Source organism: Paroedura picta, chromosome 6 (genome assembly GCF_049243985.1).
Source record: "Paroedura picta isolate Pp20150507F chromosome 6, Ppicta_v3.0, whole genome shotgun sequence".
Lineage (NCBI taxonomy): Eukaryota > Metazoa > Chordata > Lepidosauria > Squamata > Gekkonidae > Paroedura > Paroedura picta.
In genome coordinates this window covers 103,602,901-103,747,079 of record NC_135374.1, presented here as the reverse complement: position 1 = coordinate 103,747,079, position 144,179 = coordinate 103,602,901, and the positions used below count along the sequence as shown (strand labels likewise).

The window sequence follows — 144,179 nt, the reverse complement described above, 5'->3', positions numbered from 1 at the left end:
CTCACTCTCAGCTTTGGCCTTTCTGATTATTGATCTACAGTACATAGTAACCTGTAGGTACTCTTCTTTAGAGTTCTTTCCTTCCCTCCATTTCCTGACCATTTTCCTTTTCTTAGTTCCTCTGTTCATCCAAATAGGCTTCTTAGAGCTCCTGCAGTATTTTCTTCTATCTGGGATAGTCATTGATTGAGCATGCAATAGCCTTCACATGCTCCCTTTCCTTCCAGCATTTTCATCCATGGTATGACACTCATCATGTCTCTGAGTTTATTAAAATTTGCACTACGAAAATCCAACATCCACGTCTGGCTACAAGCTTCCTTGGCTCCCCATCTCAAAAGGAATTCTATGAGGACATGGTCACTTCCCCTTAGGGTCCCCACTTCCTTCACCTCATCCACCAACTCTTGCCTGTTGGTCAGTATTAAGTCCAGTATGGCTGAACCTCTTGTGGGTTCATCTGATAAATGAAATTGTCAGCCAGGCAGGTCAGAAAGTTGCATGACTGAGGATGCTTTGCAGAGTTTGTTTCCCAGCACACATCTGGGAAATTGAAGTCACCCATGATGACAAGGTCCTGCCGCTTAGATATTTTCTCAAGCTGCTCACAATGTGCAGCATCAACATCCTCTCGTTGGTCAGGCGGTCGGTAGCAGACACCAACCACCACACTGTTTGTTTTCCCCTCGCTTATTTTCACCCAGATGCTTTCCACTGTAGATATGCTCTCCTTCACTAGAATTTCCTGACAGGTAAGCCCTTTCCTCACATACAGTGCCACTCTCCACCTCTTTGATCTATTCTGTTTTTTTCTGAACAGTTCATATCCATCCACCATTACATTCCAGTCATGAGAATCATTCCACCATGTTTCTGTGATGCCTACTGGATCATACCTTTCCATCAGCATGAGAAGTTCCAGCTCTTCCTTCTTATTGCCCATGCTTTGGGCATTAATATAAAGACATCTGAATCCTTTTACTTTTGGTTCCCTATGAGCTGGCCTTGCCGGTTGGGCTGCCCCCGATTGTTCTCCTTCCATACACTCCCTATATTGATCGTCTCCATCCCCTTGTGGCTTTACTTTAAAGCTCTCCTGATGAATCTCCCCAGGTTCCTGCCAAACACATTCTTCCCCAGTTTCGATAATTGCAGTCCACCAGGAGCTAGTAGGCCTTACTCAAGAAAGCGTATCCCATGGTCCCAGAAACCTAATATCTCCTGCTGACACCAACTACGCAGCCAGTGATTCACCTCCATTATTTTCCTCTCCCGACGCATTCCTCTTCCCTTGACAGGCAAGACTGAAGAGAATACCACTTGTGCCCCCATTTGCTTGAGCTTCCTCCCCAGATCTTGATAGTCTTTTTTAATAGGAGCAATGGTATTCAGGGACATGTCATTCGTTCCCACATGGACCATCACAAATGGGTAGTGATCCGTAGATTTGAGGAGTTTGGGCAGGCATTCTGAAACAACTTTAATTTTCGCCCCTGGCAAGCAACACACCTCTAGGGTTAGGGGGTCGGGCACCTATTCTAGGTGTTGTTGTTAGGTGCGAAGTCGTGCATAACCCATCGCGACCCCATGGACAATGATCCTCCAGGACTTCCTGTCCTCTAGCATTCCCCAGAGTCCATTTAAATTTGCACCTACTGATTCAGTGACTCCATCCAGCCACCTCATTCTCTGTAGTCCCCTCCTTCTTTTGCCCTCAATCACTCCCAGCATTAGGCTCTTTTCCAGGGAGTCCTTCCTTCTCATGAGGTGGCCAAAGTATTTGAGTTTCATCTTCAGGATCTGGCCTTCTAAGGAGCAGTCAGGGTTGATCTCCTCTAGGACTGACCTGTTTGTTCGCCTTACCAACATTCGCAGCCATACATTGCAACTGGGAATACCATAGCCTTGACTAAACACACTTTTGTTGGCAGGGTGATGGCTTTCCTCCCCAGGAGCAAGTGTCTTTTTCTTTGCTGCAGTCCCCATTTGCAGTGATCTTAGAGCCCATTTCTTCCCCATCTATTTTGACAGGAATTGAGAGGGCTGGATGCCATGATCCTTGTTTTCTTGACGTTGAGTTTCAAGCCAACTTTTGCACTCTTCTTCACCTGCATCAACAGGTTCTTTAGTTCCTCTTCACGTTCTGCTATTAGAGTGGTGTCATATGCATATCTGAGGTTGTTGATATTTCTCCCTGCAATCTTGATCCCAATTTGTGACTCCTCTAATCCCACCTTTCTAATAATGTGTTCCACATACAAGTTAAATAGGCAAGGCGACAGTATACAGAGTTGCCGAACTCCTTTCTTAATTTTGAACCAAACAGTGATTCCATGTTCAGTTCTCACTGTTGCTTCTTGACCTGCATATAAGTTTCTCAAGAGACAAATAAGATGCTCTGGTATTCCCATCTCTTTAAGAACTTGCCATAATTTGTTGAGCTCCACACAATCAAAGGCTTTAGCATAGTCAATGAAGCAGAACTAGATGTTCTTCTGGAACTCCCTAGCTTTCTCCATGATCCAGCTTATGTTGGCAATTTGGTCTCTAGTTCCTCTGCCTCTTTGAAATCCTGCCTATACTTCTGGAAGTTCTCGGTCCACATATTGCTGGAGCCTAGCTTGTAGGATTTTGAGCATAACTTTGCTAGCATGAGAAATTAGTGCGATGGTGCGGTAGTTTGAACATTCTTTGGCATTGCCCTTCTTTGGGATTGGAATGTAAACTGACCTTTTCCAATCCTGTGGCCATTGTTGAGTTTTCCAAATTTGCTGGCATATTGAGTGTAGCACTTTTACTGCATCGTCCTTTAAGATTTTGAATAGTTCAACTGGAATGCTGTCACTACCACTAGCTTTATTGTTGCTCAGACTTCCTAAGGCCCATTTGACTTCACATTCCAGGATGTCTGGCTCCAGGTCAGTAACTACCCCATTGTGGTCATCAGAGATGTTAAGCTCGCTCTTGTATAGTTCTTCTGTATAATTTTGCCACCTTTGTTTGATCTCTTCTGCTTCTGTGAGGTCCCTACCATTTTGGTCCCTTATCATACCCATCTTTGCATGAAACGTTCTCTTCATATCTCCAATTTTCTTGAAAAGATCTCTGGTCCTCCCCATTCTATTGTTTTCTTCTATTTGTTTGCACTGTTCATTTAAGAAGGCATTCTTATCTCTTCTAGCTTTTTTCTGGAATTCTGCATTCAGTTGGGTGTATCTTGCTTTCTCCCTTGCCTTTCACTTCCCTTCCCTCCTTAGCTATTTGTAAAGCTTCCTCAGATAGCCATTTTGATTTCTTGCATTTCTTTTTCTTTGGGATGGTTTTAGTTGCTACCTCTTGTACAATGTTGCAGACCTCCGTCCATAGTTCTTCAGGCACTCTGTCTATCAGATCTAATTCCTTAAATCTGTCACCTCTACTATATATTCATCAGGGATATGATTTAGTTCATACCTGAGTGACCTAGTGCTTTTCCCTACTTTCTTAAATTCAAGCCTAAATTTTGCAACAAGAAGCTCATGATTTGAACCACAATCAGCTCCTGGTCTTGTTTTTACTGACTGTATCGAACTTCTCCATCTTTGGCTGCAGAGCACATAGTCAATCTGATTTCTGTGTTCACCGTCTGGTGATGTCCATGTGTAGAGTCGTCTCTTGGGCTGTTGAAAAAGAGTGTTTGCTATGACCATTGTATTCTCTTGACAAAATTCTACCAGCCTGTGCCCTGCTTCATTTTGTACTCCAAGGCCAAACTTACCTGTTATCCCGGTTATCTGTTGGCTTCCTACTTCAGCATTCCAATCCCCCATGATGAGAAGCACATCATTTTTGGGTGTTGCTTCTAGGTGTTGTAGAGCTTCATAGAACTGGTCAACTTCATCCTCTTCAACAGCAGTGGTTCGGGCATACACCTGGATCACTGTGATGTTGAATGGTTTGCCTTGGATTCAAACTGAGATCATAATACCTGACAAGATTAGGCTATACCATGCTACCTTTCCTTCCCATTGGGACATGGTGTGACAGGGCAGTGGTCCCCAACTTTCTTATCACCGGAGACAGGTCAACGCTTGAAAATTTTATTGAGGCATGGGGTGGGGGGGTAGTCTTTTGCTAAGGAATGTTGCCACCACCTGAGCCCCTGCTCCACTTGCTTTTCCACTGGTGCCTCTGACTTCCCACCGCCCACAGGGGGCGCTGCTAGTAGCAGCTGTGCAGAACCATGCCGAGGGGGAGCCCCAGCCATCGTGGCTGCTGGAGAGCACCAAAGTTGTGCCGGCAGTAGAGTGGCAAGGCAGCCCGAGGCAGCAGCCAGGAAAGAGGATGAAGAGGAGCCGTGGCCCGGTACCAACTGATCAACAGACCAGTACCGGTTCCTGGACCGGGGTTTGGGGAACACTGTGATAGGGGATTATAAGGGGAAAAAGAAATGCTTTGTGAAGCATTGAAAGTAAAAATGGCCAATATTTCTAAAATGAATGTTGAGCCTAAGTGTAGGGATGTGCCTACTGAACACAGACACACACACAGGTACTCTGGTGTGTGCCTGAAATACCCAGATTAATATCTGGAGGCTGAGGTTTATGCAGTGTATCTCAAAGGATTATAAATGATAAAGAAATCTAGAAGGGACGTTATATTCTAGTCTGGTATGAGTTTCTAGTTCTGGCAGCCAAGGACACTAGCAGCAAGTTTAGAGTCTGCTCTATGTTGTCTTTATCTTTTGCTGATTTTTCTTGCTTGTCCTGCTTATCTCTAAATACTGTCAGTTATAGCCTAAGCTTTTTGGATGTGTGCAGAGTTTGAAGGTTGCCAAGGAACTATAGGGAGATAAAGGAGACAAAGGAACCTTCCTTAATGGAGATGAAGAAATGCCATCACTTCCTCTTAGAGGAATCAGTTAATAAAACCGGGGGGGGGGGGGAGCTAGACTGCTTTTTAGAAGACCCTTATCTAGGGGCTATTTTAAATTCTTTTCCTATTGACAAGGTTTAAGCAGCTAGAGCAAAGCCAAGAACATGTGTCAGGATGACAGATAAATAGAAGGAAGCAGGGAAGAAAGAAGGTCCCCTGTCCTGACAAAGGCATCTACACAGCTAAAGGAATTTTTCCACCCCCAGAGCTCCACAGAAAAGACGAGTGACTGAGAACTCCTTCTTAAAACAATTATCATTGACTACTGAGATGATTGTAAATCTATACATGAAAACTTCAACTAAATATAAAATTGATTCAAGTGTTCTCAGGTGTGAAGGTCCTAGTTGAAGGGCAGTAAATGAATTTATAAGATGGATTAAATAAAGACATCTAAACTAATGTAGAGTTGAGGCTTATGATGAACTATTATCCTGTAGACAAGGGTTCAAGAACTTGGTTACCAAGGCCGACTCAAGAGAATTGATTAGTAGAGTGGCATTTCTGCAAATGAATACACAATTCGTTTTGGCATTAATACGGCTTAAACTCTTTATTATGCCTCCCACAAGAGGGTTGGCCCAGCATGGAAGGGAGCCTGACCCCATCCGGCTTCTTAACCCTAGGGTCCCTGGATGCCCTGGGTCCCATTTCATCCCAGCCAGGATAACTGGCCCTATACATCCGGAATTCCTCACCAGGAAATAACCACAGCAGAGCCCACCTCACTATGGTACCCCTAGGTCGCTTGGCTAGGAGCCCCTGACTTCCCAGGTGGGTAGGCTGTGCATGTGTCTCTGCCAGTCTCATTGAGACCCACAGCCCCCAGGAGTCCAATATACGGACAGGACTCCCTGCCAACAGGCTCCAACTGTGCCTAAACCGCAGCTGTGAAAAATGAAACAAAACTAGAGTCAAATAGCAAGAAAAGAAAACCCAAACTGGGTTGGAGGGAGTGAAGCTGTTCAGTCTGAGGAGGCACAAAGGGAGTGAAAGAAGCATGCAGAGCCTATATAGGCACCCATGCTCCGCTTCCAATGCATACCATGAGCCGCATGTATTCCAGCAGCTCCCGCTCAATGCAATCTTGATTGGCTGCTCCCCGCATCAACAAAGGTGGCCACAGTGAGTTCCAGCTATTGTGAGGAATACTAATTAGGCCACCAATGGAGAAACTCAGCTATGTCCTGGCAGCTGACTTCAAACCAAACCAGGAATGACCCTTCACATTTAGATTCTATCATTCCAGCCAATAAACAGTTCTTTTTAAAAAGCTACATATGAGGATGTGTATTCCCAATTTCCCCCAGACTACAAATGAAACTTAGCCCCAACCTCCCCAAAACAGATTAGCTCCCATATCATCAGTTGGCTATAAAAGGGAAAGGCTCTGGAAATGTATTGAATCACACTTAAGTTTCTCGAAAGTGTGAAAATTAGTGGTCCCTTTTCCTGGCTTCACTATCTACATATATCAATTCCTCTGGCCATATTCCTAAATACTGGGACTTGGAATTGTCAAGAAAGGGAGAAGAGATAACCCTGAAAATTGCAGGATAATAAACATTTTATGTATAGTCAGCAAATTATATGCTAGACACCTTAATAAATAAATAAGTTTATCTCCTGGCTGACTAAGAAAATATGTTTCTGGTAGGCTTCAGGGTGGGCAAAAGTATGCTTCACCATTGTTTAGTTCTTCAACACCTAATAGACGCAGATAAGCAAACAACTCTCTGCACAGCTAAATTTTGCACCGCCGCCATGAAATTGCGTACTTGGTATATGGATCAAAAAATTATTTATGATCCAACCCTATAAGTACAAAGCCATTTTTTTTTAACTGGTAACTTAAAGTATGTTTTAAATACTGACTATGATGTCAGACTTTTAACATTTTTATAGTATTGGCAGTTTTCCTGCTTTTTGGATTGTCTTGGTTTTAACTGCATGTATTTGGGTTTTGGTCTGAATGACCGTGAATATTGATTGAACACCTAATAGAAAAATACAGCTCAAAGAAATTGCCTCAATACTGTTGTCATTCTCCCAAACTAAAATTCCGAAATAATTTTATGTAGAATCATAGAATTGGAAGGGACCCATGGGTCATCTAGTCCAACCCCCTGCACTATGCAAGACACTCACATCCCAATCGCTCATCTACTATAACCTGTCACCCCTTTGCCTTCACAGAATCAGCTTCGCCTTCAGATGGCTATCTAGCCTCTGTTTAATAATTTCCAAAGATGGAGAACCCACAACCTCCTGAGCAAGCCTGTTCCATTGAGAAACCGCTGTCAGGAACTTCTTCTGGAAGTTTAGATGGAATTTCTTTTGAATTAATTTCATCCCATTTGTTCTGGTCTGTCCCGCTGAGGCGAGAACAATTCTGCTCCATCCTCCATATGGCACCATTTTAAATACTTGAAGATGGTTATCAGATACCCTCAGTCGTCTCTTCTCTAGGCTAAACAGACCAAGCTCCCCAAACCTTTCTTCATATGTCTATGTCTCCACACCCTTCATCATCTTTGTTGCCCTCCTCTGGACACGTTCCAGTTTGTCAACATCCCACTTCAATTGGGGTGAACAAAACCACCATTACTAGGACATTCCTGCAAAACAGATGTTGTCTTTCATTTGTCTTCCTTGTATGAATCCAGTTTGGTCCTCATGAATGACATTGATTGCACCATGAGTCGTTTAGCTAATATTTTTGTAAATATTTTATAATTTACATACAGTAAGGAGATTGGCCTATAAGATTGTGGCTATTTTATGTCCGCTTCTTCTTTGGGAATTAATGAAATATATGTTTGTCGCCAAGATTCTGGATACATTCCAGCTTCCCCTTCAATGATTTCATTCATTGTACATTGTAAAGGGAAGATCACATCATAGCATCATAGAATTGGAAGGGGCCATACAGGCCACCTAGTCCAACCCCCTGCTCAACGCAGGAAAAGCCCAAAGCATCCTAAAGCATCCAAACATCCAAGAAACTTCATGTTTCAGTTGCTTGTAGAATTCTGCTGTTAATCCATCTGGTCCTGGTGCTTTTCCTGATTTCAAAAATGATATGTCTTCTTCTATTTCTTGAATTGTGATTCTCTGATTTAACAGTTCCTGATGCTCTTGTGTGAATTTTTCTATTGAGGCTTCCTGAAGATACTCTTTTATTCCTACATCTGTAGCTTTGGGGGGTCTTTTATAATCCTTTAAATTAGTTTAGAAAAGATTGCTGTATTTTTTCCTCTGTGTGATACTCTTGGTTCTCAATTCGCAGCGATGCAATGTGTTTTTAGCTGATTCCTTCCTCAGTCTGTATGCCAAAAGTCTTCCTGGCTTATCTGCATATTTGATTTTTTTCTGTCTCAGAAATTTAAGTTTTTTCCTTATTTCTTCTGTTTCTAGAAGATCTCTTTGCGTTCGGAGCTTTCTAATTGATTTCATGAGATTTTAGCTGGGTTCCTCTGATGTTTGTTTTCCAATATCAGCAAGGCTTTACTTGCTTTCCAAATGATGCCATATTTCATTCCTTCTGTTTTATTAAGCTGGAAAAAGTCTTTTAGTTCAGCTTGACATTTTTCTAATCTTATATGATCTTCTAGAATGTATTCCCTAAAGCGCTCTCTGGGCCTTCCCTTCCTTCCCATATACATGGTTACTCGCAGGGGTGCATGATCAGCATATGTGTTTGGCAGGATTTCTATATCAGTTATTTGAGTTGCCAAATTCTGAGAAATCCAGCATTGGTCAATCCTTGAATAAGTTTTGTACATATTTGAGTAGAATGTATAGCTTTTTCCTTTTGGGTTTCTTTTCCTCCACAGGTCAACTAAATTATTCTGACTTGATAGGTGTATGGTTTTCTTTGTCATTTGCATGCCCTTTGTATTTCTTGACTTGTCTTGCTGTGCATATGGTACTGCATTGATGTTCCCGATAACCAGGGTGTCATTGTCTGCCAGATTATCAAACTTGAAAAAAGGTTATGAAAAATTTCTCCTTCCCATTATTGGGTGCATACAGGTTTATCAAATTCCAGCTTTGTCCATCCGGGAGAGTCAAGTTCAAAATGGAATATCGTCCTTCTGGATCGTGCAATATTGGGATTGCTGATATATTTGGGTTTTTCCTTGACTTTTGTTGAGGCTACAAAAGTTTGTCCAAGTTGCTTTGTTTCAAGTATGCGGTCATGGTCTTTTTTCAAGTGAGTTTCTTGAATGCATGTAATATCTGCTTCCTCTTTTTTAAGTTGGCTAAATAACTTGGCACACTTTCCAGGAGCATTGAGGCCATTTGCATTCAAATATACATTTAATCTATTCATTTTAAAAAGGTTTGTTTGTTTGTTTGTTTTAAGGGGGAGTCAGTTACTTCTTTCAGGTGCTTGGATATTCTGCCAATAACTTGTCATATAATTATTGTGCTCTTGAGGTTGACTTTATAACATTCCTGCCTTCTGGCAAGAGTACTTCCAGAGCAAATGGGATTTTCCAGAAATATTTTATTTCCTTCTGGATTAGATTGTCTACGGAAGTGGAATTTCGCTCTTATTTGTAAGGTGTCTGTTGGCAAATTTTGGAAGATCTTGGTTTCTTCCCCTTCTATCAAAAGTGGTTTGTTTCTGTTTGTCTCCAGTGCAGCGTCTCTAAACAGTTTGTTGTCAAATGTTACCAGTATTTCTCTTGGGAGATCTTTCTACTTTGCGACTCTGTAATTAAGCTAGTACATCTTCTCAATTCTTACCTTGTCCTGTCCTGTATAATCGCTAAACACTTTCACCAGTTCCCTTCTCAAATCTTCTTTTCCAAACGACTCAGGAACCACTGTGATACGAAGTTTCCTTTCCCTTCTCTGGACTTCTAGTACCTCCAAGATTACCTTCTGCTACTTTCCACCACCTTTTCAATTCATCCACTTACTTTTCTGTGTTGGTAACCTTGGTTTTCACACTGTATATCTGTTTGGTTTGTATCTACATTTCTCTAAAGCTTTTCTATCTGAAAGCTTTGTTGAATTCCACTTCTTTTTTTACCTTTGCAATAACTTCAGCCACTTCTTTCTTGATTTCTGTAGAGTCTCTCTGTAGTTCTTTTTTTGTTTGTTGAGATTCCACTGTCAGAGTGGCCAGAACTTCTAACACTTTTTTGATTTGGGCTTGTAATGGATCTTCAGTATCTTCATCACTGTCTTGTTTTGCTAGCTTTTTTGCTTTTGCCTTCCCAGTAGCCATCTCTCTTTTTTTCTTAGAGCTATAAATTCTGCCACTGATCTTCTTCCTTTAGGGGATTGACATATGAATAGCAGTTATAATGCCCCAATGCTCTAAAGATCATATATTTAACTCTGAACTTTTATGTATGTATGTATGAATGTGTGTGTGTGTGTGTGTGTGTGTGTGTCTGTATGCTCTCCCCTTGCAAGTATTGCAGTAATTAATTTATAACCACTAAAAAATATCAGTCAAATATCATCTCAATTAATTTGCACAATCTTACACAATTCAACTATCATATCAACTCTATTATAATTTCATTAACCAAAAGGAAAATCTATTGCATATCACGTACAACAGTTGATGCACAATTGTTATTTGTTGGAGCTGGTGAGTAGTGCCACCACAAGAAACCCCTGAAAACACAAATATCAGTCAAATATCACCTTGATTAAATTCCACAACCTTGCACAATTCAACTATCTTATCGGTTCTATTATAATTTCATTAACCAAAAGGAAAATCTATTGCATATCACGTACAACAGTTGATGCACAATTGTTATTTGTTGGAAATAAGGGGAAGCAGAAACAGTAACAGGGTAAAGGAAGATCTAAGCAAAGCAGTTTTACCACCAAGCCTGCTTATTTTTCAGTCAACCCAATTAAGTTCTGTTACTTTAAGGAGTTATATTTAAGTTGTAATTATACTTTATAAAGACCTGCTAGTTTTGTGGATCGATGCTGTCAAGCAGTCAATTATAATCCACTCCAAATCGGCTAAGTTCCTAATTGGCACTGTCTCTCTCTCCCTGATTGGCACTGTCTCTCTCTTACTTGCTTGCTTTCTTCATTTCTTCTGGCCTTGGTTGCCGACATAAAACACAAAATTGTATCCTGAGTGAATTCCTGGTGCCTGCGATTGCTTAGAAACACGATCTTCAAATTTACTTCAAACTCCCTACTAGGGTTATGAGATTCGGCCGCTTTGGCGGCCGTTCCCTCCGGTCGCAGCCAGCACTGGGGGGAGGGCGGTGCCGGCAGGGGCCGCAATCATGCAGGCAATGAATTCCACGCCTGCATGGTTACGCCCTGTCATGCTGCTCCTGGCACTGCCCTCGCCCCCCCCGTGGCGGGGCGCTGTCTGTGCCCAGAGGGAATGGCCGCCAAAGTGGCCGAATCGTACAACCCTACTTCCTACCTCTCCAGGCTGCCAGGGGTGAGCTCTATGGTAAAGTTGTAGACATCAGCAGCTGGTAACTGCTTCCTGTCTTTGTTGTCGGCAAGAGAAGTCTTGCAATCCTCCATTATCAGGTCCCGAATCTCCATGAATGTAAACAGCACTGATTTCCCTGATTTCAGTCTGCTTACATGGATATCAGTTCCCAACCCTCCCGGCAGTTCAGCCAGTTGCGTCGACTCACAATTCTTTGCTGCGAGAACACAGCATTTAATTGAGAATCATGCAGTTCTTTTGTGAGGTTCAAGTCTTACCGGCTTCTCTATGCTTTCTATTGCAGAGTCTCTTCAAACGGCATGTTTCAGCAAGTTGAGAGGATGGACTGTAGCTTTTTCTGTAGCTCCAAAGGGAAAAGTGGGAGAGGAGTGAAGGAAAAAGTGAGTCAGGGAGGCGAAGTCTTGGCCCTTCAATCAGGTAGTCGTTTCCCTTGGGGTCTCATCATAAAACCCCGCTGATTTGATGATGGCCCCAATGCCAGCGGCTGTTGGGGGAAGATCTTTGGGGGGGGACGTTTGCGCGCTTCCCTCCTTTCATCCATGTCCAGAAGGCTGGACTCTTTGTCTGATAAGGAGAATCATATGCCGGTTCTGTCACTCCACCATATTCACCTGAAGTTTATGTATTATTTTTATTTCATTACATTTTTATGCCACCACCTCTCGAAAGACTTTTGTTGGTGTGCAAAAAAACCCCATAAAACCTTGGGGTGTCTTGCTGCAGACTTTCAATCTTCCGGCTGTAGTCACAAAAAATTGTAGGAATGTATTACATCTAGGTGAAAGATCTGCCCAGAGTATAATGAAGATCTACTGTCCTCGGGGAGCCTTTTTCATTCCAGTTACACTTAAGCTCTTTTGTACCAAGACAATCTCACAAATGCTGTATGATACTTTGTTAGGGCCTCCTTATTCATGTTTCCTGCCACTAGAACATATCCAATCAAGCTTCTTTAAATCTGCCTTTCAGATATTTAAAATTTATCTCAAATTCATGGGTCAGGTTCAAAACAGGCTCAACGAAGATTGTCCTAGCTTCTATTTTTGGTTGAATGCCCTTTGAGCTCCATTTCAGCATAGGTCAAGTGAGACTTGTGATTAAACAAAGGCTGAAGTACATAGAAAACCATTTAGACAATATGAGCTTCCCAAATTTCCTTGCTCCTTCCAGCTTGAGACATTTTTAGGTTGCATTAGGTTAGGAATCAAAAGCCAAAGAAGGGCCTATACATGAGAATATGATGTATTCCCAGCTGTGGTAGAGGAGAAATTTAAGAATATCTCAAGAGCTGAGAGGTTCTGCTCACATAGGCAGGGGAAATTAATTGCAATTGGGAAAACCAGTCTATATCTTTGCCATCCTATGTTAACTCTTTCCAGTCTTTTATCAAACCAGTAGAGTCCACCAAATCTTGGTATAGAGTCAATTCTTTGTAAAGCCTTTTCAGGATGAGCTTCTACTGACAATTTTAAAGGCAAAACATCAGGACTGATCTTGGCCTTATATTTAACCCAAATCTTTAAAAGACTGATGTTTTATCTGTTAGTACAATGTGGAGGCAAGTAACATTGATGGTGTTTGCAGGCAAGCTGTTCCTTAAAGTGAGGAGATCTGACCACTGACATTGGTACTTGGAAGGGAGGCTGTCAAGTAAGACACTAAAGAAGAAAACTGCGCCAAACCACCTTTGCACCTCCATTGCTTTTAAAGTCAATTACTGGTGTCACCATAAGTTTAGCTTTGACAACAAACATTATTACTAATCAATGTGAAGAGCAAATGCATCTTGTGTTGCATATGATTACTCCATGCCTTAAACAGAATCATGAAAAGAGCTTTGAATCTGAAAGCCAAGATAATGCCATTTTGTACTGTAGTTAATTTAGACAACATGTTCACTCAGCACTTTCCCAAATTCCTGAGAAAAAAAAATGGAGTTTGCATTTAAGCTTTTACTTAGTTCATAAATATACACTCCCATGAAGAGAAAGAAATGATAATGAGAGCACATTACTGAAAGAAAACAAAACCAGCTTATGCAATGTGAACCCGCCTTTAAAGTCATGAGACTGGAAATAGAAGAGGGAATTTTTAGTTACATATCTTTTTGTTATATCCTCAAATGTAAATTAAAGCTATTTAATTGAGGTTGTAAAGAGTGCAATTCAATTTCCATCTGCATACTTTCTGTTGAAAACTGAATGTCTTTACCTCTTGGCATTCAAATCAGCTCTGGCAGAATTCCAAAACCTCAACAGAACATGATGTTTCAATACAACTGGATTTCAAAGTTTCACTTGGAATTTAAAAAAAAACACTATTGCATTAAATATACATTGAACAGTTTTAAAATACAGAGGAATGTTTGTTTTCAGAACTTTTTCGCAAGTTATTTTAAAACAATGGGATGATTTCAGATACATTCCCAGTGTATAAAGATGAAAGTAACTTACTTGAAAACAAATCAGCCTGCCTTTCCTAAAAGCTCAAGAGATACAGCAATAAAATAATCACAATCAAACACATTACACTACTGTAATTTATTATTATTTTTTAAGGTGCTGGTAAATCCAGCTTTTATTTAAGTTTGCATAGGACAGAGAGAAAATAAGAAAAAAATACATAAAACATAGAGTAAATCCATTATGCCTTGCTATCTTCTAAAACAGAGCCTCTTGTGGTGCAGAGTGGTAAGCGGCAGAAATGCTGTCTGAAGCTGTCTGTCCATGAGGTTGGGAATTCGATCATAGCAGTCGGCTTGAGGTTGACTCAGCCTTCCATCCTTCCGAGGTCGGTAAAATGAGTACCCAGCTTGCTGGGGGATAAATAGTAATGACTGGGGAAGGGCATGGCAAACCACTCTGTATTGAGTCTGCCAAGAAAATGATAGAGGGTGTCACCTCCAAGGGTCAGACATGACTCAGTGCTTGCACAGGAGATTCCTTTTCCTTTATCTTCTAAAACATCCCTCAACTATAATAGCTCTAGAGTTCCTGGAATTCATCTGCAGAGCTATCGTTCATTAGACTTGTAAGCTTCGCCATTCTGGCCAACTCTCTCAATTTCTAAAGCCAATCAGCAACTTTGGGTGTGTTCTATTGTTTCCACTTACTAGCCCCCACCACTCATGCTGTCGTAGTTGCATTAAATAAAAAATCATCTTTTTGAAGAACACTAAACGGTAACACACTCAGTAACATAAATTCAGAACAAAATGGAAATCAAACTTTCAACATTTCTTCTAAAATATCATGCATTTTTTTTCAAACCAAACTTTTCTCTACATATCCAGCATTTTAAATCAACATTTCCAGAAATTTTACCTAATAGCTTTGGAGTCACATATCTATAAAACATCTTATACCAATTTTCTCTTAATAACTGACATTTTGACCATTTCAGTATGATTCAAATTCATCATCCACTACACAGTAGAATATTTAACTTGGTTAGACTCAATGTCATAGTTTACTAAGTTTGTACAATTGACCCTCTAAATGCGGTTTCATCTGAAATAAGATATTTTCAAAATCAGTCAGATTGTGATTGGAACTCAGACTTAAATGTGGACATAATGTGATGATATTCCAACCAAGTGATATAAATAACTACTTTAATGAGTATATGGGTTTTTATTTTCCCAGGAGCTGTCAGGATCTCCTTATACCTAGAGCAGCTCAGCCTGTTTTTTTTTGTCCTTAAGTATGCCTCAATTGGTGATTTCAGCAATGATGTACTCAATGTAAGTCTCTGTTTGTATTTTTCTCAAATGAAAAATAAGTTCTTGTCCCAAAAATTCAGAGCAGTCCATTAAATTTTTTTTTGTCAATAGGCCATAGAAGATCATATAATCTATTACCTAGACCTGTTTTTTAAAATTCATATCCCTCGACTGAGGGAACATAACCTAATCTGCAATCTAAGAGAGTGCTGCAGCATGTAAATACAGTTTTAGGCTTGGGACATTCTGTCCATCTTTTGTTTTATCATCTTGTAGAGTTTTGAAAGCCACTCTAGCTTTTTTATTATTCCAGATAAATATATTCAAGGTACTTTGCTATTTAGCAATAATCTTGTCACTTATTAAAATTGGAATCACCTAAAAAAATTCAATTTAGTAAATTAACACATTTTAATAATTGCCATTTGGGCTGACCATGAAAGATTTAATTTAGACCACCTCAACAAGTCTACTTGAATCTTCTTCCACAATGAAACAATTATTTTCATATACTTTTCCCAATTATTTTATTTTTTCAGGATTCACTTCACATCGTTATTTGTTTTATGCAGTTGTTTGTTCAGAAACCCCATACAACAATATTTTAGTCTTGGAACAAGTAACTTTATAACCTGCATAATGACCAAACTCTCTCAATATATCAAATAAACAAAGCAAAGAACTTTCAGGATTGGCTAACATCAGAACATCATTTGCAAAACTTAACTTAAATTGATTTCCATCAATTTGTAATACAGGGAGATCCATCATAGCCCACAGTTTAACTATCAGAGTCTCTAAAACCAAATTCAACAATAAAGGTGAAAGAGGACATCCTTTATTATCCAAATTTTGTGTTGTAAGCATTCCATTTACTAAAATTTATTTGCCGGATCATTTTCAGAAAACTTTCTCCACAGTCCATGGTATGCAAAGTCACAAATGGATAGTTCCATTGGACATTGTCAAAAACTTTCTCTGCATCTAGAAAAACAAAAGCGGAGCACTGTTGTTTCTTCTGAACATAGTCCATCACATTAAGCACCAAAAATATTATTATTCATTAGTCTCTTGGACATAAAACCTGTTTGGAATTCTTCAATACATTTTTTTCAATCACTTTACCAAGATTTTGACAAACATTTTATAATCCACATTCAACAAGGAGATGGGTCTGTATGATTGTAAAAGGACTGGATCTGTTCCTTCTTATTGTAAAAGAGTTATAGATGCTTGCTCCAAAGACTCTGGAATCCCCATATCAGAATTATTTATTTTATCAATAAGTTGGAGAAACAGGGGTGTTATTACATGACTTATTGCCTTATAATATTCAGCTGGGAGTCCATCTGGCCCTGGTGCTTTGCCAAATTTAATCATTCTTGTTGCATCAGTTATTTCTTGTGTAGTTATTTTCTGATTCAGAATTTTGTAGTGTTGTTCTGTGAACCTTGTTATAGGGATATTCTGCAAGTACCCCAATTGTTTTTCAAGGTTAGTACCAGTCCTTTCAGAATTATAAAGGTTTTAGAAGAAGAAAAATTCCAATTTATCTTGAATGTCCTTTTCAAAAAAGTAGTCTTTTCCACTATAATTTGTTCTGGAAATTGAATTCTCCTGGGATTGTTTTTGCAGTCTGTATGGCAACCACCTAACGGGTTCATCTGCTTGCTCAAAAATCTTTTGTTTAAAAAAATCCAACCTTTTCCTCATCAGCTTCAATACAGTCTTTCATCTAAGAGCCAATATTTGCTCCCATTATTATCTAGATTATTTCTTCTGATGTGATTCCTTCATTGAAGTTGTTCATGAATAAGTTCCAAATCTTGAAATTTTCTTTTAAATCTTATTTTTTCTGGATCAGGACCCCCCCCCCATACAGGCCGTACTGGCATCCCAAACTGTTTGGTGATCAGAAAAAAAATCATGTATCTCTGTCTCACATTCCTGTACTGTATGTTTATCTTCAAACAGACTGGAATCCATTTTCCAGCACCTGAGCCCATGCCTATGATAATTACGTTTTAATTCCAATAGGCTATGATCTGCAAAATTATTAGGTAAAATCTGAATGTACCAGGCTGATGGAAAGAGATTTAGATAGCCAACACTAATCAATCCTCAAATAGGATTGATGTCTAGCTAAGTAAAATGTAAATTTAAGTTTTCATGGGTACTTAAATCTCCATACATCAGTTTAAGAAAATTTATCAAAAAAAGATAAAACCATCTTCAGGAACGTAGGGCTTGCTTTTTGGCAGACTTATCCAGCTTTGGATCTGGAATTGCACTGAAATCTCCTACCAAAAGAAATTCTGTATCTAAAATTTCCAAATGCTTTTGAAAAAACTCCTCAAAAATTCATCTAGGTGGATAAATATTGGTCAAAATCACCTTTTTGCCATCTGGTAATTGAAAACTGAGCATTATATAATGCCCTCTGAATCCTGGAACAGAATCACAACATTAATATTTGGATTCACAATATAAATAGCGACAACTCCTTTTTTATATTTTGGCAGAAACACTAAAGACATTACCAAGTTTCCCATATTTATGAATATTAGAATGAGACCTCTTAATGAGCTTCTTGTAAACAAATTATATCAGGCCGAACACTTTAAAATTAGGCAAAAAGTCTTTTCATAGGGGCATTTAAACTGTTCGTATTAACTGAAAATAATTTGAACGTCTTCATGTTTACCCCAATGTTGATGGGCCAAGTTGTTGAAAAGACAGTATATTCAGCACGTGAGTTGAGGCTCCCTGATTTAATTGATCTGCCAACTCCTGCGCTTACTGAAGTGATCTGATTATCCATTTTCCAGTGGGTAAAACAACTTTCAAGGCAAAAGGAATCTTCCAAAACTATTCAATTTCCTTCTGAATAAGAATTTGTCACAAAAAGTGAAACTGCACTCCTTTACGAAGAGTTTCTGCCGGTAGATCTTGGAATATCCTAACTTCCTATCCATAAATATTCAAAGGGACAGAACAACTCTTGTCCAATACTGAATCTCTCACCAGCCTGCAGATCCCTTGGCTCGTTGTTGTGAATTTACAGCTTTAGAAAAATACTCTGTATGCCTTGTTAATTTGGATCTCTTCATTTGGGAGGTATTTTCCCAGTGTAATAGTTATCTCCTTGCAGAGATCTTGTTTACCAAACAAGATCTACAACACCTTCTACAACACCTTTAATCCTCGTGTTTCTGGACCTAGTTTGGGTTTCCAAAATCTCAAACCTCTCCAGCTTTCGATTTCCAGTCCTTCAGTTCAGTCACATCTGTTTCCAACCTTTAACACTTCGGTTTGTTCCTCATCAATCTGCTTGGTATTAGACTCAACAGCATTCTTGAGATCATCAATTCAATCAGAAAATTTCTTTTTAGAATCAATTACCTCTTTTCGGACTGACAGAATTTCCTTGTGTAGCCCCCTCAATCAGAAATCTCATTTCTTTACTGTGTTTGTCTAGACTAAGCAAAACTTGCACTGTGTTTGGAATATCCTCCTTTCTTTTTTGGTTTTCACTTGGCATAAACCATTTCCTTATTTTCCTCAGATGAGAAATAATTTGAGATAGGCTTTTAGATTTTGGTGACCTCAAAGAGTGTTTCAACTTAGCAGGCATATATCAAAATATTGGCAATCAGATTTAGTACTCACAGTCACAATACCTAAACACAAGAACAGTGCATGAACACAAGAGCTGTATCCATATCCATCTCTCTCTCTCTCTCTCTCTCTCTCTACCATATACATACAGTATATAGTATATAGTATAGTATATATATAGTATAATAGTATAATATAACAGACTATACAAATAGCAAATGAAAAAGAGAGAAGGAAAGGAGAAACCAATTCTATCAGTCAATTACTAAGCAGAGCTAAATGCCAAGCACTCTTACAATGTTAACCTTAAAGCTTCCAATATCAATCAGACCCTTGAATTTAAAAAATAGGTAGATCTCTTCAACCCTTGCACTTGAAGCTTTTCCATGACATATTCCAAGATGCGTAGGCTGGGCAATCATGAAGGGATCCTGACACCCATCTCCTGACTTAAAAGTGCCTGATTGCCCAGCTTTTGTAATCCACAAAGCATAAATTCCCAAGGCAATACAGCCAAAAGTTAAAAAGAAACAGGAAAAAAGAAAGGAAAAGAAATAGAGACTTCCCTGATCAGGGCATTCAAGGCACCTGAGAAAATAATCAGACATAAGGCAGCTCACTGGTACATCCGGGTCTTCTTAAATGCTTCTGCATTAAAGCCAAGCACTTCCTGACTCTCTAGATTCAGATGTGTCTTCCGAGAGTTGGAGAGAATGAAGACACCACCTTTTCTTGAGATTTTTATTTCTCAAGCCAGCAATCTCCGGAAACCAGCGAAGAAGAGATTCAGGGAAGTTATAGTGCTAAGCTGTTAAAAGTTATTTACATCCACTTAATTAAAGAGATTGATGAATTCCAGCCACTTGGAGCATCAGAAAAAGGGAGGGGGGAGTGTGTCCGAATAAGAAAGAAAAAAAGAAACTCCAAACTAGGAGACTGCACAGTCACTTACACCTTCCCCCCAAAAAATCCACAGACAAGTTCTGAGAGACGGCAGGGCAGAAGAAACTTAGAAGAGATAAACAAAGAAAATTCTGGAGAATGGTGGGTTGGCATCACCTTGTCCCTGCCGCCGTGAGATTGACAGATCCAGAGCTGTCAGTCTTGCGGATTGGTATTTTCGGATCCAAAGCACCTCCTGGAGCTTTTGGAATAGGTGTGGGGGATTTAAAGGTCAACCCCCCTTCCCTGCCACTCAAATTCTTCAAGCAGTCCCTATACGGCAATGGAGATCCTAGAAGGGGTCCTAACGTTCAGCCATGTTGTCCCGCTTCCTGTAAATTGAGACTAAAAAAATAACAGCAAAACATAGAGCCCTATTTGTCAATCAATATTTTATTCATGATCATGTACCAATAAGACGCAAGTATATATAAAAGTAATTCATATAATCAAAATATATCGTAAATCATCATCAAAATAGAATATAAAACTGACACATTAATATAAATAAATTTAAAAGATTAACATTTTATGTACAGATAACATTAATCTTGCTCATAAATGCCGCTTATTAAGTTGACTGACCACAACGTTCAAGCCACAGATGTGCAAAATATAGCTTTATAAGTTTTCCAAACAAGTAATGAAAGAGCTCTCCACTTTGGATCTGGGACTCCATTCCATTAGAGCAGGTTTTCTCAACCAGGACTTCATGAAACCCTTAGATTTCTTTACAGCCATGGATGGGTTTCCTGAATGGGTGAGAGTTAATTCATTTTTATGTATTTTTAAAATTTGTTACATTTTTGGGTGATATGACCACATATAGTCATGTTGACCCAATCCCCTCTCGCAAAATGGCTGACAAGCCTGGAGAGGGTGGGAAGTATAGGAGCCTCAGATGAGTGTGTACACAGCCATGCTACCCAATCATATTCTGCAGACACACAACTTATGAAGTTTCTTGAAGCCTGAAGAATGCTTCAAGGGTTTAACATTAAAAAAATTGAGAAAGGCTGCACTAGGGGGATGTGAGTCCAGCTCATGTTCTTGTACAAATAATTTTCATGCAAAAAGTCTAGTACATAAGAGGAAAATGAGGAAACATGTTTATCACTTCATAGGGACAAAAGATACATGAAAAGCAGCACAAAGAAATCAGAAATTTAAAGGTTTGCTTTTTCTATTTCCTTTGAAGCATTACATTTGCTGAAAAAATGGCAGCATCCCAAAAGATATGAGCTTGATCAATGCAGAATCAATAGACCATTCAAGGTCATTCATTCCACAGAGGCATTTTATTTCTCCCCCCCCCCGACCATATACATGCCCAACTCTGTCCTCTTGACAGTTAGTCACACAACAACATACTGCTTATATAAGCCACATTGGACAACTTATATACCTCAATTCTGAATTATTTCTAAGTGCAACTACAGATCATTCAGTTGTCCTATTGTTGTTGTTGTTGTTTGTTTTCCTCTGCTGCTGGAATTAAGGTTTTATTTGAGGGACAGAGGAGAAAGAGGAGGAAGTACTTACTTCAGATCAGCTAGTTTGTAATTAGCTAGTCTTCTCCACACCTCCAATGCACAGGATATTTCAGTTTTCTATACTCAAAATTATTTAGAACACACATGAGCATGCAGAAATTGGTCTTATTCTGAATACGACCATCAGGGTAAGTCTGGTCGGTTCAGATTGGTGGCTGCTCTCCAGGGTCACAGACAGCTGTCTTTCACATTACCTGGTACTTTTAACTGGAGATGCTGAGAATTGAACCAGGGATCTTCTGCAAGCAAAGCAGATACTTAAACACTGAATCATGGTCTCTCCAAACAATATTTGTCAGTTATGGTGTTCCTGATAATCCCTCAAGTTTTATTGGCTGCTCTTTCTCTAATACCAAAAGCTTTGTGATTTGTGGATGTGGTACTCACTTGCAAAATTCTAAAGAACACTGTGTCTGTAGCTGCTAGCACTTTCTGGTAATGAAAAGGGTTTTTTTGTTGTTGTTGAAACCAGTTTAAGTGGACCCTCAATATAAATTAGAAGGCTAAACTAGTCCAATCCTTATAGTTAAGTCGCATCAACGTTTTCAACTCCAGAATGAACAAGATCTTAAAGGTAATTATTGCTTGCTAAATAATAAAATTTAGTTTGTTGCACAATAGCTAACGAAAAAGAGGGAAAAAAAACATAAGTCTAAAAACCTCCCATTTCCGATGCATAATGAATTGTGTTTTAGCTGAATATATTACATGACAGAATCCAAGCTTCTTGCCATGCATTTTCTCCACTGACTTGACCTGAGAGCTCCAGTTCTTTTATTTAAAATTAGGAACTGCCTTTGCAAATATTTTAATGTGTTTGACTCGAACATTATTTCTCAAAAGTGTGCTTAAAAGAAGTTATTCTAAAAATGCGACCAATGGAACCCTATTTTATGTGATACAACTGATATCTGCTCAGGAAAAAAAAAGTATTTTAGTATTAAACTATAGAAGGAGGTTGAAGTGCATTATGTACCAGGAGTTCTAAATAAAATCTAAATACAGGCTGACCTGCCACAACCTAAGGAAAAGCAGTTACACAGAAATTGACCTAAATAAAGATGGCGAAAATGAGAGATGGTAAATTAGTGATTCTTAGATCCCGTAAGAGATGATATAGAAATCTTAGAGGAGGTACTCACATCAAGGGAGCAATCAGGATTTTAGGCATCTCTCTCTCTCTCTTTCTCTGTCTCTATGCCATAAATCATGAAACTTCAACCAAGAAGTTATAATATACTATTCACCCTGTTCTCATATAAGGTAATGTTACCTTATATCTATATATTAATGTGTGGATACCTAAATACACAAATCAGGCTACACCAGCACTAAATATGTTTTTTTTCCTAAACTTGGGGGAATCAAGATGCTTACATTAAAAACCAAAGTCAAATTAAATTATATTTGAAGACAAGATTAAAATATACAGCGGGGCTGAATATTCCCCAAATACATTTGCGTTGTTGGTGAACACAGAAAACATTCTTACCAGAACAGAATGGAACTACTAAAGTCCAGCAGCAAATTCTGTTAACTGCTCTGAGTTCAGTCTCAGTGTCAAAGGATGCTGGAAGAAGCTTTGGAATGGCAGCAATGGTAGACGGCGCTGTCCCAAATACCAGGCTCTTGACAGTCAGGTGACAGGTTGCAGTAGGAGCCAGCTGGTATTTTTGTAGTAGTGCTGGTTCAGCTACAGGTGTGGTCAGACAGGAGGTCAGACAAAAAGTCCATAGCAGGCAGGCAGATGAAATGCAGTTACAGGGTCATAGATCCAGATCAGGGTCAGAGATTTGCAAGCTGGAAACCAAGCAAGAGTCAGGCTAGGTGGGTGTCGGCTTTTGTACCTAAATGCACCAGTTGCTTCCATGCTGCTTGTTTGTTCCACTGCTCTTGAATAGTAATCTAAGCTGGCTTCAATCTTCACCCTGCAAAGACTCATTCCCTTGCAACAGTTTGGATCAGGCTAAGAACCGTCATTGCATCTTTTATTTACTGATGACCGATTTGAAGGGATTTATGCACCACCCTTTCTAGCATAGCCAGCTCAGGGTAGTTACAGTACATAAACAGAAATTAATACATATATTTCATATTAATATAACATTAAAATCCACAAAAATTTTAGCCCTGTCAAATATATCTCAAAGAGGTCTTCTGTGATGACCCACAGCTGTCCCAGAGGAGCTGTTAGTCTGCTGAGTTGTAGTTGGTTTTGGGCCAGCTTAGTACTCGGCCTTGGCAGCTTCTGCTGGCATACCCTGAGCAGTCTGCTCTGCAACTGGGCTTGGACAGGACGTCAGGCTGTGGTGCTTCTCCCTGAGCAACCTGTTCATCCAATTTCTCCTGTTAAGGACCTGCCTATCACCTCCCCACAACTCAGTTTCCCCCTCTGAGGAGTCCCCATTGGTATGAGGCAGAGTGATGACAGGCACATGCAGCTGCTCCAGCCTGGCAATTGCAAAGGCATATGATTGCAGCTGTGCCATGCACAACAATAGCAAAGGAGGAAGCTGAACTCAATAGTAGATGGTGAGACCAAGAGCCAAGCCTGGCTTGATGTTGGAAGGGGATAAAGAGTCCCCTGTCATGAGTCTTCTGCCTTGTGGATTGAAACTGAGGTACCAGGGGCTAGAATCAGAGGGCAGTTATACCCTGAGAGGTTGTTTCACCAATCATATGCTTATTAATGTGTCTGAGAGGACAATTAAGATGATCATTTGATAATATTGGTGTCAACTAGAATGGCTAACCCCATGTGAGAGGTTTTATAGCTTTCTTCCTTAAAGATGCAGAAAGATACTGAAGTTTTTCTCCATAGCGCGGCAAAAATGTTATATAGTTGCTTCCTGTCCACACACCACCTGAACTTTAAGGACATCAGCTGTGGGGAATTGGCAGTGATGAGGGAAGGATTCCCACCCTACAGCAGGTATCACTAGCTCACATTTATATATTTATAAATGCAGCATGAACACAAGAAAACAGATTTTATTTCAGATGAGGATGATACTCAAGAGATTAAGCCAAATCCTTTATGGAAGAGGTGGCTTTTGTCATGCAGTTTGAATAAGATGACCAGATATTAACATTGGTAAAGCGGGACACCATTGACCGGGGGGGGGGGGTTCTTGATTAAAAATTTGATCTATATGGAGCAACAAAAAGTTTCATAGAACGTACAGAACACAAAAATAGTATTGTAATATATATATATTTAATTTCAACATAAGTACAATTTGTCAGGTGCCCCCAGTTGTCCCTCCAAAAGTGGGACAATCTGGTCACATTAAATTTGAAAGAGACACGGTACCACTTTAAGTTTATATTAATAGAAAGAGCCCACTGTAGCTAAAAGAGCAGGCGCTAGTGGAGTGCATCAGTGTCGCAGCGCAGTGGGGATGGCTCAAGGGCGGGCGGGGAGTGGGCGCTGAAGTGGCGGCAAGTGGGCGCCAGTGGGTCACGGCCTACCTGAAGTGGAAACATCCGGGACGAAGACGGCATGGGCTGTATGGAGCTTTCATCGCTGGAGGGCAGAAGGCAGGCAGCAGGGTCAGCGCAGGTCCTCCGGGGCGGTCGGGCAAGTTTCGGGCGGCGTGTGGGCGGGTCGGGCCTCGTAGGCACTGGAGGATGGGTCAGCAGCAGCAATCTTATCGTGGTGCAGCGGGAGTGCGGAGGCAGGCGTGTGCAGCTGTGGTGGGTGGAAGCAGCGGGCACTCCCGGGCGTGTCCATCCTCTTAGAGGCGTCGGCAAGTGCAGGGCGGCAGCAGGCAGCTGCAGGCGCTGGGTCGGCTGCATGCGGAGGACGGCGGGGATCTGGCTGTTGGGTGAAGGAATGGCGCGAGCTCAGTCAAGGGAGGCGGATCGGGAGGCGCCAAGGGGCCAATCGCGAGCCGCACGCGATTGTCAGTCATGAGGAAGGGGCCTATTGGCACCCTTCCTCATGACGGACAGGGCCCTCCTTAGGTGCCCTTAACCGATTATTTAATCCGCTCCGCAGGATTAAATTGCATATCTGAACAATTGCATATCAGAACAACATAAAGTAAAAAAAAACTTGAAAATGTTTGTGTCCAGTGCAATATGCCTGGAAATGCTTACAGCATATTCTACAATGTATATACATGAAAACATAGTTGGCGGCAATTCAGAGTGCAAAACAAACCGTAAACGTTTTTACATCCCTTAATACTTCCTCTGAACAACAGTCTCCAAATGTATCTCAAAATTGTGTTCTAGAATAAATTTGAATTCAACTGGTTTTGAAACTGATTAACTTCCCTGTGATGGTTATGAAAACATTTTTTGGAGCTTGGAGAAAGCCTAAAGTTTTACAACAAACTGGCTCTCCCTCACTGTATGTAAAGACTCTTCTCCCAAGAAAGATGACTGTGACAACAGCTGTTTCCCTTCTCTGCCCTTTCAACTGTAATGAAGATACTGCCACTGTCTATCATTCTGACTTTGTTGCTTGATGTCTTTGGCTTTACCTGTCAAGCTAAATCAGCCTTAGGTAATACTCAAGTCAATGCTTTTGGACAGAAGTGTGTAGTGCCTTCCTGGCCATCACAACCCAGTGGTAACTAGGAAAAGAGATGCTGACAATTCTGAGTCTGTGGCATCAAGCAGCAATTATTTTGGTATTTGTTTAGGGTCAGTAACAAATTAGGAAAGGCTGAGATAATGTAAATGCTACCCTATGAGAACAAGCAGACAAGTTTGAAGGTCATGATCATAAAATCTATTAGCTCCAGAAGAATATGATTCCCTTTCCTTTTTTACTAAGGTTATGTTTGAAAATCATACCAGTGGTGTACCTAAAGGAAAAGTGGGGGTGCGGTGTGCCCTGGGCACAAGTCATAAAGGGATGCAATCCACCTCTACATAGGATTCATTATGAATATTGAGTTTAGTTTGCAAACATTTTAAATAGTGTCTCATAAAGAGCCATGAGCTGAAATAAACAGGAAGCCATGATGCCAACTGCAAATTTCTCTTCTGTCAGCTGCCTGTGGGTGTCAGACCTCAAACTAGTAATTTCCCTGGCTCCCACCAAGTTTTTCTTTTAATTAGGTGGAGCCAGGGGGAGCTTTTGCCAACCAAGACTTCTGATTTGTCACTGGAAGTTTGACTGCCTATGCAGATTATTAAAAAATAAGCCTGTTGCACCCAGGAATATGATGGGTGCTAGAATGTATTCTTGCACTGTGTCCTCCCTAGGTGCTGGTCCTCCTCCCCCTGCACCCTGTTGGAACTTAAGATCCATCATAGTGAAGTGCAGCAGACTCTAATTGCAAAAGCCAGGTCTGATGTCCCGCTCCTCTAACATGAGCAGGAAGCTTGGTTGCCAAACTCCAGGTGGGGATAATAACAGAAGAACCTATCCTAGGGTATAATAAACATTTAAACAATTTAACAATAAATGTAAATAGAAATGTCTTATCTCTTCTTTTAATAGAACCAAAACGGCCTCCAGATTTAAACCGTTTTCAACGGTATTTTCATCAGTGGTTGTTATCAGTGGTTATTTTTCCTAAATTATAAGCATACAATTAGTACATGTTTGCCAACCATTTTTTCAGAACAGAACATATTTATCTTAACACAGTCATTATTCCAGTCTCAAACAATACAGATCTCCTGTACTTGTTATAAACATACAGTCAACAAATGGTATTGTTTCTTTAAGTATCCTCCATCTTCTATCTATATAAATATAAATCAAAAGCAAGCTTTTGAGCTACTATTATAAAAATTATACTAACGGGCCAAGTCTTACCAACTTAGTGTTTGCTGGTGAAGTCCTTCACTAGGATCTACTATAAAATAACACCATTTTAAAACTTATAAATCTATTGCCATTTGAAAATATTAATCCTTAGTAATAACTTCTTACCTATTCTTGACAGAATTTAAACTATATATTGGCATTTGGCTCACAGGTATGGGAAAGTTTTAGTCGAAAGACTGTTCCCACTGGGTTGTGAACTGCCTATGGTAATTATACTCTAGTCGAGAAACTTACTCCATGCCACACCTATATCAATTAAAGCTGCAGTCTCACCCAAAAGAGAGGAGTTCCACATATATGTAAAAAACCTCAAGGCCTCTAAATTATCACAATTGGCCATGAAGCCTCATCTATCAGTTAGGATTTAAACTTTAATAAAACTTAGTCAAAAAGTACCCCAACAGGGCTATTGATAGATTCAAATGAGTAGGTGTGTTGGTCTGAAGTAGCACAATAAAATCAGAGTCCAGTAGCACCTTTAAGACAAACGAAGATTTAATCAAGGCATTAACTTTCGAGTGCAAACACCCTTCGTCAGACTATGATCTTCTTGCATGCCAGGGAATATATAGCAAAAATCAGTTCTGTTACATCTGTGTCACAACCAGATTGATATTCTACATAACTTAAACTCAAGAAATCATAGCATCACTTTGCAACACCTGTGTTTGAAGCTGCTGCCTTACAGGAAGCAAGAAAGTGCTAAGTTTGTGTTTAAACATTTAGGGCTCAAAGTTTCCAGTTAATAAATGTTAAAACTTTCACATTGTCTCAAGATCTTAGTAATGTCCATCTTGTGGTGTCCAACATTTGAGATTTGTTCATGTCCAAAGAATTGCAAATCTTCTGGCTTGTGTCCTTTTTCAATGAAGTGAATCACCATTGGAGCATCCATTACCCGGTGTCTGAGTCTGGACTGGTGTTCCTGGATCAAGACCCTAATTGGACAGCTACTGATACCAATGTACAGTTGTGCACATGGACATTTGATGCAGTATATTAAGTTTTTACTTGAACAGTTAATAAATTGATTAATCCTGACACAAAACCCTTACTTGTTTCTCTGTATTCCTTAATGGTTAACAAATCCTTACAAACCCCACATGTACCACATTTGTAATTGCATTTATTGTTTTTTATTTATTAATTCACCTTTTATTTATTAATTACTATGTTGTGGTTGCGTCTCCATGCTAATCTTAAAACCATTTTCACATCCAGGTAAGTCACTGATCAGATGCCAATGTTTAAATATTTTTCTAATGTTCATAGCAAAAATATGAATAATCAAAGGCACAGGTCAATTTGTGATCTCTTACTCTCTTATTGTACTGCAATAAACCACCTCTCTCCTTAGCATCTACCCTAATTTTTGCCTGCCTGATGATGGATGATGCGTAGTCCCGATGTGCCAGAGCTTTACCTAATTCATTATTGGCATTCTCATAGGAAGAGGAGTGATAGTTAATACGTTTATGTCTCAAAAATTGCCCATAGGGTAAATTCCTTATGAGGTGGGGAGGATGAAAACTGTTGAAATGAAGAAGTGTATTGCGATCTGCTGTTTTTTTGTATGATGTAGTGGACAATTTACCATCTGGGTTTAAAGTGACCAACGTGTCTAAAAATGATACATCTACCATATCATGATGATCTATGAATTTAATTGTAGAGTGCTGGCTATTAGCCCATTGTATGAATTGTTCTATGGAGTCTGAATTCAAATAAACAAGAAGAATATCATCTAGGAATCTGGTGTAGAAAATAGTATCAGACTTATATCATTATATAACCACTGGTTTTCAAGGTGGATCATAAAGAGGTTCACAATGATAGGGGTAGCCCATGGAAACTCTGCGAGTTTGTAAATATAAATTGTCTTCAAATTCAAAGTAATTATTTTTAAAAATCAAATCCAGTAAATCTAGCAAAAAGTGTGTAGGTGGCATACATGAATGTCCATTGTCTAATACATTTTGTATTCCTAATCTTGCTTCTTGTATTGGAATGTTGGTATATAAGGATGTGACATCCATAGTCAGTAATAGTGCTCCCTTTGGTACCCTTAATTTTTCTATAAGGTTGATGAAGTAAGTAGTGTCTTTTAACAATATTTCTTGAGTTGGAAGCAACTTCTGAAAATGAAAATCTATAAACTTGGCTAAAGCTTCCAAGAAGGATCCACATTATTAGGTCTGCCTATGGGTGGATGGTCAGGTTTCTGTATCTTTGGAAAAATATATGTGAGGGAATCTTGGGTAATTGTTTTCAAGAAAAGCAGCTTCATTGTTATTAATATAGCCAAGTCCCTCATGTATTACAATTCTGATCACTCTTAAATCATTAATGCAACTATAATTAACAGGTTTATAATATTTTCTATCATTTAGTTACCTAAAAACCTCATTTCTATAATCCTCTGGGTTCATTACTACTGTACCACCACCTTTATCAGCTGGTTTTATAGTAATATCTGGATCAGATTGTAACTGTTGCAAAGTATTAAATTCCTCTTGAATAAGATTGAAAGGGACACTTCTTCTCTTGTATTTAAGTTTCTCAAAATCCCTGAGTACAATTTTTTTCAAAAGAACTTATTTCAGGTACCTCTTAGCAGTATAAATGTTGATTTTGCTCTAAATTTAACTGGCTGTGCTAACTCAGTAGACTGAAAAATAATATTTCAATTTGAGTAGATGGGTAAGTTTACAAAGGTCTACTCTAGTACAAAAGGCATTGTATTTAGGTACAGGAACAAAGGAGAGACCTTTGTTTAAAACACTGGTTTGTGTTTCAGTGTCTTATTGGATAAATTAAAGCCTATTTCTTACGGGATCCTCTCCTGTTCCCTTGAAAATCTGATTGATATATATTAGGTTGACGCGAGTGTCTTTGGGGTGTTAAAGCACTCCTTGGAGGCAATGGTTCATCACTAGAGAAGCTTGAGGTGTCTATCTCCAATCCAGAAAAGTTAAAAAGGTAAAGGTATCCCCTGTGCAAGCACTGAGTCATGTCTGACCCTTGGGGTGACGCCCTCTAGCATTTTCATGGCAGACTCAATACGGGGTGGTTTGCCAGTGCCTTCCCCAGTCATGACCGTTTACCCCCCAGCAAGCTGGGTACTCATTTTACCGACCTCGGAAGGATGGAAGGCTGAGTCAACCTTGAGCCGGCTGCTGGGATTGAACTCCCAACCTCATGGGCAAAGCTTTCAGACAGCTGCCTTAACACTCTGCGCCACAAGAGGCTCCAGAAAAGTTATCTGAGTCCAAAGTAACATTTTTTGTTTTAAATAGAGAATGTTTATATGTTAGACATGGGTAAACATTATCTGATGCAGTCTCTCTGATCACGATTGAACTTACAATTCTTTAATTCTTTAATGCTTTCTGTGAGTTTCTTAAAGTTAGAATCCAATTCCTCTAATTTCTTATCAGAGATATCCTGAGTCATTTTGGATTTAAGATTATTTTTGAGCTGAGAAATCTAAGTGTCCATGGTTTCCAATTGTTCGGAACTTTGCTCTATAATTAACAAAGTAAGATCAAATGAACATTTGGTAAGAATAGCAGCCCATTTTGTTTAAAATCATCATCATCTGTGAATAATGTGGGGTATTTTTGTATTCTAAGACCCCTGGGAATTCTATCATTGTTTAAATATTCATTTAAATAGCATGTAAATGGGTTTTCAATTTGTGTTGGGACAAATATGTTAACTGTTCCCAATCACCAGGTGGGACACCATTATTCACATTCAGAGGAGGTAAGTTTTGAGTAATTCTATTTCTATCCTCACTATTAAAGGCAAAGCCTTGTTTCCAAGTAGCCATAATAAGATTAAGAGTACACCACGAAAAGAGGACGGTTTGAAATGAGTATAATAACAGAAGAAAGAACATATCCTAGGCTATAATAAATATTTAAACAATTTTCATAATAAACTCCAGGTGGGGGATAAAAACTCATCTCCAGGCATTTATTTATTTACTTATTTTATTTCTATACCACCCTTCCCTAAGGCTCAGGGTGGTTTACATACAACATGGGGGACACATGGGAACAATTAGTACATAACATAAACAAATACAACAATAATCCAATAACACAATTTCAGTGATCATAAACAATACAACAGGAACGGAACCCAGCAAAGGCCCCCCAAGAGGACAGACTGGTTCAGGCTATGGAGGGATGTCTGAGGAGGGGACCTGTTGACGGTCTCAGGCAAATGCCTCGTGGAGGAGCTCCCTTTTACAGGCCCTGCGGAATTTTGGGAGTTCGGACAGGGCCCTGATCTGTTCAGGGACTTCGTTCCACCAGGTGGGGGCCAGGACAGAAAAGGTTCTGGCCCTTGTTGAACACCAACATACTTCTTCGGGGCCAGGGATCACTAGCCAGTTGGCATTGGCAGAGCGTAATTTTGGGGGGTATAGGCGGAGAGACGGTCTCTTAGGTACACTAGGCCCAGATCGCGTACGACCTTGAAAGTATGAACCAAAACCTTAAGCCTGATCCGGAATTCAATTTGAAGCCAGTTGAGTTGTTGAAGTACAGGCATGAGTTCCTCTGGAGAAAACAGCTGGAAAGAAGGAAAGAAACAAGGAAGAAAGGAGGAAGGAAAGGAAGTGGGAGGAAAGTGAAGTAATGACAGTCACGAAGCTTGCTTCTCTCTGCTTGCCTGTTCCAGTCCTTATTTCTCGGAGCTTGTTGCTTGCTCCTTGAGCAGGCTAAGCTTTATTTATTCAGTTTTAAAGCTCAGGAAAAACTTTACAATATACATCCACGAACACAGTGGTTTGTAGAAGCTTAGTTATCTATAAATTCCATTGTTATCAAGTTTCAAGATGCTGTATAGCTTGTCTTCACACAGCAAGGTTTCCTGCCAGGCAGATCTCTACAGGAAAGCAGCAAGAGGGTAAGAGAGGAGGGAGAAAAAAAGGAACGAAAAAGGGAAGGAGGAAAGGAAAGAAAAAGACAAAGGAAGATGGAAGACACAAAAAAGGAAGGTAGAGGGAGGAATATGAAACAATGAAAAAAAGGAAGGAAATCAAAGAGCAACAGGGATGAAGGAAGAAAAGGGGATGAAGGATAGAAGGAAGAAATGAAAAGGGACTCAGGGGACAACAAATTTAATTTATGTAAATATTTATACATATGGCCTACATTTTGTAGTTTATTTTGCATAATTAGTTTTTCAGACTGTTCTCTCAAGCTTCCTTGAAATTCTTTTAATTCTACTATTAGTCTTGAGAACAGTTATCTATGAATAAACCAATAAATATATTTACCTTCTTGTGTCAATTGATTTGCAGGAGGACATTTGGGGCTCAAGGAAGACATGCACACATTTCCATTGGCTTAAACAAGGCCACAGCTTTATTAATACTCCACATGAGTGTTGGCACAGCATGGGAGAGGAAGCCTGAATCCACACCTCAGTAGCGCCCTGGAGTTGACATCAATGGAACAAGCAAGATACTCTTGTGCAGCACCTACCCTTCCTGCCACCACAGAATTCCCCTCCAGGCCCAGTCTTTTTATAGTGAGGCCATAATTGTTTGTAAACCACAAATTAGTCCATTTCTCATAAATAAAAACTCCCTTTTTTGGATTTTTAATCCAATTTTCTAATCATGTCATTCCTACTGTATAGTAGTATAATTTTAAATTATCCCTTTTTCCATCTTGTAGAATTTTGAATGGTAATCTGTATATACACACATATAAACCACCATATTCATACTGATTTATCAATTCATCAGTTCAACTGTCCACCAATTTACTCTCTTATCAACTCACTATCTATGAACAATACAACCATGTAACAGTTGATACTTGACCTGTGACTATATAGCATCTATTATAATTCCTTACCCTAATATAATACTATATATAAAGGATTACAAATAATACAGAAACCTAATATCCAAAGCAATACATTCATAAAATTCATTTCATTATATCTGATACTCTTCAGAAGAGTAAGAATACTCATACCAAAGAAGTTTTCTCTTCAACTTGTTCTTGGAGTGGTAAAGACAAGGGTGGCGGCAGTGGCAAAGGGGTCGCCCGGGATGATTCCTATCCGGAAAGCATTTCCAGCAGCAGCAACGGCAAAGCAGCCTGCTTGGGCACCACACATTCTTCCAGGGGCAGGTGGGCCAGGAGGTGGAAGGTAAGGCTCAACACAGCTAGGCTGCAAGCTTGACTTCATCGCACACATCAGCAGATGGAGAAAGCTGGGAGCCTAGATGACTGCTCCTGCTTCAGTACACAGAGCTTTTCTATTTCTTCCTGAAGAAAGAGGAAGTTAATGGGAGCAAAACTTAAATAGGACTCCTCAGAGCTTGTGCTCAGGGTTTTTCCAATGCAACATAACCAGAGACAACTTGATGCCATTAGTGGGCACACAGGCACAACTTAACACAAGCTTAACATCAGTTCTTCAGGAATGACTTCTCTTAATTATTTGTTGATTGCAGTTTCAACAGGAGTTGAAATTGGCTTGTATCTAGGGAAGCCAGTTTCTTGGTCATCCTAGATGGGAAAAAGTCTGATGAACCTTGAAAAGGCAAGTCTTTTTTTATTATTATTATTTTTCTGGCTCAATATTATTTCTTCCTGTACAGTAAAACATGCAAAAACAGTCTGCCAGAGAAGAAAGGAAAAGAGTTGTCTCTGCCGAAGGATGGATTGTGCACACATCATTCTGGTGTGCATAAGTCCAGGGTTGGCAGCTTCAGTGCCATACCCACCTATGCCATAGGAGATGCTAGTGGGTGATGGCATTGCTCAGATACTGCTGAGGTAAGCAGATCAACTAGCGGCTGGGGAGGGGAAGTAATAGGCTGGAGAATGGGGCTGACAGCAGCTGGGGCCTCCTGGGGCCTTTGTGGGAAGGCAGAACAGTAGATTAAAACCTAAAGACAGGAGAAGGGAGGGTCCAGTTAGGGAGGCCATTGGCAGAGGCTTCCTTGTTTCACCAAAGCCCTGCCCCTAGAGAGAACACATTTGGAAGTCCAGGGCCAACCTATCTCAAAGACAACCTTGATTAGGCCAGCTGTGCTGGCCTACCAGGCTGCACCCCCTGAGTCAAAATACCTACACCCTCAGCTGTGAAGTCAAGACCCAATTTGCTTAGTACAGTACAGTCTGTGTACAGTACAGTACAGACCCAATTTGCTTAGTACAGTGCAGCCAGTTAAACATTTTGCAGACCGAAGAATGGGAAAAGGAATAATCAAAGTCAGGGTCTAAGGTCAAGCCATGAAATACAGGAATACGGCAGAGTCCAGAGACTGAAGCTGGGGTCATAACCATGTCAAAAACCAGGCTGGACATCTGGTAGCTGAGCATCAATGGTTGATTTGAGACGGTTCTACATGATTTTCAAGAAGATTTTACTTGTGTGGGAGATTAGGGCTATAGTTTGATAGTTTGAGCAGATATGAGCATCAGTTTTCTGTAACAATGGGATAAAAACGGACCTTTCCAGTCTATGTCAGTTTCCCAGACTTTTTGGCATAATGCTGTGATTGCCACTAGTGGAACAGATCTGAGAAGTTCCAATGGAATGTTATCTATGCCAGGAGCCTTATTATTTGGGAGCTGTTTCATAGCCCAGATCACCTCTTCTTCCAGTATAGGCGGTTCCAATTCATGTTGGGTGTTTTTGGCTGGTGACTGGGGCACCCTGGCGTTTGCATATTGTCTGCATATTATTGCCATGGATCCTTGATGTTGGTTCGGTCAGTCAAGTCTTTTCCATTCTTGTCTCTGATGGTCACTTTACAAGCATGAAGATGCTCCAAACTTGTTTCACCTGAGTAGAGGCTTCAGGTGTGGCCTCTAGTACACTCCTCTTCCAGTTGCTTGAATTGTTCCCAATACACTTCCTTATCTTACCTAGCAGCAGGTTTGATTTCCAATTCAGTTACTTGGGGCCAAGCTGGTAAAATGTGGAGGATTTGTTCTTGAGGGCCATCATTCAAGGAATTGGAATGAGAACTACTAAAGATGTTTCTAAAATATACATACCAATCCTTACCAGAAATTTGGGCATCTGATTGCAAATGAGGCCTACCAAAACCAGAAGAAATGAGTTGCCAAAAGCGTGTCTCATTCTTCTCTGTAACAGTCTTATTTAATTCTTACCATAATTGTTTTGAATGATCCAGTTTCTTTTGCTTAAGAAGATTTTTGTATTTACATCTGAGTGAATTAAGAGCAGAAACTGAGATATTGGTATTTGAGTGGCGAAAGTTTCTGGTGTAGGATACAAGTTCCTTCCTAGCCATCTTACATTCAGCATCAAACCAACCTTTATTAAGATATGATGTTATTTAAAGGTTTGTCATTGGAAAAAAAGGCTTAAGAAAATAAACTATAAGATTTGCTATCCGATTGAATTAAAGAACAACGCCTCACCCATATATGCCCCTCTATTAGAGCATGAGATAATGTTGCATGAAGCTGTTCTGACCACTTGATTCTTCTAGATCTAGGGAAACAGCCTTCTGCTATATTAGAGGTAGAATTCAAATAAATGCCGGGCTGGAAATTTAAAAGTCTCAACGGGCAGTGGTCCCTTTCAACTCTATTGATAATATCAAATAACCCAACATGACTCAAGAGTGAGGGGGGGACAGCTATATAGTCTATAGTACTAGTGCCACAAGAAGATAAAAACGTAAAAGAACCACCTGATACATCATATTTTGTTCCATGTAGAATACATAAGTTAAAATCAGAAGTCTATTCAAGCAGTTTTAACCCTGGTCTATTAATAACTAAGTCCTTTGAAACTCGGTCTAAGATATAAGCAGCAGTTGCAATCTGGTTTTTATGCCTTAACAAGGAGTTAGAAAGGCCAGGGCCAATTCTGGCATTAAAATCTCCACAAAGTACTAAATTGGCATTGGGAAACTGAGAAGTTAAAAGTTCCAAGGTGTCTATTAATAGATTCCAACCATTTTCACCATTTAGGGAAGCCGGTAATTTAGGTGGAATATAGATGTTAAAAAGTAGGATGGGTCTTATTTTCCTCCCCTGCAAAAGTAAGGCCTGAAAATAATGAGAAGATTTAGTGTCCAAAACTTGGATATTGATTTGCAAGTCAACATTAATACAAATGACCAAGCCACCACGACCACGACCTTTGGAATTTACTTTGATAGCTGGGACTGTGTATAATCGAAAACCTTGAAGGTTACTGAGACCAGACTCTTGCACCCAAGTCTCCTGCAAACATAGAATCTCAAATTTACCCAAAAATAATAGAAATTCTGAGTCATGAAGTTTGTTATACCACCCACCTAAATTCCAAGATAAGACAATTAATTGTCAATCTGTTTTTTCAATCTTTTCCAAGGAGTCCTGATAGTCTATATAAATACAGCCATTTTTAGTAGAATTTGAGGATTCATGATTTTGTACTTTTACTATAAGGCTTTTTTCCTATTGAACTGTCCTTTGTTGCTGTTGTCATACTGTCTACCTGTTTGTCAGACTCTTGCCGATCAGTTGTTCTTCCTAACTCTTGAGTTTTGATGCTGCCTGAAGAAGAGAAATTGGAGGGCTCAAGGTCTTGGATAGAAATAAACGTGGAATTGTCAAATAGGGATAGAGTTTGAATATTATTCTGTGTTGCTGATGCTTTTGTGGATCCCAATAGTCTGCATCTTAACAGACCCAGCCTGTCCGTAATGTTCTTTTGATCCTGTAGTGGTAAAGCTGGGAAAGAGGTTAACAAGTCTTTTTCAACTGAGTTTGCAAGAGAAGGACACTTGGAAATGTGAGTGTTTACTGGGGATTCACACAGCTCTATCAAATAAGGATGAGAGGCATTAACAAAAGTATTCTTGTCTGTGGAGTTATCATCTGGCAGAGCTTTTGATTGTTGGAATTTTGAGACCAAAGAAGTTTGTATCATATGTGTAAAGGCACGTACTGGAAAAATTCCTCTAGAATTAAGGAAGGGCTTCTGCCTTAGGAGTATGGATGGAATTTTAGAACTAGCAAACGAGAGTAGAACTCTGTGTGTTTGATTGGGCTGATTGAGTAGTTCTATAGAATTCAGATCGATAAATCCAATTTGGTTTCCAAAGAGGGCTTTATGATGCCTTTTAGCCAAGTTTTTAGTTCCCCAGAAAGGTAGATGTCTATTATACCAACCTATAGTCAGGCCAACTGTATGAGGCTGGAGTACTAAACGATAGAATTGTCCTGATTCTTGGTTTGATGTAAAGATTTGTTTATGTCCATATAGCTCCTCCTTGTCCTTTTTGGGTACATTTCTAGTTAAAGGTATAGTTCCTGTATGAGATGATTGAGCTTATCCATTATTAACTTCAAGCTGTTGTAAATAGACTGTACAGTTCTGGCTGTCAGCTGACATAACTCTTTGATATCACTATTGGTCTCTTCAGGTCCCTCGATGCCTCTAATCTTCTCCATTTCTTTCTCCTCAATGCTAGAGATACTGGTTCCTCACAGAAGTTCTTTAAAACATCTTCCTCTAGAGGAGTGCAGTCCAATGAAGCCAGGGGGGTAAACTGATTAGAGGGGGGAATGTTGTATTTTAATACATTATACAAAGCATGTACCTTTGCCCAGAATATATACATTTTACCACATTGCCACCACATCTGAAAAAGGAGACCACATTTTCATGACATTTCCAGCACATATTATTATACCCTTTAGTCATTTTTTCAATTACTTTAGGTGTTACTTACCATCTATAAAACATCTCATACTAATTTTCTCTTAATATCTGTATATAAGTTTAGGCACATTTGCCCATATGCGTTCCCACGTTTCTAAAGTAACATTAGTTCCAATATTCTGCATCCACTTAATCATACAAATCTTAACCTGTCTTGATTCAGTTTCATACCTTAATAGCAGTTTGCATATCTGACCTTGCAAGTGTCATTTAGCTTGAACAAGGATATTCTCAAATTCCTGAAGCTGGTTCCTCATCTCCGGTTGCCTTTTAAACTCTGAGGTGTATCTGGAAAGCAATTGATTATACTCTAACCACTGAATTTGGGCACCTTCTTTCTTTAAAGTTTGAATGTCTTTATGATCACCCAATTTAGAACACATATTCTTATATTTTAAGGTTATCCTCTTCTGTTGAGATCTTGTAAAGTAAGCTTCAACAGGGGATTTCAGCAATGAAGGTGAGGGAGAGAGCCTGTCATTATATCTACACCAAAAGTTCATCAAACTGGATAACCAAAGATTAAGATTTATTGTTTTCTCCCCCTTCTGCTTCTGCGAAGGCCATAAGATGTTATGTAGCCCATCTCCCAGGCAAGCTTTTTCCAAGATTCTCTATTCATTGGTTTCATTACCCAATCTACCAATACAGCAAGTGTAGCGGCATGTAAATAAAACTTTAAATTAGGAATGGCTTGACCACCTCTTTTCCTTTCATACTGTAGGACTTTAAAAGCAATCCAGGGTCTCTTGTAGCTCCAGATTAATTTGCTTAATTCCAGTTGCCATTTAGATAGAGTCTCGTGTTTAACTGGCAATGGTAATACTTAAAATAGAAAATTAATCTTGGGTAGAATGTTCATTTTGATTACACGCTGACCAAGAAAGTTTCACCCTATCCCACCTTACCATATCTTGTTAAATCATGTTCCACAACTTTCCATAATTGCTTGCCACCAGAGCAGAAGGGTCATCAACTATATGTATTCCAAGGTATTTTTCCATCTTTGGGTTAACTTCACAGCTAGTATTGTCTCTAATAAATTGTGCATTTAACTACGATGTCCCAATCAAAACGATTTTAGTCTTAGCTCTATTGACCAAATATAGGGCAAAATCTTTCAGTACATCAAACAGTATTTGTCCAGTTGTCAGAGGGTTAGTTAAAATGCAAACAACATAATCAGCATAGCTTTTCAATGTAAATTCTTCTCCTTCAACCTTTAAACCAGAAAGTTTATCTTCAGCTTGTATCTTGGCTGCTAGAATTTATAATACCAAATTGAACAACAATGGTGACAAGGGAAAATCTTGTCTAGTACCATTCTTAATAATTAGAATATCTTTAGTCAGCAGCATGCTTATCAAAATTCTAGCATTTGGGCTGAGTATATATGCTTAATTACATTAAAAAAAACTCTTCACAGCCCAAAATTCTGGCTTCCATTAAAGTTGCATTGAATTTTATCGAACACATTCTCTGCATCTAAAAAAAGGAATGTTGTCTGCAATCACCAGTTTTGAGCAGTCTATAGCATTCATAACAAAGTGTATGTTGTTTCTCGTGTATCTCTTTGGCATAAAACCAGTCTGGTCCGGGTGTACCACATCACCAATATATCTTTTCAAAATTTCAGCTAAGATCTTAGCAAAGATTTCATAATCCACATTTGGTAATGAGATGGGTCTTTAGGAGTGTGGTAAGGATAGTTCATAGCCTTCCTTGGGAATAAGGGTTATTTATGCCTGTTACCAAGAGTCCGGGAGTTTCTTTTCCGGGTGGTCAATCACGTCATTTATAATCTGGAGAAAAATAGGTATAATCACATGTACTAGCTTCTTATAATATTATGTTGCAAGTCCATCAGGTCCAGGCGCCTTTTGCAATTTCATAGCTGCTATGGAATCATTTATCTCATTTGTGGTCACCCTTTGATGCAAAATTTTGCTATGTTGTTCAGAAAATTTATTTGTGGAAATATTTTTGCAGAATGAGGAACAGTCGAAACTGCTCTTCACCAGCCTGATAGATATTTTGAAATAATTTAATGAAACAGCTCTGAAAATTGGATTCTGTAACATAGTCCTTACTATCATGTTTCAATTTGCTGACGGTTTGCTTTTGAGAGCTTTTCTGTAACTTAGCAGCCAGCCATCTTCCCGGCTTATCTGCCCATTCAAAATTTTTCTGTTTTAGATAGTCGATTTTTCCCTCATCTCTTCTATTTCAATGCTACCTAGTTCAATCCTAAATAGCTTAATTTGTTTGGCCAGCTTCTTGATCTGATGACATTGATGTTGTAGTTCTAGTTGGGCGAGTAAATTTCAGATCTGAGATAGCTCTTTGTCTCTTTTCTTCCTGGCCACAGTATTCATGCATAAAATGATGCTTCTCGTATATGCCTTACTTGCGTCCCAGACTGTGGATGACAGCACATTGGTTGTGTGTTAATTTGCAAGAATTCTCGAAGGCCAGGATCACAGTTTCCGAGCTTTTCTGGATATACAATAATATAGTCAATCATTCTCCATCTTCTCATACCCGCCCAACAGTAGGACATTTCCGTCAATAAAGGATTGTGAACGGCAAAGGTATTAGGTAGAATTTCTATGTTCACGACCTTCGGGACTATGTTCCTGGAGTACCAGCACTGGTCAATCCATGAGTAGGAGCCAGAGTGGTGTGAAAAAATGTATATGAATGGGTCTTTGGGTGTTGTTCTCTCCACAGGTCTACTAAAGAGAGGTGTTGGAAATTCATTAGTGCCCATTTAGGAAAGTATGATCAAGCCTTTTTACAAGATTTGTCCAAGGATGAATTTGAGATCACATTAAAGTGTTCCAAAATGACCAATCCCTTATCGGCTACCTCCAAAAGCTGAAGAAAAAAATTATCCATAAAATTTTTCTTTTGCATTATTTGGCACGTAAATATTCACAAGCACATACTTCTGCCTATTGGGAAGATGAAATGTTAGAGAAAGAAAATGACCCTAAAGGTCATGTATTAAAATGTCTGCTTTTATACTTGATTTCACCACATAAGCCACAATTCTTTTTTTCACCAATGCTGAAGGCACAAATTCTTGTTCTAGTTTTTTAAACTAGTTGTTTTCTCTTAACATGAATTTCTTGGGGGCAAATTATATCTGCTCTAAACATTCTGAGATGTTTGCAGATTTTAAAGAATTTGCCAGCCGCATTCAGTATATTAATGTTTACGTAGAGAATCTTTAACGTCTCTATGACACTGAGTAGTTCCTGTTGCCCCTTCCTGGCAAGAATTCATGTCTTAACCTGCTGCTCCTTGCTGATCACATTGTGGTCTTGGTGGAACTGCTTGCTGGAATTGGGCAAAAGCCAATCCTTGAGACAGGGAATCTGTGAATTCTCAAGCTTTTGGTAGAGTTTTGATAATCTTCCTTCCTGTCTGCAGAATAAGTTTGAGGACAAACGGGATCCTCCAAAAATATAAAAATTAATGGAGAAAAAAGTAAAATATTATAAGGGAGAAAGGAAATGAAACATAGTCCAAGTTCACTAAGGAAAATAGGGGGAAAGACACAGTAGAAAAAAACCAAAAAGTGAATATATATATATATATATATATATATATATATATATATGTATGTATGTATGTATGTATGTATGTATGTATGTATGTATGAAACATAGTCCAAGTTCACTAAGGAAAATAGGGGGAAAGACACAGTAGAAAAAAACCAAAAAGTGAATATATATATATATATATATATATGTATGTATGTATGTATGTATGTATGTATGTATGTGTGTGTGTGTGTGTATGTATGTATGTATGTATGTATGTATGTATGTATGTATGTATGTATATGTGTGTATATGTGTGTGTGTGTATATATATATATATATATATACATATATATATATACATATATATATATATATATATATATACATATATATATATATATATATATATATATATATATATATATATATATATATATATATATATATATATATATATATATATATATATATATATATATATATATATATAATCCAATTAGACACACCAAGGAAGAGCTGATAATTCCATAAAACTTATTTGTTGCTGATCCTACAGGAGATGAAGAAGTGCTGGTTCTTAAATGCTGCTTTTGTCCATCAGGAGTCCCTAAATCTGCTTAATTATAATCCATAGAATTACCAGGAGTTAAAAAAAATAACTAATAAAATAAAACAGAAGAGAAAGGTCTTATACCAATTGAGTTCAGGTGGAAGAAAAATCAGAATAAATACAGGGGGGAAACAGGAAGAGAAAGAAATATAATCCACTCAGGTACAAAAATAGACAGCTAACAAGGAACCCTGTGGCAGCTCCATAGAACCCTATTCAGGCAAGAAAAAAAAATAATGAAGGAAGATCAAGAGGAGGTAAAAGAGAGTCATTCCTATAATCTGAGCTCTTCAAAGTAGGCAGGTAATAGCAGGTATGATAAAAACAGAAAAAGGGAAAAAATAAAAATACAAGTCAGTGAGGTAGAATCTGCCCCTGAGAGATCAGGTGAAATTGTAGGCAAGCAAGAGGGGACCTCCCATCAGCCTACCAATTCGTTGCCTGAAGTAGAAAAAAAAGTAGAGAGCCACCACAGAATGACAACACCAGGAAAGTTTTGCGATGGAACAATCAATCTAAGGTTGAAGATCTCCGAGGAAACGACGCGTAAGATCTACTTTTAAGATATTGTTGTTTTGGGTCTTCTTCATCCCCTTAGATGGCCAAAAGCAAAGGTGGGAAAGCCCCTCAGTAACTCAGTGGCTTCTCCACTATTGAAGAAGTCAGAGAGAACGGAGGGGGCGATCAAAGCTCCAGAATGCTTTACACACACACCTTGCAGTCCAGAGCGGGAGTGGGAATCAGAGGCTAATAATAACGTTTGGAAAGCCTGCTCGAACAGAGAAAGAAAATGTTTAATTCCCTTTGTCTAACACTCTTATAGTGCTAATCCAGAAATCCTTCCACAATTTAATTGATAACTATTAGCTGGGTCATTTTTTCTCCAAACTTTTTTTTCATTCAAAAACTTACCTGTTAAGAGCTCTATTTTTTTTTCATCGATATAATGGACTTCATATAGGGAGCCCCTAGAATTAGACCCACTGGTCCAATCTTCTTGAAACTTGTGGGGGAGTCAGATAAGAGGCTCCTGAAGCTACCCTGAAAGTCTGGAACCTCTAACTCAAACCACCCACCCCACCCCAGGCTACAGAGACAGCAAAAGCCTGAAAATTACCAAACACAGGGAGGGTTCTCTCCCTCGCTCTCAGGTCTAGCATGCATATGCCACTCTCCAAGCATTCCTATCACCTCCCCTGGGGAAAATGGACACTGCATGCCAGAGCTGCATGGGACTGATGTGGCTGGCTGCCCAAGCAATGCTTGAATGTCAGCCTACAGGTGAGAACTGGAGACCAATTGAAGTCCACTTAGAGATGACCTGGGTTCCCCTGGAGAGGAGGGGGTGTTACACACTGCAAGGTGTGTAAGAGGGAATTTTGCAGCACCCTTAGCACCACTAGTCAGCGTCCAGGGGGGACATAGAGGCCCACCAACCAACAGGGGAGAATATCTGGGTATTTGGCAAGCAGAAAAAATCAACACCAACAGACAATCCATTAATCCCAGGGAAGCCTCAGATAGCAAGTGGGGATTGTCACATGGACACCTTCCTCCTCCTCAGCAGGATTAGTGCATGCACCAACTCGACTTTCCTCCAGTGGTAGAGCTCAGGGTAGCCTAGTGCTGAATCCATCCTTCAATCATCACAGGTTCTCCCTTCCAGCCTCCCCCCCCCCAACAAAAATAAGCAGTCAAGAGGAAGACTAGCTGCTGGTTTTTATACCCCAAAGGAGTCTCAGAATAGATTAGAAGAGGCTTTTCCTTCCTTTCCTCATGCCAGGCACTGAGAGAGCTATGATAGAATTGCTCTGTGAGAACAGCTGTGCTTGTCCACATATTGAATACTGGGGTGGGAATCAGACTTGACTGTAAAATCACAGGCCGCCATTTAGCCACTACACCAAGTGTTCCTCATTCAACCACTGTCTTCACCCCTGGCTTCTATAACATATGTATGAACTCCTGGGCACCCCTCAAGAACTCTTTTTGCATTTTAAATGAGCCCTAAGGCTTGCCAGTTTGGGAGGGTTTTTCCCATTTGAGGGTGGCTTTTGGTAACTAAGGGACCTAGATTTAATCACTATGGCCCCCTGGTACTTGTTCTTTAGAGGGAAAAGGCTAATTGGGTACCCCAAGAAAAACCAAGCAGTGCCGCCCCCCCCCCCCCCCGAGGCCACAACAGCAGCAAGCAACAGCAGCAACAAACCAGAACAGCAGACCTCCCACTCAGGGAAAACAGCCTCCAAAGTGTGTAACTTCCCCCCCCAACAACACTGAGAAGAATGGGTTAAAACTTTAAACTGTAATAACAGCACTCCAATAAGAACCAAGGACAAGAAGCAGTGTCCTCCAGGCCACAACAGCACTAAATCAACAGCAAACAAAAAAAGAATAAATACCAGGAGAAAAAAAACTGAATCACAAGCATACCAAAGCACCCCCAGACCAGACCCCACACACAGAAAACCAAATAATAGTTTGGTTTAAAAATAAGTGAAATTAAATAAAGTCTGATTGAAAGTGAGAAAGCAAGAGAAGAAAAAATCCTTCAGGCAAACCATTTGATGTCTTTTACAGCAATGAAGATCCTCCAAGATTCATCACATCAGCTAGCCAAGCCCAGCACACTCTCTGGGAGTCAGACTCAGTGAATCAACTCTACCAGAGCAGCATGTCAGCAAGGCAGCCCCTTCGCCATGCACAGCTATTTTCAAAAAAGGAAAAATCTTCCGTGATGGCCCAAGAAACGTTCCCCCCTAAACCTAACTTACTACAAGCTTCCCCCTCAGCCTCCTCCCCTCTCACTTACATTGCCTTATTTTGCAGCGAACAAGCTGCAAAACCTCATCATTGCAATACATTTAAAATGGAAAATGCATTGCAATAACGGAGCCTAAACAGAGCCTAGCCATTGATCTAACCGCCTCCCCTCTTCCCTGAAACCTGTGCAAAGGCGGGAACCTAGAACAGCCTGTCTGTTTGCCTTTAAAATTTAGAAAGCTGAAAGACCTTGTCATTAAAAATGCATTGCAGTGATTGCAATTAAAAATGCATTGATCTGGCTCCCTCATTAACCCCCCCTTTTCCCTGGAGAAGCTTGGGGAAAAGCAAGAACTTAGAGCAGGAAATGTTTTGTAGTTCCCGCCTGTATGTTTTCTTTTAAACTTTAAATGGTCATCCAAAGACTGGAGAGTGTCAGTGTGGCCAGAGCACACTTTGGACAGCTGCACTTCAGCATTTTTAATGGGGATTTTTGCTTTGGACCGTATTTGGTCAGTCTATCTCTGAAGCAACAGTGCTTCAGAGATCTTTAAAGCTGAAGCAGTCTAATGTGCACATGCCTAAGACATGCACCAAGGAGAATCACTGCCAAAGCCTTTAATAAAGGGGGGTGGGTTGACACTGAAAATCTGAGAATGTTTTTAAGTACATGTTTCTAAATACTCAGGACATTTCTAAACATTGAAAAAATTAGTGTTACGCCAGTGCACTGGTATAAAGCTAAAAAATAATGCACCTCCAGCCATTCCTCACCTCCTGGTTTGCTCATTTCCCTAAGCACTCTGCGTTCCTGCCTGTAATGGGAGGTGGGGCACGCACTGGAGGCGGAGATAGCACTAAGTTGGCTACGCAAAGTGCATCGGTGGTTACTTGCGGGGTGCTCTTCTACTCACGTTACATGGCTTTAAAATGGAAGATGTAGCAACATTGTGCAAACATCTAAAATATGGGGCCATTCCGCACAAGTTTAATGTAACAGAAGGCTTTCATATTGTAAACACTACCAATTTGCAGTTCCCCAAGATGTCGCACACAATCTGCAACACTCCTGCAACAGTTCCGTGAAAAGCAATTAATTGTAGCGCTTCTAGTGAAATCAGGAAAAGTGGATTCACCCTTTGAAAAGCGCTACACTCTTGCAAACAATCACTATCAAAAAAGACCTGTATGTTCTCATTGTTGCAGTTCCAACAAAGTCCCTATACCTGGCTCTCTCCTCCGAATTTCCGGCGAATCGATCGCCTTTTTTTCCCTCAGAGCGAGCGGGGAAAGCAACGAACCAGCGAGGCTTCATTCACCCAGCAAGGCTTCTCCAGCTACAGTCCCTCCACAGCAGTGCTTTAAAGCTCCCCTAAATCTGCAAGCACAACACAGCCCTGTTTGCAAGTTCTTTTTATTTTCAGCAAAAATCGCGCCCATGCGGGGGGGGGGATTTTTTTTCACTTGGGGGAGTGTGGTAATGATGAATCGCCAGCTCACACACCAGATAGATGGGTCTCTCCATTGCAACGAATCAACACATATTCGTGTGTGTTTTTTTAAAACCTGTGATTAAAGGGAAAGGGGATTTTCAGGAGCATGATAATAACCGCCCGTTGGCTGTTCGTTTGATTGACAGAAAGGGGCGGAACCAAGCACAGAAAAAATCGCTTCCTTTCTAGCGATTCCTTCAAACCTGGAAACCTGTGGGAAACAAATGAAACACTACTGGATTCCACTACAAATGCAGGTATGCGTAATGCCTAGATTCCACTATTTAAAATAGTGTTTCTGCTTTGTGGAACCAATTGGCAACATTGGTCCTTGTGTGGAAACACCCATGGTGTCTGCAAATGGTGTTTCACTATACATTGGGTGTAGAATTGACCTCAAAGATTTCAATAAATACCTTTACCAAATATCCATACATTGTATTTATACCTTATATTTTAAGAAACATATTTTGGGTCTACTAATATCAATGGTCCACCAAGGCAACCATCCTCTAGGGAGTTTTATAAGTGACCGAAAAACCTCTAGACATCCACTATATTTATACAAGAACAAGTCAACTCATTGCAGAATAAACTCATTAGGAACATTGTTTAATTAGGTACACTGGGAACACTTACCATTTCACTATGACTCACAAGTACATTATTTAATGAACTGCACCTGTTTAGATATAGATCCCTCTCCAAGTCTTTCAAAGGAGTATACTCCAGTTAACACTAATTATAAACATAGGTCAATTATAAAAAAGTTAAATCCAACAAATAATTTAGTCCCTCAGGTTGTAACATTTTTAATTTAAGGATCCATTCAACTTCCTTCTGCAAAAGACGTCTAGCAATATTGGAACATCCTAAACCCTGAGCCTGTATGTGTTCAATTGCTATGCATTCCAAATCATCCAATGAATGGCTCATTTCCTCATAAATTTGTGTGAGGGGAGTTGTTATGACACTATGTTTTAATCTTGACATGTATTCAAGGATACTTGTCTTAAAAGGACGTGAAGACACTGAAATAAATTTAATACATGGGAAAATCTTAATTCATTAATGTTCCTTTCCCTATCTTCTCTATGTCTCTATCCAAATCTGATAGAATTGGGAACCAAACTCTAGTACATCTTCTCTGGAGTGGGCTAGTCTAGCTTTCACTCTACCAGTTTTATTTAACTCCTTACCACTTTTGTGATGGAAGAAAAAAACAAAATAATTTCACCTTTAGCCCAGGATGAGAGAGTTCAGTACAAAGTTTTACCTTAAAGCCAGAAAGAAAACTTTAAGATACAGGAACACGCTGGTAGGTGCTCATGGGAATTACAGTCCATGGACATCTGGAGGGCCGCAGTTTGACTACCCCTGTTCCAGGCCTTCCTGTCCTCTCCCTTCCCCCGGAGTCCATTTAAGCTTGCAGTGACTGCTTCAGTGACTCCATCCAGCCACCTCATTCTCTGTCGTCCCCTTCTTCTTTTACCCTCAATCACTCCCAGCATTAGGCTCTTCTCCAGGGAGTCCTTCCTTCTCATGAGGTGGCCAAAGTATTTGAGTTTTATCTTCAGGATCTGGCCTTCTAAGGAGCAGTCAAGGCAGATCTCCTCCAGGACTGACCGGTTTGTTCGCCTTGCAGTCCAAGGGACTCGCAAGTCTTCTCTAACACCAGAATTCAAAAGCCTCAGTTCTTTGATGCTCAGCCTTCCTTATGGTCCAACTTTCACAGCCATGCATTGCAACTGGGAATACCATAGCCTTGACTAGATGCACTTTTGTTGGCAGGGTGATGTCTTTGCTTTTTAGGATGCTGTCCAGATTTGCCATAGCTTTCCTCTCCAGGAGCAAGCATCTTTTCATTTCTTTGCTATAGTCCCTATCTGCAGTGATCTTGGAGCCCAGGTAAATAAAATCTGTCACTACCTCCATTTCTTCCCCAACTATTTGCCAGGAATTGAGAAGGCCAGATGCCTTGAAATAACATATTGCTCGATTTATGCCACTGTTTTGTAATATCTGCCGGTCTTCTGGATTATATATTGTTTCACTCAAATGCCACAATCTTCATTGTTCTTGATTAATCAAATAATCTCTTTACTTTTATATACAGAATACTATGGCAGAAAAAATAACATTTAACTGAATTTTAAATTAAATGGAAAAGTTGCATTGTTTGCTGTTTGTCAAAAGTTTTGTCTCTTTCATAAAAGAAACAACAACATGTATTCAATCACCCAAGGAAGTCAGCATGGATTTGTCTCCAACAGGTCCTGTCAGACCAACCTGGTTTCCTTTTTTGACCAAGTAACAGGTTTGCTGGATCATGGAAATTCAGTTGATGTTTTTCTCGATGTTGAGATTCAAGCCGACCTTTTCACTCTACTCCTTCACTCGCATCAAGAGGCTCTTTAGTTCCTCTTCGGATTCAGCCATTAGAGTGGTATCATCTGCATATCTGAGGTTGTTGATATTTATCCCTGATACGTTAATCCCAATTTGTGACTCATCTAACCCCACCATTTTCACGATGTGCTCCGGATACAAGTTACATAGGTAAGGCAACAGTATACAGCCTTGTCGAACTCCTATCTCAATTTTGAACCTATCAGTGATTCCATGCCCAGTTCTCACTGTTGCTTCTTGACCTGCATATAGGTTTATTAAGAGACAGATAAGAAGCTCTGGTATTCCCACCTCTTTAAGAACTTGCCACAATTTGTTCTGCTCCACACAATCAAAGGCTTTAGCATAGTCAATGAAGCAGAAGTAGATGTTCTTCTGGAACTCCCTAGCTTTCTCCACGATCCAGCGTATGTTGGCAATTTGGTCTCTAGTTCCACTGCCTCTTTGAAATCCTGCCTATACTTCTGGAAGTTCTCGGTCCGCATATTGCTGGAGCCTAGCTTGTAGGATATTGAGCATAACTTTGCCAGCATGAGAAATTAGTGCAATAGTGCGGTAGTTTGAACATTCTTTGACATTGCCCTTCTTTGGGATTGGAATGTAAACTGAACTTTTCCAATCCTGTGGCCAGCTCTGGTTAGTAACTACCCCATCGTGGTTATCTGAGATGTTAAGATCCCTCTTTTATAGTTCTGTATAACTTTGCCACCTTTTAAAAATCTCTTCTGCTTCTGTGAGGTCCCCACCATTCTGGTACTTTATCATACCCATCTTTGCTTGAAATGTTCTCTTCATATCTCCAATTTGTTTAAAGAGATCTCTGGTCCTCCTTATTCTATTGTTTTCTTCTATTTGTGTGCACTGTTCATTTAAGAAGGCAGTCTTATCTCTTCTAACCATTCTCTGGAAATCTATATTCAATTCATTGTTTCTTTCTCTTTCTCCCTTGCCTTTCACTTCCCTTTTCTCTTCAGCTAATTGTAAAGCCTCCTCAGACAGCCATTTTGCTTTCTTGCATTTGTTTTTCTTTGGGATGGTTTTAGTTGCTACCTATTGTACAAAGTTGTGAATCTCCGGCCATAGTTCTTCATAGTTATGGAAATTCTTTGGATTCCAGGTAGGGCCTGCAATTCCTGAGCTGCAGCCTGGCAGCTCTCCAGAACATGTGACCAGGAATTTGCAGTGTAGAAAGGCCAGCCCTTCAGAGTAGGCCTTGCACCAAGTAACTCACTGATTGCATTTCAACAAAATCTAATCCAGCTTTCCTTATAATAAATTCTGCATAATATGTTGCCTTTGCCAACTATAAACTGTGCACTAATGCTACTAAATTATCTGGCAAGAGCTAATTTTAGACATGCTGGTATAGGAATCAATTAGATGATCTACAAAGAACCAATGGCCTGACTCCTAGCACCCACACACTCTGCCTTCTCTAATAGAATTTTTTCCAAATCATGTAAGCCAAAGCATCACATAGGAAAGAAACAATTTTACAAAATGTTGCCCTTTAATTCCATCTATTGTTAAATACCTCAAAACAAACTAAGCAAATTCTCCGCTTTTCTGCTTATTGAACACTGTTATTACCTCTATCATTTCCGTGGGGAAATTAAGTCTCTTGGAGTACATGATGGCCATGTATACACAGAACTCAGATGGAGATTAATAGTTGGAAACAGAAAGAAATCTGTTCATATGGTGAATGTCAAAAGCACATTCTGAATTTATATAACATTTATATTTATATCTAAATTTATATAACGTTTATATCTGTAAGAAAAGTTTTTAAAATTCTTTGGCTGGATTTCAAGTGCTCACAAAAACTTATTTATGAAAATTATTTAACTATTCCCTTCCAAGTTGGGAAATGCTGCTTCAAAACTGAACTCTGTATGACTGAGAAATGCTGCAGTTTTGAAAGATTGTTCCAAATCATGAAAGAGGTATGGGAGGAAAGGGTATTCTCTCATACCTAGACCCTCTCCAGTCCCCAGTACAGATACCTGGCCTGTTAAGTAGTTTCCCCCCTCAATATCCTATTGTCTATTTTGGTCCAAAGTATCAATAAACTCTAAGTGGGGATTTCCATTCCCTCAGGTATGAGAGCAGAATAACAACTTAAAAAAAAAGAAAAAGAAATTGCATTGCTTTAATGGGGCAGAGTATCCTAATACACACAATATGTCTGAATGATTTGGATTTCGACAGGTCCAATCCATCATCATCTTGCCTTCATGTCTAGTAGGCTGATCCTAATTCTCCATCATTGGCATACTCAGAAACTGGAGACAATTCAAGCTAGAAAGAGGAACAAACAGAGCAAGGTCTCAAAGGCTATGTCTGACAAATCCAAAATGGCTGCTGAAACTGACTGAAACAAAGAGGCAGAAACCAACCAGGTAAAAGGGGAACCTTGATACAAATTGTACCCTTATAATGTATAAAAAGGAACAAAAAAATTATCATACAATAATGAGGTGGAAACCGAACTGTGAAAACAATAAATAAAAATTAAACTAAGTAAAGCAGAGGCCACATTTTATTCTACCCCTGTTACCAATCCACATAGTGAGGTTGCTTTATCTAATGCTACCAATCCTTGGTTTTAACCGTTTTAAAAGAGGTCCTTCAGGATACCAATTGCATTAGAGTTTGCCAACCTCCAGATAGGCCCAAAGAATCTCCCGGAATTCCAACAGAATACCACATGACAGTGATCAGCTTCCTTGGAGAAAAAGACTGCTTTGGAAGATAGATTCTATGGCAGTATATTCCGCTGAGCTCCCTCCTTTCCCCATGTTCCACTCCCAAATATCAAGGAATTTTTCAAGAGTTGGGAATCCTAAATTTTAGGAAGGCCTCATCATAGTAAGATCTGAAATTAGTGAATTGAAATCTCTTCAGAAGCAGACAACTGAACAAATTACAAATACAGAAAACCATCTCCAGCCTAGATTATGACTTTTACCTCCATGGCAGTCTCTGTTCAGCAGTTCCAAATTGAGTTAAAAATCTAAGATTCTAGATATGGAATGCTGGCAGGGGCTCATGAGAATTGAATTCTATGGACATCTAGAGGGCCACAGTTTGACTACCCCAGCTCCAGGCCTTCCTCCAGGCCTTCCTGTCCTCTACCATTCAAGAGGCATTTAGCTGCATTGGATGAGTTCAAATCCCCTGGGCCGGAAGAAATGCACCCGAAAGTGCTAAAAGAACTTTCCGGAGAATTTGCAGAACCCTTGTCCATCATATTCGGGACCTGTTTAAGGACTGGAGATGTCCTGGAGGACTGGAAGAGAGCAAATGTTATTCTGATTTTCAAAAAACGGAGGAAGGATGATCCGGGAAACTACAGACAAGTGAGTCTGACCTCTGTTGTGGGGAAGATAATGGAGCAGATATTAAAGGGAGCAATCTGCAAACATCTGGAGGACAATTTGGTGATCCAAGGAAGTCAGCATGGATTTGTATCCAACAGATCCTGTCAGACCAACCTGGTTTCCTTTTTTGGCCAAGTGACAGGTTTGCTTGATCGTGGAAATTCGGTTGATGGCGTTTACTTGGATTTTAGTAAAGCTTTCATAAGGTTCCCAATGACGTTCTGATGGATAAATTGAAGGACTGCAATCTGGATTTTAGGTGGATACGGAATTGGTTAGAGAACCGCACTCAAAGAGTTGTTGACAATGGTATTTCATCAGACTGTAGGGAGGTTAGTAGAGGGGTACCTCAGGGCTTGGTCCAGTACATTTTAACATGATGATCTAGATGAGGTGGAGGGACTACTCATCAAGTTTGCAGGTGACACCAAATTGGGAGGACTGGCAAATACTCCGGAAGGTAGAGACAGAGTTCAACGAGATCTGAACACAATGGAAAAATGGGCAAATGAGAACAAGATGCAATTTAATAAAGATAAGTGTAAAGTTCTGCATCTGGGTCAGAAAAATTTAAAGCATGCCTACTGGATGGGGGATACGCTTCTAGGTAACACTGTGTGTGAACGAGACCTTGGGGTACTTGTGGATTGTAAACTAAACGTGAGCAGGCAGTGTAATGCAGCGGTAAAAAAGGCAAATGCCATTTTGGGCTGTATCAACAGGGGCATCACTTCAAAATCACAAGATGTCATAGTCCCATTGTATACGGCACTGGTCAGACCACAACTGGAGTACTGTGTGCAGTTCTGGAGGCCTCACTTCAAGAAGGACGTAGATAAAATTGAAAGGGTACAGAGCGACGAAAATGCTTTGTAAAGAGCCGAAAGGGTGACGGATATGATCTGGGGCCAAGGGACCAAGCCCTATGAAGATAGGTTGAGGGACTTGGGAATGTTCAGCCTGGAGAAAAGGAGGTTGAGAGGGGACATGATAGCCCTCTTTAAGTATTTGAAAGGTTGCCACTTGGAGGAGGGCAGGATGCTGTTTCCGTTGGCTGCAGAGGAGAGGACACGCAGTAATGGGTTTAAACTACAAGTACAACGATATAGGCTAGATATCAGGGAAAAAACTTTCAGAGTAGTTCAGCAGTGGAATAGGCTGCCTAAGGAGGTAGTGAGCTCCCTGTCACTGGCAGTCTTCAAGCAAAAGTTGGATACACACTGTCCAAATGCTTTTAAATTATGTCGACAGCTTTAAATAACATTTTAAATATATATATAATAATACACAAAAAGAAATTGATATATATTGTATACAATATATCCCCATCTCAAAATCTCCTATAATCCCCTTTTCTTGTTCAAGCTTCCTTTGAGAAGGTAGACCAAATAGAAACTCCACTGCTTCTGCAAGTCTTCCATTGGTTTTTCATTGACTTTAGAAAAGAGTTCTGGCACTCTATTTTGATGGAAGCCTGGCATTAAAATGTTTTAGATAAATCAACTAGATCAAATTGCTGAATGTCCAAGCCCAAGGAGACCAATCAAGAGAACCTTTCAACACATGGCCCCCTGTCCATATAACAGAGACTAAAAATACAAATATACATCAACCATCCCCTGGACTTTTGTTAACAGCTGTTCTTTTAAAACCTTTTGCTTTTAAAAGCAAAAAAAAAAAAAAACCTGACACTGTAGCAAAATTAATAATAATACAGGGATAGAACTTTGGGGGGAAATATATAGGTTAGAGATATTCTGCACTCATTGAAAGGACACGTTTTTTAATGTAATTTAATTTCTCATGCACAAAAAAAACAAAACACAACTGATACTTACATGCTTTTCCTGTGAACAGTAAATTGCACACTAATGGAGCATTAAAGTGCTATGATTATAGAGCAGGGCAAATGCATTCTGATGAAAAAGACTCTATTTCCAAACTTATCTATGAAGCAAAAGTTCTACTTTGATTACTCCTTGTGGGAGTGCTCATTTTCTGGGGCTGGGAAAGAAAGCAGGATATGATCACATAGGAAATAACCAGGGACATCTTATTTGCTGAGTACTTCTCTATGAGAGTAAGAGACAAATAAGTAGGCTATAGGGATGTCTCTCGAAGAAGCAGTCAGATCCTGCTGACACAAATGCTACACTTAGCAATTGCACATGTACACTCAAGCATATTAAAAAATAAAGCAGAATATTCTCTCAGGACAAGCTAACATACCTATTCATAAGTTGGGAAACAGGTTTTCCAAACAGGAACAAATGGTTGGCTGAGGAAACACTCCTACTTCCTGGTCACTACTGCTTTTGTTCACTTTGGCTTGGATTCAAACAAAAAGTTCTGAAGATGGATAGGGCAACTCTTTTCCCTTATTTTATTCTTCCATGACAGACCTCTGCCTCCCCCGTCTATTCTTATTGGTACCCCTTCTCCCAGCATGAGTATTTCATCAGAAAGTTTGGACTGTAGGAGATAGAGAAAAAGGAAAGGAATTTGAGGTAAATGGATGAAAATCCCTTGGTCCATGGAAATGTTAGGTGGAATTCAAATTCCCAACTTTAATCTGTAAATTTAACCAAATCCTATTTTTTCAAGGTACCTTCATTTTAAGAGATCTAAGACTGAAGATGTTCCTCATTAAAATTTTGTCTCTGCCATGTTTTTATTCAGACCCCCCCCCCCAACAAACCAATCTCTGTCACAATGCCCCTCTCAAATAGACAATGTAGAAAGAGTAATACTGATGTACCATACTGAACTGGAATGTGAAATTATTTGAACTTTGTAGTATTGTATAAATGCTGTTATTTCCTCTCATGGCTGGGCGTTAAACAGAGAATTCATCACAATATCCAGTCAAAAGTATTTCCTTTTCACAAGACAGGGGCCATACCAAGTGGATTCCCATGAAGAGAACACATGTCTCAATGCATAACAGCCAACACTTATAAAACAATAACATATCTAAGGACATTTTCAGGGAAGTAGATGGCAGGAGAAATGTACTAATTAACTAATAGGGATGATTGAAAACAGGAGAGGGAATGTGTACAGCTCTGCCGGGCTGCAAACTAGTTAACAGTAAATTACACCTTCGGCCAGAAAGCCAAGATCAAATCACAAAGCAAGCTCAGACTCCAACCAATAAGGTCTAAAACCAAGAAAGTAAGTTAATCAAGAAGGGCAGGATGGGGTGCGGTGTCAGAGTCAGAGTGCGGTCACATGCCAGAGAGTGAGTCCTAAAGCTGCACTGCTGTTGAGAAGCCAGAGACCAGAGTCAAGTCAAAGACAAGCTGAAGTTAGGAACCAGGAACGAAGACAACAGCCAAAATCAGGAACCAAGAGTCAACTGAGCAGAGCCTTGCCGCAGCAACCCAGACCACTAGACATGTAGGTAAACGGGCAGGGAACACATGCATTGCACCAACAGAGTGGCTTGCCTCTCTTTAAGAACACCTTAGCTGGGTGGAGTGGTCTTCATTCAGAAGGCTTGCAGCTGGGCCTAGTCTTCATCTGAGGAAGCCGCATCAGCTGGACCCCATTGGGCCTGACAAGCGTGCAGACAGCAGAGCTGGGCCTATTCTGCATCTCTAGATTTTCCCGCTTTTATTCTTGCCGATCTCTGCCTGATTCGGGCTCGGGCATGATGATCTGCAACAAACATTATTTCCGAAACGAAACAGCTTTAACATACTTGCGCCATCTGCATCACGTTAGTTTAAATCGATTCCTGACGTTCTGACGTACTTCCCACCAGAGTGCGCCTGGATATGTTTTTTTTTTTAATTGCCGTATTTGTACACTTTTCCATTTCTGTGCTGTCTCAAACAATCTAAGCTCTCAAACAGAGCTGAACAGCTTATTTATCCGTGAAACAAGTATCCCCCCTTTCTTTCGACTCCGCGAATCGACCAATCAGCAGGAGATAAACACGTTCAGTCAGCATTGGAAAGGGGGGGTTGTCGACCAATCAGCAAGAGAGAACCACGCAGTGTCAGCATTGGAAACGCGGGGGTTGGTTGACCAATCAGCAAAAGACAGTTCCGTAACGTCACCATTGGGGAGGAGCGGGGGGAGGAATGCCAGTTAATCCGAGTGCCGAGGACATCTACATGTGGATCCTTTGGTGCATCCGGCACAGATTGGTGGATATTCCGGAAAATAAGCGCTCCCTGATATTCCGAGGCAAAGGTACGGTGAATGCGGGTCGAGGCATGACCGTCGCAGATGGAAAATTTCCATCGATGGAAATCAAACTGGAAATCAATTTCAGTGCAGACAGGAGGGACTGTATCGACCTGGGAGTGGAATAAGAGCTCCGTGCAGTTTACACCCTGGTCTTCTGACAACTATCAGATTTCCATGCTGTTAACATTGTTACAGTGAGTGTACTGGGCTAACTGGGGCCTTCCCTCTGCGTTTCAAGAATGCTGGGAGGTATAGCTGGATAAAGCCCATCTGGGACCATGCTGCTCATCAGGACTGGCCTGACCCTGATCCTTGATGGCCAGGTCTACAGTCAACACAGAAGATGTGCTTTGCTCAGCAAGTGTACCTCAGTCGGCTACAATCTCTGAAGGGCCCTCTGGCTGCTCAACAGGAGGTGCAGCAGTTAGACATAACACCAAGGAAGTCCATGGTTGTCTCTGTTCATCTATTGCCTTTTATTATGATGATGATGATTATTATTATATTTATTCCTGCCACTCCCTTGCGGCTCGTGGCGGGTTACAACATCCTAAAATCCCCGTTAAAACCCCATGAAAACAATAATGAAAAACTTTGCAGATGCCATAAAGTGAGCTGTGACAGCAATTTCTACCATCAACTAAAATATGTAAATAACTGACATTAGACAGTGATAATAGTGAACATACAAGTCACTAAGGAAGGAGCAGTCAATAGACTGCATTTTTTATGTCTTATTTGTGTTGTTCTCTGTCATATTTAAGTATTTATATGCAAATGTTTAGTTTAATGAGAGCCACATCACGACTTTCACATATTCCACATATCTTCCACATATCTACCACTACTTCAATCATCAGAAAGGCCAAAGCTGAGATTGAGCTAAGATTGGCCAGGGAAGCCCATTGTAACAAGAAAAGATTTTTCAGTTATGTGAGGAGCAAACGTAAAGTAAAGGAGGCAATAGGCCCACTGTTGGGTGCGGAGGGACAAACTCTAATGAAAGATGCAGAGAAAGCAGAAAGGCTTAGTGCCTATTTTACATCTGTTTTTTCCCACAGATCAAAGTGTTTAGGCACATCTAGAGATGGCCGTAGCCAAAGGATAGTGTCTGGGTGGCAGGTTAGCATGGATTGAGAGGTTGTCAAGAGGCATTTAGCTGCACTGGATGAGTTCAAATCCCCTGGTCCGGATGAAATGCACCCGAGAGTACTCAAAGAACTTTCCAGAGAACTTGCACAACCCTTGTCCATCATCTTCGGAACCTCTTTAAGAACTGGAGATGTCCCGGAGGACTGGAAAAGAGCAAACGTTATTCCGATCTTCAAAAAAGGGAGGAAGGATGACCCAGGAAAGTACAGACCAGTGAGTCTGACCTCTGTTGTGGAGAAGATATTAAAGGGAGCGATCTGCAAACATCTGGAGGACAATTTGGTGATCCAAGGAAGTCAGCATGGATTTGTCTCCAACAGGTCCTGCCAGACCAACCTAGTTTCCTTTTTTGACCAAGTAACAGGTTTGCTGGATCGGGGAAATTCGGTTGATGTCATTTACTTGGATTTTAGTAAAGCTTTTGACAAGGTTCCCTATGATGTTCTGATGGGTAAGTTGAAGGACCGCAATCTGGATTTTCAGGTAGTTAGGTGGATAGGGAATTGGTTAGAGAACCGCACTCAAAGAGTTGTTGTCAATGGTGTTTCATCAGACTGGAGAGGTGAGTAGCGGGGTACCTCAGGGCTCGGTGCTCGGCCCGGTACTTTTTAACATATTTATTAATGATCTAGATGAGGGGGTGGAGGGACTACTCATCAAGTTTGCAGATGACACCAAATTGGGAGGACTGGCAAATACTCCGGAAGATAGAGACAGAGTTTAACGAGATCTGAACACAATGGAAAAATTGGCAAATGAGAACAAGATGCAATTTAATAAAGATAAGTGTAAAGTTCTGCATCTGGGTCAGAAAAATGAAAAGCATGCCTACTGGATGGGGGATACAATTCTAGGTAGCACTGTGTGTGAACGAGACCTTGGGGTACTTGTGGATTGTAAACTAAACATGAGCAGGCAGTGTGATGCAGCGGTAAAAAAGGCAAATGTCATTTTGGGCTGTATCAACAGGGGCATCACATCAAAATCACAAGATGTCATAGTCCCATTGTATACGGCACTGGTCAGACCACACCTGGAGTACTGTGTGCAGTTCTGGAGGCCTCACTTCAAGAAGGACGTCAATAAAATTGAAAGGGTACAGAGGAGAGCGACGAAGATGATCTGGGGCCAAGGGACCAATCCCTATGAAGATAGGTTGAGGGACTTGGGAATGTTCAGCCTGGAGAAAAGGAGGTTGAGAGGGGACATGATAGCCCTCTTTAAGTATTTGAAAGGTTGTCACTTGGAGGAGGGCAGGATGCTGTTTCTGCTGGCTGCAGAGGAGAGGACACGCAGTAATGGGTTTAAACTTCAAGTACAACGATATAGGCTAGATATCAGGAAAAAGTTTTTCACAGTCAGAGTAGTTCAGCAGTGGAATAGGCTGCCAAAGGAGGTGGTGAGCTCCCCCTCACTGGAAGTCTTCAAGCAAAGGTTGGATACACACTTTTCTTGGATGTTTTAGGATGCTTAGGGCTAATCCTGCTTTGAGCAGGGGGTTGGACTAGATGGCCTGTATGGCCCCTTCCAACTCTATGATTCTATGATTCTATGATTCTATCTCTGACCATCAAGGACCTTGGAGGAGAATAAAATTATCTACTGTGTAGATGCAAAATTAGCTTGCAAGGAAGCAGTTGGTACACAACTGGAAAACTATTCTGCTGCTATTGCAATAGATGAAAGTAAAACTCACAAAGGAGGACAGCTGTAGCTACAGTCTTTACATGATGAACCTGTTCTCTGAAAAATTTGCAGCACCCTATACATTATATATTTTTACTTTTGAGTTAAAGTTGAACCCACTGAACAGTTCAATCCATTTTAATTTAATACACTTAACACAGAATATTCTGATGCCAATTACTAAAAAGAATTAAATGCTAACATTCTAGAAATATTATTTTACCAGTTATGCCTAACCTTTTTCTCTAACAGAGACCCAAAGCAGCTTACATTGTTCCCTCTTGTTTTCTTTACAATAAGCTTCTGAGGTACATTAGGTTGAGCGACTATGTGACTGGCTAAAGGTCACCCAGTAAGCTTCCATTACAAATGGGTTTCAAACTAGTAGCTCCCAGATCTGTTTAGCTATCTACCACTACAACAGCTATCTCTTACTGAAATTATTTAATTAGTAGCATTGTGCTTTAGTCTTAAAACTTAAAGTGTTGCTAAAAGTCAATTTTAGGGTGGGGGGATTGTGAAATTTGTACAGATTTTAGGTTTGACATCAATTAAGGTGTAGTCCAGTTCACGTGTCATTCTCAGGTAGCTGAAAAGTTGTGCTGCCCTGCCAGGCATACACCGGATACCAATTAATTACAGACTTCGCAGGGAAGCTAAGAACTAATCATGAGGCAAGCTCAGACTTCAGTCCATGAGAACCCTTCTATACATCATTCTACTCCCTAGTGTGATCGTATCATCATTTTGTACCAGGTCTTGGAGATCTAAGGCTGAGCTATGAGCTAGGAGAATGTGAGCTGCAAGGGTTGAAGGGATCCATTTAGGGCTTGACAGCCACATTATCTTCTTAGGGACAGCCATATTAATATCTCTACTATACCTATGTGGTGCATTCTCAAAATTTGGGAACCATAAGAAATGGGCTTAGTCACAGTATAACCTAACTTACCTAACTTAAATGTACCATTGGCACATTTAATAAAATATTCTAACCTTCATATACAAGGTCAGTAACAAGAAGCTTAGGACTGGTATTTGGGGAACCACAATGGTTACTGCCCACCAATCTGGAATATAATGAACTTTCTTCTAATTTAAATAGCAATTTCCTGCAGAGTACTCTATCACAATTAGTCTTTGCACAGTAACTCCTTTCCACCATTCCCTTTAGCCACCCACAGCCCTATGAATATTTTCTGTTCAGAAGATAGAGTTTTATGCACATGATATATTTGCCATCTCTCTTTCCAGAAAGGCAAACTTCATACATTACCATAATTATGACTGATAAGGGTTTCCTATATTTAAAATATTTGAGTTTCGTATTTCATAGCAGTACCTTAAGCAGTATTACAAGAATTTTCTTTTTGATAAAATATTCTCTTGGCACAATTTATGCACCAACTTGAGAGAGCTTATTATATCGGACTTTAAAGTGCTATTAAAAAGTAATGGATAGAAACTGTGTGGAATTTTAATCAGTGACAGGTCATGCAGAGGAGGAAAGAAGAAATTCATATGAGATGAAATGGGGGCCTTCATTATGAACCCCAAGGATTGGTGTTCCCATAACCCATTTTATAGATTTCCCACAAAAAAGAATGAGTATATAACCCTTTTGAAAACTGCTCGAAATGTGTACCAGCTAATTCATTTTCAACCAAATGAACTCACTGTATAATCTACTTTTTAACCTAAGATGTTGTTGTTGTTAGGTGCGAAGTCTTGTCCGACCCATCATAACCCCATGGACAATGATCCTCCAGGCCTTCCTGACTCCAAACCTTCCTGTCTTGTCCTCCAGGCCTTCCTGTCTTGTCCTCCGTTCTCTGGAGTCCATTTAAATTTGCACCTACTGCTTCAGTGACTCCATCCAGCCACCTCATTCTCTGTCGTCCCCTTCTTCTTTTGCCATCAATCGTTCCCAGCATTAGGCTCTTCTCCAGGGAGTCCTTCCTTCTCATGAGGTGGCCAAAATATCTGAGTTTCATCTTCAGGATCTGGCCTTCTAAGGAGCAGTCAGGGCTGATCTCCTCTAGAACTGACCGGTTTGTTCGCCTTGCAGTCCGGGACTCGCAAGAGTCTTCTCCAGCACCACAGTTCAAAAGCCTCAATTCTTGATGGTGTACCTTTGGCTAATTCAAAGTACTATTTCAGTGACACTTTTATAAGTTGCAGTCTAACTCACTGAATAGTTACTCAGAATGGAAACAGAACTAAATCATACGTGAGTTTTGCAACATGCTCACTTCCTAAGCTAGACCAGGCAACATCTGTATGGATAAGCATGTGGATAGACCAACATTTTTATTTAATTATTTATATTTATATACCGCCCTTCCCAGAGGCTCAGGGCGGTTTACAGGAAACAGGAAAAAGATACAGATAACATATGGTAACAACATGGGTTAACAGCAATAACATTATAACAATAACCTTAACATGATAACTAGAGAATGATGGAACTGTAAAAGAGCCTCAGCTCAACTCCTACTGGGACCCAGTGGGTTAGGTAGATTGGTAGCAGTCATAGTAGTAGGAGGGGTTTGGGGGCCACTTGGAAGCGATGGTTTGGGTCAACCTCAACCAAATGCCTGATAGAGGAGCTCCCCTTTGCAGGCCCTGCAGAACCGTTTAGGTTCTGTCATATCATCATATCTGAGGCTGGATGAAAAGTTAACATGCAATTCCACTGCATAGCACTGTGTAATGGGTAATTTGTACAATTGACCACTTAAAGATCATTTAGCCAAAACGCATATGGTCACATATGCTCTTTATCTGAAGAGCTGCTTTTTACGACCTGAAGGAGTCTTAAAGAGACTTACAATTGACTACCCTTTCTTTCCCCACAATAGACATCCTGTGAAGTAGTCAAGGCAGAGGGAACTCTGAAATAATTGTGACCGGCCCAAAGTCACCCAAGCTGACTTTATGTAGGCGAGTGGGGAATCAAACCCAATTTTCCAGATTAGAGACCGCTGCTCTTAACAACTAAGCCAATCATTGAGAATACTGAATAATTTTATTTGAGAATACTGAATTTTATTCTTTTTTGAGGAACTCATTTAGGCCTAAATATATTTTTAATAAATTTGTAATAAAGAGATTTTTTCATATAATTTCTGATTTTAATTTTGTATGCAGAGAATTTGAATAATTAGGTCCTTACATTTTTGATTTCTTTAATCTGATTTCTTAATTTAGATTAATTAACATTACTTTTTCTCATCCATGCCTTTCCTTCTCTTTAACCCCTTCATGTCTGCCCCATTCCTGTGGTCAACCACATTTCCAGAGGACCAAACTTTATTTCCTACTCACCTTTAAGGTAGAGATTATAAAAGCAAAAACAAGTGTGCGATGCAATGGATGAGAAAACGCTGAAGGGCAGGGTTACCTAGTTCCCCCTGATCATCAGCTGGGGATAGGGGGAAGGTTGCCAGCTCTAGATTGGGACATTCCCGTGGATTTGAGGATGGGATAGGGACCTCAGTATTTACAATGCCATAGAGGCATCCATTTGCTCCAGAGGGGCTGATCTATATTGTCTGAAAACAAGATAGAATTCCAGTGGATCCCAGGTCCCCCCTGGAGGCTAGCATCCCTCCTGAAGTGGCATTTTATTTTTTCCTAGTATATCAGCAAAACAATGTTTGTAATCAGCTTATTTAAAATAAATGTTATAAATCTACTGGATATGGCCCTGCTGCTTCTCTGCATAGTGCATTCCTGTTCATTTTGAGATATTTATTTCCTTTTTTGTTATTGTTTAAACCCATTTGCATTGTTTCCTGTTAATTTACATTTGCAACATTTTAACTCGTTGTGTCCCAATTTTATTAACTATTCTGTTAAATGTGTTGAAGTCAGCATTTGTGAAAGTAAACTCAATTTGAATGAGCATTTATCAGCCAAAGTTACGTTCTACAAATTAATAATACTTCAAATGAACCATTATTTTGTTTTGAGCCAAAGTACTATGATTAGTTAAGATATAGCTAGAATATAAAACTGTTGTACTAAAGTTGATTTATTATTCATTGATGATAATCTCAACTATGGTTTCATGACCTACAGATGTAGACACTCTGGCTTAATCCTGGCTCATTCCCTTATGGCTGCCCTTGCTCTAACTGAACCTGCTAGAAAGGACAAAAGAGAGATGAACAAATTAAGTCTATATTTATCAAGACAAACCAGGATTTTTATAAGCATTTCTAAAACAAAGCAAGTTTTCACAGATTAACTATAGTTAAAATAAACAATGTTTGGCATTATGTATTATTACTGGATTTGCTGCCCCCTATCGGCGAACCGTCTTGCAGCGGGTTACAGAATAAAACCCCACATAAAACAATCATTAAAATATTACACAAATCCTGGCAGCAAAACTTCCCACCCCACAACAACTAATCCCCTCAAGGTGTGCCATAGGGACATCAATGGATGGTAACGGTTCAATCCGGCAATTATCTGGCCTAATGTAGACTTTTCTGGATCTCTCCTGGAAAAGGGGACACTGACACAAAATGGAAAACATAAATTTATTTCACAGATAGGAGTTAACACAGAAACAGCTCTGGGAGCACCACATAAAAGAGTCAAAACTCAGCCGTGATGTTTTCAGTTACAAGAGTTGTACAGTATGAAGCTGTTGATGCCACTGCCCTTACATTTTCTATACATTGTGCAACTAATGGTAGAAAAACATAAGAAATTGTCTTGCTGGACCAATGCAAGAGCCCATCTAGTCCAATTCTGATTCTAACATAGCCTGGCAGATACCTCTGGAAATGTTAGGCACATAAGCAGATTTCAGGTCCAGCAGCAAGAAAGAGTCCAAAGTCAAACCGAGGGTCAGATAACCAGAGGGTCGGACATAGATGACAAGTCCATTGGGCATAGCAGAAACATAGTCTGGGTCAAGCCAGAAGCTGGAAATCCAGAAGGCAGTCCAGGACGGAAACAAAGCACAAGGGTAAACCAAGCAGAAGCCAAGACCCAGGATATTCTGAACTGGCACACTGTTCAAACGGTTAATAAATTAATCAGAGTAAAGGGCAGCAGCTCCACTCCTCTAAGACAGATCATACTGAACCTTTCAGCCAGCTTGTTTCTCAAAGTCCACCATGAACTCTTTCTAAGCAGGGGGTACTTCCTCCACTGGCTGCCTTGAAGGGAATGTGTAGAAAGGAGGAAACTGGGCCAGCGGCATTCCCTGAAAGCCAGAAGCTCAGATTGCATATAGTACAAAGCTGTGAATCCAGTATTTGAGAACAGATCTTCGAAGAACCTGCCAGAAAACTCACGAGAAAAGTACACCAAATAATAATAATATTTTTATAGCCTGCCCTTCCCCAAGGGCTCAGGGCAGGTAACAACATACAAACAAACAATAATAATTCAATATAAATATTGACCATTAAAGAAATAATTCAGAGTTAGATTAAAGCAGTTCATCTAAGCCACTTCTTCTGAAAACAGAGGAGTGATTAGGAGGAACATGGATTAGTTGATATTCGGACTAATGCTTTCAGCAAGAAGGTCAGGTTTCCAGGATTGTCAACCGTAGGCAAGGCAGAACAGATGTCTTGCACACTCCATGGAAAAGTCCTAGGATTAACAGGTCCCTGAACTCTTCAGGGAGAGCATTCCACCAGGCCTGGACCAAAAATGGCCTTGGTCTCAGCATCAACCATTTCTGAGGAGGAGGTGGTGGAAACAGAAGCACCGCTATTTTTTTGTATCCTGTTGTTTACTACCCCAAGGAGTCTCAAAGCAGCTTACAATCACCTGTCCTCCCTCTCCTCATAATAACCATCCTGTGATGAGACTGAGAGAGCTCTGAGAAAAACTGTGACTGGTCCAAAATCACCAAGCATATGTGGAAGAATGGGGAATCAAACACAGTTTTCCAGATTAGAGGCCACCATTCTTAATCAATACACTAAGCTGGCGCTCAAGCATTATAACATGATCGTATCCACAAATACTTGAAATAAAGTAAAACAAACAAACAAAAACCACCATGGGATATGTAACGTCACATTAAACAACTTCTACATGGTGGCACGTGCATTGGTTTCTACATAGCTTTCTGTTGTGTTAAATCATCAATATATTTAATATAATTGACATTACTTTGGGGGCACCTTCAGGTTTGCCAGCCTCCAGTTAGTACAATTAATTCCCAGACAACAGAGATCAGTTCACCTGGAGAAAATGGCCTCCTTGGAATGTGAACTCTATTTCATTAGACTCCACTCAGGTCCTTTTCCAGCCTCCTCAGGGTCTTGCCCCCAAATCACCAGGTATTTTCCAACCCAGAGCTGATAACTCTAGACATCTTTGATTCTAAGATCACTGGTTTCAGTCATAGCTATCCTTGTTACATGAGGAAATGCCACTCTGGCTTCACAGATAATTTGAATACCAACACAGGAAATTTGAACACCAACACATATGCCAATTATATTCTGTGTACATGTCCCACAAGCCCCGACAAACCAGGTTCAAATAATTAATTTATTAATGAGAACACAGGTATGAAGCTGACCATAGGATGCTAGAACTGAAAAAGCTGTTGCCACCTAATGCTGATATGTATGAAGTCCTTCTTTTTATAAGTTCAGTGTTTGTTTTTAACAAAACACAGACATTTGTATACATTTGTATAAATAGCTACACAGAGACCAAATCCATGACCCTTTCTGAAAACAGAATGGACAAAAGAACGTACAGGAGAGTTACATGATAGTAAAAGACAGCTGCCTTAAGCTCACTTCTCAGGACTCAATGTGCAGTCCCTTCTCATCTTTAAAACATTGCATGCTCTCCTATGTAAGAGGCAGAAATGTAGATAAGAAAACCTACCTCTGTGGGAAGGGGAAAACTCTCTGACTTCAACTTGTAGAGATACTTAAGCAAAGCTATAAAATAAATGAAATTAGCAACCTGTTGTTTAACCACTCAGCTTTATTAGATCAAGCAAGGCACCAAAGTGTTCAAAAAGTTCAAAGAAGCAAGCAAAGAAGGAGAGACTCTTTCCAAAAGTGAAAGGACACAATTTATTTGAAAAGATGTCACAATGTCCATGTGCATGTGAATGAAAGAGGGAGAAAGAGAGAAAGAGGAAGATGAGTGTACCCAGCTGCATAATGACAATAAGAACTGATTACAAAATTATTTCTTAAGAATCTCAATTGTTATCAGAATAGTCCTCAACATACAGCAGGAAACAATGTGGGATATTTTCAGCACAGAAAAAGGAAAAAGAATAAAAACACCTACCCTGTTTCCCCAAAAATAAGACCTATTCCAAAAGTAAGACCTAGTGGTAATTTGTCATGCACCGCTAGTATAAGCCCTCCCCCGAAAATAAGACCTATCTCTAATTGGTCCTTAGAGCCAGGGCTGGCCTTAGGGGTGTTCTTGTAGGGGTGTTCACGGTCATACAGGGCGCCGGACCAGCCGACATTCAAATCTCCAGCACACATGTACGCTGTGCTGCTGTGCCACTCACCTCCCCGCTGGCAGCGATACACACTGCAGAGTCCTGCCCCTGTTCGCTCAGCCTCTGTCAGCTCCACTTACAATCCCAGAATCCCCAGGCTTGTCAGAAGCTGTGCCCTGCACTTAAGGTACAATTTAATGGGGTTCTGGGGGGAGGGACTGGAATAAATGTAACTTTTGGGGGGGATGTCAATAAATATAAGACCTACCCAAAAATAAGGCCTAGTGCAGTTTTTTAAACCTAAAATTAGTATAAGACACTGTCTTATTTTAAGGGAAACACGGTAGCGCTTGAGACATTGCATACCCCTCCCCCAAAAAACTGAATCTCATTAAGGGTTGAAGAACTATCAAAATGCCTCCTCATTTTACCATCATACATACTGAAATGGTCTGTGCTTGGAGAGAAGACAGCATGGTATAACCCAAGCTCATCAGATCTTGGAAACTCTACAGGGTTGTTGCTTTAATGTGTAGACTCTGCAGAAGAAAGCAAACCAATTCATCTTCTCATCTGCGCTTGAAAGCCTCTCACTTGGATCCACCAGAAGTCCACTGCAACTCGATGGCACATATGTGCCTACATGAAGTTTTGTGTTAACAACTATTTATGCCAATTTAGGGTTTTTTTTCCTGCAATGTATACTCTTCCCTGAAATTGTCTCCTCTAAAAGCAGTTCCCAACCAAAGTCTCTTTCCAAGGTCTTACCTAATCTTGCTACTTGAGATCCTTTTAACTGAAGCACATACTGTTTATCTAAGCCCATGATAATTTCCCATTTATGGAGTGCTGATATTGCTTAAGCATTTTTTCTCATGCAGTTTGAGAAAGTTTTCTGGTCTGTGATGGGAACATTTCAATGTACAGTATTTGCTGGCGTATAAGACTACTTTTCCCCCCTGAAAAACATGCCTCCAAGTCGTCTTATACGCCGGGTGCACTTCAGTTGGGATAGACATAGCTGCCCATAGTGGCCCATAGTACTGTATTTTGAGTGGAAATGTTGGGGGGGTCGTCTTATACGCATTTTTCAATCTTAGACCTTACAAAGATTAGAGCCTAAATAGACAGCTCACTGGTGGGTCGTGCAGAATACTCAGCATTTTTTTAAAAGACATAGCAGTTTTGCAGGGCCTTGGCTTAGACGAAAGCCACAATACCAGTGAGAAAGGGGTTTAACCCTTCTACCCTTCATGATTACACCAGTGCCATTCTCACACACTTATTAGTCCTGGAAAGACTGAAGGACAAGAAAAAGGGTCCAAGGTCTGGTTTTCCTCCCATGGGGTCACAAAAAGTATGTTTTGTGTATGGATGGCCTCATGGATTTTGAACAGTGAATATGAAAGGCAGCAAATGGCTTTTAAATCAGTTCCCTACACAGCTCTCATCTGAGTTTAATAGCTATTTGGAGATCTGATCACTAGTAGACTTACTGTGCAGCACTGCACGGCCACACACTAGTTGCCAGTTAATTACACACTTCACTGGGAAGCTGAGACCACAACAAGAGACCAGTTCAAAGTCCAGTTTAAGGAGTCTAAAGCTGAGGGAGGCAGTTCACCAAGGAGAATGCGGCAGAGAGCTGAGTCAAAGCTGAGCCAAAGTCATTTTCCAGAGAATGTCAAAGCCATACCATGGTCAAGAAGCCAGGAAGTAGAATCAAAAGCTATACTGGAGTAAAGAGCCAGGAACAGAGTCAAGACAAGATCATGAGCCAGGAACAAAGTCAAGACAAGCCGAAATCAGGAACCAGGAACAAAGTCAAGGAGTCAAAGCCAAAGTCAGGAACCAAGAGTCAATTGAGCAGAGCTTTTCAGAAGTGAACTGGAACACCTAGCATCTAGGAAGACAGGCAGGAAACATACACATTGCGCTGATGGAGGACTTTGCCTCAAGGCTCTCCTGAAGTACACCAAGGCAGGGTGGAATAGCCTTCAGTCAGAGGACCTGCAGCTGGGCCTAATCCTCATCTGAGGAATGAGCTGGATCCCATCAGGACTGACAGCATGTTGACAGCTGAGCTGATCTTGTGACAGGTGTCAAATATGCAAACCATTGCCATCGCTCCCACTCCGGCAAGTCCTCAGAAATGGGGCCTTTCCTCCAGGCCTCAGTGGTGCTGGCAGATAAAGCTGGGTGGAAGACTCGCTGAGACCAGGTTCCTTGTCATCCAGAGTACTGGGCTGGCCTCCAATCCTCAACACAATATTTGCTGGCAGTCTCCAGCCGGTGCTAGGCAAGTGTTTGGCTCAGGCAGTGAACTTGAGTCAGTTATAGCCTCCAGAGTGCCCTCTGGGAGCTCAGCTGAAGGTAGAACATGCATAGACGTGACAGTTAGCAACCCCCGGGTGAGTCCTAAAATTACCGGGGAATTATAACCGATCTCCAGACTACACATATGCATTCCCTAGAGAAAATGGCATATTCAGAGATAGGACTCTACAGCACAACATCCCTTTTAAGCTCCCCCTCCCTTCCCCAAACTTTGTACTGTCCAAATTCCACCACCAAAAATTCAGGCATTTCACAATGTAGAGGTGGTAACCCTATCACTGGTTTACATCCAGTTTTACAGTTCTGAAAAACCATGTGCAATTCTATTTTCAGAAGAAGTGTCAGCAATTTTTGAAATGTGCTGCTTCCCACTCTAAAACACCACTCTGCTCCTTTGTGTTCCTTGTGGTCTGCTGCTTCCCATCAATAAACTGGAGTCAGGAGCCCAGTGTAAGAGAGAAGTGGGAAATGCCCACTCTGCAAGGTCCTCTGTGTGTCGCATATGATACAGACTCTAATGTCTAATTAGGCCACTGCACACAAAAGAACAAACTTGGCTGTTTTGAAGGTAGATCACCATCTTGTCCTATATTTACTTAATTAACTTACATGAAATCCATCCCAAATGACCCTTATACAAAGCAATTTTCATGCTTCTACAAGTATCCACAGTGCAAAGAAGTGGAAAATGAGAACCTCTCTAATCTTGTTCCATTCCTCTGGAAATAACATTTAAATTCTAGAATTCTGTTTGTATGGGTGTGTATGTGTGAGAGAGAATGAAAGGAAAAGAAACTCCTGCAAAGGCTCATCTAAAGAAGTTAGCATTTAGTAAAGCATATTATTTACCAAATCAACAGGGACTGGAATGTCAAATTGCTTTATACAAAGAAAAATCACATTATTTGACAATTGATGCCTTTGAAACCAGTCGTGATACGTTTTCAAGGAGATGGCTCGGTTCCTGCATTGTTAGGCTCAAGTATGTGTGGTAAATGTACAATCATGACAATTGCGTCAAACAGACTGCAGCATTTCTTTTTTCAAAGAATTCTTTCTGAATACCATAAGTGAAATGTTTATGTATATATCATCAATGTAAAATATATTTGTACGCAAAAACATTAAATGGTGTGACATAAAATTGTGGTGGCTATGTCTTTTCATATTCATGTTACAACCAATGTCCAGGGATTATTTGAAATTCTGGTTCTTGTCCCACTTACCACATTATCTCAATGGGTAAGCTTGAACAGATTTATTTATTTAATTACATTTCTAAACCACCCACCTCTGTGGCTCAACATGGTTTACACTGATGATTCATAGTACAGTACAGTGAATGCATCATAACAGTAAGATCATTTGATTTCATTACATGAAAAATCAGAATCATGCTCATTTGTTAAATAATAATTTCCATTAATTTCCCAGTAGGGAAGGGGGTCATAGTGCAAGTCATTCTCATCAGATCTAGGAAGCTAAGCTGGGCCAGTACTTGGAAGGGAGATCACCAAGGAAAAAAAATCTCTGCTTGAAATTCCCTTGATGGGGTCGACACAAGTCAGCTGCAATGTATGGGTATACACATTAATTTTCCAATAATTCATCTCAAATTTAATAAAATGTATTTAACCAAATAATTTTAAATATGGAAGCTTGCCAATGAAGTCCTTTTTAAAAGCATTAAATCTATTTCAGGAACCTGGCTAGCAGGAACGTAGTTTGACCTATCGCAACTTTAATCAATTAGACATAAACAAGTTTAAAATCTGTCAGGCCCATATACATTTTTACAGCTCTGAATATTTTTGCTAAGACAAGTTATTTTTTTTTATTATTTTATTTATCATACTTTTATACCGCCCTCCCCGGAGGCTCAGGGCGGTTTACATTATAACAGAGAACCATACATAAAACAGTCTGTAGAACATGTACACCAATAACCAACAATTGCAACCAAACACAACACAGTATAACAATAAACAATCATAACACAAACAGGTCCAGGGCTTGTTGATGGGATTCTGAGGGGGGTGGCTTATTGATTGAATTCTGAGGGGGGGGTGGGGGGGAGCAGGGGCCCTTGGTCACTGATTGATTACGTCTGGTCTCGGCCAAATGCCTGGTGGAGGAGCTCCTTTTTGCAGGCCCTGCGGAACTGTTTAAGCTCCGTCAGGGCCCTGATCTCCTCTGGGAGCTCGTTCCACCAGGTAGGGGCCAGAACAGAGAATGCTCTGGCCCTGGTCGAGACCAGACGGACTTCTTTAGGGCCAGGGATCCTTAGCTGATTGGAGGCAGTAGAGCGCAGAGCTCTTTTGGGGGCATAGGCGGGGAGGCGGTCCCTCAGGTACACTGGGCCCTGACCGCGTATGGCCTTGAAGGTAATTACCAGAACCTTTAGTCTGATCCGGAATTCAACTGGTAACCATTGCAGCTGATGGAGAATAGGCCAGATATGGGACCTCCACGGTGTTGCCGTGAGGATCCTGGCTGCTGCATTTTGAACTAGTTGTAGTTTCCGGGTCAGGGCTAAGGGCAGGCCTGCGTAGAGCGAGTTACAAAAGTCCAGTCTAGAGGTGACCGTCGCATGGATCACTGTGGCTAGGTGTTCCGGGGCCAGGTAGGGCGCTAGTAGTTTGGCTTGGCGGAGATGGTAGAATGCCAGCCGCGCTACCTTTGTGATCTGGGCCTCCATTGTCAGGGAGGCGTCCAGAATCACGCCTAGGTTCCTGGCAGAGTGAGCCGTAGAGAGCTGCACGCCATCCAGGGTAGGCAGGCGCGCTTCCTCGCATGGGCCCTTCCTACCTAGCCACAGGACCTCCGTCTTTGGAGGATTGAGCTTCAGACAACTCTGCTTGAGCCATCTCGTCACTGCTTCCAGGCAGCTGGCTAATGCTTCTGGGGGAGAGTCAGGGCGGCCATCCATCAGGAGGAAGAGCTGGGTGTCATCTGCATATTGATGGCAACCCAGCCCAAACATCCGTACCAGCTGTGCGAGAGGGCGCATGAAGATGTTGAATAGGATAGGAGAGAGGACCGCTCCTTGTGGGACTCCACAAGTAAGTTGCCGGCGGCCTGATGTTTTCTCTCCTATTGTAACTTTCTCTCCTATTGTAAACTCTCCTATTGTAAAGTTACTCCAATGGTAGTCACATACATACATGATGCAATGTAAGACAAACACTGAAAAACTGACCTGTTCATACAGTCAGATCTGGATTGCTCAGGGAACCTGTGTTGCCCTACCTGATGGCAATCTTGACCCTCGGCCCGTAAGCCAAGACCCAAATTGCAAGCCGATATCAAAACCATTGTCCAGTCTGGGTCCTAGCACTAACCGATCAGAGTCCAAGGCGGAGCCGAGAGTGGCCGAGTAACAAGCTGAAGTCAGGAACCGGGGAAACAGAGTCCAAAGCCAAAACAAAGTTCCAATACCAGAGCTGTAGTCCAAGAAGCTGTAAGTAGAAGCCAGGAAACCGGAGGTCAGTCAGGAAGAACTTCGCTGAAGCAGGGGCGGGTCAGGAAACGGAGCTGAAGCGACTGAAGGGTTTAATGCGCAAGTTGCACCTATGCCAAAGGGCTGTTTCAGCTTTCCAAAAGTGCAGCCTCGTGCATGAGTTGAACAACTGCGCCTGGAGACTCAATCTCTGCTGGAGCAACCTAACCTGGGCCCCATCTGACTTAACAGCGTGCAATGAACCAGGCGCTCCTGCGGGAAGCTATCAAGTTGCACTGCCAGTATGTTCCAGTGAGCTGTCCTGGCTGGGGTGGGGTGCTGCCACTGATGGGGGTGAAGCCAGTGCGAAGGGCAAGGTGTCTGTGAATCCGAGTTAGGGCTTTGATTGCCCTCATTGTCCCTAAGAGCCTCTTCTTCAGCCACATGCTCTGAGGGCAGCAGCGCTGCAGGCGCAGCCTCTGTCTCCAGCCGCGAGGGCATGACAGAACCACTTGCCACTTCCCAAGCCTTGGAAATGTGGAAATCTTGACAACAGTATATAAATAGTAAGCATATTCCAATTATTATTGCTAGTCAGCCATATTGGAAAGTATGTGTGTTTTTGTGTCTATGCTGCTGAGAGAAGTCTCTTCACAATGTTTATCATTTGCGATTTATGTATTTATATTTATATATTTAGGGTATGACATGTGTGGTATAGCCACAAGACTTGAGAATTGTCTGGAAGCCAGGCAAGAAATGTTTGTAGGTCTTTTGCCATTGCCTGCCTCTGCGTCACAACCTGAAATGTTCTTTGGAGCAGGGGTTTTCAACCCCTGGTCCGCACCCCGGTACCGGGCCACTAAGGCCATAGTACCAGTCCGCCAGCGGCCGCGCCTGCCTTCCCCCCCCGCAGCGAGAGGGGGGAAGAGGCAGGCGCAGCCGCTGGCACGCCAGCGACACAAACGCGCAGAGCCGCCACGCATGCATGTTTGCGCCCCCTGCTGGCAAAAACGCACATGTGCGGCTATTCTGCGCATGCGGGTTAATGCCACCTAGTGGCAAAAACGTGCATGTGCGGCAACTGTGCGTGCGCATTTACGTGCAACTGCTGTGGCCGGGCCGCCTGCTCTCTCCCACCCTCGGAGACGGTCCCTGACTACAAGAAGGTTGGGGACTGCTGCTTTGGAGGAACTCCATCCAAATCCTTGAAGCCCTCCCATACACCAGCCTCCCATACAAATACAGGTCAACCCTGTTTAGCTTCCAAGATCTGACAGGTTCAGGCTTGCCTGGACAATCCAGGTCAGGGCATTATTTGCAATGCACTGCCAACAAGACCTTTCCAACTTGCTCACTACCTTTCCTTCTCATCCTTTTCCTTCTTTCTCCATCCCACAATCCTTTTCTCCCCCTCCTGCAATAGTTGCGGATGCTTAAACTATGGCTACCATCTTTTCTAGCATTTTTGATACTGAATACACTAAGAATCATAAGGAAAATATACAAGTGTCATGGACTGAAATGTTGGCTCTTCGAGAAGACAAAAACAATCTGACTTGGATGAGAAGGCCGGGGTCCTGGTCTCAACCCAGGAGGCAGCACAGAGTGCTTTAGGAAGGTTACTGTCCCAGGTGTCAAAAAATATTAAAATAATAGAAACAGGGCCTTGAGACCCTTTCTTATCTTGGGAGACAGGCCTTATTAGGTTCAGAAGTCCCAGTCCCAGAATTAACTCCTGATCCCAGGCCATGTTGAATACCACAATGGCAAGAAATTTCCCAGTCCTGCTGAAGAACTCATCTTTATAATCAAGTGCACCACCTTTAATTTTTACCACTCCTTTCCAGAGAGGCAAGCCATCTTTATCTACACATTCCTGTATGTCTAAGTCTTTCAGCTTCCAGTCTTGCAAAAACAACATTTTACACTGCCCGCTTGCCTGTAGCCAACCAAAGTGATCTTGCTAGAGACACAGCAGCCTGCAGATAACTTGATACCTGGAATTTCAAAGTTCACCTTGTTTTGTTTTGCCCTGATAGTGAGCATCTGAACTAAAGCTGATACATCACTAAAAAGGTGCACGCAACAACTCATGCCCCTCCAAACCAGACTAAAGTTTAAGGCTTCTGCACCTTGCATCTCATTGGGCAGTCTTAATACAATCCTGTTTCAATACCTTATTTTTATACAAAGAGCTGAAGGCACCATACATGCCCTCATATGCTGTATTTTCATGAGAATCCTGTGGAAGAGGGTAAAAAGGAAAGAAGGCACCCACCCTTTTTTGACTATGTGAAATACCCTAGCATCTCTAGCCAAAGCACAACACTGTAGTAGCCATTACCTTCACACAAGTTCCCAGATAAATTGATTAGGTGCTTAGAAAGGGGGCACTAGCTATTGAATGCAATGTTACAAACCAAGATCTTACACAGACAGATCATCACGGGAGGCAAACATACACTAGGGAACAGCTATGGGCAAGCATCTTAACCAAAGCAGGTGGATTTGGTAGCACATTAAAAACACAAACTAAATAATCCACTCCAAAGTTTTAGTGGTAAATGCTGCATGATATTACTACTGGCCAGTTCTGTTGTACTAGCTCTATGCCCACTCTGGCATGCTAGTGATGTAGTCCAACAGATTACTTTGAGGATTAGACAAGCAGCAAAAGGGATCATGGCTGGTGTTAAAGGATGCAATACTGCAACCCTGTTTGATGTGCAATCAGTAAATGAGATAATAAATCAAAGGACCTCTGCTCCTCCCTGATCAAGCTCTGTTGGTACCCACTTTGAAACCACCTCTGCATGTAAATAAAACTTTAAATTAGGAATGGCTTGACCACCTTTTCACAGTCAGAGTAGTTCAGCAGTGGAATAGGCTGCCATAGGAGGTGGTGAGCTCCCCCTCACTGGCAGTCTTCAAGCAAAGGTTGGATACACACTTTTCTTGCATGCTTGAGGATGCTTTGGTCTGATCCTGCGTTGAGCAGGCTGTTGGACTAGATGTCTTGTATGGCCCCTTTCAACTCTATGATTCTATGATTCTATCTTGCTCGGGTATGAGTTCCAACAATTTTCTACACCAGGCTATTCTGATCCTATTCATGATGGAAGCCTCCGAAGCTTTGGTCATCATAGCTACCGTTTGATCAGTGAAGCATGTGGCGGTCTCTGCTTTCTTATCCATGGCATCCCACAGGTTTCCCTCCCCATTCTCTGAGACAAGACCACCTGATTGTAGGGCAACCACAGGAGCATCAATCAACTGAATCTGTAGGAGACTCCCCATAATGTAGTAAGGCATACAGCTTTTTAATGAAAGAGGGCATCTGCTTATTTACTCATGGTCTCTTCCATTCAGCTCTAATTTTACTTTCAAACACCTCAGGTAAGAGAAAAACTTCCTGAGAACGGCCAGTCTTTGGTAAATATTCCCTTTTCCCTTGGGCCCTCAAGGCTTCATTTTTGCGTCAGGCTGCTCATCCTCAGGGACAGACTCATTCAAAGATAGCACCCACAGTACCATAGTTAACATGTAATGCAGGTCTTCCCCTTTGAAAAAAATGCTCAATCTGGTCTGAAATGTTTATAGGCTCCACTTCTTTATCAGTCAAAAAGGCTGTCATCCTTAGACCTCAATAACTCCAAGTCCTGCTTCTCCGAGGAATGAGATCTATTAGGGCTGACCCTGAGCTTCTTTTCAGCAACCTTTGTGTGCCAGGAGGGAACCCTAGACCTAGAAGGGCTTGTTTTCCCCTTCTCCCTAACATATTGTTCTATCTTCTCCCCCATGGCTGCTCTCAAAAGGCCGAAGAAAACAGGTGGTAAACTGGGACCACTGAACTCCTCTGCCCCAGACTAGGACCTGCGCTCATCATAAAGAAAATTTTCACTACTTATCCGACGAGCCGTTGGCACCTCTTTCTGAGTTGCGCTGGTAGCCTGGTCTGAGCCACGAGGCTTCTTAGTGGGCAGTGCATCCAAAAACCCATCGCCACTCATGCCCCTGTGGCACTGACAGCTCGGAATGGACCACTGTAAGCCGCATCCGCAAGGGAAGTCGGCATGAAGGAACTGAAGGATCATTGGATGAGAATCCTTCCAAATGTTCCTCTCGACTCAGCATGCGGAGTGTTCAGCTTTTTCTGTTTTCTTTAAACCTGCTTGCCTAAAATGGCGAGCACCACTAAGCTTCGTTCCTTGTGGGAAACTGTAACCTTAACCGACTATATCAATTAAACATTTTTTAAAAAGAAGAAACTGTTCAACTACTTAACCTAATGTAAATATAAGATAACTAGGTAACAACTCTGACCAACAATAAGGAAAAAACTACTTACCTAGCAGGAGAGGTTCGTCAGCCCTGTCATTTCCTGCAAGGCAGGAAAAAGACTGGAGCAGGGTGTCTTCTGCGGCACAGGACAGGAAGTAAAATTTAAGTCCTGCCTCCCTGTTAGAATGGCAGGAAAACACTCACCGAGATGTCCTCCAGGATCTCAAGGGCAAAGAAAAAACTTCTACCGATCTATGAAAAAATTCAAAGAAAAAGAATTAATAATGCAGTTGCCAGCCAAAACCAGTTTAGTCATCAAGCGTAACATCAAAACAATGGATCAACCGGCATATCAGATGAAGTTTTATTAGAGTTTTCTCTAATAAATTAATACTTTAATTAGGTTCCTTTCTTATGGACCAAAGATTTATTCATGTTTATTCATGTTTATATATTTACTAGAATTAAAGCCCACTGTAGCTGATACAATGGGCGCTAGCAGGGGGGAGGGGGGGAATAGCAAATAGCAAAGAGAGAGGGAGGAAGAAAGGAAGGAAGAGTGTGATTAAGATAGAGCTTCGCATTAGGAAGAAGAAGGGGAGGGGTTGTCCAGTTAGTAAGGGCATAAGGTTGAGTATGTGTGCTGGGGGGGGTGTGGTGGTGTGGTGACAAATGAGGGTATGGGTTTCGAGAGATGGGTGTCAAGAACCTGTGGTTTAGAATGTTCCTTGAGTGCACCATCAAATACTTTGATGTGCAAGAGGACTGACCTTTGGGAATTGTAGCATAGTGGTTAAGGTTGAGCTTTCAAGAGGCATGTCTTCAGAAATGTGATGAGAAAATCAGACTGGAGATCACATGGCAGCCAATGCCTCCCAGTCTGCATTCAACCTAATTTCCCTTCTTGTGTGAATTAGGCCAAAGACACTGAAATGTTCCCCTATCCTAATCCACATGGGATAGTCACAGTACACAGGTGTCCGCCCTACTCCTTCTGTCTCAATTTTTTTTTACTGTTGGTATGTTATGTGTCCACATGCTTCTTTCACTGTTGCCATTTAGAAGAAGAGCTGGATTTTTGTACCCTACTGTTTACTAGCCAAAGGAGTCTCCCCACAATAGACGACCTATGAGAGATGTGGTGCTGTGAGAGGTCTGAGAGAACTAGAAATGGGCTGAAGTTTAGAAATGCCAGTCTCCAGGTGGGATCTGAGAATCCCTTGAAAGTACAGCTCATCTCCAGGCAGTTAGCCTGAAGGGAAAGCTCTCCCCCTCTCATGCATTCCTTTCAAAGGAATGCATGTAGCCCAAGACAACCCTTGGTTGCTTATCTGGTGATGTCAGCCCTTCTGAAGCCTGAAGCCTACTGGTGGCAACTGCAGTCCCTGTTGTTGTCCGCAAGGCCAAGTTGCTGCCTAATAAAAGTGGATCACGTAGTTTCCCCCAAAGTCTCACTGGCTACTTTCCTGTAAAGCTAATTCCACTTGAAATTGTGGGCCACTTATGCAAGGGCTGGAGGCAGCGCAGTGGAGAAGGGAGGGCGGAGCGAGCTGAGCGTCCTTCCTCCTTCCTTACATGCACATGGGCAAGAGGGAGCCATGGCTGCCACGGATGCCATGCTGGGTAGCTGCCTGGAGGTGCTGCTGGCCGGCCCGAGGCATGTTAAACACATCTTCAAGGTCCTGCAGCTGCTCCAGCTGGGCAGATGCCTCTGAGCTTATGCAGAGGGCCTGGGGGAAGGCAGGGCACTGAGTGAGGGGAGGCAGATCCAGGTGGGGGAACTCTTGGGGATTTGGGGCTCGGAGCCTGGGGAAGACAGAGGGATTCAGTGGGGGCAATGCCATACAGTCCCTCTCCCCCTCAAAGCAGCCACTTTCTCCAGGGGAACTGCTCTCTGTGGCCTGCAGTGCAGCTGGGATTCCAGGGGATCCCCAGGCCCCACCTAGAGGTTGGCATCCTGAGAAAGCAGCCCTTTTATGCAGGGGAACTGCTCTCTGTGGCCTGCAGAGGAACTGTGATTCCAGGGGATTCCCCAGGCCCCACCTAGAGGCTGGCATCTGAGAAAGGAGCCCTATTCTCCAGGGGGAACCTATCGCTGTGTTCTTGAGATGAGCTGTAATTCCAGGGGATTCCCAGGACCCACCTGGAGGCTGGCATCCCTAGAAAGCAGCCATATTCTCCAGGCAAAACCAGACAAAATGATTACAACAATAAAAATATTATGGTTCAGGGGTCACCACAACATGAGGAACTGTATTAAAAGTTTGTGGCATTAGGAAGGTTGAGAACCACTGCCCTAGATTATAGTTATAACTAGAATTAAAGCCTGTGGTAGCTAATACAATGGGCACTGGCAGAGGGGGGAGGGGAAATATCAAAGAAAGAGGGAAGTAGAAATGAAGAGTGTGATTAAGATAGAGAGAGCTTGGCATTGGGAAGAGGAAGGGGTTGTCCAGTTTGTAAGGGTATGAGGTTGAATGAGCCCTCCAGCAGGAACTGCTCTCTGTGGCCTGCAGAGGAGCTGTGATTTCAGGGAATCGCCACCAGGAGGCTGGCATCCCAAGAAAGCAGCTCTTTCCCCCACAGGAACTGCTTTCTGTTGCCTGGAGAGGAGCTGGAGTTCCAGGAGATCCCCAGACCCCTCCAGGAGGCAAACTGAGAAAGCAGCCCTTTTTCCCCAGAGGAACTGCTCTCTGTTGCCTGGAAAGGAGCTGGAATTCCAGGGGATCTCCAGGCCTCACCTGGAGTCTGGCATCCCAAGAAAGCAGCCCTATTCTCCAGGGGAACTGCTCTCTGTGGCCTGCAGATGAGCTGTGATTGCAAGGGAACCCCAGGCCCCACCTGGAGGCTGGCATCTGATAAAAGAGCCCTATTCTCCAGGGGAACTCATCTCTATATTCATGAGATGAGCTGTAATTCCAGGCTATCTGCAGGGCTCACCTGGAGGCTGGCATCCTGAGAAAGCAGCCATATTCTCCAGGCAACATGAGGAACTGTAAAAGGTTGCGGCATTAGGAAGGTTGAGAACCACTGCTCTAGATTATAATAATAATGATCACCTGTGCAGGCTGGAGGGAAGAAATAACCAAGCCATGTGCATTTCTTCTGTGCAACTCCCTGCAGATTTGAGGCCTACTGCACAGGGTTATTGTGCAGATGAAACAGGAGGCAAAACAACCTCCGCAACAAAATCCAGTTTCATTTGCACAACAACCCTCTGAGGTAGGCCTCAAATCTACAGAGAGTTCCATGGCTGAATCTTCCCTCCAGCAGCAAGGCCAGCCACAGCAGTATTTTAAATGAGAAAGGGCTTTTCTGTGGCCTTCCTGTTAGCCAACTGTTTGGCAGAAGGGGAAAGCTTTCCACACGAAAGGAGAGCACAAGTGCCCCCACATACTCCTAGCGTTGCTCTCGGAAGGAAATGCCTCCCTGGCCTCAGTGGGGGCTGTTATAGGCTCCTTCAGAGCAGGCCTGAAGGGACAGGGGAGGGAGAGCACTCACCAGCCACCTTCGTCAACGGTCTGAGGCAAAGCCAGCAGAGTTGTTGGACGTGACAGTTAGGGGAGGGAGAAACAGCCTGATTGGGCGAGAGATGCAGCCTGATTGGGTTGTGGGGGACAGATGCCACTGGGGCTGGACCAATCCAGATGCGCGCAGGACCCAGATAGGGCCCAGATAGTCTCCAGCCAGGAGGGCTTTTCACAAATATATAATAAAGCAAAGTGTTAAAGATGATTATCTCTTCAGGCAAAAATGGCTGCTTTGAAGGCCAGACTCTGAGGCATTGTACAATTTTGAAGTCCCACCTCCAAATCTCCAGGAATATTTCCAAACCAGAGGTAGCCAACCTCCAGGTGGGCCCTGGAGAGCTCCTGGGATTACAGCTCATCTGCAGAGTATAAAGATCACCTCCCCAGGCAGAAAGGGCTGCACAGGCCTAACTGTCACATCCAACAACTTCCCTCACTTTGCCTCAGCCTGCTGATGAGTGTGCTCCCTCCTCCCAACGTTCAGGCATGCTGTGAAGGAGCCTCTAACAGCCCCTGACTGAGGCAAAGGAGGTGTTTCCAAGAGCAACGTAAAGGAGTCTGTGGGGGTACTTGTGCTTTTGTTTTTAGGGGGGGTACAGAAAAGCCCCTTCTCACTTAAAATACTGCTATGGCTGGCCTCACTGCTGGAGGGAAGAAATAGCTAAGCCGTGTGTATTTCAACAGGGTTGTTGTGCAGATGAAACAGGAGGCAAAATAACCTTCACAACAGCATCCAGTGTCATCTGCACAACAACCCTGTTTGGCAGGCCTCAAATCTGCAGAGAGTTGCTTGGCTAAATCTTCCCTCCAGCAGTGAGGCTGGCCAGAGCAGTATTTAAGTAAGAAGGGGCTTTTCTGTCAGCCAACTGTGTGGCAGAAGGAGAAAACTCCCCCCCCCCCAAAGGAAAGCACAATTCTCCCCACAGATTACTCTGAGTTGCTCTCGGAAACGCCTCCCTTGCCTCAGTCAGGGGCTCCTTCACAGCAGGCCAGAAGGGGAGTGGGAGAGTGCACACTCATCAGTCACCTGCTACCTCCATCAGCGGTCTGAGGCACAGTGAGAGGAGCTGCTGGACATGGCAGTTAAAGCCAGGAGACACAGTCTGATTGGGCTGTTGGGGGCGGTTCCCAGTGGGGCCAGGCCAATCCAGACAAGCGCAGGACCCGGACAGGACCCAGTCACTCTCCACCCCGGGGGGGGGGGGGGTTTCATCACAAATATATAATAGAGCAAAGTGTTAAAGATTACATTCTTATACACCACCTTCCCTTACAGCTCAGGGTGGTTCACAACATAGTCCAGTACAGTAAATAGAATATAATGCACTCCAAATCTCAATAAAACTTCAAGGAGCACTAAGGTGGAACACCATGGTGTTCACAATCAGCTGTGCTGATTTAGCATGGAGGAAATATTTGTGACTCACTAGCAAAGCCTCTGCTTGCATGCAGAAAGTCCACAGTCCAATTTCTAGCACCTCCAGTTAAAAGGAAAAGGTTGGAGGTGCAGTGACCCTGGAGAGCTGCTACCGGTCTGAGTAGACAATGCTGACTTTAATGGAACATGAATCTGATAAGGTAGCTTCATATGTTCATACTTTTGAGAACAGTGCACATGATACAGAACTCCTGTAATATGTTGCCAAAACATTGACTTCAAAGCTCTGCCCATGGACTTGCCCATCTCCCTGTTTTGGGGGCAACCCCAAATTCTTCACTTGGAAACCGAGACACAGCACTGAGGATTAAATGAGCACCTGCATTTCAAAGCCCGAAACATAATAAATCAACATCCCCTGCTAATTGAAGTATTGCTCCACTGCTAAAATGGTCTCCTGGACTGAATCCAGAGATTGCAATGTGAATGTTTACTTTGGGTAAGTTCCACCAATCTTAATGCACTTCTGAATAAACTCACACAGTACTAATACTCCTAAATCCTATTAATAATGTAATACTAATAATTATCATCCTAAAAATATCCAACAAAATTGGGAGGGGAGTGTTTAAACCTTTGTAGGAAGCTGGCTTCAACCATAAGGTTACACTACCAGAAAATAGATGTTTCAGTGGAAGTTGCCTTTTTGTCCCCAGCCCAATAAATCAGACAAACTGCAATATCTAACTGCATAATTCTTTATAGTTTGGGTCAATACATTATAGTTATTAGCCAAATGGGCCATTGCTAAGCTAAACAATTTGACTCACTCATTTATTTTCCTCTGTATCCAATCTTCCAAGTGTTCATATCACAACTATACCTTCCATAGCACTTTAAAGAGCTGTTATATATTTGCTGTAGTTTCTGCCTATTACTATTCCTTCTCTTGTAGCAAAAAACATAAAGATATTTAAAGAGACATTATTGACAAGATGTTTTCAAAGATCCGATAGCTTTATATAGCAGTGATGGAAACAAAGACTAGTTGATCTTTATACTGCACTTTTTAATACCCAATGGAGTCCCAAACAGGCTTCCAAGCGCCTTCCCTTCCTCTCCCCATAACAGACATCCTGTGAGGCAGGTGGCCTTGTGACAGAACTGCTGCTAGGACAGTTCTGACAGGACTGTGACTGGCCCAAGGTAACACAGGTGGTGGAGGACTAGGGAATCAAATCCAGCTCTTAACCACTACATCAAGCTGGTTTGATTATGAATAGAACATAAAGCATAAATAGGACATGAAACAAAAGGCAACATATATATTAGAAAGAATTCAAGTTATAGAATTGACAAATATCTTCTTCACCAATGACTAGAATAAAACCATCCTATCAGTCTACCTGTCAGATCTCAAATGGGGATGTAATGCCCAGAAAATGTTATTACGGAGCTGCGTAAGAGGGGTGTACCTAGTGCAGCGATTGCAGAAAAGGGACATTTTTCAGGACTCTCTAGGACAGAGGTGGCCAAATGGTAGCTCTCCAGATGTCCATGAACTACCATGCTGGCAGGGGCAAATGGGAATGGTAGTTCATGGACATCTGGAGAGCTACCTTTTGGCCACCCCTACTCTAGGGAACGGTGGCTGTTCTCCCTATCTTCCTTCCAAAGCAATCCTCTGAAAAAGCTGGTTAGTAATCATAGCCTTGTGTTAGGCTGTATGTTGATATATATCTAATTCTGTCCACACCAAAAGCCCCTCAACTCAACTCTGATGGTGTTGCTGAGAGCCCCAGGAAAACTAGCATTTTAGGGAAATAATTTTGCTGCAGAGGGATGAAGAAAAAAATGAAATTTCTATTTCACTGACCTTTCCCTTGCAGGTATGGAGCTGAGATCCACAGGAATAGCTATAACAATAGCTATGTTGATGTTCACAAACGTGTAGTCTTTTTTCTAAAAGAAAAATACCAGAAAATCACTTCTGTCTTTAGATTAAAGTGGCGGGATCTTAGATTATCACATAAAGGACCTCCGCTCAGACCAGGGATGTTACTAGCTTCAGAACTTTCTTACAGCAGCTAGTCCAATTTTATGAAATAGTTTCCATGAGGAACAAAAGCTCAAGTGTGCAAACGTTTTGAGCTATGTAAAGCAGAGCTTTTCCCATGTGCATTTAGTGGCAGTGATGCAGAAAGGGGACATTTTCAGGACTCTTTAGGGCAGAGGTGGCCAAACTGTAGCTCTCTATATGCCTATGGACTACCATGCTGGCAGGGGCACGTGGGAATGGTAGTCCGTGGACATCTGGAGAGCTACCGTTTGGCTACCCCTACTCTAGGGAACGGTGGCTGTTCTCCCTACCTTCTTTAAAAAGCACTTCTCTGAAAAAGCTGGTTAGTGATCATAACCTTGTGTTAGGCTACACACTGGTATACATCTAATTCTGTCCACACCACAAGCCCCTCAACTCAACTCTGATGGTGTTGCTGAGGGCCCCAAGAAGACTAGCATTTCAGGGAAATAATTTTGCTGCAGAGGGATGGAGAAAAAAAAAATGAAATTTCTATTTCACTGACCTTTCCCTTGCAGGTACGGAGTTGAAATCCACAGGAATAGCTATGACAAAAGCTATGTTGCTATTCACAAACATGTAGTCTTTTTTCTAAGAAAAGAAAAATACCACAAAATCATTTCTGCCTTTAGATTAAAAAGGCTGGATCTTATATTGTCACATAAAGCAGCTCCGATCAGACCAGGGATTGTTACTAGCAGTCTTTGTCCAGTAGCTGGTCCTGTTTTATGGAGTGGTCTCCTTGAGGAAGAAAACCATGCAAAGATTTTGGGAGCTATGTAATGCAGAGCTTTCCCCACATTCCTTTAATGACCATTGAGGAGAGGCTGGTCAGTATGATGAACAAGAAATAATCTTTCTATTTCTATTGTTTTCCTATAAGCAAAATATAGACATAAATTTCTTCAGAACACGACAAATGAAGCATTTACAATCAAACCATAGCACCAGATCACAAAAGAGACACCACAGCAAATCTCAGATCATTACAGTTTGATATTTATTGGTTCCATTATCCAATGGTCACTAAAGTTTACTTATCTCTCTTTACTCTCTATTATCCAAAATACAAAGGAACCAGGGAACCAGCTTCATAACTGGGTGACCTTGAAGCAGTCCCCATTTCTAAATATAACCTGCTTTGCAAAATTCATTTATTGAATACCTTTCTATCATGTTTACACAAGACAGCTTTCAGTGATAATTAAAATATATTTAACAAACTCAAAGTCTTGCATTAAAATGGATAATAATAATAATACATATGTAATAAAACCATATTAAACTTTGTTGGTCTTTAGGTGCCACTTGACTCAAACTTTGTTCTATTGCTTCAGACCAACATGGCTGCCCACCTCAATCTAAAATCATATTTATACATTTTTATTTCTATTTATTCATATCTCACTTTTCTCTCCAAAAGGGCCCAAAGCAGCTTGCAAAATTCTGCTCTTTTCCATCTTGGCTAAGAGTGAGTGACTGGCCCAAGATCTCCACCTATCGTTCTGAGTCAGGAGACTAGAACCTTTTGGAGTCTGTGGGCACATTCGGAATTCTGATTGCATCATAATTCAATGCAGTCACAAAATGGCCGCCACAAGCAACACAAAACACAACAAAATGGCTGCCGCTAGAGATAAAGCCAAGCAGAAGAAGTCAGGGAGTGAGACCATGCATAACTGTAACAGTATTTCAAGAAGCTGTTTAAAATAGGGTGTCTTTTAAAATTAACATATGGTTTAAAATATTATCTTGCGTACACATTCATAGTGGAGACCCTTGTGCTTTAGTGACAGCTGCTGCTGATACTATTTTTTTTTAATCTGCAGTCAGTTAGACCTCCAAAGGCCACTCAGAAGTCCTACCTGACCCTACTCGCTTTGTAAAAACACTTGGCAATCACCTGGAAAGGGACTGGCTGAGGCCCACTGTGCATAAAGGCAGGGGTAGTCAACCTGTAGTCCTCCAGATGTTCACAGACTACAATTCCCATGAGCCCCTGCCAGCGTTTGTGGCAGGGGAGCATGGGAATTGTAGTTCATCCTAAAGGCGCCATCCTAAAGGCACCGCATGGAAAATTGTACTATAAACACTATACCAAACTGGTTTTCAGGTTCTGAATGTATTCAGCAGTGGGTTGAGAGAAATATGAACGTGTATCAAATTTCACATCCTTTTCCACTTCCTTAATACGTTCAGAATTACCATCATCGTCTGAGACCATAAAAACCACATTAAGCAAAACTAAAAGTAATAAAGCCATAATAAACGCATAAGAGAGTAGGATGAGAAAGATGTGGGTGAAAAGCATAAAGGGGAACATCGTCATTTCATAAAGGGGAACATAGGGACTGGAGAACAGCATTATGTACACAGTCTCACATTCATCTTCTCTGCAGCAAAATATCCCGAGGAAGTCCCAGCACATTAGGGGAAGAGAGGGCAGAATATGTAACGTTGCCAGTTCCAGGTTGGAAAATTCCTGGATATTTGGGGGCAGCCTGGCCAGGGCAGAAAGGGAGCTCCGCAGAAATGCTATGAAGGAAGAGCCTCTCCTTAGAACACCCCCCCCCCCCGCCCGTGTCTCCAAGGAAACTAATCTCTATAACAGGGGTAGTCAAACTGCGGCCCTCCGGATGTCCGTGGACTACAATTCCCAGGAGCCCCTGCCAGCGAATGCTGGCAGGGGTTGCTGGGAATTGTAGTCCACGGACATCTGGAGGGCCGCAGTTTGACTACCCCTGCTCTATAACATAGAGATCAGTACTGGCAGAACTCCACTCCCCCGGCAGGTTGGCAACCCTTCGAATATGGGAACGCGGAGGGCCGGGAGAACAGAACAGAACAAGACAAAAGGCAGGAAATAAGGGAAGGGAAAGTGGGGAGATCTGGGTGGGAACACGCTGGGGTAAAGCACCGGGCAGGCTTTGGAAAGGGCTGGATTGGGGGTGGGATGGGGGTGCAGAGATGAACAATCAGTTTAGAAAACAATGGCAGGGAAACTCATAATAGCCCAGCTTCAGGGGGTGGGGGGAGTTGATGGAGTTTTTTCAAGTCCCTCTCCCCTTTTAATTTACTTACTGTGTGAAGAAGACAGCTCCACAGAATAGGGAAACCACCGAATTTGGATCTGAGCAATCCCTTCAGTGGGCCTTGCAGCCCAAAGGGCCATTCTCTGTCTCCCTCTGCAGCTTCCCGCCTATTTCTTCCAGAGCCCTCCCATCAATGACACACAAGGCTTGATTGAGGGAAATGAAAAACTGTTCTCAGCCTCAAAATGGAGGGGGGTGGAGAGAGGATCCAAAATGGAGGGAGCTTAGCTGAGCAGAGGCCCTCATGTACTACTCATGTATAATAATTTTTGAGGTTTTGAAATGATATACAGAAATTGGGTGGTGTAGAACATTTGCAGATGTTTCAGTGCCACCAGATGTATACCTATCCAGATAAATAGTTCCATTCATAATGTGAAGTATCAAATGATCACAAGGTTTCAGATCTGAGTTTATTCTCTGAATATGTGCATGGAAGAAAAAGACACACACACACACTGCAAGCCTAGGCAAGACTGCATAGGTGAAACTACACTGCTTTTGATTCACTCAGTAAAAAGGGGGCAAGCCATTCTTCATTCATTGTTGTTCTTGACTTCATCTCACTTAAACAGGACCACATATATATTTACCAAATGCCCTATATCAAGGGACAATGTATTCTCAATTTTCTTTCATCCTAGCATTGTGAAAGGGAATGGCAGCAGAACTTTGCCACATTCTACAGCACAGTCATTCTGATTAAGCTGAAAGTCATATCCATAATTTATTCCATTTTTTGAAAAAGTACAATTGATTTCTAGGTTAAGGAACTGAATCAGGTGAACAGAAATGGGAGAAAATATTAAAACTTAAGGTCCCCCTCCCACTGGTTTCATCTCAAAGAAATTCTTCATTGTTCCCAACCTTCTTGCAAGAAATGGCAAGCCATTTTCTTTTGTTGTGTTGTTTTTGCTTAAGTCAGTGGTTCTCAAACTTCCTAATGCCTTTAATACAGTTCCTTATGTTGTGGTGACCCCCAACCATACAATTATGGAAGTGTTCTTTCACAGAAATTAATCCCAAACTGATCAATGGTGTGAAGATCCATTGTTCATGATTGTATAAAAATTGGTTTTTTTCCGGGGTTCCTCAGTTCAGTTCTGCCTCTTGTCCCACCATGCCAATCTCACTCTTTTCCGCTGTTCCAGACAGATGAACACTCTATCTCGATCTACCCCGCAAGGTTGTTGTGTGGATGCCCCCCCCCCGGGCAAACTGCTTGCCTTGTCGCGACCCCTGTGAAAGGGTCCTTAGACCTCTAAAGGGATCCTGACTCCCAGGTTGAGAACCACTGGCTTAAGTCTTCATCCATGCTTGTTCTCTCTCTTACATTCCAGAACTAAGACAATAGTCTGAAAAAGTTTATTTTAAAGCTTAAATAAAAATGTTCTGCAAGGATGCTGAATTGCAAAACTAGTCAGAAAAAAATCTACAAATCAGCTAAATACTAGCCTTATGTGGAAATGAACCTAATCCTAACCTTTTCTTTCAGAAATGCATCCCTAATATCCAACAGTCATTTATATTCCCCCTTTCTCCGGTGATTCATTTATCATTTTGTACAGTGGCAGTGCATGAAGAGGTCATGAAATTTCAAATTTCAAGGGGTAATGGAGACGTTTCAGGAGAAAGAGGTGAGATTCTCTTGAGGTTTAAAGGCCCTTTCTAGGATATATTTGAAATTGTTACTGTAAAATGTTATCAAAACTTGCTGGTATTTCTTCTCTTTTTTCTCATGCTAGAATCTCTCTGACACATTAATGTAAGATATATAAAATCTCACAAACAGTAGCTTGGGTGTTCACTAGCACTAGCATCTTCTGTATCAATAAAAGGATGTGTCTGTGGCAGGCTTCAGAAAACTGCCTTCTATTCTCTTAAAATTCTAGTCTAGGCAGAACAAGAGTAGCATGGCAATTTAGAAACAAAGATTTAAGGCTATGGTGATAGAAATAATGTTACTTTTCAATTGCTGAGGTAAACAGAAGTAAGAGGGAAATGCATCCCCCCATCCTTGCTTGGGTAGTCAACATCCAGGTAGGCTCTAGGCATCTCTTAGAATTATAACTGATCTCCAGATATAATACCATTTCCTCAAAAGGAGTTTTTCGCATCACAGCCCCCTAATGTTGACTTATTGAGCCCCCTCCAAATGATGTAGACAACATTCATAGGCTGTTTTATGATGCAGCCACTTTTAAAGCATGATGTGGTAAATCCAGGAAATTGGATTTACTACTCTTTATTGCGTGGCCCAGAGCCTCTTGTGGCGCAGAGTGGTAAGCGGCAGAAATGCTGTCTGAAGCTGTCTGCCCATGAGGTTGGGAGTTCAATCCCAGCAGCCGGCTCAAGGTTGACTCAGCCTTCCATCCTTCCGAGGTTGGTAAAATAAGTACCCAGCTTGTTGAGGGGGTAAAATGGTAATGACTGGAGAAGGTACTGGCAAACCACCCCGTATTGAGCCTGCCATGAAAACGCTGGAGGTCGTCACCCCAAGGGTCAGACATGACTCAGTGCTTGCAAAAGGGATACCTATACCTTTATTGCATGGCCCAGGGGTGAGCAAGTAGCTAGCAGCCAGATATAGGAACATATGGAGGAGAAAATGTGTTATAGTCTGTTGAGGGCTGTCCCATCCTCCCTCCTTGCTCACCATTTCCTCACCATTTCCTCTTCCCACCCTCGACCCATGCCACTCTGTGTGCCTGCCACTCAGCCTTCCCCACTTGCCTTGGCCTCTTCATCCACAAACACTTCTGAAGCATGGGTGCTGCTGCCACGCCCCCCGCACATGCACACATGCTTCCCTGTGAGGCCTCATTACTGCTGTCACTGCCGCCTCCCCGTACACATACATGTACGCTTCCTCGCGAGGTGTGTGTGTGCGTGCAGGAGTGGCAGGGAAGCGTGTGTGTAGGGGAGGCGGCAGCAGCAGTAGTGGCAGCAGCAACAAGGCCTCACAGGGAAGTGTGTGTGCATGGGAAATGGAGGCAGTGGCAGCATCGCCCATGCTTCATAAGTTTTCGTGGAGGAAGAGGACCAAGGCAAGTAGGGAAAGCCGAGTTGCAGGCACATAGACCAGCAAGGTGGGTTGGGTTGAGGGCGAGAAGAGGAGCGGAAGGGACAGGGCTTTGACAGCCTAGGTGGCGAGACAGCCACAGCGGCATTGGTTACTTAGATAAAGATGGTGGTTAAACTACTGCAGGGGTTGGAATCTGTGTGTGTGTGCTTTGTCTTGCGTGGCAATGCATATTTGTTGCCACAAATAGCTTTCAAATTTTAAAAAAAATCACATGCAGGGGAACTTTGGAGGTACCCAGATCTCTGATTGATTGCCTCAGTTGATTGACAGGCTGAGGAGCGGTGACTAAAAGAGTGTGTTGCTCTCTCCAGTGCCTTTTTCACACCCAAGAGTGTGGAGGAAAGAAATGGCTGAATTTATTATCACACCTTTGCAGGTAGGAGAAATCACGCGATCTTGCTCCACGTGTGGAAGTGGTTTTCCTGGACAGAATGGCTACTTTGAAGGGTGGATTCCACTGAGGCCCCTCCCCAGTCTTCATCGCTCAAGTCACTCAAGTTTCAGGCAACTTCCAACTGTACCTCATCCCGTTAATTTCTCTGCATAAAAGAGTGTTTCCTGTTAAGCAGAAATAAAATGCTGTTCCTGGAGACACCACCAAAAAGAGCAAATTCTGCCCCCATCCAGGCAACAGAGTTCATTTCCCCTGCAGGAAATGACAACTTTGGAGAGCATCACACCCCTGCTGAGCACTAGAGTTGGCAGCTCCAGGTTGGGAAATACCTGGAGGTTTTGCAGGTGGAGGAGGGTGGGGTTTGGGAAGGGGAGGGACTTCAATGGAGTATAATATCTTAAGAGTCCAACTTCCAAAGTGGCCATTTTGTCCAGGCGAACATTCTCTGTCACTTGGAGATCAGTTCTAATAGGCTGGCCAGCCCTACTGAGTTCCCTCTCCTTCCAAAGCTCTACCCTCCTAATTCTTAAGGAATTTCCTAAACTTGAGTTGACAGCCCCAGTGTCAAGCCAAAGATTTCTGTCCTGAACAAGCATTAAGGTTGCATGAGCCCTGTCCTAGCAATATTTGGGATGGACCATGAGGATTTTGGGCAGAGGAGTGAGCTCAGCAGTGTACAATGCCATAGATCCATCACTCCAAAGCAGCCATTTCCAGCAAGGGAACTGATTGTCATCTGGACCAGTGGTCCCCAACCTGCGGGCCGTGGCCCGGTGCCGGGCCGCGAAGGCCATGGCGCCGGGCCGCAGCTCCCTCTCCCCGCCCCCCCCCCCCCCCGCAGTAAAAAACTTCCCAGGCCGCAAGCTTGCGGCCCGGGAAGCTTCTTACTGCGGGAGGGCGGGGAGAGGGAATCGGCTCGCGGGGCGCGGCCCGATGTGCGGGCACGGCTCGTGGGCGTGGCCCGGTGCGTGGGCGTGGCCTGCGGGTGCCGCACCCCAATGCCCTGCCGGTCCCCAACCTCAGAAAGGTTGGGGACCACTGATCTGGACATTCAGTGTACTAGTGAGAGATTTCTCCTGGAGTTTGGCACCCCTACTCCCAAGTAGGGCTTCCTTTGAAGCAAATATCATTGAACCCAATAATATGTCGTGTTAGAATTTACTGTTTAGAGACATTTGCTTATATTTTCCATTGTTAAGGGATCGATAATTTGTTGACTTGCTCTAAGATCACATAATGGCTTGAGAACGGTGTAGTCCCTGCTGTGCAAAGTGGTTTAGTTGTCCTTCATATTAAAGTTTAAGCTTTCTCCTGTGGACCCAGTACAATAAGGATCAGTATGATAGTCCAGGTGCATGATAGGCAGACACATACATAAAGTATCGACTACAGCTTTAGCAACATAGTCTTTTCCCAAGGAGAGTCCCAGCAGTAGTGAAACCACCACATACCTCCCATATAGCTCTCAGGAAATGTCAGTCACTTACCGTTCTGTGTATCGACTCTTCCTTCAGGGAGTAGGAGCAGATAAAAGTGTATTATCAATTAATTCCAACAGGGAACTTTTGCTTTCTCTACTTTTAGAAAAAGAGTGGGGGAGAGAGAGAGAGAGAGATGTAATAAATCATTACTGTCTTGCAGCGAGATCCCCAGATATTTATACCATCTGCTGCCTGGCTTGATTCCATGTCAGAGGGCTTCACTAACCCTTTGCGCTTATCTGAAATAATTCATCAGGCTCCTTTCTTTGTCTGTTGTGACTTTGTGAGGGAGTTCGCAGTGCCTCCTTGATTCGTGTTTTGTCTGTGCTGCAGAACTGTCTGTTTTGAAAAACATTGTTTTAATGTTTTGTGGAATGTATGTGTTTTTACCCTGGGAAAAGGAGATGGCTTTTGGTATCTAGGGAGACAACTCAGAATCACTTGGCTGCAAATATCAGATTAGTTTTGGTTATCCAAAGGTTACTTGAGATTTGTAAAATGGATTTCCAATGGGAAAGGCAAGAAGTCCCATGAAACTCGGGAGCTCGGTAGAACAAAAGAAGGACACAGTTGATGATTTGCAATTGACATAAACCAAGAGGTGACATTGGATATAAGAACTGGGTCTCATTGTTCCAAAAAGGTTACAAAGTAGAGCCATTTCATCTACTTCCATTCTTACACTCATATGAGAGATTATATGTTTGAATGTCCTACCTAACAGGAAGAAAATGCATCCTGATTGTGAAAAAAACAACAATGCTGTCCGATGTCCTTGACAGTGGTGACTGATATAGAGATAATCTAGTTCCAGCCATTTAGTGTCAAAGAAGGAGAAAGGTATATATAATTCCCTTATTAGAGAGAACAGGAGGCAGTGATGGGAACACAGCATTAAATAAATAAAAATATATCTTTATTATTATTTTTAATATAGCCTGCCCTTTCTGAATGCTCAGGGCATATAAAAACATGAATTAACAGTCAATAAAATATATAAAATCATATATAAGTTGAATAAAATATTCTATTTCAGTAGCCCCCAACTAGTTTAAGTTGGGGGAGTCAGATCTTTAGAGGAAAATCTTTCCTCAGTTTGCCCTAGTGAGGCCTACTCTTTTTGATGGTCCATCAGGGCCTTGACAATAGCCCTAATGGAACAGCTTTGCCTGGCAGGCCCTTCGGAACTGATTAAGGTCCTGCAGAGCCCTGATCTCTCTCAGCAGAGCATTCCACCAGGCTGGGGCCAAGGCTGAAAAAGCCCTGGCCCTGGTTCAAGGCAGTCTCACCTCCCTTGGACTGGGGATCCTGAGCAGGTTTTGGTCAGATGATCATAATGACCTTAGGGGGACATAGGGGAAAAGGCAGTCTCATAGATACACCAGTCCCAGACTATTTGGGCTTTAAAGGTTAATATAAAAACCTTTAACCTGTTCCACTCTCCAAACCTGAGCCAATGCACTTGAGAGAGCACTGATGGCATCCACACCCTCCACTGGTTCCCTGTGAGGATCCACAACACCACAGTTGGAGTTCCCAGAGCAGTTGTAAAGGAAACCTTGCGTGGAGCGAGTTGCATAAATCTAATATAGAGGTCACCACTGCATGGATCACTTTTGCTAGCTCTGATGTCATGAGATAGGGTGAAAGTTATCATGTCTGGTGCAGAGGGAAAAATGCTAGGTGAGCAACATTTGTGATCTGGCCTTGTACAACGCACAGCTATTGAGTCAGTGGCTTATGGGACTAAGTGCCAACTGATGATGTCACCATATGCACCTTCTCTGGACTCTACTAACCACTAAGTAACTGCATACCTGTCGCAGCATTGACCTTGTTGTCACTGATGCTTTCTCGTATCCACTTATCATTCTGCAAAGCTCAATGATGAGATGTTCCCTGGAAAATACAATGCAAGTTTCTGACGCTCATGACATGCTAGTTTTGTGTTTTTTTTTTAAGAGCATACTTGTGTTCTTCAGAGGAACAGTCCCAAGAGCCTGTGGCTTGTGTCTTATCAGCAATGTTTGAAGCCTTTTTCCACACTAAGGAGCCATCATCTGACAGAAGAAGCACTTTCTCTGCTTAAAAATTTGACGAGCAGAAGGAAAGGACACAAGCTGATGTGTTGATTTATCTGTTTTATCCCTCTCTTCCCAGTGGAGGGACTTAAAGTAGCTTACATCATTTCCCTCTCCTCTATGTTATCCTCACCACAACTCTTTGAATCAAGTTACACTGAGAGAGGTAGTGACTGGCCCAAGGTCATTCAGCAGGCTTCCATGGGAGATCAGTAGTTAGAGGGATGTTAGAGACCAACAAGATTTTTTAGGTATAAGCTTTCCAGAGTCAATACTCCTGTGTTAAAATGCCCTCCTTGCTATTTCAAATGGACAAAGGACCCCGCCCCCCCCTATGGAGAGAAGGGTGGGGCAGGTAACCACTTGCTCACTGCCTTTCACATGCTAATTGGCCTAGCCAGGAAACAGGTACCTGGTTGGGGAAAGAGATTTCTTCTTCCCAAAATTCGCTAGGAGAACGGAGCTTCCTTTGGGAGGGAACAGGGAAATATATCTGCTGCTGACCAGCAGAAGGTGGGGGTTCTATTTTCACCTAGGCAGAGTCTGCACTTACTTTCTTTATTCCATTGTCAATCCTGTTGAATTCAGATCGCTTTGAACTCGGGTCTTCCTCTCCTCCCCCCTCCCCATTGAAACAGGAAAGTCTTCTGCACGTGGTTAGGGAGGCTCAGAAGGTGGGGGAGCCTCTCTCTTTTCTTGAAGCCTCTTTCTTTCTTTTCTTGAAGCCTCTTTCTTTCTTTTCTTGAAGGGGGGGGGGGAGAAGCCAAGCAGGGAGCCTCTTTCTTTTCTTGGAGGGGAGGGGGAGAGGATCGAAAAAGGCAGAGGAGGGAGGAAAAATCTAGGACCAACAGAAGTTGAGAGAAGTTAGGGGCTTCTCCTTTAAGGCTAGCGTGTCACATGACCAGGTGTAGCCTATCAGAGGTTCTCTACCACGGAGCTTTCTTTATTCAGGATTTTCAGCAGTCTCAGATATGGCACAATAGAGGTAGGGTCACTCCGGATCAATCCTTCTTGCTGCAGAAGGAAAATTAAAATCGCCAAAAATCCAAACTGAAATCGAATTCTGTGTAGAGGGCAGGGACTGAATCAATCTGGGGTTGGAATAAAAGCTCTGTGCAGTTTACACCCTGCTGACCATCAAAGTAGGAGCTTGCTCTTTGGAGAAGAGGTGAGCAGCTATCTTGGACTTTGATTCCATGAGAACTGGGAAAAAGGTACCTGCCCTATATTTAACATCAAATAGTGTATGTATTAGCAGAGCAACAGAACGACTGCATTTCATCCAATTTCTTCTGTCTCTTTTGAATAATGCTTTGGTGTGCTAAAGATCTGGTTATTAACTTTATTATTCTTTTAATAAATCCTATATAAATTTGAAGCTGGCCATGGCTCTCTGACCACTTAAAAGCTCCCTTGTCTTGGAAACACTAGTCCAGTGCAAAGGGAAGACCAAGGGTCAGGGGAGGGAGGTTGCAAGCAGCTGCTCCTTTGGAGTAATTGTCCCCATGGTACACATATGCTGGGGCTGTGGGAGACACAGAGGCAAGGCCTCAGGAATGAAAGGGGTGGCTAGGAGTCCTGGCCCTCCTAGATAGCAGCCCTGTACTATGACCATATGGTGACAGTCTATTAGCCAGAGAGGCCCTTTTACCGTACTCCTGGAGTTAATATAACAAAGAAAGGAACACACTATTTAGGAGTAAAACAAAGAGAAATACCGTGTGGCAGAAATTGCTAATTACAATAAACATCAAATAACAAACTTGTCACAATTTCTTTATTCAGTGATTTTAATAGGTAGCAGAATTTGCTTGAAGAAAAAAGAACTGAAAATTCCCTCCTGAAGCTGGCAACCAGCCAGAAAAGAACAGGGCTTGCAAGGTAAAGTTCCATCACAGCTCCCCTCTTCAGATACCTTCTTTAGTGAACTTTGTCTCTTGAAGGTTCCTGCTCTGAAAATCTTGTTAGTTTCTAAGTGCTATTGGACTTGAATCTTGCTCTTTCACTGCAGACCCATATGGCTACCCTCTGAAACGATCCTCAGAGTGTGGATTTCTAGCTGGGTTTCATTTATTCTAGTCTGACAATCTATCTACTGTACCACACTGGCTATCTGATGCGATTTTTATTTTGATAGATCTCAAACCGAAGCCCAACAAAGGCAGTATATAGCCTTTATAATATAGCTTCAGGCCATCAGAAATGTCTGGAAAATGCTGTCAAGCCAAAAAAACTAATATTTAAAGATTAGAGCTGTGTATTGGTGTTATCTTGACATTCTCTGTTTAACACATCTACATAATATTGCTGCAGGTATTCCCTGCCATAGTATTTCTAAAGATTTTGTTGATGCTTCAATGACAAATGGAAATCCATTTCAAATCTTTTTCAACATGAAAACTGGAGGCATAGCTCTTGGCATTTCAACTACTGATGGATACATACAACAATTCTAAATGATTATTTACCATTTGACTGTGAAGGACTGAAGAAACGGCAAACATTTCAATAGAATGTGAGTGGAAAAGAAGGGCCCCGAATGTCCAGCACAGTCATTTTAAATTCCAAATTAAAGTTCTCAAAATAAAAGTTCATTTACTAGTATAAGGAATACAGATTGCAAGGTCAGATGGCTTCAGTACATTTAGTGGGTTATATATATTACAGAAATTAAAAGCATTATTTAAATCATGTATATCCTGTAGTTCTCCACCAAGGAGTGCCAAAGTCAAGTTACAGTAAAAAACATGGCCAAGTGCAATCAGGTTACCACACATAAACCACAGCTCCCAAGTGGCAGCACAAGTCTGCGGATGGGCTATTGCTTAGAATACAATGTAGAAAACTTGGAATACATTTGCATCCCCTTTTGCAATGGATCACGGTTCAGGCAGGCAAAATGGTTAAACCAAGTAATCACCACAGAAGGAGCCTAATACCTCTTGTATAAATATTTTTTTCTAGGTTTGTCATGGTTGGTGTGCAACAAGATACCATGTGGTTTCCTTCTGGATTGTTTTCCCTCCACACAGAAACAATAGTTCTCAGATAACAGTACAAAAGGCTAATTTAGAAAAAAAGAGAGAATAAAACCCTACATTTTTAACATAAAAGCCTGTTTTGCTTTCAAGCGTCGCAGTTGCTAGCTGTGTGCTTGCTCCTTTTCCCGCCCTGATCTCCATTTGCATCTGCCCAACATCCGGGCAAGAGAGCGCGACTCTGCACGTACTCAGCCTGCGTCTCTTGCTGGCTTCAGGGAAGGGGTTTCTTCGGGGAGTAGGGGGGAACATGCTCCATGCATGAGAGAGCATCCCTGGGGGATCCTTCCATGTTGCCTCCCCACCCCCAAGCTGGGGGTAGGGGTTTTGCAGCTGCATTTTGTACAGACTCCCCTTTTAGTTCACGAAGCTCCGGGACATGGGAAGCAGTGAATAGTTTGTCCATGCCTGAGACTCCCCCGCCCCCGCAACGTTCCCTCTTTTACTGTTTCCTCAGCAGCCGGCTGTGCGCCACTGCCTTGTGCAGTCACCGGAGCTTGCTTAGCCTCACTCACTCCACGGGCTCTTTGTATGGGAGAGAAAGGGAGGGGGCCAGGGGGCTGCCTGGAGACCCCTTTGGGTGGCAATAGTAGGATTTTAGTCAGCGCTTTTGTTGTGGGGCTTTATTGTTGGATTTCAGCCCCTCAATCATCCTGGTCACCCTTCTCTAACACATTCCAGCTTGTCAATATCCAGCAGCTTCATGTATGTTCTGGACAGTTTAGGCTGTATATTTATCACAATGGTTCTTTTCCTGGGATTACAGATTGTGAGAGGTATGAGCTTGTGTCTTTGTTCCACTTTGCCATATGTCCACATGGTAAGGATGATCCTAGTGCATTTGCGAGAAGATTCCCTCTCATCCAGCCATATGCCTTTAATACAGGTGTTGCAGGGCAGGTTCTATTTTGTCTCCCCCCTCCCTCCCTTGGAGATTTGGCCATGCAACATTTATTTTCACTGCTTTGCAACCATGATTAATGGCTGTCTGCATAAGTTGTGGTGCTGAATGCCATGTATACCATATTTATAACAACTTTTAATATGGTTCTATTAATATATACTATAATAACAACAGGTTAATCTATCACATAGGAGCGGGACTCACACAGAACTGGAAAAAGCGTGGTGGGCCATCCAGTCCAACCTCCCCCCCCCCTTTATTCTGTCACTCACCCCACCTACCATGCAGGGTGTCTGTTCTGGGGAGAGGAGGGGAAGGCTCCTTCTGACACAAAAATGCAGGGGCATACATACCAACCCTTCCTTTTTTTACTTTTGGTAGTACCATTGGGACTGTGAGTAACGGGAACAAGGGAGAGAAAGCTGGAGGCTGCTTGGATGGGTGAGCAAGTGAGCGGGCTGTTGTACTGAAATGTATGTGATCAGAGCTGTCAAGAAATAGAAAATAAATGGCTAGAGGGTGGGGCTAAGAGGCTGAAATAAAATAATATGTGGAAAATGACAGTGAAGGTAGCAAAAGAGTAGGTGTGGTTTTCTTCTCTCCTGTTCCCTCTAACCGCAGCTCAGAAGGCATTATTTGGGGGGGGGGGTGGAGCACAGAGTTCAGTGGCCATTGCTGCTGCTGCCATACCAACGGGCTTAGCTTTTCTTTTTCTTTTTTAAATGGCAACCATGAGAGGGGTTGGTGAAAGTAGGCTTGCAGAGCAATAGTTTGCTGACAAAGGGATAGGGCCACCAGGAGAGAAAGGAAGAAGTCTGGCTTATAGATTGGGAGGCAACTGGGCTGTCCTGTGTGTGCTGTTCTGAGGGGAAAGATGTCCCAGCTTTGGAAGCACGTGGAGGAGGAAAGGAGAAAAGGGGTGCCTCTGTCACCATAGGGCCTGGAGCAGAATATGAGGGTGGGTGGATGACAGTCACCTCCCTTCTCCCCCCACCTCAGCCTGTGAGGGAAAAGGGGCCACAGTAGAACAAAAAGTGCCCCCTGGAGGTTTTAGAAACAGCCCCATCACTTCTATGGGACAAGAACTGGGTGTGGGGGAATCTAGGAGAGCCAAGTTCAGACCTTGGTAGTGGTGGTGGGGATAGGTTGATGGAGGGGGATGTCCAATGTGCCTCCTTGAGAGTCTGAAAAGTGAAGAGAGGTAACAAATAACAAGCCGCTGTAGCTGGATGTATGGGGAGGGGTGTGTGCTGCTAATGAAAAATCACTTTATTTTCTTGTACGGAAAATTACCCATCTCCAAAAAGTGCTATATATTTTAAAACTAATGTATATAAAAATGTAAGATTCCTTTATGGAACCCTGCATATAATTAAATATGTTCATTGGGGCTTTTGTGCAATAAAGAATAAATTTATTTATTGGGGGGGGGGTGTCCCTGCAAATCATTTGTTTTCACTAATAAGAATTGTTTTTGCTTGTACATTGAGTAAAAAAAATATTGTTAATTTTGTTTGCATTCATATCTCAGGTACCTGATATTACATTTATGTCACATATGACCCAGCCCAACAAAGTGACATTTATTTTAAAACCAACCCTAATTTCTTAAGCATTCGACAACTCGGCTATTTTGCCCCGTAACATACATGGCATTTTATCTATCTGCATTTTGTGAAGCCATGCAGCAGAAATGAATTAATTCTTTCCTTGGCCATAAGCTGTAAGGATAAAGCTCTTCACTTGAGTGGAGCAGAAGTGAAGGCTCTTCTCTTGAGTGGGCAGAAAAATGGTAAATCATTACTGTCCTAAGCATAACAGGAGCCATAAAGGGGCTTCTTCAGAGTTCCTGCTAGACATTTTACTACTTTAACATTCCCAAAGTGGAAAGTATATTTGTCTGTATCATAGCAACACTTAGCATGCCCATCTTGTTGGTCAATCACTTCCATGACACTTTTGAAAACAGAAAATAAGTTCATATTATGTTGGATTATATGTTAGGTGGGAAGAAGACAAAGAAGGGAAATATAGGTTTTATTTCAAATGAGAGAAGCGATAAAACAGTGACTGTGTTCTGGCTGTGAAATGTCCTAAACATAATACTCTTTTCTGAGGTGCTTACATCCAGACACACTGAGATGGTGTGACAGATTGCACTTTTAAAAAGCTTAGAAGTGCTGTACAGACAGTTAAAGGACTGTGAAGGGTTAATTCTACACAGAAACACAGACTTGAGTGACAGGAAATTTCAAGGGATCTAATTGATTAGCATCAGCTAACAGAGAAGGTTTTCTGAACTTGAGGTTAAAGAGGAGTCGGTCTGATTTCAACCATAGCTAAGAAGAATCAAGTACTGACAGTTTTGGAATTCAGCCTAGACTGTGAGCAGTTTAACACAGACATGAGAACTAGGGAAAATTGGCAAGGATGAGTGGGTAGTTAGACAAAGATCCCCATTAAGGCCAAATAAAAGGAATTTATCTGAGAGAGAGAGAGAGAGAGAGAGAGAATTCCTACCCAGTCAAACAAGGAGCTAGTTTTGAAAAGTGCAGAAATCCCTGGTTTGGTGTGGTTAGAAAATGTCTGTAGGAACCTTAAAACTTAGTTTAAAAGTTGAGCATGGGTGTTTCAATAGAAGGGGTCTGAAAGAGTTAATCAGCCTTCTGGAAAACAAAAGAAAGTGTGGTGGAGTGTTTGGAAAACATTGGAACAAAAGCCTCTCAGCATAAAGATTTTAAGTATCTGTGAATATCTTAAGAAACTTTCATTAGCCTGAAACATAAGAACTAAAGTACTGATTTTACCTTTGAATTATGTTTCCTATAAGTTACTTCAGGAATTTCCCCCCTCATTTCACCTGATCTTTCCCTCCTATGTTGAATAAAATAAAAACAGATAACAAAGGTGACTCCATCACAGAAGGGTCAGAAGAATGGAGGGAAAAGCTTGTTTCTGAGGAAGGGATGTGGGGGCCTCCATAGATGGATTAGAACCAAGTTTCCCTTATACCACAGTGGTTGACCCAAACCTTACTACTCACTCAGTTTTTAAACAAATGAAAAGTGGTATGAGTCAGGATCTTTTAAAAATTTCTTTTAAAATCTATATCATGATGGAAAATGGAATAATAAAAAGTTTTAGTTTTCCTTATAATGCAGCACAATGGGAAGGGGATGGAATCATGCATCTAGTGCTTGTCAAAACTGAAAAAGAGACATAATTGTGTATTGTTTAGATAGCATTCCAATATTGCTGTTCTTTTCTCACCATAGAGATAATTTATTGGTAAAATACTTACTTGAAAAGGATCCCAAGATACAGTGGAATATTGAATCCTCTAATAAATATTGCAGAAAAAAAAAATTTGTTATCATAATCAAAAGTCAAAAGTACTCTTGAATGGCACGTCAGTTCTTTCTGTGACCTCTACATTGTAGTGGAAGTTAGATCATCTGATGAACAGAGAGGTCTGGTTAAGTGCCTTGGCTAAAGTACTCCTGAGGTGATTCAGTAGTAAAAACCAGAGATTTCAATTGAGAGCGAATCCACATAGTGTCTGGCCAACTAGAGCAATTATTTGGCAAAGGGAATTTGCACAGTCTGGTGGATACTCTCACATTAGATCAAAGTATGAGGAAGAAAAGGAAAGATGGAACCCTGCTTAGTTGTTGAGTGGAAATTAGGAGTGTAGTTCCAAAGATATAAATGTGTGCGAAAGAGTCCCAGTTACTAAAGACAGCAGTGGAGAATCAGGGAGAGTTCAGGAGGAACTCTATGGAGAAACAAAGATCAAAGCAAAATAATGTGATTTGGAATAAACACAATAAGGAAGCCTCTTAATTTAAAAAGAACTGGACTATCTGAAAGCAAAGCCTGTGAACTTATGTAAAAGCCTAGAAGCTGTGAGGCAACTGATTTTGTAAAAAAAAAAAAAGCAACTGATTCCTCAAATCCAACTACCCTTTCTATAAATAAAATTTTGAGTTTGTTAGCAAAAGTGCCTCAGAGCCATTCTGATGTAGAGTTTTAGAGAAAAAAATGGCTCAACACCACCTCGTACACTTCCAGGGCTTAATAATCGTAAAAGGATCAAACTGTGACAGGATGGGACATTATAACAAAAAAAAACATGCTACAAATGCAGCTCAGTCTCTAAAAAAAACTTTTCTTTTTTGAAGGGAAAATTTACCTCCGTGTGGGAAAGGGTATAGAAGGGTAACAGTCACAGTCTCTATGCTCAGAAGGCAGTTGCCACTGGATGCATACCATGGTTGCTAACTAGGAGCAATGTTAATGAATAAGTTGCCTAACAGAAGTTAATACCAAAGCCATTATAGTAAGGCATATTTATTTTAGGGCATCAGTAAAAGATGTCCCCAATCAAGCAGGTTTCAAAGATTAAAAAAAAAAGCCAGTTTCTAGATCCATTTTGTTAACCATGGTGTTAGGATAAAATATCAACAACATTATTTTGACAATGGTGAAGGATAAAATGGTGGACAGGAGACCAGCATAAGGTGTTCTGGGTCCTTTGGAGAGAAAGGCAGAATACAAATTAAGTAAATTGATATAAAAACCATTTAAATGGCAATGACTTTAACTTTTTAAACTCCAGTTTGTGTGAAATTAATTTTACCTGAGTAATAAGTGCTTGAGAGTACAGTGTTTCTGACGTGTCAGATTTGGCATAAAAAGTTTTGTTACCGAGGGGATTGAAACGGGGAAGGGGATTGAAACGGGGAAGGGGATTGAAACGGGGAACTAAATGTATCAAATGAAGAGCATAACCTTTTTTCTTCTGTACTAACAATGTAGATTGCCTGTATTTCATTATCTTTAATCCTGGAAAATAAAAATAAAAATCTTATATATATAAAAAAAAGTTTTGTTACCCTTTTGCACACTGTGCCTGTTGTTCACCATTTTTAGTGTGTGGTTTACCTCAGCTTTCAACTCTACCCATTCAAAGCGCATATTTATCATCGAGAGTCTAAATAACAGAAGCACAGCTGCATATCAATGTTATCTCTCCATTAATTTGTCAGTTGATATCTTCAGAACAAATTAGCCATTTTTCTTCCTCAACATAGTGATCACCATGCATCGCAACCTGTAAGGGCCATCATAGCCTCAAAAAAAAAAGGAAAAGGAAAAGTAGATGTTGCTGGTTCCTTGATTTTACAAAGCAGCTGACAGGACAGGATGTGCTAAAGGGATGGGAACAAAGCCTGTCTAGGAGTGTAGTATATAATAGGATGTCACTGTGCGTAAGCCTGCAGACAGGGCTGTGTTCAATCATGTTGCCTTGTGAGGTGGTGAAAATTTATGAGCTGTCAGACTGATGGAATTCACCTGTCCAGGTCAAGTCTGCTGTTCACATGAGAGAAAAATCAGGATGGAAAATGTGCTCCCCACATGCATTGGAAAGGTGAGGTTCTCCCCTCCCCCCAACAAACCCCATATTTTGTCATTTAAGAAGATTTATCTGCCTGGGATTTGGGAACTGCTTGCCCAACTGAGTCATATTGTTTTCCATTTCTCATTGGCTTCACTTAGGGTTAACTCTTGACTGCACAATGAATTGTTTTAAAAACATGAAGCAGGAAAGAACTTCATATGGAAACATTTATGCTTTAACTGGATTGACATGTTACCTAAGTGACAGGATGGCTTCCATAAATGGCAACCATGGGTCTTGTTCTTCTTTCTCCTTTGTGGTGTTTGTCCGCAAAGCCAAATCGTTGCCTAATAAAAGTAGATCACCTAGTTCCCCCTGAAGTCTCACTGTCTACTTTTCTGTAAAGATAACTCCACTTCAAATTCTGGGCCACTTATGCCTTTGATTTCATAGGACCTTCCTGTCAAATACTGATTTTTATTTACTTGGCCAAGCTTCAGAAAAGTTCCCATGTCTCTCCAGTCATTTACTTGTTCACCATTTATAGTTCCAGGCTGTAAATATTCTTTATTTAGATCTTCCTGCACTTTGCAGATTCACAGGACTGATGTTGGTCTGTCTGTCTGTCTGTCTGTCTGTCTGTCTGTCTGTCTGTCTGTCTTTGCCCCAGAATACAAACAGTTGCTGGTCAGGGCTGGCCAAAGCCCATAGCCCAGGAGGGACAGACCCACACCACTCCCCCCTCAACTGCTGTCTGCAAACCTCTACCATTGTCTCTAGATCGCTGCTCATCTCTAGATTATGTCTATACCACCCTCCCTTTTGGCTCAGGACGGTTTACGTATAACAAGAAGTAGAACAAGATAATTAATTAATTCAAGTAAACAATAATAACAGTGATTTTAACTGGTAATAATTAGGTGTATAACATCTAGTTTACTTACTAAGTATACAACAGTGATTCCATAGGAAAACTGGTGTGGGAATCAGTATATGGATAGGGACCCAGTAGATGTCGTTGATTTGGTTGTCCTGAATCAAATACCTGGTGGAAGTGCTCCATTTTGCAGGCCCTGTGGAACTGTGGAAGTTCAGGTACGGCCCTGATCTCTTCAGGGAGTTAATTCATCAGGTGGGGGCCAGGACAAAGAAAGTCCTGGATGAGGTCTGATATGATTTTTTGAGGACATGGATCACTAGCCAGTGGAGGTGCAGAGCATAGGGCTTTTCTGGGGAAGTAGGCAGTGAGGTGGTCTCTCAGGCCCCAACCACATATGGCTTTGAAGGTGATTACCAAAACCTTAATCTGATCCAGAATTCGACTGGCAACCATTGTAGATGTTGGAGGGCGGGCCAAATATAGGACCTTCATGATATTCCTGTGAGGACCCTGGCTGCTGTGTTCTGGACCAGCTGTATTTTCCGGATCAAGGATAAGGGTAGGCCTTCATAGAGTGAGTTATAGAAGTCCAGTCTAGAGGTGCCTGTTGCATGGATCACTCTGGTTAGGTGTTCCAGAGCCAAGGTGGGTGCTAGTAGTTTGGCTTGGTGCAGGTAGTAGAATGCCAGCCATGCTACTTTAGTGACCTATGCCTCCATAAGTCTCGATAATTCTTGGACAATTCTGTACACCTGGTGTTTGCTGGGCCTCCCCATTGGGCCCTCTGCTTGTCAGTCCAGGGGAAGGGGCCAATGGGCACCCTTCCTCATCCCAGACAGGGTCCGCCCTCAGGGCCTTTACTCTATTATTTAATCCGCTCTGCAGGAGCGGTTAAAGATAGCACCTCAAAGGACAGGGCCTCACCAGAAATAAAACCATCTGGGAATGAACAGAAGGGAAGAGGGGAGCTGGAAAACTGCAGTGCAAAAATAAATTGGGTGTTGCTGGCATGTAGTCTAGCCAGAATGTGGGATCCAGGTGGCAGGGGGGCTACATGACAATCTTGAAAGCTAAGCAGAGTTTGCCCTGGTTAGTATTTGGATAGGTAACCACCAGAGAAGTCCAGGGATGTCACAGGCAGGCAATGCATTGGAAAACCATCTTCGAACAGGTGTTTTCACCGCTATCCGCTGAGGAAAAGTTGGGCAGCACACATGCTAGCAATAGTTTGATGGCTCAATATTACCTTAAAACAATATCAGAGAAGAATCAGTAGAAACTGAAAGTCTTTTTGCCAGTGAAAGGCATGTCTACGGCCCATTATGCACGGCCGCCGAAATGGCGATTTCGGGTCACGTGGAAAACGCGGAGGGGGAAGACGCGACGCATACCGGTTATGCACGGGGCGGGGCGCGACGGCGGCAAAACCCAGAGTAACCGATTATGCACGCGCCGATCCGGGCGCCGCTTCTGGTTGCGCCCCGCTCACCCGGAAGCTGTGCTTTCTTCCGCGTTTCACTGACGCGGCTTTTTCGGCGGCATGCACCGAAGCTGCAGCCGGTTGCAGCCGGCTCCGTGCGTTATCCGTGATTTTAGTTGCCGCCATTCCACCCCGAATGTGCGCTAAAACCCCCGTGCATAATGGGTCTACATGAGCAAAGGTGGCCCCAATTTCCATGGGTTTCTTTTCTCCACCACAAATCTCTCCCTGACCCATAGGACTATTCCTTTAGCCTTTATGTAGTATATTTGAAAACACAAACCCTGAAATAATCCAAGCGGGAATTAATCCAGTATTCATCAAGATTGGAATGAGGTCTGAGAGGAGAATATTTGGCTCATATTTTAGTTCTGGGTTTCCCTGAGCACATTATTTAGGTTCTGGTTTCAGTCCGTGTATAGATACTGGGTTCATGAGGAAAGGGGGTGCTTACATCTGCCCAGGGTTCATACTTCTCTCACACTGGGTAGAGAAGGATTTCTGCAAAGAGAGGATTAGGCCCAAGAGGAACACATCTCCTCCAAGAACTTCACTATCGAAGAAAATATAAATTCAGTTTGTGAGGTTTCTCCTTTCCTTCGCTAACAATATAAGAGAGCCTTAAAGTATTATCTCATCTTCTTGAAAGATAACCGCATTTGATAATTAAGTTCAGGGTCTTTTCAGCTGAAAAACTGGTTCAATAATAAGCACAAAGAATTTAACAGAAGTCTTCTGATAAAGTGGAGGGAGTCACACAATATTTTTTGTGTGTCACACAGTGCAAATAGTTTCTAACCTTTTTATGAGTGAGGATTATAGGATTGAAGAGTTAAGACAATAGGGGCTTCCAAATCCCTCTTTTATCCAGCCTAAATTTGTTGTCTAGCTGAAAACTGATTACAAAGCTTAGATTCTTAACTTTCCAAAATGGATCTTTCTTTTGGTGAGTTCTAAGTGTTTAATTCCAGTACATGCCACCTTAACTCTAATCAATGGCAGTCCAATTATAGGAATCCTCTGTTGAAATGTCCCTAGCTGACAGAATTTGATCCCTTCCCTCCACAAGAGATTGTGTAGGTTTTTTAAATTAAAACATCCATTTATTTATATCCCACATTTCTTTCCAATGAGGATCCAAAACTACTCACATTCTCCTCCTATCTTCCATGTTTTTTCCTCACAACAGTTATGTGAGTAAGCTGAGAAGGTTACTTGAAGAGCTGTCATATATACTTGCCATATATACTTCAAATACTTGAAGGGCTGTCATATAGAAGATGGAGCAGAGTTGTTTTCTGTTGCCCCAGAAAGTCGGACTAGGAGCAATGGATTGAAATTAATTTTAAAGAATTTTCGGCTAAACTTCTGGAAGATGTTCCTGACAGTTAGAGCAGTGGAACAGGCTTCTTTGGGAGGTAGTGAGTTCTCCTTCTTCAGAAATTGTTAGGCAGGGGCTAGATAATCATCTGATAGAAGTGCTGATTTTATGAACTTAGGCAGATTGTGAGTGGGTGGGCAGGAAGGGATGTGCCACTGTTTGTCTCTTGTGGCCCTTCCTTGCATACCCAGGGAATTCCTGATTGCCACGGTGGGATGGTAGGTGAATTTCCTCCAGGTCAGGCTGGATTCTGGAGATTTTTGGTGGGGGATTGCTTGGGCATTGAGTTAGGGTCACTGTGGGTGGGCAGGTAGTTGTTACCTGCATTTTCTAGGGGGTTGGACTGGATGACCCTGGAGGTACCTTCAATCTCTATGATTCTAGGTAATGACAGGTCCAAGTTTACTCTGTAAGTTTCCACAGCATGAGATTTCAAAACTGGGGGGCAACTCTGCACATTTGAAAAATTAGCATTATGCTAGTAAAATGCCATAGTGCTAAAAATAATCACACCTCTAGCCATTCCTCACCTTCTGGCTCCCTCACTTTCATCTGCTGCCTTCTCGCGCTCCTTACATGCCTATACATCTAATCATAGATGCATACTGCTTTTTATAATGCCACACCTTATGGAATCACGAGTCTGTAATCCTGATTTGGGGGGGGGGCTTTGAAGAGGCATGCTTTGTGTTTAAACTGTGGAGGAAAAACTTTTTTTTTTTGCTTTGCCAGCACAATTGAACACCTATTCGTTGCTCCAGGCAGTTTGCTTTAAAAAAAAAAAAACTCATCCCTGGGATAGGGAGAGGGAGGCGGGAGTAAGGGCAGGACATTGGAGGCGGAGATAGTACTACTTCACCTCCATACATTTCCTTAGTATGTAGCTTGCTAGTTGCTCTCCTGTAGCTCATGCTTTTTAGGTTGGGGAACCCACTTTATGCGATTCCCCAACTACCACTTTAAGATGGAGGATTTATTTATTTATTTGTTTGTTTGTTTGTTTATTTGATTTCTATACCGCCCTTCCGTATGGCTCAGGGCGGTTTACATACAACATCATAGGGAATACATGGAACGACTATGTTGCTTGAGGTTTGCTGGATGGAAACAGGAGGTTAGCAACATCGTGCAAAATGCCAAAATTATGGGGACTTCAAAAGGTGAGCATTTCACTATATTTATCAGGTACAGAATGGTCCTGGTTCTCCTGGATCCTAGTCAGACATTCTAACCAGTACACCATGCTAGTTCTAAAGAGAACATTCTAGATAGCGCTTGCCTGGGTGGAGAGCTGTACTTTGGCAAATGTGTTCTGAAAACCATATTTCTCAAGCTGTGGTACATTTGCATGGGAGAACTGATGAGTGAGAGAGATTTTTAACTCCTCCCTTACCTGTTAGTTCTCTCACACAAATGTTGCTTTCAGCTACTTTCTTTCTTTTTTTTTCAGTTGGATTAACAAACAAAAACAACTAGGTTGGCACAAACAGGTATATGATTTTGTGTGTACTGAATACATATGTATCCTAGACATGCATCTATGTGTATATGGAATACTTTTGAAACAGAGCTCCAGTCTGCCTTTTCTTCCCTCCAACTCTCATTCTTTGGGCCATTCCGCACAACTTAAATATAGCAGAAGTCTTACCTTTGGTAAACGCTACTAATTCAACATTCTGCATGATGTCACACACAATCTGCAACACTCCTGCAACACTCCCGCAAAAATCGCTTCGTTGTTGCGCTTTTCGGGGAATCGGGAATAGTGGATTCCCCCAGAAAAAACCACTAAACTTCTGAGCACAAGCTGCAACACAAGCTGCAATTTACATGGGCAGTTTGCAACACATTAGCGAAAGACATGTGCGTTCTCAATGTAGTGGTAGAAAGAATGTCCCTCCCCTGCTCTCGCCCCCGAACGTCCGGAGAAGCAATCACCATTTTTTCCCCCTTAGACCGGGGAAAGCAATGAACAAGAGAGGCTTCTCCGGCTAAAGTCCCCCCACAGAAGTGCTTAACAGTGAAACAAAGCTCCCTACTGCAAGTGTCTTTAAAGTTCCCAAGCACAATACAGCCCCCTGTTTGACACTGCCCATAATTTCAGCCACAAATCGCGCCCATGGGGGGGGGGTTTACTTGAGGAGCCTGTAAACGATTAAGCGCCAGCTTCTACGCCAGCAAAAAAGGTCTTTCTGAAACGATTGAACACAAATTCGTTGCAACAGGTGTGTTTGCATTTTTAAAAAACAGTTCTTAAAGGGAAAGGGGTTTTTCGGGAGCATGAACACAACATCCCATTGGCTGTTACTTTTGATTGATGGCCAGGAGCAGGAAGAAGCACGGAAAAATTTTGCTTCCTTTGTTGTGATTCCAGTGAGACCAGAAACCTGTGGGGAATGAATACAACGCTACTGGGACTTCAATATTCCACTAGAATTAAAGATAAGCGGAATGACGAAATTCCACTATTTAATATAGCATTTCTGCATTCTGAAAACATTTGGCAACACTGGTCCTTGTGCAAAAAGCCCCTTTGTTTAGTAATGTTTATTTGAACAAAATAAGCAGAAATTTAGGGCATCCAATGAAGCTGATAGGCAGTAGATTCAGGATGGAGAAAAGGAATTACTTCTTTACATAACAAATAATTAGAATGTGGAATTCACTGTCAGAGTATGTAGTGATGGTTGTTTGCAGGCACAGGGGCTTTAAGAGGGGCTTAGACAGATGGATGGAGGATAGGTCTATCAGTAGCTACTAGCCCTGGTAACTAAAGAGGACCTCTACATTCAGAGGCAGTCAACCACTGAATCCCAGTACTAGGAGGCAATACCAAAATAAGACCTCAGCCTCCATGCCCTGTTGTTGGACCTCCAAAGGAACTGGTTGGCCACTGTGTAAGACAGGATGCTAGTCCAGATGGACTACTGGTTTGATCCAGCAACATTCGTCTTTTGTTCATTCTGTAAGAAAAGGTTCATTGTTGGAATCTTTGACTATATATGCACCGTTTTGACAGGTAGACGCTTGTCAGCTTTCTTGCAATCACAAACTTCAATATGCCAGTCAAGAAAACTCTGAATATAAATATAAAATATTTGCACCAGTGCAGGCAACTGCGATGTTAGATTCAAGTGGGTAGCCGTGTTGGTCTGAATCAACAGAACAAAACAAAACCAGAGTCGAGTGGCATCTTTAAGACCAACAAAGATTTATTCAAGGCGTCAGACTGAGGAAGAGTGCTGGCACTCGAAAGCTCACGCCTTGAATAAATCTTTGTTAGTCTTAAAGGTGCCACTGGACTCTGATTTTGTTTTGTTGTGCTTACCCTGCACTCTTACTGTTCCAAATGAAATCGATCACTTTTTAAAAAAAGATAAATTCATAAAAGGTCCTGTGAAAGACCACATAGGATCACATAAAATAATACAATGAAAAATGACAGCTGAAGGAAACTGGTCCCCAAAGACTCAGGTTCCTGCTTAATACTGGAAACTGAAAAGCAAAGCCAGACATATTCATGCTTCAGAAAGATGCTCCAGATTTAGCAAATAATAAACATGAATGAATGAAACATAAAATCAAATGGCCTAATCTTTTAAAAAAAAAAAACAATAGACCAGAAACTACAGTAGCCCACGCAAATTACAGTATGATCTTTCATATCTCACAACATCATTTTATCCTCATTCATTTTTCTCGGTGCATTTGAGATACTCATGTTTAACATCCTTTACTGTTTTTTTTTTCTTAATGGGAAATGACTTTTCCCTCCTAAAGCTGATAATGCAGCCAGTGTCTTGGAATGGACAAAGTGATTACCACACCAGTGTAACAGTCTGCTGCAATTGTTTTTCATCCCCTAATGGATTTCAAATAAACTTCTCTTTTCTCTGTGCACGAATAAAACTGAAATAGCCGCTTTCTTCGGCAAGTACTTTGATCACAACATATTCTCCTTCAGAACTTCAGAAAGACCATTAATTCTTAAGAAGTCAAGTTAGCAGCCTTTAGATTATTCAGATTAATGAATGCTCGGGTTAATTTGATTTAAAATAAATGTGCAAAAACAAACACAATGTCATGCTGACTTATTCCATGAGAGATCATTGGTCCATCTAGCTCAGTGGTGACTTTTCTGATTAGTAGTGGCCCTCCCAGGGTCCCATGCAAAGAAAGCCTTTTTAGATACCTCCTCACATGATGTCATGCTGTTTAACACGTACATGAAGTTTTTGAGCAGAGGCTAGATAGCCATCTGACACAAATGTTAATTCTGTGAATTTAGGCAGATTGTAGGTGGACACAACGGATTGTGTAGGCTCTTGTGGCCATTAGCTGCATTCTGCAGGGGATTGGACTAGATGATCCTGGAGGTCCCAACTCTATGATTCCATGATAGTTCTGGGGAAGAAGATGAGGTTGGTATGTGGAAATCCTGACTAGGTAATTAGATAAGGTAACAAGATTGATGAGGGCCAATAAACTGAAGCTCAGTCCAGACAAGATTGAGGTATTGTGGACCAATGGAGAAAATGCTCAGGGACTTCAAAGTCAACCTGTTCTAAAAGACATTGCATTCCACCTGAAGGAGGATGTTTATCATGGTGTAGTGGTTAAGAATGACGGCTTCAAATATGATGAGTTCAGTTTGATTCCCCGCTCCTCCACATGCAGCCAGATGGGTGATCTTGGGCTAGTCACAGTTATGCTAGTGGTGCTCTGACCAAACAGTCCAGTCAAAACTCCCTTGTCCTCACGTACCTCACTGGGTGTCTGTTGTGGGAAGAGGAATGGAAGGCAATTGTAAGATGCTTATGATAGAAAAAAAGGGGTACAAAATGAAATCGTCTTCAGGACCAGGGAGGTACAGCTGGGCTAACTTGCATTTAACATTACCAACCAATCTGAGGTAACCAAATGAATCTCTCAGAAAATAGCTTACACCTGGCTTTTCCCTCACATTGCCTGGTTACTGTGGAACCATGTTTGCAATTTACATGGGCAGTCCTTTTCAATTCTGTTTTTGGGATCTCCCCATAAAGATCAAGGACTAAAATTTATATTTTTATGCATGTCTGGACTCTAGAGGTTTTCCTTCTAGTTTCATGCTCTGTTGTCCTTGTTTTGCTGTTCACACAGGATCCAGGACTTTGGAATTAACTATATTGATTAAAAATCCAGCTCCAGCATTTGCTGAAATGTTCTTTTTAAATGAAAGTTTGAGTAACCAGTATGCCCCCCTTCTTTCTGTAGGTATTCATACTCAATATCCAGCAGAGTTCAGTGTATTTTCTATTTTTTCAAAATGACAGTGCAAAATCCTTATATGATTGAGAAGTCTAGCCCATTAGAGCTCCCCCTGTCATTCTAAGCAGTTCTCATTAGCAAGATGTCTTGACAAAAATACCCTCTTCAGCTTGTCAGACTGAAGAAGGGTGGGGAAGGGACACACACAGAAGTAATGGTTATAGAAGTATAATAAAAAATAAGTAGTAAGTAGACAATTGAACACACAGCAATTGTTCCAGAATGCAGAGCAACGTGTAATATGTGCATTTGAACTGAACGCCAGTGAAGAAACACCTCTTACGTGGTGTTTTGTTTTACCAATATCAAATACTACTGTGGTGGTCAAGAAAGTCCAGTTCATTGTGGGAACATCACAGCAGGGATTCAGAAGTCTGTGCCTCTAGGACAGTGATCCCCAACCCGCGGTCCAGGGACCAGTACCGGTCTGTGGATCAGTTGGTACCGGGCCACGGCTCCTCCTCATCCTCCTCCCTGGCTGCTGCCTCAGGGGCTGCCCTGCCATTCTGCCGCCGGCTCACCTTTGGTGCTCTCCAGAGGCCGCCATGGCTGGGGCTCCCTCTTGGCGTGGCACTACGCAGCTGCTGCTGGCAGTGCCCCCCAGTGTGCGGAGGGAAGTCAGGGGCGCCAGCGGAAAAGCAAGTGGAGCAGGGGCTCAGGCAGCTGCAACGTCCCTCGGAAAAAGACTACCCTCCCCCCCGGGCCTCAGTAAAATTGTCAAGCGTTGACCAGTCCCCGGTGATAAAAAGGTTGGGGACCACTGTTCTAGAACAGGCAATGGATATCTCCATAGTTTTAAGAGCCATTTTGTAGACTATAGAGAGGGCCTGAGCTGGCTGACAAACTAAAATTCATCATGAATTTGTGCTGGCTTGTGGTTCAAAAAGCAATGTTTGTGAACTGAAGAACCACCATAAGCTTTTACAGATTTTGATACGGTTCATGGTGGTTTGTGAAGATCAGAAAACAGGGGTCTAACCCTCTGCTTTCTGCTCCTCATGAGAAACAGCTAAGCAGTGGTGACCTCCCCCTCATCTGTTCAGTTTAAATGGTCGGGAGTCATATAAATCACAGCTGCCAGTAGCAAAATGCGGTGTGTGTGGGGGGGATTAAACCAAGCAGCGGATTGGTGATCCCACCACTCAGCTGTTTGATTTAAATGGCTGAGAGTCCTTTAAAAAACTGGGAAGCAGAAAGCAGTGGTTTAAATGGCCCCCTGCTTCCTCCACCCCACAAATAGCTATGGAGAGCAGAAAGCAGGGGTTTAAACTTTAAGTGGCTTGTAAACCTAAATGATCTGGATTGGTTCATGAACTAACCTCCCGATACATACCAGGGCATTTTGAAAGATGTCAAGAGTGTCACCAAACATGGCTATATCTTATCATGGTTTTCAGCTGGATGTGGCATCACATGTTGCATGATACTTCTAGGGCTCCACTCCAAAGCTTCCACAGATGCTGGCCACCAGCTTGGCAACTCTAGGCAATGCTCACTTCAGCACAATCTATTTGTGGCTTCTAACCATAACATACATCAATCCATTTTGATACAGTAAGAGGTTGTTGGTCAAGTCTGTCCTTTTCTCTATTAAAACAGTTCTGTATATATGAACATTTTAAGCTGCCTTATACCAAATCAGACCCTTGGTGGCCCTGACCTGGATAGCTCAGGCAAGCCCCGTTAGATCTCAAAAGCTTAGTAGGACCAACCCTGGCTAGTATTTGGATGGGAAGCTTCTAAGGATTTGGATGGCATTCCTCCAAGGAACACGTAGGGTCACCACAGGCAGCAGAGGCTCTTTTCTACTTTGTGTTAAGGAAATGGAAACCTGAATACTCCATTTCTGCCATTACACAAGAAGTGTCTGATGTGTTATTAAAACCCTTCATTGCCTGAGAGCCTCTGAAAAAGCACGGTAAGGTCAGATAACTTTTGATATTATTTGTTCCCTTCTCCTAATGCCAAGATGTTTGGGAACTCTGCCACAAGTCTGCACGAAAGCAGCCAGTTGGTCACATGGTAGGTTTTGTGGTTAGGGAGAGCAAATTGCACATAATTACACTTTGGAAATAAGCAGCTGTTGTTCAATTTGTGAGTCCTCTGGTGTTTATGCGTGTTTCGTGATTTGTGATGCTATGATCAAACACATCTCTCGTAACCTCTTCTCTCCCATATAAGTTGGACAGCATTTGGAAATTGTGGTGACATGACAAAGTCTCAGCACAGATCGGCACTGGAGAAAGGAAAATATTTTTGAATGGTGACATGAAAGGTTTTATTTTTAATGAGTTGCCATTTCTGACTTGAAGAATTAAAATGATGGATTCCAACAACAGGATCTGCTTTAGCTCTGCCGCCAAGTTGATGGCCCTGTGTGCTTCAGCACACTCACTTGGTTGTAAGTTATGGTTCACAGAACCAAATTCTAAATGAAACATTCACTGCGTGACTTTTTCCAATAAATGTGTACCTGTTGATGGTTCCACAAACTTAAAAATTGGCCTGTATCCTATCACGCCACTCTGAAAGGGGTAAAATAGAAACTATTGCAGATACCGTCTAAAAATATTTAATTATGAATCCATGGTAGGTATTTTAATGATTCCATTGCCTATTGAACTCTCCCCAAGATTGTGTTCTTAATCCAATGTTGAAAAGCAATGTTGAAAAGCAATTCTCAAGAAATTATAATTCTAAATTACTTTTATGCATCTGATAAATGTGCACATGCAAGCTTATACCTTAATTTTTTTGTTTTTGTTTTAAAGGTGCAAATGGATTCAAACTTTGTTGTTGTTATTATATTGTCACCATCAGATATTTGACTGGAAATGATGTTCTGTATTTTGAGATCTGGACAAGTTCTTGTGAATTGTAGATGTATATTTGCAAGGTTCTTTAGCTGCTTGTTCGACTTAGAAGAAGCTTCTTCTAAGCAATTTTTGATGGATACTTTGGTGGGACCCATGATACAGGTCTAAAATATCCAAAAAGTTAGCTACTGCTTAATTAAGCTAGTGTACTCAGCATGACATTCCTGGCTACTGAGTGCATGTAGGGTAAAAACAACAAAGAAAGCATAGAGTATTTATTAGAGAACTTAATTCCAAACAGAAAAGTTACTAGATACCCTTGAACAGACTGGAATGGGCATTAAACAATAATATTACTGCAAAAAACAGTGGGATGTGTTAAAGGCACTCCAGAACAATATTTTGAAACTCTAAACACATAGCATATGCTTATTTGCAGCACCTCTTCCCAGTATGCCCCCCTACGTGCCCAGCAAGTTTTGTGCAGCTTGACATTCCTGGAAGAGGCGCTGTGAATGTGAAGCCTCTATTTGGACCAGGATTTGTTCTTTCCACTCCTGAACCCATGAGCAACAACTACCCAGCACCTCCACAGAAAACTCTGCTCAGTTTGGAATGCAGCCACATAACTGTGGAATACTTCCTCCACTTCCCCCCATTTTAGCCTGAAAAGGGTTAGTCTGTGCCCAATATTTCTGTGTTTTTCTTTCTAAAGTATTGTTTTGGAGTGCATTTAATGTATCTCACTGTTTTTGGGGGTACTATGGTTTGTTTAATGCTTAGTAAATGATTATGCATGGGGAAGAAAGACCAGGCTGGCAGCAACAGGGCAGCGAGCTAATCCCTGCATACGCACAATGTCACTGCTATCCCTGCCCTCTCCTGGTCCTGGCCTGAATCAGGGCCTCGGATGGCTTGTGATCCGGGAACATGGGTTCTCCCGCATTCCCTTTGTTGCCATGGCAACCATTGGAGGCTAGGCCGGGGCAGGTCTGTGCACACAGGAAAAGCCAGGCCTGGAAGGCCCATCTTCTCCTGTGCTATGGTGGCTGTGGGTGGACCAAATCAGCCCCACCCAGCCCCGCAGCGTTCCATGGCACTGTGGGGCTGACTGGGGCGGAGTGTGCTATTGTGCAGGAAGATGGGATTGTGGTTTCCCACTATCATGCCATCCTGTACACTGGACACCCCCTCACTGCACCCCCATAGCAGAAACATCTCATGGTAGCCTGGCCACTGCTGTGCATAACTGCTGTGCACTGCTGTGTATTATGTACTGTTCTTGGGTATTCTGGAGGTATTTTATCCCTGAACAGGTTAATGTACACAATTCCCTTTCCAGCCTGTACCAGGGTGTTCCAGAGGCATTTTGGTCTGGAAAGGGTTAATTAAAGTGTGAGGGGCGCACTTTTTCATTTCTAAAATATTGTTCTCAAGTGTCTGTAATGCATCTCACTGTTTTTGTGGCACTCCTGTTTGTTTAATGCCCATTAATATCTGATTGCTTTGAGAATTCTACAGTTCCTCTGCAAGCAGAATATACACGACATCTGCTGTCTGTAAATAATTCTTTACTGCACTGTATACATATTCACTTATTTTGCCTATTGCTCAATATATTCTTTGTTTCTAGGCTTTTCAACTGTGTAATCCCCAGTTATATTTCTACCTTGACTGAGACTCCTTAAGGCAGAGAAAAGCAGGGTATAAAAACGTACTCCTCTTCTACTCCCCAGACTAGAATGTTATGGACTTTATGAGTTATCTCTCAATAAGCTACTAAAGCAGAAATAGTATGGGACAATTAGAGCAAAAATGTGAGTGATGACAAATTAGATGTGTTTGCATGGCCCATTAACAAGAAGCAACAATCCTGTCAGAATGACAGTTTGTGGGTCCTCAATTTAATCTTCCCATCATCTGAGACAATAATGGCAACACACACATGACATATAAAAATGGTAAAAAATAATAAAGTGCAAGCCATTTCTGCACATCACTTTATAGCAACAGATGCAGTGAACTGGCAATATTACAATGAATGGCCAAAATTAAGGAGAGTATGTAGATCGAATTTAAAGAAAGAGAGAGAAAAAAGGTTAATGCACTTGGATATTTGAACCAGAGTGCCATCTAGTGGAGCTGTTTGAGTCCAATGGCACCTTTAAGTCCAACATAGTTTTATTCAAGGCATAAGCTGTTTTGTATTTGCAAACTTTTTTTTCTAATTGACTTATAGAAATAAATAGCTCATCAGGAGTGCTCAGTCTGATTTAAAGATCCATAGAAGAAGAAGAAGAAGAAGAAGAAGAAGAAGAAGAAGAAGAAGAAGAAGAAGAAGAAGAAGAAGAAAAGTTGGTTCCTATATGCTGCTTCTCTCTACGCAAAGGAGGCTCAAAGAGGCTCACAGTCGCCTTCCCTTTCCTCTCCCCACAACAGACACCCTGTGAGGTGGGTGAGGCTGAGAGAGCCCTGATATCACTGCTTGGTCAGAACAGGAGGACTTTATGGGATTTTCTGCAGGATCATAAAATCAATCCCCATTACAGGGAATCTTCCCAAATCTAGATTGCCAAGGGTAGCCCAGTAATGTCAATTTCTGGCTGCTATGCAGGGTTGACCCTAGTTAGTACTTTGATGGTACACCACTGAAGAAGTCCACTGTTGAGAAACAGAGACAGACAATGACAAATAACCTTTCTTTGAAAACTCTATACGGTTGCTATAAGTTGGTTGTGATTTCTTCAGTGAAGAATGCAAAGTTTGGCCTTAAAATTAAAAAGACCACTGTAAAAAACAGACATGTCACACAAGCAGTTGATGGTGGAGATCGAATATGGTCAAGAATTCATTTTTCTTAGATCATAAATGGATCAGAGTGGTCGTTGCAGTATGGAAATGAAACACCAAATTGCTATGGATCACTCAGCAAATATAAGCTTGAACAGAACAAGGCAAGGCTATAAGCCTGATTACCAAATGTAGATTTGTTCAATTTACCATATTTCCAATAGCCACTTATGGCTGCAAAAGTTGGTGATGAAGAAATCGGACAGGAGGAGAGTTGATTCATTTAAATTCTTCTGTTGGAGAAGGCTTCTGCAAATTCCATGGACAGCAAAAATCACAAACAAGGAGTACATAAATCCTGATATATCACTGGAAAGCAAAATCACAAAACTCCAGCTCATTTACATTGGCCATATCATGCAATCCAACTCAATGGAGAGCGCAATTATTCTAGGATTAGTCAGTGGTAAAAGGAAACAAAGCTGACAAAGAACACAGTGATTAGATACAATCAAAATGGACACTGGCCAGATCATTATTCAATTAAAAGAAGTGGTGCAAGATTGAAAAACATGTCAACAGTTGAGCCATAGGATCACCAAAAGTCGGATTCAACTGAATGGCTAACATCATCATCAGCATCATCAACAAAAGAAGGGTGTGGGAAACCTGTGTGAAGGGCAGCTCATATAACTAGAGTCTAGAGCATTACACTCCTGAAGAGAAACAGTTGCTGAAGTCTTTTTTTAAAATCTCCCTGTTCCAAAAACATTATTAAAATGGAAAAATTAATAATTAAAAAGCATTTTTTAAGGGGGGATGTCAGGTGGCTCTAGACAAGATGGTTCATTTACTGACCTCATCCTTGTTTCATCCATGGAGGTGGAAATTGTCATGCAGATGGAAATATATTGATGATGGATTGTTTTTATTTGGGTGGCGATATTGCTATTCGGATACATGAGTAGATTATTGAATGATCCTTCAGATGCTTTGCCCTTGATAAAGCATGTCCAGAGAAAGCAGCATTTTGCAAAATGTATTTTTTCCTGTTATGCTTTGTAAAGGACTACCTTCAAAGAGGAACTGTAGATCTGGCAATACTTGCCTTTCTGCAGAACAGCTAGTATTTGAATTGTGGCCTTTAAGTCCCAACTCAATGCAGTCCAACTGAATTCACTTTTGTCCTCTAGTTAAAAATAAAACAATCAATACTTTTTTTTTTTTGGCAAGGCATTTCTGGCACTCACTGAGCTATCGTTCCTTAGTTTATTGAGAGTGGGATTTTGGGCAAAATGAACATTTTAAAATATACCTTACCGCTAAAATACATTCCACTAGTTTGCCTTTTGAACAAAATCCAATAACTAAGAAATATGAGGCTCCAAAAGAACTTTTTCTCCTTTAAGAGGTACAGCCCAATAACATTAAATGATATTGGGAAACACAAAAAGGAGAGAGAATCTATCGGGGCTCCAGAATGGAGATAAAACAAACATTGTTGCTGTGAATTCTACTTGTCTCTGCTTAATCTAGCGTAATGCATTTTTACACAAAAATTGGAAATCATCTTCTGTAGCATAGCCACTTAATTTTATGTACAGAAAAAAAGAAGAATTTTATGAGTTTCCTCGAGGAAGATGTTTTACGACTGTCAACTTAAGTTACCACTGCCACTCAAAATAAATTTATATCCTTCTCAATACATTGAACTCTATGGGTTTAGAATGGTACAAGAATATACTCTAGCAGTATCTGCAAAAATATATAAAACTCCAAAGAGATTTCACCCAAACATTCATGCAACCAGTTCCCAGATTTCCTTTTCAAGTGAAGCTGCCACATTTAAAAGAAATTAGGTAGTCTATCCTGAAATATAGGATGTCCTACCTTGGACCAAAGAAAGGGAATAGATCAAGTGAGAGGATAATTTCCCTACCCAGTCAAACAGGAAGTTGGTTCTGAAGATTGACGTAATCCCTGGTCTAGTGTAGCTAGAAACTGTCTTAGGATACTTTAAGTCTTAAGAGTCAATTAAAAACTCAAAATGAATACTGGTGTTTCAAGAGAAGGAGTTTGTGTACTGAAAATAGTTCACTAGCCTTCTGAAAACCAAAAGGGTCAAAGAACACTAAAAAAATATGCTGGAGTGTTTGAGGAAACACTAAAACAAAACCCTCTCAACATAAGGATTTTAGGTAACTCTAAATAGCTTAGGAGTCTCTTGTGGCACAGAGTGGTAAGGCAGCAGACATGCAGTCTGAAAGCTCTGCCCATGAGGCTGGGAGTTCAATCCCAGCAGCCGGCTCAAGGTTGACTCAGCCTTCCATCCTTCCAAGGTCGGTAAAATGAGTACCCAGCTTGCTGGGGGTAAACGGTAATGACTGGGGAAGACACTAGCAAACCACCCCATATTGAGTCTGCCATGAAAACACTAGAGGGCGTCACCCCAAGGTTCAGACATGGCCCACTGCTTGCATAGGGGACACCTTTACCTTTAAATAGCTTAAGAAGTTCTCAGTAACTTGAAAAATAGGGGGAGTCTATACATGTACTGGTTTTACTTCAGAAAGTTCAGCTCCTGATTTCACCTGACATTTCCCCTCTTTGTAGAATAAAATATTTTGTTAATTTGGAATATAAAAACATCTTGAGTATCATTAAAGTTAAAGCAGACTTCCCATCCTTCCCTCAGGTTCTTAGGCTCAGCAAACAGGCAAAATGTTATACCATGACAGCAGCCAAAGTTCTTCAGGAAAGAAGAAAACACATTACTATGGTGGCTCAGTCAGTAAAGGGAAGGAAACTCTTGCTTCTAAGGGAGGGAAGTCGACAAGGGCATTCATTGTATCCATCCCTAATTGTTGGCATGCATGTTGGACAACACTTCTGGCAAGTACCTTTTATTATTAATTTTTAGCCAAAAAAATTCTTATTCAAAAATAAAACCTTATTTTTAAAATAGAAGCTGTCAACTTACAGCCACCGCTCTGGTTAAGGGGAAAGAGAGGAGCTGTTTTCAGAGATTTCTTAGATGACTCAGTGCTTCAGGCAAGATGTTGTACCCACTGGCCTCACCCTGGCTGTGGCCCTGGGCTGTCAACAGATTTCACTTGAAGCAGAATTTGAAGTCAACTTGGAAATTCCTCCTGAGGCAAAAGTACTGGAGAATATTGTAGAAAGCCAAAACAATTTCAGTAAAACTAATGAACTTTCTTAGCATGTATTGTGTGTATGTGAATTGGTGGTTGGGAAGGGTTGCTTTGCATATCCTAAATTCTCAGCTCTGTAGAAAATACTATTAGCCAAACAACTTACTGTGATACATTAAATGGCCACTTTAAAAGCAGCAAATGTTTAAGGAATAAAAATGTGTACTTTTAATGGGTTATGAGCCATTTATTTTAAAATCCAGAATGCTGCCTACAAACATAAGCCAAGTTGGAAGACATTTTAGGTAATTGCCTTCTCATGTGATGAATTTGTAAAGGAGGTGGCAATAAAATCCAGATTTCCTGGCTCCCAATCTTGCCTTACAATTCTCTTTTTACAGTAACTATAAGTGCACACACAGTCTCTGTTCAAAACATGACTATTGGAATACTGAAGCAATTTTGGAAGTCCCAAGCATCTCGTGTAACCTGTCATGTTTGAAATCTATAATATAAATTAAAATAAAATAGCATTAGTAAATAGTAAGATAAAATAGTAAAATAAAAAAGTATTTTATTTGTTTTTATAAGTAAGGTGACCAGATTGTCCCACTTTTGGAGGGACATCTGGGGGTACCTGGCAAATTGTACTTATGTTGATATTTAAATATATATATTACAATACTATTTTTGCATTCTATGCATTCTATGAAACTTTTTGTTGCTCCATATAGGCCAAATTTTTAATCAAGACCCCCCCCCCCCGGTTAATGGTGTTAAAATCTAGTCACCTTATTTTATAAGTCAAAGGGCCTGAAGAATCACTTACTTCTCAATGAGTTCTGCCCCATTTATAATGCTTTTTGATGTAATCTAATTCAATCAATACTGGACAATACTTACCACCCCCCCGCAACAAAAAGATCAAGATACAGTTCCAAGATGAAAATAAGTAAACAACCCTCCTTATTGTCAAATTCTGTACTGCTGCTCTGAAACTGCATCATATTTTATGTAAACCGGAAGGCACCCATATAATTAAATTTGAATATTGTAATATAATCAATGGTATTTAATGCTTTTTAAAAATATTGACTTTTTAGCTTTTAAAGTTCTAAAGTTTTACTGATGGTGCATTTCTAACCTCCGTTTTCTGTATTACCTTTCCTTTTTATACACTGCCATTGCTTATAAGTATATCTGAAATTCTGGCCACAAGGACTGTAAAATATCGATTGATCAATACCTTTCGATGCGATTATGGCAAAGAAACAATAAGGAGCGTTTAGTAAGATCAGATTTGGTGCTTTGATGCATTTGGTGCTTTGGTGCATTTTACTCTTTTCTTGTTGGCCCCTAGATGGCTGAACGGGAAACTGCTAAGGTATGAATATGAGAAGAAGGAGAGATTAAGACTGATTAAATTAGTACCACCTTTCTCAGACCGATGCCTCACAGAGGCGTAAAACTTGCGCCGACTCCTGCTTGTAAACGGGTGGTTGTAAACAGCAGGTTTGCAAGCTTCCTGATGGGAGACCCCTCCCACATTTTCCCACCACCTGGCTTTTTGCCTTTTGCAAATTTCTCCTCCCGCTCCTTGGCTCATCCAGTCACCGTGAGCAACCAATCCCTGCACAGGGAATTTGGGAACTCAAAATTCCTCCCCCCCCCCAAGCCCTGAAATTATTATTATTATTTTTAAATAAAGTGCATTTCCATGTTGCTATAGAGAAATGCTACAACGAAGGAACATTGGAATGGTCTCTGTGTTCAGGTAGATTTCTGATAGACCTGCTCATGGTAACTGGACCTCAATGAATGATTGTGTGCTCACAGAGCACAGATGCCTATCTGATCAGGAGAGGGCTGCTTCATCACATGCATCCCCCCTCTTTTCCTGTTCATACCCCACCTCCAGAAAATGCAAATGGGAATGTGTTTTGGCTGCCCGATCCCAAAATGACCATGCACAGTGAGGAGAACATTTTGTTTTTACATAGCTTTGCAATCCTGCAACATCACAGGCTGTGCCTTTCTTTAAAAAAAATCACAATCAGGAAATGGAGAAGAGAGGGCAGATGCAAGGGTGGGCAAAGCACTGCCAATACTGTCATGCGTTTTTCCCTCCACGCAAGCTTGCCCCTGTTTGCTCCCTGGATCACTCTGTGGCAAGAAGTGATAAATTGAGTTTTGGAGATTTCCATCATTGTGGAGCAAATCTGACTAAAACTCACGTGCTGCTGATGTCATGTGGAAGCAGCACTAAAGTCACTAGAGTGACAAGAGACTGTCCTGGGGGCAAAATCTTCATCCAGAATCAGTCTCAGAGATCCTGTTAGGCCAAGGATATGCATTCCTACACTGGATGAGGAAAGTCCATTAGTGTGTCAGCCCCTTTGATCTCATAAAATCTAATCTAAAGAGTCCAGGTAAATCCTAGAAATCTGACATCTGGTGGGCGACATGATTTGCAGTTTGGGATTATGTTTGTACATTTGTGGTTCAAATAAAGTTTCCATCTGCCAGTCAGTGACCACAAATTAATATTTGGAGTGCTGTGAAAGGGCATCTATGTTTATGCAACCTGTAAATTACCCCTCAAAGTGAAGAGGATATCTGGCCCACTTACACATGTAGATGACACAAGACACCTCTGGTTCATTGTTGCTTGATCTTTAAATGTATGCCATATAACTAGTCAATCAATCAAGATTCTCAAGACTGTAAGATTCACAGAATTGTAAGACAGACATCTCATCACGCTGGTTATAGAACTCCACAGAGCTGCTCGGTCAATCCGTCCTTTAATTAGGTTTGCAGCTTTACACTGAAAGAAAGCTGAGCATAGCTAAATGAAAAGTTTCATTCTTCAGGTTTGGCAACAACGACAAACAATTAACCATGCTGGGACCTAAGATGTCAGCAGAGATTTGAACATCTCTACAGTATTTTTTTTAATACGCCAGCCAAATACATTTAAGGCAATAATGATGTCTTGATGGAAAAACAGAGCAACAAGAATGGAGGATTGTCCTTTGAGGGCTGCCCACCAGTGATCATGATGACAGTGATGTAGCATCTTTTACTGTGGCTTTGTAAAGTCCTAGGTTGGCCTGAGTTGGGCGCTGAGTTGCCCCCCCTCCCTCGGCTTCTACTGCAGTGCTAGACTGTGTTGGAGGCCTGTTTCCATCTCCCAGCCGGTGCATATTTTATCAATATTAAGATTGATGTCCGGAATATGGGGAGTGATTTTTAAAGTTATTTAGTATACCGCCATTTGCTACTCGTATTTATACCTGTTAAATTGTTTTATTGGGGGTACTTTTAACTGATATTGCTTTTTTTGTTTTTGTGAACTGCTGCGAGCCATTTTCTGGGAGCGGTGGAATAGATAGATAGATAGATAGATAGATAGATAGATAGATAGATAGATAGATAGATAGATAGATAGATAGATAGATAGATAGATAGATAGATAGATAGACAGACAGATAGACAGATAGATAGATAGTGACAAGAATCAATGGACTGAAAGGCGTGATGCGCCACGGCACTGGCGGCAGGGCCCTCCTTCTCCCTAAAAGCGGTGGGGCGGCCGCTTTCAGTTTCATTTCTTTGTGGCCAGGGTCAGAAGCAAAAGTGGCTGGGCAGCAGCGGCCCTGCAGGAGAGCTGCGCTAAGCTTCCCTGCATGCCGGGCATGCGATGGAGTCAACATTGAGCAATATTGGGAACGGTGTGCACCACGGGTGGCTACCTGGCCATGAGCAAGCTGGCGCGGCGGCTGAAGCACTGCAAGGGCTCCACACACCTGGCCTAGGTGCTGGTGGATGCCACCAACTTCACGCTGCTCACTCAGGCCGAGGCAGCCGGCGGGAGTGGCGGGAGTGGCGGCGGCTACGACAAAGAACAGTGGGTGGTGGTGGGTACCACCAGGGAATGCCTGTGCCGGGAACATGGCAAAGGACAGTGCCTCAGCCAGTGCTGCCAGCTCCATCTGTGCCATTACTTTGTGTATGGCGGGTGCCAGCACGGTGAATCTCTATCGGATTTGATAATAGGAACTTAGATTGATACGGAACTCAGACTGGTAAGAAGATTCCTTGCCAAATGAAAAGTGCGTTTCCCTTACTCTTTCTCAAAAAAACAGAGTGCTATAGTCGTCCATTATGCCCCCACAATAAAAATGTGAAGTATATGATGAAAGACAAGGACAAGGTTACCAAACAAAATTCATGGAATATTGGGGATTTGAACCAGGGTCTCGCAGGTGATGATGATGGTGGTGATGATGATGGTGGTGATGATGATGATGATAATTCTTATATCGTGCCTTTCCCTTGTTGGCTCAGGGCAGGTAACATCAAAATTAAAACAACTCAAAACAAATTATGTACATACAATAAAACCTCAATATACATACAATAAAACATCAAGTCCTAATTAAGCTTTAAAATTATTTCGAAACTGCCTCCTCTTTCATGTATCGTTGACTAGTTTTAATGTAAACCGCCCTGAACCTTCGGGGAGGGCGGTATATAAATCTAAATAAAATAAATAAATAAATAAATAAATAAATAATTTAGATATTATTTTAGCGGGGGGTAATCCATAATGGATGGATTTCGATGGTTGAATGGATCCAAGTCTGTTAAACCACTACCATTTGACTTGTCATGTTGTATAACAAGTTGTTTTTGGCCACCAAGATTTTCAAACAGTGAGTTTGGACTTTTAGAAGACACTGGACTAGTACCAATTCATTATGTAAGTATTATCAGCATGTTGGATCCTGGATAATTTCTAAAAAGCAGGCTTTTACAACTTATGAGCCATCAAGTCGACTGTAGCTCTTCAGTCATGTTTGTTGGCCCACCAAGATATTGACCAACTTCCAAGTATTTCTTCTTTCCTGTACAGAAACAGAGGTGTTCTCAAGAAGAATCTTAGAAGTCACAACACATAGCAAATAGATTGCATTCATTTTGGTGAGTTCTATATCATGCATGTGCACTACATTCTACAAGACACATGAGAATGCACTTGGGCTGAGAGTGGGCTATAATAAGGGTACAATTTTGGAGAATAAGTCTTTGGGGGTTCCAAGAGAGAGCGATTTCGACACATTTAATAAGTGTGGGAGCCTCTTATATATATATTACTACCTTACAGATGCCATTACTACATTACACAAGTGTATTTGAATATCAGACCACTGAGGAAGACACCAAGAGGTTGAAATGTGTTTGATTTTTTTGCATCATGTCATTTATCCATGTATCAATATGCTCTGGATTTGTGCAATACTGTGAGACTAATACTGATATTTTTAAAATTTTAAATACACATGAATTATACTAAAAGTTTGTATTTTAATATTTAGCATAAGGTAAAGGTAAAGGTATCCCCTGTGCAAGCACCGAGTCATGTCTGACCCTTGGGGTGACGCCCTCTAGCGTTTTCATGGCAGACTCAATACGGGGTGGTTTGCCAGTGCCTTCCCCAGTCATTACCGTTTACCCCCCAGCAAGCTGGGTACTCATTTTACCGACCTCGGAAGGATGGAAGGCTGAGTCAACCTTGAGCCGGCTGCTGGGATTGAACTCCCAACCTCATGGGCAGAATTGAATGCAGAATTCCAGAGAAAAGCTAGAAGAGATAAGAATGCCTTCTTAAATGAACAGTGCAAACAAATAGAAGAAAACAATAGAGTGGGGAGGACCAGAGATCTTTTCAAGAAAATTGGAAATATGAAGAGAACGTTTCATGCAAAGATGGGTATGATAAGGGACCAAAATGGTAGGGACCTCACAGAAGCAGAAGAGATTAAGCAAAGGTGGCAAAATTATACAGAAGAACTATACAAGAGCGAGCTTAACATCCCTGATGACCACAGTGGGGTAGTTACTGACCTGGAGCCAGACATCCTGGAATGTGAAGTCAAATGGGCCTTAGGAAGTCTGAGCAACAATAAAGCTAGTGGTGGTGACAGCATTCCAGTTGAACTATTCAAAATCTTAAAGGACGATGCAGTAAAAGTGCTACAATCAATATGCCAGCAAATTTGGAAAACTCAGCAATGGCCACAGGATTGGAAAAGGTCAGTTTACATTCCAATCCCAAAGAAGGGCAATGCCAAAGAATGTTCAAACTACCGCACCATTGCACTCATTTCTCATGCTAGCAAAGTTATGCTCAAAATCCTACAAGCTAGGCTCCAGCAATATGTGGACCGAGAACTTCCAGAAGTACAGGCAGGATTTCGAAGAGGTAGAGGAACTAGAGATCAAATTGCCAACATACGCTGGATCATGGAAAAAGCTAGGGAGTTCCAGAAGAACATCTACTTCTGCTTCATTGACTATGCTAAAGCCTTTGATTGTGTGGAGCACAACAAATTGTGGCAAGTTCTTAAAGAGATGGGAATACCAGAGCATCTTATTTGTCTCTTGAGAAATTTATATGCAGGTCAAGAAGCAACAGTGAGAACTGAACATGGAATCACGGATTGGTTCAAAATTGAGAAAGGAGTTCGGCAAGGCTGTATACTGTCGCCTTGCCTATTTAACTTGTATGCGGAGCACATCATGAGAAAGGCGGGATTAGAGGAGTCACAAATTGGGATCAAGATTGCAGGGAGAAATATCAACAACCTCAGATATGCAGATGATACCACTCTAATGGCAGAAAGTGAAGAGGAACTAAAGAGCCTGTTGATGCGGGTGAAGGAGGAGAGTGCAAAAGTTGGCTTGAAACTCAACATCAAGAAAACAAAGATCATGGCAGCCGGCCCTCTCAATTCCTGGCAAATAGATGGGGAAGAAATGGAGATAGTGACAGATTTTATTTTCCTCGGCTCCAAGATCACTGCAGATGGGGACTGCAGCAAAGAAATTAAAAGACGCTTGCTCCTAGGGAGGAAAGCTATGGCAAATCTAGACAGCATCCTAAAAAGCAGAGACATCACCCTGCCAACAAAAGTGCGTTTAGTCAAGGCTATGGTATTCCCAGTTGCAATGTATGGCTGCGAAAGTTGGACCATAAGGAAGGCCGAGCGTCAAAGAATTGAGGCTTTTGAACTCTGGTGCTGGAGAAGACTCTTGCGAGTCCCTTGGACTGCAAGGCGAACAAACCGGTCAGTCCTAGAGGAGATCAGCCCTGACTGCTCTTTAGAAGGCCAGATCCTGAAGATGAAACTCAAATACTTTGGCCACCTCATGAGAAGGAAGGACTCCCTGGAGAAGAGCCTAATGCTGGGAGTGATCGAGGGCAAAAGAAGAAGGGGACGACAGAGAATGAGGTGGATGGATGGAGTCACTGAAGCAGTAGGTGCAAACTTAAAAGGACTCCAGGGAATGGTAGAGGACAGGAAGGCCTGGAGGATCATTGTCCATGGGGTCGCGATGGGTCGGACACGACTTCGCACATAACAACAACAACAATGGCCAATGGGTCTTCTTGATCAGGAAGCCCATGAGATATTTCTAAATCATTTGAACCTTTTTCCTTGTCCTTGAATTTTATCTTGCAGGCCTGTGAAAGTGACTAGATGGAAACAAGGACAGAGCTCACATACATTTCCATCGTTATCCATGGTTCCTCTATATATTTGAGTATTTGTTTTAGATAATTTATATCCTACATGGGGACAAGTAGCTTTCAACATCATTCTCCCTTCCTCTGCTTTATCCTTATAACAATACCCCAGTGAGGTAGACTAGGCTGAAAGGGTATGTTTGGCCCATGTTCCCCCAGTAAGCTTTCCATGGAAGAGTAAGGATTTCAAATTGGGTATTCCAGATCCTAGTCTGGCACTCTAACCACTGCACTGAACTTTTCCTCTTTCATCTCACCACCACTTTTTCTATGAAAGTAATAACGGAACCACATCTCTTTCTCCTTTACATCTGATGAGTATAAAAGCAGATCTTGCATTATTTTTTTCTCTCTTTTTTTGAACAAAGCACTAGGATATGTGTTTTGTGCTTTTCCAAGAACACAACCCTTTAAGGGGGAAAGAGTCATTAAAATAATTAACATTAATTTCTTGGCTATTTAAAACGGAGCATGAATTCTTGAGGATCTCTCTCTCTCTCTCTCTCTCTCACTTTTAGAGAGTAGCTTTGAATATGACCTAGCCAAAGTTAAGCATTTCTACATCCATTTATTTCAATGGGACAAAATTAAGTACATCTTTAATCCTCCCATTGAAATAAGTGGGCATTAAAGTGCTTAACTTAGGTTGGACCATGTCCTTAGATATTAATAATAATTTTAAAAAGCTCGCTAACCTTATGAGGCTATCTCTTCATGTGAAATCAATAATTTTCTTCATTGGATTTTATATTAATTTCTTTATAATTGCCTACTTTGCTACTGCTAGATTATTGCACCACAAGGAATAGAGAGGAGAGACAGTTGTAACTTTTCTTGTGCTTTTTGGTTGAGATCATAAGGAATACTTAAGAGTTGTTTGCAATTATGTCTCCCATCAGATTTCCTCAGATCATTAAACCTGGGAATTTGTAGGACAATGAAATTAGTTGAAGAAAGAGACCATGGATGCACATTTTAAAGAAAGAAAGAAATGTTCTTACCATGAAGATCTTATTTTTATTGAAGAACCAGGAGAGAAGTGGGAGAAACTTCTCTCTCTCTCTCTCTCTCTCTCTCTCTCTCTCTCTCTCTCTCTCTCTCTCAAAGATGTGAGGTACACTTTTAACAGAACTAACTGCTATAGTAGAATTGACACTATTTAGATAGTGTCATGTTTGCACAGGACATAAAGCATTACAGTCATGGTGGTGGAAAGTTTGGTGGTTTTCAGTTTTAAAAAAATGATAAAAATCACATGATCGGAACTGGAAACCCACAGAATTTTTTCTAAGATGTGAACACTGAGAAGTCAAAGGCCAAACACCTTGGGCCATACTGCACAACTTAAATGTAGCCAAAGACTTACCTTTTGTAAACGCTATTAATTTAACGTTCCATATGACATCGTAAACAAACCACAAAACTCCAGCAACAGTCAGAATTTTATAGTGCTTAGGGGGGAAAACTGCTGTACTTCTGAGCACAAGCCGCAACACATCAGCAAAAGACATGTGTGTTCTCAAAATAGCAGTAGAAAGAATGTCCCTCCCTAGCTCTCACCCCTGAGCTTCCGGAGACGCAATCGCCATTCCCCCCCCTTAAACTGGCGAAAACAATGAATAAGCGAGGATTCTTCTACTGAAGCCCCTCCACAGAAGTGCTTAACAGTAAAACAAAGCTCCCTACTGCAAGTGTCTTTAAAGTTCCCAAGCACAATACAGCCCCCTGTTCGACACTGCCCGTAATTTCGGCCACAAATCGCGCCCATGGGGGGATTTTTTTTTTTTACTTGAAGAGCGTGTAAATGATTAAGTGCCAGCACCTATGCCAGCGAAAAAGGTCTTTCTGAGACAATGAATGGACTAATATTTGTTGCTACTGGTGTTTTCAGGTTTTTAAAAAACAGTTTTTAAAGGGAAAGCGGGTTTTCGGGAGCACGAACACAACAGTTCATTGGCTGTTCTGTTTTATTGATGGCCAGGAGTGGGAAGAAGCGTGAAAAAATATCACCTCCTTTGTTGCGATTCTGGCGGGACCATAAACCTGTGGGGAATGAATAGTCCGCTACTGGGACTTCAATATTCCACTAGAATTAAAGATATGCGGAATGACGAAATTCCACTATTAAATATAGCGTTTCTGCATACTGCAAACATTTAGCAACATTGGTCCTTGTGTGGAATGGCCCCTTGTGTAAATGCAATCCTTCTTTTAAAAAAGAAAAGCTATGATAATGATAACCTTTGTGGTGTGGTTGTTGCTGAACACTGCTTTGCTGAGGTAATGTTTCCACTCCTAACTTCTTGCCCGCTGTTTACAAGACTCTATCAAGAGGTTGATTTCGGTGGCATCTAATCAAATAGGATTTTATGTGCTGAACTGTGGACTGGATCCTGCCAACTTTTTTCACTTAATCTAGCCAAATTCTCCTTTTGGGAAAGCTCTTGGTCCAGATGGCTTATTTAATGTATGCAGGTCCCATCATCACTAGAATTTCCTTATTGGGGGGGGGTGATTATTTTCATGAGAAGAAAAGCTACTTGGATCCAAGTTCTGACATCTATATCAAAAGCTAATGAAATCCCAATTCTGCCCACCTCTCAGTATGTGTTAAGTGCAGTGAAGTGGCTTCTGACTTACACTGACCCTATGAATTAATATCATCCAAAACATCCTGTTGTTAACATCCTTGCTCAGGTCTTGCAAACTGAGGGTTGTGGCTTCCTTTAATAGAGTCAGTTCATCTCATGCTGGGTCTTCCTCTTTTTCTGCTGCCTCCAACTTTTCCTGCTGTTATGGTCTTTTTCACCGACTCTGGTCTTTTCATAATGTGATCAAAGTATGATAACCTCAGTTTACTAGTTTTATGTTCTAAGGAGAATTGGATTGCGAATCTGTTGGCAAACGTTAAATATGCTAGAGACACCACCAGGCTGCTTAAAATAACAACATAGCTTTATTGTGAAAAGAAACAACTTCATATAGAGAGTAGAGATAAAGTCTTACAGTCTAATTGTCTCTGACTAATTGTCTCCAAAGAACATTACTATCAGCAGATACCAACTTGCTAATGATCCCTGGCCCCAGAAAGATCTGGCTAGCCATGACCAAAGTCAGGGCCTTTTTGTGCCCTGGGTCTTGAATGTTGGAATGAACTGTCAATGGAGATCTGGGCCTAATGGAGTTAGTAGGATTCTGTAGTGTGTCAGAACCAGGTTGGTTCTGTCAAATGGTTGTGGTCCTAATGTATATTTTTCCCATCATCCCCACTCCTTCATCCTGTGTATGGTTGTCACTATGGGGCTTTGATGTGTAAATTGCATCTCCAATACACATTTCCAATACCCCTGGCAGGACAGTCTCCACATTCTGTTCAATCATGCATGCTACAAATCTTGCCTATCTCAACAGAATCCACTTAGTTGTTTTTTTGGAGAATCACAGCATCTGTCATACTTCCCACCAGCACAACATTTTAAATGCTCAGCTCTACCCATTATTTACTGAGTTTCTGTGAGGTTTCACCCCTGACACTCCAGTTTTTGTTTGGGCTCTACCACAGCAAGTTCCCTGGATGTTTGTTATTCTCCTAGGCTACACTTGTGACCTTTCGGCATGGTATAGTTGTTAAGAGTGGCAGACTCTAATCTGGAGAACCAGGTTTATTTCTCCACCTCTAATTCTCCCTATGACAAAAATGGCATGATCTTCAGTCCTATATCTGCAGCTCTTGTTGCTCCTCATTAGATACTACAGTGCATCTCTGAAAATATCACTCAGAACATGCTCCTTCCACATAGTAAAACAGCTGAATGCAGTGAAAACAGTACAAATGGGTTGCTTGCCAGTCTGCCAGCCATTTGGATGGAGAAGGAAGATGCAGACAAATTTTGAGTTGGATCTGGTCACCAAGGAGGACATGCTGGAGATCATGGTAATTGCCTGGACAGTTGCTATGTGCAATGTGGTATTGAGTAAAGAAAGATTTAGGTGAAATTAAATGAAGCACTTGACTGAATGGAACCTCTAGACAGCACAGCTCAGAACAGAAGCGTGGAAATAGCAACTGAGACCCATTTAAGATATAGCAATAACACAGGAGGAACTCCCCTTGGTTAGTCTCACAGTTGTCCTCATGTGGAACAGGCCTGCATTGACAAGGAAATACGAACTTGTCCACAATCTGCCAGTTATTTATTGTGGCCAACAGGTGCTTTACCTCTATTTTTTCCAGTTCGTAGAAGACAGCCAAGAACAAAAGTGAAACTGCATGCAATGTGTGTGATCTTGGGAACAGACTGGGGTTGCATTTCAGTTCATTGGAGGCTCATATTAGTGGCAAAAATCCAATAGCAAATTTTCTTCTAGCAAAACAATGGCTTTCAAAGTGTGGGTTAAGATCACTGGAATGGGGCTGCAGACAAAGGCATCAGGTGTCTGTCAGACATGGGTGTGAGGGACAACAAAATGCAGTGAGAGTCAGTAAGAGATGGGATAGAAACAATCACCGTATTTGACAACATTCTGTTACCGAGAGCATTTAGAATGTTTGCGAATTTCCTATGACATCACAACTGAATACAGCTGTGGCAGAATGAGTCCTGGAGCCATATTTGTGTCCTGAAATGGCTGCCCTGGGTAAGTATTTTCAAATGGCTACAAGGGGGTGGAAAGGCTATAATGGTCTATGTTCTCCAGGAGACTTAGGAAAGGGAGAGGGTCACATGCCCCAATGAGAATGGAGGTGTCAGGCTCCACCAGGGGGAGGAGCTTGTGAGTATTTAAGCTCCAGACCTCCTGGGAGAGGACAGTTTCTCCAGGATCTCCAGGGAAGAAGGTGGCAGATCTCTCAAGAGAAAAGACCCTACTTGCCCTGGGCTGAGGGATAGGGCTTGGCGAGGTCACAAGAGAGAGTGTGGGAGGCCTTAGAAGGAGACACCCAGGAGGTAGATGGTGAGACTGGCGGGCGAGTGTCCAAGGGAACCTCTCCCCCTCTTCAGCAGGGAGTGTAGGGAAAGAAGTTTGTTTAGGCATCCCTTTAAGATTACGTCCAGAGTGTGTATTGGTGCTGTGGCTCAATTTAATGTGGTGTGCTGGAGTGTAAATTTACCAATCTAATTGTTAATAGTTAAATAAACCTGAGTTTTGGACATAATCAAGTGTCTGGTGCTGTGGTCCACCTAGTCTCCCCTGCACAGATAGCACTAGTTTGTTGGGAGGCAAATCAGGCAAAACTGGATGGTTGCCAACTCTCCTGGTGGGTCCTGAAGATTTATGATTTTGGTGCTAAAAGACCCAAAAATCTAGCTGAGAGGTCTCACTGTCCCTCGTAAGGGGTATTCCAGTCAGTGAGTGGTGGCAGCGATGGAAAGGAAGAGATAGGCCCCATCCAGGGAAAGGGTGGAGGGCTGGAACAGGCTTGGCATATGTCGAGTGGGCATCCTGTTCCGCCACAGCAGCTAACAGTGTTTAAATCGTTCTCTGTATGAACAGTTTTTAAAACTACTTAAATATCTGTATAAAACCACCCCAGCACCCCCAAAGCCCTTAAAAAGCGCAGCACTTTTCAAAACATAAGACTTCTAAGAATAGTTTAACCATGTAATGATTTGCAAGTGAATTTCCACAGTTATCTAAAGTTATCTAAAGAAAATAAATATCTGCTTAAAATTAAAAAAAAAAATCTGCTGATTTTCTTTGAGGATTTGGGATCTGTGAGGAATTAAACTGCCAGTGTTGTTTGGTTAACCAGTTAAATTAAATCAGCAAACTGTATACCTCTGTGATAAACTTATTACACTTTAATCTGCAGAAAACTTGAAAAACAAGCTGTAATATTAATTTTCTGTGGTTTTCAGGCATATGCCTACACAGCAAAGACATCTCTTGAGCATGGGATAATATAGATTGTACCCACTTAACCTACAGGCTATAAATGTCAAAAGCAAACGTTTACTAAAGATCTCTTACCTACTTTGTATCCATTATTGGCGATGTTGCTCTAGATTTAGTGATCTCACTATTCTTATTTAAAGCTCATGCAGTTATGAGACCACATCTTCCATTTGAAGGAAGCATTTCAATGCTAATATAAAGTTTTAAGTAGTTCTTTCTCAAATATGTGTTTTATTAAGTTTTATAATTATTGCATGAACAAAGTCCACACTAGTACAAGTTGCAAGAAATTAAAAGGAGAAAAAATTATATTTGTTGAAGGATGGCACACATTTTACCAGGAATTAACGCAGGGCCTGCATCTTCTTAATTCTTATTCTCTAACTAGCTTCAAAGCCCATTCCTAAGAATGGGCCTTGAAAGGGTTCCCTCCCCTGGCCCCTAGCCAGGCAGCTTAAGGTGGCTTTGGGTCACAGCTCACAGCCGGATCAAGTTGGATGGGTAGGGGCTGGCCAGCTTGTTAGCAGGCCTGGAACAGAGCTCCTTAGCAGGTGGGAGGCCCTTGTCAGCAGGCCTTGCTTAGCAGGCGGGGCGGCCTTCGTTAGCAGGCCCAGCCTAGCAGGCCAAAAGGCCCTCGTTAGCAGGCCCTCCACCAGGACCCTTTGCCCAGGGCCCTCTCCCCTTACCTGCTGCTGGCTCTAGGCACTGAGGCGTGTCTGAGAGCAAAGAGACTAGAGTCCAGGGTCAGAGGGTGGGAGATGCAGGGGCAAGGCCAATCAGGGTGCAACCAGCTTTGCTGCACCCTGATTGGCCCTATTCCAACTTGGACAGCCAGACATGTTCTACCCCCCCCCCCCAGTCTGTTTCACAAATATATAGCGGAACCCTGGATAAGGATATAATTTGTCCATATTAACACAATGACATATTAACATAATTTACTTCTCCATGTGGCTATTGATGAAATAAACAGTCATTTCCAGTGTTTTGTTGACCTATCCTACCTACAGCTACTTTTAGTAGTCCACCAAGGACTAAGAATGTAATTTGTAGGGTTGTAGCAGTCATTTTAGTATGGGTGGCATGTTGATGGCAGAAAGTACCACCAAGTTGAAACCCCATAATATTTTCAAGGCAAGATATGGACAGAGGCAGTTTGCCATTGTCTGCTCTTACAAGGAACTCCACGCTTCCCCTTAAGTTTATTGTGGTATACTTCTCCGTCTTCTAGTGAGATTTCTGCCTTCTGTCTCTTATTGTGTGTGTGCATGTTTGCATTCAATTAACTCCGACATGCTTTTGCACTGCAGTGTTTTCAAAAACTCCTTGACATGCATTATTAATGTTACCTCATCAAAGGCTCCCAGAGATATCTTTCTATTTTTAAAGAATAAGCAATGTTTATTGCAATTTAAATTGAGATTGAGTGAACTGCTAGGAAAGAGGGGGGAAATGATTGCATAGAACCACAGGGACTATGTTAGGAAACAAGAGGTAATTGCTCATGCCAGCTAATTCTGAAATTCTCTCCTTTCAACAGCAGGATCCTTGGGTTTTAATGTAGAAATCCTACAAAGAGCTGGGACCCATTATTAGTTCAGGTGACAACTTCAGTCTGTTGGACCACCTTAATCAGGTCAATCTCATCAATGCCATGTTGTATGTGTTAGTGGAAGTAATGGTATGCTACATGTTTCTATCTTCTCCTGATCCTTATTACGTTCACTTAAATGTTATTAATCTACATTAAACTTTACCTACTTAATGGTTTTTTAGCACGTTATCCATAGTGACTTAATATACTCTTTAATTTGTATCAGTTAAACTCTTGAGTCTGTGCTTTTCTACCGGGTGGCATCTTTTCCCACTGGGATGATAAACAATTGCTCTGTTCATCTCCTTGACTTTAGTTCCATTTTCACCTAATGATTACCAAGGTGTTTGGTTGGCTCTACCAGTTTGGAACAGTCTCTGTAGGGAAGTGTTTTTGTGTATGTATGTGTGTGTTTTTTTAAGATTTGGAAACTACCCATTTGAACACTCTACTGAAGCATGATCTACGGTAACTTAGGTGACAAGGAAACCTGCTGGGTCTTAAAAGGTGCCTTTAAAAAAAAAACTATACATGGGTTCCATGTCTAGGCATGGAATAGTGGTCACAGTGGTGGGCATGTAGTTGTGAATTTCCTGCATCTGCAGGGAGTTGGACCAGATGAGCCAGGAGGTTACTTCTAACTCTATGATTCCATGATTCTACCATAATGCTACATTTGGGCCTACTGCAGGGGGATTAGATAGAAGATGAAGAGTTCAAATACCAGCTTATTTGACCTCCAGTGCATTTCAGGAGTTCATTTGGTCTTGCTATGCCCTACTCCATCTCTACTCCATTTGATTGTGTGGAGCACAACAAATTGTGGCAAGTTCTTAAAGAGATGGGAATACCAGAGCATCTTATTTGTCTCTTGAGAAATTTATATGCAGGTCAAGAAGCAACAGTGAGAACTGAACATGGAATCACTGATTGGTTCAAAATTGAGAAAGACTGTATACTGTCGCTTTGCCTATTTAACTTGTATGCGGAGCACATCATGAGAAAGGCGGGATTAGAGGAGTCACAAATTGGGATCAAGATTGCAGGGAGAAATATCAACAACCTCAGATATGCAGATGATACCACTCTAATGGCAGAAAGCGAAGAGGAACTAAAGAGCCTGTTGATGCGGGTGAAGGAGGAGAGTGCAAAAGTTGGCTTGAAACTCAACATCAAGAAAACAAAGATCATGGCATCTGGCCCTCTGAATTCCTGGCAAATAGATGGGGAAGAAATGGAGACAGTGACAGATTTTATTTTCCTGGGCTCCAAGATCACTGCAGATGGGGACTGCAGCAAAGAAATTAAAAGATGCTTGCTCCTGAGGAGGAAAGCTATGGGAAATCTAGACAGCATCCTAAAAAGCAGAGACCTCACCCAGCCAACAAAAGTGCGTTTAGTCAAGGCTATGTTATTCCCACTTGCAATGTATGGCTGTGAAAGTTGGACCATAAGGAAGGCCGAGTGTCAAAGAATTGAGGCTTTTGAACTCTGGTGCTGGAGAAGACTCTTGCTAGTCCCTTGGACTGCAAGGCGAACAAACCGGTCAGTCCTAGAGGAGCTCAGCCCTGACTGCTCCTTAGAAGGCCAGATCCTGAAGATGAAACTCAAATACTTTGACCACCTCGTGAGAAGGAAGGACTCCCTGGAGAAGAGCCTAATGCTGGGAGCGATCGAGGGCAAAAGAAGAAGGGGACAACAGAGAATGAGGTGGCTGGATGGAGTCACTGAAGCAGTAGGTACAAACTTAAATGGACTCCGGGGAATGATAGAGGACAGGAAGGCCTGGAGGATCATTGTCCATGGGGTCGCGATGGGTCAGATACGACTTCGCACCTGACAACAACAACAACAACAACAACAACATACATTGGTGGTGATAGAAAGTTCTGTTAGGATTGCCAGCCCTTCTTGGCCACCAGTGGAGGAGGGCAGGGCTGCCAAATTCAGGTTGGGAAACTCCTGGAGATTTGGGGATGGAGCCTGAGGAGGACAGGAATCTCAGTTCGGTACAATGTCATAGAGTCTGTCCTCCATTTTCTCCAGGGGAACTGATTTATGGAAAGAAGATGTAATTCCAGTAGATCTCCAGGTCCCACACTTTCCTAGTTAACTCGCAGCTGGAATAGCAATCCTGTAGAGTTTTCAAGGCAAGAGACTAACAGGTGGTTTGGTATTGCCTTTATCTGCATTGATCTGGAATTCCTTGGTGGTCTCCCATCCAAGGATTGGCCAAGTACCAGCCTGCTTATCTTCCAAGATCTGATGAGATCAGTAGACCATCTGTCTACTGACAGGGAATGGTAGAGGACAGGAAGGCCTGGAGGATCATTGTCCATGGGGTCGCAATGGATTGGACACGACTTTGCACATAACAACAACAACACTCCATCCCACCAAACAACAGCAAAGGAACAGCAGGAGAATCTACACACTGTGATCTTTTAGAGAAATAAAAAGGCAACTGACATTATAGCTTACGTGGTCCCAACCATGACCTTAGCTCAAGAGGGACAGACCTATACTCACCTCATTTGTTAAGCTCTCTGGTACTTCTTTGGCCATTTGAACCTGTCTTTAAATTTGGATCCATATATGTCTTGCATTCCTCTCTCAAATTGTACAAAATATCCCAGGTTTTTGGGACAGAGGATATCATGTCTGTCACTTTCATGGGTTCATGTTTCCCCTTCACATCCAGTTCTGTCCCTGCTTACTACTAATTTTGCCAACATCTCCAGTCAATCCCTACAAGCACAACTTCCCCACCAACTCCTCTCCAGCTTCTGAAATAGCTGGTAACTCCTTCCTGTTACTGAACTTCTGTTGTAACCACCCTTCCTACACAAGAAGGCAAGTGAAATAAGGGGAAGGTAAGTGGTTCAGCTATGTGGAAGGTAAAATGCATGAGGACAGGTAAGAGGTCAACTGTAGACCTTGATAGCATGGCAAAACCTTGATCTACCTCTGAAGAGTAACATGACAGAATTGTAAAAAAACACCAGAGAGAGGAGCAGCAACAGACCAAAAGAGCAGGACAGGCTGCCAAAATCTAGTTGTTTCCTGTCTATGTGTCCTTGCCTATAGCAGTATCATTAGTGTGCCTTTCAATTTCATTTGGAGTGAATTGCTTTCAGTGGCTTTCCACCTTTAGGATTGGCAGTAATGAGATCAAACTATTGACAGATGTGACCCGACATCAGACCCAAAGTTTGAAAGCCATCACCAAGACTTATACATGCCTATTTTTTTGTCAACAAAAGCAAAGCAGATTTGGATGTGGACATGCAGCACGCGGGAGGCTCTCCAACATACTGGGATCTGGAGAATCTAAGGAGAATGCCTGATACTTCTAAAGTATCTACATAATCTTCCATGATATTTAACATACATACATATAAACATATGTGCCATCAAGTTGGAACTGACTTAAGATGACCCCAGCAAGGAATTTTCAAGTCAAGTAAGAAGCAGAGGTTGTTTGCCATTGCATTCCTCTGCCCATACTGATCTGATCTGATTGGGATATACCAGGTCAGCATCCCTCCCATAGTGAAGATAGTGAAGAAGTTAAAAACAGAGGTACATTTTTAACTTATTAGAAAATGTATATGCCAGTCCTCTGGAGACCTGTTCAAAGTTGCTTATAAGGTACAATGAATTAAACCATCATAAGACTAACAGTATAAAAACAATCCAAGAGCATAAAATACAGTATAAATATCACTCAGATGGCTAAAATGATATTCATAAAATAGTTCTGTCTAGAAGAAGATGGTAACAGCAGGTTTTTTTTTTGGGGGGGGGGGAAGTTGGAACTCCTTAGTTAAAAACTACTGAGAAGGCATTTTATAGCCTGATGCCTAAAGGAAGGTAAGATAGGAGCTTCAAAATGGAGGGCATTCCACAGGCAAGGTGTCACTGCTGAAAAGGCCCTGTCTCTAACCTCACATCTGTAGGTAAGAGCAAAGAAAAGGGCTTAGGAAAAGAATTTTAATAGATAATAGATAAGTCTGGTCGATAAGTGTGCTGCCCTTCAAACCTCCATCCAATCCCCAGATCTAGGTGGGAGAGGGCTAGGGTGGAACCATTGCTGATGCTCTGCAATGCCAGGTCAATTAACAACAAATCCTCGACCTTGTGGGATTATTTCATAAGGCACAATGTTGACATGGCCTGCACGACTGAGACCTGGGCATGGGAGGGTGAAACTATTGCCCTGAAAGATCTGGCTCCACCCAGGTTTTTGATCCTTCATCGGCCGTGGATTTGTGGTAGGAGAGGGGGTGGTGATCCTGGTCCAGGAAGCTCACTCCTAGAGGGTTCTTCCAGTGCCATCAATTCTGGGGGTTGAATGTGTTCGCCTAGGTTGGGGGTTGGTTTAGTACTTGGCCCCCCTGGTTCGTGTACCACTCACCCATGACACCTCTGGATGCCCTGCCAGGCCTGCTGGAGGAGGCGGCTGCCTGGGCATTGCAGTTCCCTAGACTCCTGATTCTAGGTGACCACAGTGTCCACACAGATGTGCCATCCCCAGGATTTAGCTTGGACTTGGTGTTAGCCATGGCTAACCAAGCTTCTCACAATTTGTTGCTGACTCCACACATCAGGCTAGCCATATTCTTGATCTGATCTTTGGCACAGGGGTAGAGGTGGAACTGGTGATGAGTATTCTTATCCCATGGTGAGACCAGAGTGCCTTGAAAGCTCAGCTGAGGTACCACCCCCTCCTCATTTGGATGATGGTCACATTTTAGCCTGTTTGCAGAGACTTTTGGAATCTGAGGGAATCCTGAATGCTCTACAGTAGTGGTCCCCAACCTTTTCCAGGCTGGGGACTGGTGGCACCAGGGAGGACGATTGCCCAGCTGCTCATGCCGCGCGTACGCGGCCCTGCTTCCCTCTTGCCCATCTCCCACAGTAAGAAGCTTTCCGGGCTGCAAGCTTGCAGCCTGGGTAGTTTCTTACTGCGGGGGGGGGGGGCGGGGAGCAGGAGCCACGGCCCAGTGCCAGGGCCTTCGCGGCCCAGTGGTTGGGGACCAGTGCTCTACAGGACCCTATGCCCTCTGGTGCCTTGTTGGCAGCTTTGGTGGACTGCCAGTCCCACATTATGTCCGCAGTTGATTATATCCTAAGCACGCTCTCCGCCCTCACCTCAAGCAGGCTCTGTGGTACTCCGAGGAGCTTAATGAGACAAAGAGGGATGTGAGATGGATAGAGCGAGTATGGTATAAAACTCGTGACAAGGTGGCAACAATATCTCATCACACGCTTACGAGGGCATATGAGATGGTGGTGACAGTGGCAAAATCTGAATTCTTTGCTGCCGAAATCATCTGCTATCTCTCGCCTGGCACAATTATCTAGGGTAGTCCAATCTCTTACTGCCCTCAAGGAACTGACACCAAAATAGTAATAAATTGGATTTGAGCTGTGAGCCATTAACAAGCTTTTTTTGCGGAAAAAGTCTTGTCGCTCTGCTGGGACTGGGCTAGGAAGATTACTAATCCAGACATTGCCAGTTAACATATTCTGGGGCAAGGGTGACTGCTGTGGTAGGGTTGAAGAGATGATATGGGAGTTGCTGTCGATAGATGTGCTAGATTTTTCTCCACCATTATGGGTTTATGTACTGGGGTTTTATGTGATTTTAATGTTTTATGTAAATCGCCACAAGCTGGATGGGCCAAGAGTAGTGGCGAATAAATATAAATAAATTGATACCCGACATAAAATCGGAAACCCCTTATTTCTTTCTTCTCCTTTCTATCTTTTGTCATGTTTTCTTTCTTGGATTCTTTTTCTTTCATTTTTGTATTATGCTTTAAAAGCTTTAATAACAGTTATGTAAATAGCTAGGACTATTTGCCCTTCCCTCTGTCTATATATTGTTATCCCAACCTTTCTCCAAGAACCAACAGAGTAGCAAAGGAAATTCTTCCCTCCCCATTTGGTCCTCCTAAGTATCCTGTGGGGTCAGTTAGGCTGAGAGTGTGTGCTAGTCAAAGGTCAACCAGTGATTTTTGTGGGTGAGTAGGGGTTTAAGCTCAGGTCCTTCCTAGCCTGATACTGCAGCTACTACATTGCAGTTCCCTGAACCCATGAATTCAGTTCTAGCAATTTCCCCTCCGAAAGTCACAAATCACAAATGTTAATTGCATGACCCCCCATCTCTCTCACACAAACACACTGTTTTCAGTGTTCTGTGAGGAAGACAAAAAATGATTCCCAGACCAGGGAGTTCCTACCATCAGCTCCAGAGTTACTGTCCCTCTTTGCACCTTTCCCCCTCCTCCGTAAGAAGACAAGGGCCTGAATGTTACCCACAGGGGGGAAATGGAGGAGGGTATATGGTTTTCTGACACCATGTTGTCACACTGTGCATTTACATGTCCCTGAAAACTCTTTAACTAATTTTATGATCTGAGGAAAGAAGAAATTCCCCTCATTTGAGAAACCACACAATACTCATTAGTGAATATGGGCTGCCATCTGCTGGTTGTACTGAGGAAATTCTTTCCTGGCAAAAACAATTTTTGGTCTGTAGTAGTAAATAAAAGTTAGAGTCCAGGGGCAGCTTTAAGACCAACAAAGTTATATTCAAGAAGTGTACAGAAGCTTATACCTTGAATAAACTCTTTTTTTTTGGTCTAAAAGGTGCTGCAGGATTCTAACTTTGTCCCATTAAAACAATTGACCCTCATATTATAAAATCTATTCACAGTGTATTTTATGCTAAAAGAGCTTGGAATTGCTTCTGAATGCTTCATTATTGATGGAAGTCCATGTCACTTGAGTTGCAGAAATCCCCCCCCCCCGGAGCAAAATTAAACAATTGAAGCCGTATCTGTCTCCTTTGGATCTGGCCACAGTGATCCATGCAAAGGTTACTTCCATACTGGATTACTGTAACGAGTTCTACGTTGAATTTCCTCCAGGAATTATGATTGACCCAGAATCTAGTGGTGCAGATTCTGATCAGGATCCCTTGCCATGCATCCATCCATTCAATGGTCCACCACTTGCACTGGCTATTAGTGGAGTACCAGAATACAATCAAAGTTTTGTTTTTGAATTTTAAGGCCTTACATGGTCTGGAACCATTGTACCTGCAAGACCACATCCTCCCAAGTATCCCAAGGAAAACATGGTGACAGGGGTCCAGCTTCCTGGCCCTCAACTTCCCTGATGGTCATCAACAAAGTTTAGGGGTGTTTTCAGTCCTGGCCCCAACCTTCTGGGATGCCCTTCTGATGGAAACCCTGTGGTCTCTCTTGCAGTTCTGCAGAAACTGCAAAACTATCCCATCAGGCATTCAAGGGAGGAGGTAGGCGGGTAGGCTTTAATTTCCTCCTGAATCTTTGACTCCTCAGTTAATGATTCTAGATGCTTCACCTCTTTTAGATAGTCACCATATTGGGTAGGTTGGGTGGGAAATGGGTTTTAATTCTTTTATTGTTATTTATTTGTACTTAATGTTTTAACTGTGCTTTAAAATTCTTTGTAAGCTTCTCCAAGCCTGCCTTTAGGTGGGATGGGTGTGGTAAAAATCTAAAGTATATAAAAAATAAGAATGCTTATACCAGCACTCTTTCCTTTGCAGAGGTACAGCTCCATAACTGCAGACTGGAGAATGTTGTTGATGATCTGCTGGGTAATGTATTCATTTATAAACCAGTAGGTTGTCTGGTTCTGGAGAAGGATTTCATGGGCAGCAAAAGTCACAAACAAGGAAATACTAGAGTGCATGAAGCCTGCTATAACACTGGAAGGCAAAATCACAAAACTCTGGCTCACTTACGTTGGCCATATCATGCGATCCAACTCATTGGAGAAAACAATTATGCCGGGATTGGTCAGTGGTAAAACGAAACCAGAATGACAAAGAACACCATGGTTCAATACGATCAAAATGGACACTGGCCAGAGCATTATTCAACTAAAAGAAGTGATGCAAGATTTAACACCATGGCGACATTTGAATCATAGGATCACCAAATGTCACACATCATCAGGTTGTCCTACACTGGCTTCTGTGGAGCTACCTAAATGCCACTGCAACAAATGCAACTTCAGTTGTGCTGAATTAATATAAAGTATACTTGGAGGCTGTGATTTAAAGGTCAGCATAAATGAAGCATAGAGAAATCTGAACTTTACCCCTCCTATGCCTTCTACCTCCTCAATTCTGTTTATCTTGGTGGACTCCCTTCTGGTTCCAGAGCCCCACCAGGAGGACAGCTATAGCCTCATATATATGATGTTTCACCAGACATGTAGAGGGGGCATGGGACTCATTCAGTGTACTGGTCCTGGCTATATCTGTGAACAAG

The 144,179-nt window shown here is 41.8% G+C and overlaps 1 protein-coding gene and 2 long non-coding RNA genes across 12 annotated transcripts in view; 2 read left to right on the top strand and 1 right to left on the bottom strand.

Annotated features, from left to right (window-relative positions):
- Positions 1–34,185: 34,185 nt before the first annotated feature.
- On the bottom strand, positions 34,186–86,803 carry LOC143840394 (uncharacterized). Of its 4 annotated transcripts, XR_013232167.1 has the most exons (7): positions 84,887–85,012; positions 83,984–84,069; positions 83,275–83,360; positions 76,695–76,742; positions 76,558–76,590; positions 72,017–72,225; positions 34,186–38,015 (listed from the first exon to the last, which is right to left on the bottom strand). XR_013232167.1 is itself a non-coding variant. In XM_077343875.1 (5 exons), the coding sequence occupies exons 1-4, from the start codon at positions 86,648–86,650 to the stop codon at positions 72,112–72,114; spliced, it is 339 nt and encodes a 112-aa protein (XP_077199990.1). In that variant the 5' UTR covers positions 86,651–86,803; the 3' UTR covers positions 67,520–68,797; positions 72,109–72,111. The 4 variants fall into 4 exon arrangements, 1 of the variants encoding a protein (XP_077199990.1); XR_013232168.1 differs by lacking the exons at positions 34,186–38,015; positions 84,887–85,012 and adding an exon at positions 86,560–86,706 and having other exon boundaries at positions 71,195–72,225; XR_013232166.1 differs by lacking the exon at positions 34,186–38,015 and having other exon boundaries at positions 71,195–72,225; positions 84,887–85,011.
- On the top strand, positions 85,067–96,710 carry LOC143840395 (uncharacterized). Of its 7 annotated transcripts, XR_013232170.1 has the most exons (6): positions 86,218–86,334; positions 88,139–88,207; positions 89,967–90,031; positions 92,255–92,370; positions 95,397–95,492; positions 96,576–96,710. It is a non-coding gene; the product is annotated as an uncharacterized LOC143840395 (long non-coding RNA). The 7 variants fall into 7 exon arrangements; XR_013232174.1 differs by lacking the exons at positions 86,218–86,334; positions 89,967–90,031 and adding an exon at positions 85,067–85,141 and having other exon boundaries at positions 88,066–88,207; XR_013232171.1 differs by lacking the exon at positions 89,967–90,031 and having other exon boundaries at positions 86,179–86,270; positions 88,066–88,207.
- Positions 96,711–135,831: 39,121 nt separating this feature from the next.
- The window catches only part of LOC143840754 (uncharacterized), a 15,006-nt gene continuing 6,658 nt past the window's right edge, over positions 135,832–144,179 (top strand). The window contains exons 1-2 of the long non-coding RNA XR_013232380.1: positions 135,832–135,933; positions 143,450–143,968. This is a non-coding gene — a long non-coding RNA (uncharacterized LOC143840754). The remainder of the gene's footprint in view (positions 135,934–143,449; positions 143,969–144,179) is intronic.

What these genes read in the sequence shown, in the direction of transcription:
- LOC143840394 (XM_077343875.1), bottom strand. Translation starts at nt 86,650, where the DNA reads ATGGCCCTTTGGGCTGCAAGGCCCACTGAAGGGATTGCTCAGATCCAA. An exon ending in TCCATACCTGCAAGGGAAAG is followed by an intron (nt 76,743 to 83,274) that starts GTCAGTGAAATA and finishes ATTTTTTCATAG; the next exon opens with ATCGGTAGAAGTTTTTTCTT. An exon ending in AGATCCTGGAGGACATCTCG is followed by an intron (nt 72,226 to 76,694) that starts GTGAGTGTTTTC and finishes TTCTACTTACAG; the next exon opens with CTTCTTGGACTACAGCTCTG.